We start from the raw sequence: 144179 nt of genomic DNA on the forward strand, positions 1-144179 counted from the left end.
ATACCACAGCTTTAAGCAGCATCAAATAGACTAAGCTGGAGAAGGGCCAGAAGGTGTGGAGGTAGAGGGGAGACTGTGGACATACAGAAGCAGCTCTTTGTCAGCATGAAAAGATTGGATACTTGTGTACTCATTATGATCACTAATAATTTTTGTGATAAAAGTATATTTTTTTAACACACACACTTCCTGTTTTTCATTGGCTATAGTATAAAAGCTATAAATAGGAACTTGTGCTTCAAAGACTTGCACATGGCTTAGAGCATCTGATCTCTCATTCCTGAGCAGGTTTTGGAAATTGGTTAGCTGGAAACGTAGGACATCTGAAAAGATTTGGTAAAGTTTAAAGATAACTTTTCAGGATATCAAGCTTATCTGTGTACCCAGAAGTTTTGTGTGTGTTGTCACATGCCATCTTTAATACAGAGGACATGGTGCACCTTGGGATAAAGCCCATAATCTGTATTAATCACATGAACCTTGTTGTATCTTCTCAGTTTAAAGGGAAAGTTTATCCTTAAAAGCAGAAAGGCCAAATCAGTAAAATCACCCTAGCTAGGAAAAAAGCAACAACAAAAACTCTCCCACAAAAGAGAAAGTGGTATATTGTCTTGGTTCTGTGAAAAATAGAATCTGTGAATTGGAAGAAAGAGAAGGTGTGGGTGGGGAGTTGGGGTATTACATTTTTAGACTTAGTTATTTTTGTTTTCCAAATGGACGGCAGAATTCAACAAAACAAAATAAATCAAAATAAAATAAAACTCCCACTTTCCATAATGGAGAGGACCTTCTACAATAAAGCCAAAAGTCCAGACTGTACAGAAGTCTTTGTTTTAGACATAATAGTCTTCCCATCTCAGTGTCTCTGTTTTGAGAAACCTATAGACTGTAAATAACCAACTGGATTCTGGGTTAAGGTGAAGGTCAGGAGGGAAAAGAGATGCAACGAGGTTATTGCAGATTTTAAAGTTTGTATTGCTTTCTGTTACAATCAAGGAATTAGACCTTTTACAAAGCAATAATTAAGGCTGCAAACTAGCCTTTGTACAGCATCCTAGTTGGAACTTGAAGGAGCTCCAAAGTCCACACTGGCTTGGAGAAAACAGTGTCTTCGGAGAATAATAAGGTGATTCCAGTGATGAGAAAAACATCAGGTGACCCAAAGGCACTTGGAAGAGTGCAAACATCTTACATCTTGGTTTGAACTAGAATTGTTGAATTTAGGGTTCCTAAAGGTAGAAATTTGGAGATCCTGAGTTAATAATGACCACCTTAACCCATCTTGTGATCTATGTTCTGCAATTAGTAAGAAGTACAAAGCACATAGTTAATTCAGAATAAAAGCCTGTTTCTAGGGTAGTCTTTAAAATGAGTGATTCCATCTGCAATGTGGTATTGACACATGTCTTTAATCCTAGCACTCAGGAGGCAGAGGCAGGAGGATCTCTGTGAGCTTGAGGACAGCCTGATCTACAAGAGCTAGTTCTAGGACAGGTAGGGCTGTTGCACAGAGAAAGTCTGTCTTAAAAAAAGAAAAATACATTGCTTTTGTGAAATTATCTTATTACATATGAAGCAGTATTTCACATAATAATATTACTTACAATATTATAACAATATTTCATATACAGCCAAGAGGTGGTGTTGCATGCCTTTAATTCCTGTACTTGGGAGGTAGAGGCAGGCAAATCTCTGTAAGTTTGAGGCCAGCCTGGTATACTGAGCAGATTCCAGAACAACTAGTGCTGTTGCAGAGAGAAATGTTGTCTTGAAAAAAAAAACTACTACTCTACTAATATTTCACACGCAATGAAAAAGATTAATTTGTATAGGAAGTCCTTCTGCTTATGTGTTCCTTTCATTAGTTAATCAATAAAGAAACTACTTGGCCTGATAGGGCAGAACTTAGGTAGGCTGAGAAGACAGAACTGAATTCTGGGAGGAAGGAAGCAGGGTCAGAGAGCCACAATGGTGACGCCAGGTCAGACATGCTAAATCTTTCCTGGCAAGCCACGACCTCGTGGTGAACACAGATTAATAGAAAAGGTTTAAATCAAGATGTGAGAGTTAGCCAATAACAGGCTAGAGATAATGGCCCAGGCAGTGATTTAATTACTACAATTTCTGTGTGGTTATTTTGTGTGTAAGCTAGCCAGGCAGCTGGAACAAACAAAAGGGCCCACTCTCCTCGTACTACAGTTTGGTGGCCCAATGTGTCCAACTAACTCCATGTAAAACCTAATAGGACTTTAAAAACAATTATAGAAAAAAATATATATAAGGAGTTTAACACAGCTTTTTGCTGCTCACTGGTGGTATGCCACAGAGAGATTTTCCTGGCTCAGCAGCTGCAGCAGACAAAAAGTGGCAGTTTTAAAATGCCAGCTCTCTGTGCTATGCTGTTAGCAAGACCTCTGTCTCTTGCTGGAAACAGAGCATTTGAATGGGGTTTGTGATCAGATTGCTGCAAACTTGCTTGATGGCAAAGTGGACCAGCTTTGTACCTGGAAGTGAGGTTGGGTCAGTGTGCTTGGCTCTCAGAGGCGTAAGTGGCTCTGCCATGTTGGACTAGGCAGAGCAAGTCCTCAGTACGTTTATTTGACCTAGGAATGTCACAGCTTATATTCTTAAGTGCTTAGCATTTTAAAAGCACAAGGTTAAAGTGTTCCTGAAAAGTAAAAAATTACAGACAGTGCAATAAGGACAGATTCAGACATAAAAGACCTAAAAATGGATCACAGTGTTGAATAAATGTATGTAGACTTAAGAGAGAGAAGAAAAAGAATATAGAGAGTCATAAAATAAAGTTAATGCTTTTAAAAAAGGGTAAAGTCTTTAAAGAGACAGAGTACAGATAGTCATAGGTTAATAAAAAAGAAAAATAAGCCACCTAAAAATGGAAAATTCACAGAGTCTGGATTCTGTATATTATGTGTTTTCTTCAATTTTTTTGACTTTGAAGGAACTAAGTATAGAGAGAAGTTTCATTGTGTGAGCTGCTCAGCTAAATCAGCATGTATATTATAAAGGTATTATGACTTCAAAATTTGGGTCTAAGGATATGATGCTTTGGAAAAGAGGTTCTTTTGTTTTCACAGAAGATGAGACCCTGTGAATTGCTTCTAGACCAATATGGCATGATAGACCACACCCTCCTGAAAAGTTGCCATAAATACCCTCAAAAAATTACTTCACTCATCTGCTGACTGAGATGAACCTAGAATACAGTATACACCATGAAAGATCTGATTAAGAGCAGCCCCATTCAGCACAAAGCAGTTTGGAGAGAAAAAACTATGCCCATATTCCCAAATATTGTTTGCAAATGTTCTTTTACATTTAAAGTGGGATATGATATAGATATGAATGATTGTGTGGCTCATTTAAAAATATAATTAAGAAATGTAAGTTAATAGATAATCATTTATATTAGTCAAGTTTGTAGTCATGTTAGATTTTCTAGATGTGCATAGGTATATTTCAGATAGACATTCTTCATATCTTTCAAAGACTAAAGAATATGGCATTTAAAATGTTTTAATAACTTAGGACTTTTCATGACAATGAGACACATCTGCTTCTGGCAGCACCAAGCTACTTTTTGAGGAAGGTGGGCATCAAAGAGACTCTTTATGGAGTTGGTTAGCCATCTGGGCAAGAAACTGCTCTTGCCTGAACTGTTGCATAAACTGAACTAGAAGAACCCACAGAGAGATAACTACTGAACTTGTCTATAGGTGAGATGGTCCTTTGGGGTTCCTGCTTCATGAAAGAGTCTGTGAGACATTCCATAGGACACAGAAGGCAATGACTAAACTGTCTTTAAAATTTCTGGCTTTATGAAAAAGTCTGCTGGATAGTTTGGGCCTATAGGCTGAAGATGGATGTGCCAATGGTACAGAAGAACTTTGGGTGACTGCACAGGTGGGGAGATATCTCTGTCATTTCTAGAATTTTGGAAGTTGCTTACAATGCATTTCCTGTTTCCTTAGGTAATACTATATCCTTCTGTAGTCTTTGATGAAGTTGAAGAATGGATAGTTATTATTATAGTTTTCCTTAGTTATGATAAAAGATAAAGTAGATATAAATATGGCCACTGTAGTTCTTGCTTGATAATTGCTTTGTTATATGTAATTTTACTATGTTAAAGTTAAAGCCTTCCTTCTTGTTTAAACAGAAAAGGGGAAATAGTGTAAGAGGTCCTTCTGCTTATGTGTTGCTTTCGTTGGTTAATCAATAAAGAAAATGCTTGGCCTGATAGGGCAGAACTTAGGTAGGCTGAGAAGACAGAACTGAATTCTGGGAGAAAAAAGCAGAGTCAAAGAGCTGCATTGGAGACGATAGGTCAGACATGCTAAATCTTTCCTGGTAAGCTACAACCTCGTGGTGAACACAGATAAATAGAAATGGTTTAAATAAAGATGTGAGAGTTAGCCAATAACAGACTAGAGATAATGGCCCAGGCAGTGATTTAATTACTACAATTTCTGTGTGGTTATGTCGAGTGTAAGGTAGCCAGGTGGCTGGGACAAACAAAAAGGCCCACTCTCCTGTTACAATTAATCTGTTTACCTTTTAGAATCATTCTGGAATTCTATACTCTTTTAAGGGAGTGTTTAGGATGTTACATTGACTTTCTACAGCTTTCATACCTTTCTCCCTAAGGAAACAAAACCCTTGCAAGATTACTGCTGCTTCTTAGCTTTCCTTCATACTAAGAAATATCCCCAAGAAGGGGAAGTATTACTTAGTCCACCTAGTGTGCCACCACTTTGGTTGAGCAGATCTCTAGGCTCTAGGCTATTCACTCTGGTCTCTGAACTGTTGGAAGATTTTGGAAGAAAGTTCACTGGCCCAAATCATCATGGCTAGATTAATTGAAGCACACTTTTTTATTTGTGTACATGCTCTGTCTCTGCCTAATGTGGGGCTGAAGAGTTCAGCATTGGATATGGGGAAGACAAGGCTTTTATTGCTCAAAGATAAGGGGTTTTCCAAATGGGGAATTTGGCAGGCAAATAGGTAGGATTACAGAGGCAGAACATAAGCAGAACAAGTTTGTCATAACTACCTTCTAAAACAAAGACATGTTTGCAAGGCAGTCATAAGGAAGTCTTAACAATAGGTGGTCATAACAAGAGGTAGTCATAACAACCATTTGAAACAAAGGCAGTATGGGACCTTTTTTAGTTAAGGTTACATGTGGGGCATAGCCATATTCTTGAGAAATAGATTTAATCATAAACAGGAATGAACCTAGTTTTTCTTTGCTAGAAGATGTTTTTCAAGCCTAAGATAGCAGCAGGCTGGTCTGGTTCTTCAGGTGCTCGTGCTACAGTCTTCTTCTTGGATGGTGTGGGATGACCCTCCTAAGCTTTACTGGCAAGGGAAGCTGTGGAAAAACCCTTCTCTTTGTCTGATGAGAACTGAGGTTTAGGTCTCTGGTTACTAGATGGAATGACCTTCACCAAAGTTTCTTCATGATCTTTTTATTATTATAAACCCTTATTAGTTTTTTAAAAAATTATATTTCTTTGTTTTATATTTATATTTACCCACTCATGCATGGGTGTACATGCCACAGCATGTGTGTGGACATGAGAGGACAACTTGTAAAAATTGGTCTTTCCTTCGACTATGTGGAGTCTGGAAATTGAACTCAGGTACTCAGGTTTGAGTAATTACCTTTATTCATTGTGCTAGCTAACAAGTGTGAGCCTTGTAACTCAGTGGGCCTCTCTGTGTGTATGTTTGAGTCAGGGTCTCACTATAAAGCCCTGACTGCTCTAGAACTCACCCTTTATACCAGGCTGACCTCAATCTCATAAAGATTCACCTGTTACTGCCTCTGGAGTGCTGGGATTAAGGGAATGCACATTGTGCTGGGCTCAGCTGTCATTAGCTGACCTCAGACAGTGGTGTTCCTCAAGGATCCCCTTCTTGTTATTCTGCCTATTCCCCAGTGATCTCTTTCTTGTATGGACTCAACTACTTGTCTATCTACTTAGACAAATTTTCTTCTTGCACATGAATTACATCGTTTGTATGCAGAAAATCCTGTTGGACTTGGTCTTTCACAGTATGGACTCTGTAGGGTATCCTCAGCTTGTTCTTCTTATGTCTCAAGAAATTCCTTTCCACAAAGTCTGGCATGTAGGAAAATCTGGCATTCCCTTGCTAAAAGGAGTCATTTTCCTTATCTCTGGCATAAAGGAACATATGACTCATCTATGAACCTCTGCCTGAGGTGCCTATTTAACATATGAAAGCAGACATATGCTGCTCCAAAACCTCATAGAGTTTGCTATAGAGTCCTGCTCATAGAGTCCTGGTTCTTCTGCCCCATACTCTGAAACCCTTGCCCCTGAGCTTCATGTGCCCTCCCCGCAGCTTTTTGATCCCCACAAAATCTCATCCTTTCTGGCTGTGTTTCTTCTTGCTCTCTTGGTTCTCTTTACTGCTGGCTGGCTCTGCTCCTGGATGTTTACTGGTCTCTTCTCTTGTCTCCCCTCTCTTCTCTTGCTCTCCACCCCCTCCTCAAACAGCCTGGTTAGGATTCTTGCTATGTTTAGTCTGGACTCCTCCATGTACCCCTGGCTGTGCTCTACCTCATATCCACAAAAAACTTTCTCCTCAAATCATTCTAGAGACAGTTGTGTCCTCATTTTTTCACTCAGTTCTCCAGGTTCACCTGCCTTTTATTACTGCTGCCTGGGGGGCCAGCCTCCATCAGTACAAGGCTCAAAGGGAATCCATGGAGTCCCTGTACTAAGATATTTGTTTTTTAATCTGACAAGGTAACAGAAAAGACACTTACCTTCTTGATGGTTTCCTTCAGAGGTTTTCTTTATTCTTCTTCTGTATTCTCTATTTTCTGACTTTATCCTTCCTCTAAGGCTTATACACCCGAACAAAATCTTTCAGGCAATATAGAAATCACAATGTGGTTACATTTTATTTTCCAAGTGAATGATTATAATGAATATAGGTAAAAACATGGTTGTCACCGAAGAACCCACAAAATTTACATCTAAGTGACTTACTATTATAGAGTAACAGGGTGTAAGCAAGCAAGTTATTTTTCTCAGCCAGTCCTTTTGTTGGCAGGTTGCATATTGTGGTTACAAAGAAAGGACCAATTATTTTAATATTTATCTCAAAAGGTAATCTTATCAAAATCTTAAAAGAATCACAAATCTAAACTTTCATATATGAAAAAGAACCAGTAAGCTCTATTTAAACCCTTAGGGTGCATACTCACTCATCAACAGATTTTTTTATATTAGAAAGGTATGGACACAAGGAATTAATCATTGCCTATAGTTACCATCCTAGCACAAAAGGCACAACAGCTAATAATAACTGGGTTTTTGTTTCCTGACCTTAAAGAGTTCCGCACTTGACTTTATGCCTTTCTAACACTTTAGATTGTCGTCTTGCGGTTTTCACCTCAAAGTTACTTGACAAAAACATCTCATTCTAACCTTAAGTCATTTTTAAAGCTTTGTTTCTGCTGTGATGTACTCCAAAACCTGTGAACACATCTCCTGACACTGACATTTAAAGAATTTAGACTAGCTGGGCTACTTGGATTCAATGGTTTTTCTTAATCACTAATCTAAGCCACAGTCTATATGCCTCCTCAATGGAAACTAAGGTTTTCTAGTTGTGTAACATGTGACACTTGCTTGGTTTTTTTCCCTCTATAGCCTCTGTTTTATCAGAGGCCGGGGCAACATTTTATCCTACCTTTACCTATGTTATTTTTTTCACTAAACTAACTTCTATCGTCATCCCTTACTGTATTTATTAAAGACCCACAAGCAACAAAATCTTATTTAATCTAACACTCTTATTATATAAAATCATTTTTCAGTTAAATAGTACAGCTTAGGAGGACATCATCTTCATAATAATCCACAAGTAAAAATGCTAAGTAGAATGTGGCATTTCCAGGGGATGATAATGCAGCATTAAGGGTATTGGGGATTTCCCTAAGCCCATTCACACCATGCCAGATACCAGAGGAAGATGGTACACCAGAAGCAAAAGACACTCTGGGTCTGCGGTCTTGTGGCCTTGCCTATCTGAGCTTTAACCATCAACGCTATGTTTCCTGGTGGGCCAGCGCCATGAAGTCAATTGCCAACTGTTGCTCCTCTGACATGGACACCTGCCCTTCATGTTCTGTGCTGCAAATTACTCTCCTTGGCTCAGTTTGCTTAGGAAGATGTTGGATGCCATCTGATTTTGCCTTCTTCTGCCAGATCCAAAGGACAATTCAGTTCCCCAAACTCCAAAAGGCATTCCAAATATCTAGAAATGACTTTAACCTGGACTTTCGGAGGATTTCTGGTGGTTAGATAAATGTCAGCATTCCTCAGGAACTTGTGAAACCACTTACCATCTGCCAAAAAGGAGTCATTTCCCTTACCTGTGACAGAAGGGGACATATGGCTCTTCACTGACACATATTTTTCCTGCATATTAAAATCCATCCTACCATCCAGACTTCCTCAGTGTCATGAGCACCTATTATACATCTTAAAGTCTCCACCTAGGATAATGACTTCTCACTTCCCAAGGCTTCCCTCATCCCCGATATCCATTTGTTCTCATTATAAAGGCAAGGATTTCTGCCTGCCATTGCTAGTCTCACAATTCTTTCTTTTTATTCTGTTCTCCAGTTTTTGGATATTCTCTTTATCACAGATAACCCTGGTTATATCCAATGTCCAGTATTCTTGCCATATGTAGTCTACTTCTTTCTCTCTTTGTTCTGGACTCCTCCAGATGCCTGTGGCTATTCGTTCTCATATTTACAGTGGATATGTCAGCAACTTCTTTACTACACCCTCTCATACATCTTCATGATAATATCTCCTTCTAATAGAACCCCCTTCAGCCATCTACTATAGACCTTGGGACTTTTACTCCTCTATGCTATTGCAGTGCATAGGGTATTGGGAGCGGCCTTCTGTTTTCCCCTGATATTTTTGGCAACATTTTATTTATTTTTATGTATATGAATGTTTGCCTGAATATGTATACATGTGAATCACATTTGTACAGTGCCCAAGGAGGACAGATGATAGCATCAGACAGCACCTTCCCACACACCTATGACTACAGCTATAGATGGCTTTGAGCCACCGTGTGGATTAAACCTGGGTCCTCTGGAAAAACAGTAAGTGTTCTTGACTGCTGAGCTATCTCTCTGGCCCCATTCTGATTTTTGTTTTCAAAATACGGTGTCAGGGCTGGAGAGGTACCTTAGAAATCTGTTCTCGCAGAGAATCCCAGAGTACAGACCTGAACACCCTCATCAGATGGGCATCTGTAACTCTAGTTCTAAGAGATTCTGACACTCTCTGGCATCAGAACATATACATATTGATATACAGAAACATAAATGTACACAAGAAAATCTTTTCAATTTCATTTAAAGGTAATATCCAATGAAATTACCTTGAGAGTCCTGAGACAATGTGAAAATGAGGAAGAAAGAACACTGCCAGTGCCATGCCTTCATGTCTCATTCAAACCTATTTGTGGGTCTGTCAAAGAGAAGCAAAAAAGGCATGGTGTGAATTTTAAACGTATAAAGAAATTAGAAGTTAGTGTAGTGGCTGATTCGAAGAGATTAAATTATTGTACTTTTGTACAAATAATATTTCTATTATAAAACATTAAACCTGATGCTAACACAGTACAGCAGTATGGGAATTCTTAATATGTCAGAAAAATTAGATTATAATACAACTTTTAAATTCCATGGTCTTTCTTTTAAAGCACACACACTTTGGCACATAAGATCCTTGACAGGTCCATTACTACATGTACACTAGAATGTCGACTTTGAGGGCAGGCCTCACATCTGGAGCAACGCACACCATATAACAGCTGCTAGAAATGGCTGCTAATGAATATACACTAGGTATTGATTACACAATGCTTCTCCAAATCATAGAATTCTTGTTTAGAAAGTTTGCTACACATAACATATGTTGCCTTTTTAGTCAAATATGCTAAAGCTATTTCATGTACTGATGACATTAATTATGGCTTTCATTATAATCACTATTCATAAAATATAGTCTAATTGTACAGTATAGTACAAAACAACAGTAGCCATTAAGATCACACTGATAAATATGAATAACAAAATTTTTGCACACACTGTATCGCAAGTTTATGTAATATGTATCTGTCTTTCTTTAGGCTGAGATTATAGTTTTCCTTCTTTAAGAAAGAATTCCTTTAAAAATTAGTTAGAATTGGTTTAAATGCTTTATAAGAAAACTTAAAGGGAACAAGTTTGGAGTTATGCTGTTACTGGAATATATTCTAAATCTGTGGTGGGACAAGAGAGTTTATAATGATTAACACTGTCCTCAAAAACAATATCAGATTTTTAAATTTACAAGGACATGATCCAACCAGATTCTCTGAATGTGGCTGGCCTGGAGCCTTTTTGAAAAGCCGTTGACAATGACACTGGGACTTGCTTCCTCTGCATATACTGGATTTTGGCGCTCCAGTCTGTTTGGACTCTCACCTTCCCTGGACCTGGAGGGAGGGGGGAGGAACTCGAACTTCCCACAGGGCAGGAAACCCTGACTGCTCTAGGGGATGGAGAGGGAGGAGGAGACGGAGTGGGGGGAGTGGGAGGGTGGTGGGAGGAGGGGCTGAAATGGAAACTTTTATAATTTAATAATAAAAAAATAAAAAAAACTTAACAGGTTAATAAATGATTCTTTCATTTTTACAGTTTAAATATTAGAAAATGTGATTGAAATGATTAAATATACAACCTTGGAGGAGGATCTTATTAACATGACTGTATATTTTTTGTTATAGATACACTTACATAAAAACTAGAAATAATTTAAAGGCTCCAATATGTAAATAAAACAAAAAGAGAAAATGTGTTCAGCTTGAAAAAGTTATTGTCCTAGTAGTTTCCCTCAGACAGACCACTGTTATCTTTGGTAAAGGGAAAAAGTGTTGTAAAATAGTACTTCTTTTCAAAATAAGGTCTTCATGTGTACTTATACATGTATTTACATGTATATGTAAGGATAGAAGTCACATTGATCAATTCTGAAGACTTTAGACATTCCTAACTTTGTTTTCACTATAACAGTAGGCCAATATAAAAACACCTTTGCTTTTGTAGGTCATTGAACAAACCTTAAAACTTAAGCACCACAAGGAAAAATTTAACAAATTCATGATGTTTAAATGTAACATCATGACATCTTATTTCCATTTTCCCAAACTGGGACACCTTACTATCAACTTCCCACTCTCATAATGACTCCAGCTGGTACCCTCTATTGAAAGCTTTAGCATTTCATTTTCCAGTCTCCAGTTGAGCTGAGGTTCTTATTTCATTTGTAGTTATGATTAGTTTTTGATATTCCCTAATTCACTAATAGATGTATCCCTTATTTCTCTTTCTTCTGTGGCTCTTATGCAAAGGTTTCTGCAGGTATACGCTTCTAATTCTAGGAATATGTCTCTACAACAAGATCCTTTCTATACATCCTCATCGGGTTCAATCTCTTGCTACCAAATTATTTCTGAAAAACAAATGATAAGCTTTATAAAATAAAACCCAAATACCACTATAACTTGGTTGAATAAACATACTCAGTAATGTTACAGGATGCAAAACTCACATATGAAACATTGCAATCATTTTATAGAGCAACAGCATTGCTCAAAACAAAACAAAACAAAAAAATCAATTAAAAACCAAGCAAACAGAAAAGAAAGTAATGCCTTTCCAGCAGGTTATCTCCAGAAAATAAAATGTTTAGAAATCAACATAAATCAGGAAGTGAAAAACCTCTTCAATGAAAATTATAATAACCTAGTGAAAAATAGTGAAGATCCCATACACAAATAGGAAGACATTCCCATCAAAATTCCAAAGTTTCTTCCTACTTGTAGAAAAAAATGTCTCCAAATTCTATTCTGAACCACATAATATCTCAAATAACCCATGCAACATTGAGTTTTACAATAACTCATGTCAACAAACCATACAACTTTAGTCTGCATGAGAGCAGGCACAGACACCTCAACAAGTTAATAAGGAAAAATAGCATACCCTTTGATTCATCAATCCTACTACTTAAGGAGCTGAAGTTGCAACAGTTATGCTGATAAAAAATCTGTACCTACATGTTCACTGCAACTATTCCTATAATCATGGCATCTATAATATATCTCTTTGTCTCTAAAATTGGAGGAAGCAACTAAAGTATGGTCCAAGTTATATAGCTCTAATTTCTGACAGAGGATAACAAAAGAAGGCAGACTTACCTAGCCATTTCATGTAAATTAATCCAAGTAATTCTACCAGAGTTACTATGAACAAACCTGAGACTACAAGGAAGCCATATTTTGGTGCACACTCTGTAAAAACAAAGAAGTTGGTTAGTATAAATACATACAAACTGCTTAAAAATATATAATATCAAGTTTTAAGGATAGAAATTATTGTTGGAGATAAAAATTAAGTATATGTGCTGACTATCATTAAGTCAGCCAACAGAATAATACCAAATTGTTTTAAGAAAAAACACTTATGTTTTCATAACATGCAAGTCAGGACAAATGGAAAATTCTGTCACCAGACAGTTTGAGTCTGGCTGCTTTTCAAGTTCTGTGAATTGAGTCATGATAATTTGGGTAGCTGGCCATGTGGTACATGTAGACAATATTCTTGATCTGGCATTGAAAGCATGATACCCACTGGAAGAAATATGATAGTAAAAGAAAGAAAATAATTGACAGGTGCTAAACATTTGAAGAACGGTCATTGGTGCCAGTGATATAAAATGCTGTGGTTGTTTGATACAGACAATTACAAAACTAAATATGCCCTTAGTGTAAACTTCAGAATTTCCTCAAATGGAGTTGATAGTACATAACCATAGGAAAATATGTATGTATGTCCAGAAATTCTAATCATAGTCACAACAAATCTAAAAGCAATAAGGATATCCTTCATTAGATGAATGCATTAAAAGTATTGTTGTGTGTCCTCACAAATGTTCTGTACTCAAAAATAGTGAACTATAAAACCGTGAAAAGGCATGGGGGAAAGAAGCCAATAGAAAAAGGTTAAGTACGATATGTTTGTAAATTTAAAAAAAAACATTCTTAATAATGAAAAATTGTCAATGTTGCCAGCTATTTGTGGGGACAGAGAAATAAACAGGCAAGGACAAGGGATTTGGATCACTGAAGGTGTTCTATATGACAAACACAGTGAGTAATTCATTTCATATGTGTTGGTCACAGAGGAAGTGGGAACCATGGTGTAATCTGTGGGTGATAGCCCTTAAACAGTGATTCATCAATTATAACAAATGTGTGGTCTGGTTGAGGATAGTGGGAGATGATGTGGCATGAAGTGCGTATGGAAGTACATGAAGAGCATATGACACAATTTATGGAAACTCTGCAATGCCCATTGAACCTTGTTGTGAGCCCAAGACATCTTTAAAAAGACAGAGTTTAATATAAAGAAAAAGAAAATTAAGATGTCTGTCTAAGAGAAATTTAAATTAAGCTTCAGGAAAACATGACTCTTACCATTTACAGAAAAATATAGTCCTACCACAGCAAGTGCAGAACCCAATGCTTGGATGACTGTTAATATGATCATGGCATGAAGGGTCCTCCCAATGGCTACAAGAAAGAAAAGGGCAAAGCAGAAGCATGGTGAGAATGAAGCAGCAAGATCTACTTGCATTTGGTACAGTCAACAACAAGGCACTATAAGCAAGTACTGGCTGTATAAGTTTGCATAGGGCAACATTTTCCCAGTGAGGTCACTCTTTCCAGAAGTGTTGATTTCAGATCACCACTCATCAGACTTTCACTGTCATTTTCTTCTGAAGAGGTGTAAAAGCTTCAACTCTAAACCCGACAAAGCACTGCTTAAGCCACATTTGTGTATCTTACATTATAAATGACTATTATGCATGGCTTCTTCACACGGACATAAAATTGCTTTGGGGGAGCCTTGGTGATTACACATATAATATTGTTTGTTATGCTGTTCAAGGATCTATGGTTGTGAAGTGGAACCTTTCTTGTGTATTACAATCCCAGAGAGACCTTATGACCCACAAAGTGACTTTAAAACCAAGCGTTTACTTATTTTGTGTTGGAGGCAGTAGGTATGTGTGTGAGGGTCAGAAGACAATATGTGAAAATCGCTCCTCTCTTTCCACTATGTAATTTATGGGAATGAAATTCAGATTGTTAGGCTTGGTGGCAAACACTTTTACCTGCTGTGTCATCTCATTGGCCGAGATGTGACTTTTTAATAATAACATCAAAAAGATGTTAGTGGTTTACTTTTAAACTATAAAAAGGAAATACTGTTTATGTTTTGTATACACATATTAAGATATATTTTTCCAGAAACAATAATGACAACAAAACCAAGCCAAAACAAGCTAAATGAAACCCTAAACACCACACACACACACACACACACACACACACACACACACAGGTCCTTGTTTTGCATCCTGATATTTAAACTCATCTTGCAGAAGCAGTCTTATTAATGAAGATAATTGTGTGGAAAGGTTGAACTTGTAATTTGCTTATAACTTCAGTATCCTGAGGTTCAGAATGTGAAAGCAACCTTGAGTTATTGCAGGCCAAACATTCCAGACATGAAATCCTGAAATCTGATAGTAAAAATTTTCCCAACTTGGAGCTGATTCGATGTTGGATTCCCTAAGTAGAGTTACTCAAGCAGCACATTTTAAGCAAATATCTTAAACTTTGAAATACAGTAATTCAAAATACTTCTGGTCTCAATTATGTCAGATGAGAGGTACTTTAGCTGCATATATAAAAATCACTTTTTACAAAAAAAAAATCCTTCAAAATCTAAGATGTTGGTAGCAGAAGATACAATGGAGGGGTAAGTGTGTTCCTGATCACCACACAAGTCCAGTAAGGGAACACACAATCTTCCCACCATCCTTATCTCCCTGGCTACTTCAAAGGGGTGGCTTCCCACAGCTAAATCCTCTCTCCTCCTACGCCATCCCGGCTTTCTGCCTGGAACCCCTACCCTTCCTCTCTCCCTTTTTCGGGGCTTAAATTCCTCCAACTCAACCTGGGTGGGCGCTGCGGCCAGGACGGGCGGTGAGTGCAAACGGGAGGGAGGTCCTTTGTTTTAATAGCATGCCTGCCGCAAGGTAGGACTGCAGGCAAAGTGATTTCTGGATAGCAAGGGGCACTAATCCGGTAGCAGAAGACCCAGCAGAGGGAAGAGCCATTGGAGAGCATCTGAAGGAAGAGATGGGCAGGCGCCAAGGCAAGAATTCCTCCAACAACCTGAAAAACAACATGAAAATACCAGATCGCAGCAATCTTACGACAGAAGGACTTGAACACCCTATTCCGGAAGAAGTGGAAAACAGTGTCATTATGAAAGCAATAGAGTCTCTTAAACAGGGTATGAATAACTCACTTAAAGAATTAGAAGAGAAATATAACAAAAAGATGGAAGAAATGAGTAAAGAAATGGAAGAGAAATATAACAAAAAGTTTGAAGAAATGAGTAAATTCGTAAATGATACCCTGGGAAACCAAGAAAAAACAATCAAACAGGTAATGGAATCAGTTCAAGAATTGAAAACTGAAATGGAGGCAGTGAAGAAAACACAAACCGAGGGCCGGCTGGATATGGAAAATCTAGGTAAACAAACAGAGACTTCAGGAACAAGCATAACCAATAGAATACAAGAGATAGAAGAATGAATATCAGATTATGAAGACACCATAGAGAAAATAAACGCTCTGACCAAAGAAAACAGCAAATCCAACAAATTCTCATCACAAAACATACAGGAAATATGGGACATAATAAAAAAAAACCAAATCTAAGAATAATAGGAGTAGAAGAAGGAGAAGAATTGCAGATCAAAGGTCCAGAAAATATATTCAACAAAATTATAGAAGAAAACTTTCCCATCCTAAAGAACAATATTCCTATGAAGGATCAAGAAGCATACAGAACACCGAATAGACTGGATCAGAAAAAAACATCCCCTTGCCATATGATAATCAAAACACAAAGCATTCAGATTAAAGAAAGGATATTAAGAGCTACAAAGGAAAAAGGTCAAGTAACTTATAAAGGTAAACCTATCAGACTTACACCAGGCTTCTCGATGGAAACCATGAAAGCCAGAAGGTCCTGGATAGAGGTACTGCAGAAACTAAGAGACCATGGATGCAAGCCCAGACTACTATACCCAGCCAAGCTATTGTTCACTATCAACGGAGAAAACAAAATATTCCAGGATAAAAACAAATTTAAACAATACGTAGCTACTAATCCAGCCTTACAGAGAATATTAGAAGAAAAATCACAACCCAAGGAATCCAACATTCCCAACACTGCCTACAATAACTCAGACATCTAGCGACCCTTCACAAGCACAACTCAAAGAAGGAAAACACATACACTCTACTACCCCAAAAAAAAAAATGACCGGAGTCAACAACTACTGGTCATTAATATCACTTAATATCAATGGAATCAATTCACCTATAAAAAGGCACAGACTTAGACATTGGATACGAAAACAGGATCCAACATTCTGTTGTTTACAAGAAACACACCTCAACCACAAAGACAGACACCTACTCAGAGTAAAGGGTTGGGAAAAGGTTTTCCAAGCAAATGAACCTAAGAAACAAGCGGGTGTGGCCATTCTAATATCTAACAAAATCGACTTCAAACTAAAATCAATCAGAAGAGATGGAGATGGACATTTCATACTCATAACAGGAACAATTCATCAGGAATAAGTCTCAATCCTGAATATCTATGCCCCTATTATAAAGGTACCCACATATGTAAAAGAAACTCTTCTAGAAATCAAGGCAGTCATCAAACCACACACATTAATAGTAGGAGACTTCAACACTCCTCTCTCACCAATGGACAGGTCAATCAGACAGAAACCAAACAGAGAAATAGAGATTTATTGGAGGTATTGAATCAAATGCACTTAACAGACATCTATAGAACACTCCACCCAAATAGGAAAGAATATACCTTCTTCTCTGCAGCTCATGGAACCTTCTCGAAGATTGACCACATACTTGGTAACAAAGCAAACTTCCACAGATACAAAAAAATATTAGTAACTACCTGTGTCTTGTCAGATCACCATGGATTAAAATTAGAATTCAACAACAATGCTACCCCCAGGAAGCCAACAAACTCATGGAAGTTGAACAGTAAACTACTAAATCATCCCTGGGTCAAGGAAGAAATAAAGAAAGAAATTAAAGTCTTCCTAGAATTTAATGAAAATAAAGACATAACATACTCAAACCTATGGGACACTATGAAAGCAGTGCTAAGAGGAAAGTTCATAGCACTAAGTGCCCAACTAAAGAAAATGGAGAAAGCACACATTGGAGACTTAACAACACACTTGAAAGCTCTAGAAAAAAAAGAAGCTGATTCACCCAGGAGGAGTAGAAGACTGGAGATAATCAAACTGAGGGCTGAAATCAACAAAATAGAAATACAGAAAACAATCCAAAGAATCAATGAAACAAAAAGCTGGTTCTTGGAGAAAATCAACAAGATTGACAAACCCCTATCCAAACTAATCAAGCGGCAGAGAGAGAACATGCAAATTAATAGGATCAGAAATGAAAAGGGGGACATAACCACAGACACAGAGGAAATTCAGAGAATCATTAGATCTTACTACGAAAGTTTATATGCCACAAACCTGGAAAATGTAAAAGAAATGGACATTTTTTTAGATAAGTACCATATACCAAAGTTGAACCAAGAACAAGTGAACAATCTAAATAGACCTGTTAGTCGTAAAGAATTAGAAGCTGCTATCAAAAATCTCCCTACCAAAAAAAGCCCAGGACCAGATGGTTTCAATGCAGAATTCTACCAGAACTTCCAGGAAGAGCTAATACCTATATTCCTTAATGTATTCCACAATATAGAAACAGAAGAGTCATTGCCAAACTCCTTTTATGAAGCTACAGTTACCCTAATACCAAAACCACACAAAGACAAAACCAAGAAAGAGAATTACAGGCCAATCTCACTCATGAACATCGACGTGAAAATTCTCAATAAAATACTGGCAAACCGAATCCAAGAACACATTAGAAAAACTATCCATTATGATCAAGTCGGCTTCATCCCAGAGATGCAGGGCTGGTTCAACATACGCAAATCTATCAATGTAATCCATCATATAAATAAATTGAAAGAAAAAACCATATGATCATTTCATTGGATGCTGAAAAAAGATTTGACAAAATTCAACACCCATTTATGATAAAGGTGTTGGAGAGATTGGGGATACAAGGATCATACCTAAATATAATAAAAGCAATATACAGCAAGCCGACAGCTAACATCAAATTGAATGAAGAGAAACACAAAGCCTTTCCACTAAAATCAGGAACACGACAAGGCTGTCCACTCTCTCCATACCTCTTCAATATAGTGCTTGAAGTTCTAGCAATAGCAACAAGACAACATAAGGAGATCAAGGGGATTCGAATTGGAAAAGATGAAGTTAAACTTTCGTTATTTGCTGACGATATGATAGTATACATAAGTGACCCCAAAAACTCTACCAAAGAACTCCTACAGCTGATAAACACCTTTAGTAATGTGGCAGGATACAAGATCAACTCCAAAAAATCAGTGGCCCTCCTATACACAAATGATAAAGAAGCAGAGAGGGAACTCAGAGAAACATCACCTTTCACGATAGCCACAAATAGCATAAAATATCTTGGGGTTACTCTAACCAAGGAAGTGAAAGACCTATTTGACAAGAACTTTAAGTCTTTGAAGAAAGAAATTGAGGAGGATACCAGAAAATGGAAAGACCTCCCTTGCTCTTCAATTGGGAGAATCAACACAGTAAAAATGGCAATTCTACCAAAAACAATCTACAGATTCAATGCAATCCCCATCAGAATCCCATCAAACTTCTTCACACACCTTGAGAGAACAATAATCAAGTTTATATGGCAAAACAAAAAACCCAGGATAGCCAAAACAATCTTATACAATAAAGGAACTTCTGGAGGCATTACCATCCCTGACTTCAAACTCTATTATAGAGCTACAGTATTGAAAACAGCTTGGTATTGGCATAAGAACAGAGAAGTCGAGCTATGGAATCAAATAGAAGACCCGGATACTAACCCACAAAACTATGAACACCTAATTTTCGACAAGGGGGCTAAAGGTATACAATGGAAGAAGGAAAGCATCTTCAACAAATGGTGCTGGCATAACTGGATGTCAACCTGTAGAAGAATGAAAGTAGATCCATATCTATCACCATGCACAAAACTCAAGTCCAAATGGATTAAAGACATCAACATTAATCTGTCCACTTTGAACCTGATAGAAGAGAAAGTGGGAAGTAGTCTACAAGATATAGGCACAGGAAGCCACTTCCTAAGTAGGACCCCAGTAGCACAGACAATAAGAGAAACAATGAATAAATGAGACCTACTGAAACTGAGAAGCTTCTGTAAAGCAAAGGACACTGTCAGTAAGACAAAAAGGCTGCCTTCTGACTGGGAGAAGATCTTCACCAACCCCTCATCAGACAAAGGTCTGATCTCCAAAATATACAAAGAACTCAAGAAACTAGACAATATAACTCTAATTAACCCAATTAAAAAATGGGGTACTGAACTGAACAGAGAATTCACAACAGATGAACTTCGAATGGCCAGAAGACACTTAAGGACATGCTCAACCTCCCTAGTGATGAGGGAAATGCAAATCAAAACAACTTTGAGATACCATCTTACACCTGTCAGAATAGCTAAAGTCAAAAACATCAACAATAGCCTATGCTGGAGAGGATGTGCAGCGAGGGGAACACTCATCCATTGTTGGTGGGAATGCAAACTTGTGCAGCCACTGTGGAAATCAGTGTGGTGGTTTCTCAGGAAACTGGGAGTCAACCTCCCTCAGGACCCAGCAATTCCACTCTTGGGAATATACCCAAGAGATTCCCTAACATACCACAAAAGCATTTGTTCTACTATGTTCATAGCAGCACTATTTGTAATAGCCAGAACCTGGAAACAACCTAGGTGCCCCTCAATAGAAGAATGGTTAATAAAGGTGTGGAACATATACACATTAGAGTTTTACTCAGCGGTAAAAAAAAAATGACATCTTGAATTTTGCATGCAAATGGATGGAAATAGAAAACGCTTTACTGAGTGAGGTAAACCAGACCCAAAAAGAGGAATATGGTATGTACTCACTCATAAGTGGATTCTAGCCATAGTTAAAGGTCTTTGAGTCTATAATTTGGGATCCTAGAGAAGCTAAATAAGAAGGTGAACCTGAAGAAAATCATATAGTTATCCTCCAGGATAGTGGAACTAGGCAAGATTGCCAGGCAAACTCGGGTGCCTGGGGGGTGGGGGTGGGGTGAAAGTAAGGGAAGATGGTCAGGGAGAGGGGGAGGATTGGGGATGGCTTGGGGGAATGGGAGGGGGGAGGTAGGAAGAATGGTTGGGGGAGCAGGGAGGTTTATATCTCAGCTAAGGGAGCCATTTTAAGGTTTGCAAGAGACTTGATTCTGGAGGGGTTCCCAGTAAAAATTAAATAAAAAAATAAAAAAATAATAAAAATAATAAAAAAAAGAAGAAAACACTTTACTGAGTCAGGTAAGCCAGACCCAAAAAGTGGAATATGGTATGTATTCACTCATAAATGGATTCTAGCCATAATTAAAGGTCTTTGAGCCTATTATTCGTGATCCTAGAGAAGCTGGATAGGAGGGTGAACCTGAAGAAAATTTAGGTAGTTTTCTTCCTGGAGATTGGAAATAGACAAGTGTCCCAGGTAACCGCGGGTGCATGGGGTGGGTAGGAGGGTTGTTGGAAGGGGAGAGGGTTAGAGAGAAGGGAACAGGGGAGGAATGGGGAATGCTCGGGGGACTGGGAGGGGGAGAGGGAGCAAGGATGAATATGGGATCAGGGAAGAATATATCTCAACTAAGGGAGTCAGTTTAGGGTTTACTAGAGACTTGATTATAAATGGGATCCCAGGTCCAAGGAGAGATCCCCAGATTGTTCTCTGGACAGAGGAGAGGGTGCCTGAACTGGCCTTGGCCCATAACCATACTGATGAATATTTTGCTTATCACCATAGATCCTTCATCTGGAGATGGATGGAGTTGGAGACGGAGACCCACATTGGAACACTGGACTTAACTCCCTAGGTCCAAACGAGAAGCCGAAGGAAAGAGAACGCGAGCAAGGAAGGCAAGATCAGAGGGAACCTTCGTCCATCGATGGATGGCAATACAGATGGAGACCCACATTGGAGCACCGGACTGAGTCCCCCAAGGTCCAAATGAGGCGCAGAAGGAGGAAGAACATGAAAAAGAAAATCAGGACCACGAGGGGTGTAATCACCCACTGATACAAGGGTACTGATCTAATGAGAGTTCACCAAGGCCAGTTGACTGGGATTGAGCGAGCATGTGATCCAGCCAGATTCTCTGAATGAGGCCGGATTCTCTGAATGTGGCTGGCCCGGAGTCTTTCTGAAAAGCCATTGACAATAACACTGGGACTTGTTTCCTCTGCATATACTGGATTTTTGGGATCCAGTCTGTTTGGATGCTCACCTTCCTGGACCTGGAGGGAGGGGGGAGGAGCTTGAACTACCCACAGGGTGGGAGACCCTGACTGCTCTTGGGGCTGGAGAGGGAGGAGGAGAGGGAGTGGGGGGAGTGGGAGGGGGTTGGGAGGAGGGGCGGAAATGGAGACTTTTGTATTTTAATAAACTTTGAGGAAAAAAAAAGATCTAAGATGTTAGATCTGTCATTATGTGTAGATATCATTAGAAATAGTTTTGGAATTTTTTTCCAAGGCCAAGTTTCTTTGTAGCTTTGGAGCCTGTGCTGGAACGAGCTCTGTAGAAGTGATTGGCCTCAAACTTACAGACATCCGCCGGCCTCAGCCTCCCAAGTGCTGGGATTAAAGGTGTGCACTACCACAGCCAGGATGGAAATACTTTAAATACACCAAATTGTATGAAAATCAGTATTTAAAAAAGTGGAAAACATCCACTCTGCTGGCTAGTTTTCATAGTGACAGAAGGTGTTATATAGGTATCTAGGGTATGAAAGTCTTCAATGATTTTTACCAAGTTTGACCTTCATGCTACAGTACCAGACTTCCCTGGCAACATGAACCTACTGGGCAATAGTGGCACAACATTTACTTGGTAACCACTTTTGATAGGATTTGAGATTTGATCAGCAAGAGGACATTTCATGCCTGGTAGTATAATCCTGGTCGAAAATTGACTTGAAGTTCATAGGCCTTAGGGTAGAAACTGTTACTGCTATTTTGCTAAATGATCATATTGCCAAACTGCCTTCTAAAGATTCATTTTTATGCCCAGTAGATCTGTGTTGCTTGCTACCTTTGTGTGGAAGTTCCTTTCTGTCATGAGAAACAGTCAGGTGAGAGTAAAGAACTGAGTCTTAATCACCTACCACCACCAACAACTAGGGTGTATAGAACATTTTGGAAGAGCTGGAAACAGTGTTGGAACCTGGTTAGGAAGGGCCGCAGTAGAATTGCTGTCTACTGAACATGCTACTTCTATTGCTTTCATAAACTCACAGCTGCTCTTGTTACCTGAGCAAGACCAGCAGAAGATCAAGCCCGTCAAGATTCTGACATGGATGGTGGTGTTCTCCAGGTTCCACTCCTTACTAAGGAGTGCGCTGGCCACTGATTACTGCTGGGGGAAGGGGAAACCATTCTCTTTTGAGGATATGGGCAATGTTAGGTTTCCCACACTTCAGTAGATGGCCTCACATTCATGAATACATGGTTAACACTAACTGAATTTAGTGTTCTAGCATATTACAAAATAAAAAGACATGAAGTTGATGGGGACATGCTGGTGGCATATTGGAGCAGTGAGAGGAGGAATTGGGGATGGTTATAACCACACTTAATTTTTCCTGTGGGTGAAATACTCAAAATAAGGAAGGTAATTTTTAAAATAGGATAGAAGGTTTTCCCCAAAGTACTTTCTTTTAAGTAAAATGATTGTTAAAATCATGCTAAAACATCAAATGCTTACCTGGCATAAACTTATGGTACTGAAGGAATACAGGTATCACTGAAGGAATAACCAAGAAAATAAGTCCATTGCTTTTCTTTTCTGAAAAATCACCTGTTAACAAGCAAAAAGTGTATTTTTCTATGTGTCGCTGCTATTTGGGAAGTTAATGTACTGAATTTATTAAGTCCATTACCCTGAATTCGGCAGTCATAAAGTATGAAATGTTTAACATATTTTCTTCCAAATTTAGAATGAGTCAACATTTTTCAATTACTTAGGACTCAAATGATTGATACAAATTTTAATGCTAGAGCCTCATCACATGAAAACCTTTATTTGGTTTTTAACTCTTTAGCTGACTTAAATCTTCCAGATGATGAACTTGCCCTCACCGTCCACCGTCCATTCATTCTCAGTGTTCAGCCTGTCCCCAAGCCAAATCACCTGCTCTTTCACATCGCCTTCTGAGTTCATCAGCTCCTCAGGCCCTCACCAGTCATGGATGCAAACCCGGCTGCCAAATCTGTGTTCTAAAGATCTGCCTGTGCCTCAGTCTCTCTAAGAGAAGGCAGTGGTCTTATGTGGTCTGCCTTTTAGTCCTAGCCTTTCATCCCCAGAATATGCCCTCTGCTGTTATCTACCATTCACACGTCCGTCTTTCAGCTCAATGACCACTGCAGAGAGACATGATTCCCATGGGCATGCCCATTTCCACATCTCAGCCAGTGAAGCCTGCCTGCCTCCATAGTGGCTTGAATGGTGGTTGTATCCACATTTTCAACTTCCTGTCACCAAAACTATGACAAGAGGTAGAAGGAGGAATTTTAAACAGAGTTAAGCAATTGTCTTCAGTTTCAACAGTACTGTCCTTGTGAGGGAGAAAGAGAGCACAAACTGAACATAAAGAACCTGGTGAGGCAGATGATGGAAGAATAGAGAAGGGAGCTACTCTGCCACAAGGTAAGCTGAGCATCGCCTGCAAACACTGGAAGTTACAAGAGGCAGGAAGTGAAACACACCCCACACTCCCACCAGAGCTTCACGAGGCAGCACAATGCTGAGCACACAGAAATTTCAGACATAAGTGGTCCAGATCTTTGAGAAATCTTCTGTTCTTTGAGGCCACATCATTTGCCACATCTGTCCCAAGAGCTATCGGGATCAATATGCTCCTCTTTGGGATGTTCCTCACATCAGGTGCACAAATTACAGCCCAGTACCTGTGCATCTTACCTGGGATAAAATGAGAGGCTCCAAAAATGACAACCAAGGTGAACAATAATCCAGAAGTAGATAACACAATTATTTTCCTTTTACTAATGTTGGATTCATATTTTTGCACTTTAAAAAGACAGAAATAATTACATCAACTTAATCAGAAAAGAAGGCATTTCTATAATAAATAAGGTGCAAAGACAAACTGATAATGCAGTGAAATTGGCAACCCTTCAATAAGGATCTTATCAGATTACTCACACCATTCATAAAAATTTGATAGATAGGATCATGACAGTACATATGTATAGCAAATTGAATGTGAAGATGGAGTTAGTTCTTACCTATTATAGAGGAAGTTGCAACAGTTTTCTTACCTGGAGCACTTTTGAGTTTCTATAGGCCAAGTGTCTTTCAATATTGTTAGTGTTACCCAACAAGCAAAGTCATTCTAGACTGACCACACAGTAATCTGGTCTAGTGATTCACACGAGACTCATGGGCAGTAGCTAATTAGTTAGCAATATAAAAAACAGAGAAACAAGCCCCATCCAATATAAAATTTGTAAACCAACGAGAAATTTTGGAAACACATTTGCAAAAGCACACTAAATATTGAGCAAATCATATCCTGGTAAAATCCTGATAGAGGAAAATGCCCAGAACTTACAACTAAGATGCTGAAATAAAAGCATACTGTCAGTGTTCAAGAGGATTCTTCATAGAAAAGAATTCTTCTAACACAGGCTAATCCTCCAGGGCCTCTAGTTTCTCTGAGACAACAGGCTTAACAGCACTTTCTTTTACTCTTTATTGGACTTCTTTTTATAAATATGAATTAATTACACACACACACACACACACACACACACACACACACACACACACACACACGCTTGCCTGAGCGTATATGCACTGAATGCATGCAGGATTCCAGAAAGGTTAGAAGGGGACATTGCATTTCCTGGAACTGGAGTTACAGATGGTTATGAGCCAGTATGTGGGTTCTGGAAGCAGATCTGCAAGTGTTCTTCACTGATGAGCCTTTCTCACATCCTTCTTCATAAGTGTCAATATTTGTATATATTCTCTAACCTCTTTGAAACTTTCCTTTAGTGTGAGCATTGCTTGCCTTGTCAAGTTTCATTTCATGATTATGGATCAAATGTGGTACTCATTTGTGAGGCCCTAGAATACTGATGACTGGACCTATTCTTCTAGATCTACTTCCAGGACTTGGACTCCCACACACACTCACAAATTAAAAAAAAAACTTAAGAAATATACTTATAGAGGAAGTAGCTGATTGTAACTGAAAGTACTGAAGAAAGGTTTTGTGGAAGAGGGAGAACCTCCCCCCATGCTCTCTGTCATCTTATGAGTAAAAAAATAAATAAATAAAAATTTCCAGAAGACAGCAACAATGAAATTCTAGTCTACAGACTCACAAGTTGCATGAAACAGTTACCCAGGACAAACACCCAGTCTCTCTGTGCCACTACCAATCAGTCTGGGAAAGGAAGGAAACATATAAAACTCCTATTCTGTGAGGAATAGAATATTGAGCACCTTCTGTTCCAAAATCCAAAGTACCCTCTCAGTCTACTAATAGTTGAAGCCCAGAGAACGACAGAGTCATGTGGACAACTGGTAGTGCTGGTCTGAACTGGACCTCAGGAGAACAAGTGTTCTTAAGCCCAAACCACTGACACAGGCATCCCAAGTCCTGGTGAGAAGAGAATTTCTACTTGGCACAAGAAATACACGCTTGGGTTTGGCTACATCAGAAGCTCAAATGTTGAGAGAGACATTTGAAAAAGTTGGAACACATAGAACAAGTTGAAGAGGGCAGATAGCTGGATGACAAGGGATTGAAGTGATGCCCCATACTGCAGGTTGGAAAATTCTCAAGTGAGCATTTTCCAACCCCTCCTGATACTAGGATAGTGACTCAAGCTAAGAAGTAACTTGTGAAAACACCACTGAGACACTGCAAACTAGCCAAACAAGTTTGAATAGGAGACATAGGTGGCCAGCTCTCACACCACCAGAGTTAAATCTAAGACAACTCATGGAGGGGAATAGATATTAATTAATGTTATAATATTTGTGTTTTTATTTCCTGTAGGTATTCTTTTAAACCTTCCTGATTGCATGCTGTCTTAGTTTTCTTTCTATTGCTAGAATAAACTCCATGACCACAAGCAACGTAAAAAGGAAAGGGAATTGGCTTAGTGATAACTTTTGGTTCATCATGAAGAGAGTTTAGGGCAGGACTCCAAGGCAGTAAGCAACTCAAACAGAGGCCCTGATAGAATGTTGCTTACTGATTTGCTCTTCATGGTTTGATCAACCTGATTTCTTATGAAACTACCATCCCCAATTGACTGTGCCTTTCCACATCAATCACTAGTCATAAAATACCACACAGACTTGTTTGCTTCCCAATCTGACAGAGGCATTTTCTCAACTCAGATTTTCTCTTTCCAGATGATGCTGGACTACGTAGAGTTGACAAAAACTATCTAACATACACACATTTTCATTTTGCTTCTGTTTTTTAAAAGTACTGCTTAGTCAGATTTTACGATGATTCTGCATTTGCATCTGTTCTATTGTGTTCTCTCTCCTATATTTTCATCTACAACCCAAATGCTTTGTCTCTCCAGCCTCCTTCTCTTTTTCTTTCTTTCTTATACCCTCTTCACATACTTCTTGATTATGACTTATCGTTATATTTAATAATCTTAAACTCAACTCACCTCACAATATCCCAGCTTCTCTGTGTTGGTTACTTTTCTGTCAATTTGACACAAGCTAGTATCATCTAGAAAGAGGAATCCTTACTTGAGAAAATGCCTCCATCAGATAAGCTTACGGGCAAGTCTATGTGTGGATTCTTTAAAAAAAATAATGATTAACTTGTGATGGCCCAGCTCTCTGAAGGGAGTGGTCCTGGACTGGATAAGAAAGCAGTCAGAAAAAAAAAAAAACATTGGGAGCAAGGAAGCAGGTAACACTTCTACAGTTCTTGCCTCCAGGATCCTGCCTTGAATTCTTGCCCTATTTTTCCAGATAGATTGTAAGCTATAAGCTGAAATTAAACCTTTCCTTTTCAAGTTTCTTTTTGTGAGAGTTCTTTATCCTAGCAATAGAAAGCAAACTAAGACATCCCCTCCTCCTATTAACTTTTCCCTTATCTATTTTTTGCTACTGTTTCTTATAATAGTTCACAGTGTTAATCAGATTATTTTCTGTCTAGTCTTGCATCTAGTAACAATATCCTAGCAATACTCCCTTACTATCCTGTTTCTTATTCTCTAAAAGTTACTGGAGTTGAAGAAAGTGATTGTTTTTAATTTACTATTATTATATTTTCTTAGAGAATTTATTATAAATTATAGTGGATTTTGAAATTAATACTCTACTTCCAATGAGGTTCTGGAGACCGTATTTAGTACCCAAAGATTCTAGCTACTAACTAAATCCTGGGACAAAACTCAACTCCAATAGGACCTAACTACATTTAAACCATGCAAATATTTCAATACTGAAAAGCAATGTGTTATTTTATTTTCAATTCAATCAGTGACCTAACCTAAGACATGTAAGTCCCAATGCAAATACACAAGTAGGAAGATGAACCAATTAAATCACATTTACCTATCACAACATTTGACAAGTAGGCTTTAAGCTAAATAGTCAAAATAGATTTTAAAAAAAAGGCAACTTCATGCTGTACAGGGACAGTTCATCAGGGAAATAGTACAATTCTAAGTTTGTGTGCTAAACACACACATGATTGGTTACAAAAAACTAACACTGCTGGAAAGTACAGACAATAGCGGATGATGACAGTAACCCAGTTTTCTCAGCAGATTGGCCATCATCAGATAAACATCATCAAAGAAACATCATACTTAAATGACATTATAGATCAAATGGAATGATCAAATATCTACAGAATATGCTACCCAAGGACTGTGGAATACTCATTGCTCTCAGAAGTTCAGGTAATGCTGTATAAAATAGGCCATATTTTAGGACACAAAGCTGCTCTTAACAAATACAAGAAAATTGAATTTCTTATATTCTATCTAAAAGCATTGTAGTAAAACAAGAAATCATCAGCAAGGAGAATTATAGAAAATGTAAAAAGCCATGGAGACAGAATAATACAGAATTGAATGATGAATAAACACTAAGGAAATTAAGGGAAGAATTTTCAAAGTTCTTAGAAATGAATGGTAATGAAAAATGCAGCATTTTAGAGCCTGTAGAATACAACAAAAGCAGTTCTAAGAGGGAGGCATATTAGAATAAAAATCTTAGAGCAAGAGAAATATAACTAAATACTAATGGATTACTTTGGGGTCTTAGAAAAATAAGTGCAAGATCAGCCCAAATTAGAAGATGTAAAGAACTCAGTGCAATGGAAAATAAAAAACAAAACAAAAAATCATTTGAACAAACAGCTGCTTTTGAAAAAAATTAAATTGAGACAGTCTTAGTAAAACTAATGAAAAGAAAGGGAGAAGATGAAATTTCATAAAATTAAGTGATGAAAGGGAAATTTTGCAACATATATGAATGAAATTCAGAAGTGTACTTTGAAAATCTATTTCTCAAAAACTTGTAAAATCTCAAAAAGAGATGGGTAAATTTCTAGACACACATGACTTACCAAAATTAAATCAACAGGATGTAAATGAGAACTAGTAATAAAAGGAAAAGGTTTTATGAAAGATGTTTTGAACAGCTTAAACAGATATATAGATAATTGGATATGCTACTACATGCTTTTAAACTCAAACCTCTGGAGCCAGAGGCTGATGATCACTGTGAGTTCAAAGACAACCTGGTTTACACAGAATCATGCCAGGAAGGTTTACATAGAGAAATAAAAAAATCTCTCTTGAAGTCTAATAGACCTTCAAAGAAATAACAGCAGTACTCCTTACATTATTCCATCAAATAGACAGGGAAGGGGGATACTAAACTCAGTTTGTGGAATCAGGTTTATTTTGCTATCAAAACAAAGTAAGAACACATTTATAGGTCAATCTCAGTGATGAACAAAACTGCAAAATTTTCTCAATAAGGTTTTAGCAAAACAAACTCAACAACACATCAAAAAAAATTACTAACCATGATCAAATCTCAAAATCTCTAGGGTTGCAACTATACTTTAACAAACCCAAGTCAATCAACAGAATCATAGACTATGTTATATGATTATGCCAATAGATTCAGAAAAACTTTGGCAAAAGTCCAACATCCCTTCATGAAAAAGGGAAAGACAAAACAAAAACAAAAAGGAGAAGCTGAAAGAAGTATACATCATCATAATATAGGCTTCTCTCTCTCTCTCTCTCTCTCTCTCTCTCTCTCTCTATATATATATATATATATATATATATATCCAATATTATATTTACTGGAGAACTCAAAGCATTTCTCGTAAAGTCAGGAGCAAGGTATGGGTGATTGCTTTCTCCGTTCTTATTTAGTTAGCTAGAATTAGTCTTGCAGTTTTAGCTAGAGAAAGAGGAAAAGAGAAATGAAGTAAATGGTTTCAGATAGGAAAGAAAGAAATCAAATTCTCAGTTTGCTGGTGACACAACTCTGTACATATGATAGACAGCACCCTATAGAATATAGTTGGAGCCAAAAAACACTTTGAACAAAGAAACAAGATGGAAAACCATCACATAAAAATCAGTAGTCTGCATGAATGCCAATAAATAACTTGCTGATAAAAAACTAAACAAATTCACCACTACCAGCTTAAAGAATCCTTGAGAACAAACCTAATGGGATGTAAAATACCCCTATAGTGAAAGTATTAAAATACTGAAGACAAAAAACTGAAGAAGTGATGTGATGGAAAGGCCTCCAGGTTTATGAAACAGGAGAATTTGTTAATTGCAAAACAGGCAACCTACAGATTCAGTGCAATTCTCACCAAAATTCTAATAATTTTCCCCTCCATGGTAGTAGAAAAACATTTTTTTAATTCACAAGAAACACACACAAAAAATCATAGAGTAAAAAAAAAACCTTCACCAAAAAGAACACTGTTGATTTCAACTTATCCTTTAGAATCATTGTAATACAAAATAGCATGGCAGTTAAATAAAACTGACTTGTAGGTGAATGAAATAGAATACAGGGTTCAGCAATAACAGCACACAGCCACAGTGACCTGACTTTTGACATCTATGACAGAAACATACATTGGAGAAAAGACATTCTACACTGAATGGCTCTGGAGGAAATGATATTCCTGTATAGAAGTACAAAAAATATCTGTATCTCACATTTAGTACAAAAATCAACATATATAGAAAAACACCTCAATATAACGTCTGGAACTCTGAAAGTTTTTGAGAAAATATTTCAAGACATAGGCATAAGAGAAGGTTTTTTGAATGGAACTCTAATAACTGAGGCAGTAAACCAAGAACTAAAAAATAGAACTGTAAGAAATCAAAATTCCTCTCCCCCACCTGCCTCAGCCTCTCTAAAAGACAGCAGAATTTCCTGCTGGAAGGTTGCTCCCATACTCCCCCATCCATTGGATCCTGCAAACCGCAAGTCTCAACCCGCCCCCAAATTCACCTAATCTCCCACAACCTCAGTGAAACTTTGAAACACAGCCTGATACAATATAAAGAAGACCAAGAGAGAGGACCAAGAAAGGAACTCTAAAACACAAGCTGTGACTTCACAGAGTGGACTAAGAGAGCAAACCAGGAGAGCAGACCAAGAGGGCAGGGTAAGAGAGACTCAGTGGCTTCCTGAGAATAATAGGGATAGAAGAAGGAGAAGAATTACAGCTCAAAAGCACAGAAAATATTTATAACAAAATCATAGAAAAAAACTTTCCCAACATGAAGAAGGGTATCCCTATGGATGTACAAGAAGCTTACAGAACACCAAATAGACTGGATAAAACAAAAAGTCCCCTCGCCATATAATAATGAAAACACAATTCATACAGAATAAAAGAGAGAATATTAAGAGCTGCAAAGGAAAAGGGTCAAGTAACATATAAAGATAGACCTATCAGAATTACACCTGACTTCTCAATGGAAAGCATGAAATCCAGAAGGTCCTGGGCTGATGTGCTGCAGACACTAAGAGACTATGGTTGCAAGCCCAGACTATTATACCCAGCAAAGGTTTCAGTCACTATCAATGAATAAAACATTATCTTCCATGACAAAAACCAGATTTAAAAAGTATGTATCCACAAATGTAGCCCTACGGAAAGTACTAGAAGGAAAACCCCAACCCAAGTATGCTAACTGCACCCACAAAAACATAAACAACAGATAACCCCCCACCAGCAAATTCCAAACAAGGAACACACACACATATTACCACTGACATATAATAGGAATTAACAACCACTGGTCATTAATATTTCCTAATATCAATGGACTCAATTCACCTATAAAATGACACAAGCTAAAGGAATGGATATGAAAGCAGGATCCAGTTTCTGCTGTATACAAGAAACATATTTCAATCTCAAAGACAGACATTACCTCAGAGTAAAGGGTTGGGGAAAAATTATCCAATAAAATTGACCTAAGAAACAAGTGGGTGTAGCTATCCTAATATATAACAAAATAGATTTCAAACTAAAATCATTTAGAAGAGATGGAAAAGGATATTTTATATACATAACAGGAATGATCCATCAAGATGAAATCCCAATACTAACATCTATGTCCCTAATACAAGAACACCCACATATGTAAAAGAAATATTTCTAAAGCTTAAATCTCACATCAAAGCTCACACACTAATAGTACAAGACTTCAAAACTCCACTTTTGCCAATGGACAGGTCAACCAGACAGAAACTTAACAGAGAAATAAGAGAACTAACAGATATCATGTCTCAAATGGACTTAACAAACATCTACAGAATATTCCACCCGAACACAAAACAATATACCTTCTTTTCATCACTTAATGGAACCGTCTGTAAAATTGACCAAATATTCAATAATAAGGCAAACTTCAATAAATACAAAAAAATGGAGAAACCCTCTGTATCTTATCATCATGATTTAAAATTGGAATTTAACAACAACACTACTCTCAGAAAGCCCACAAACTTATGGAAATTGAACAGTGAACTATTGAACCACCCTGGGTCAAGGAAGAAAGAAAGAAAAAAATTAAAGACTTCCTAGCATTCAATAAAAATGAAGGCACAATATACCCAAACCTATGGAAAATTTGAAAACAGAGCTTAAGAGGAAAGTTTAAAGCACTAAGTGCCTAAATAAAGAAAGTGGAGAAAGCTCACACTAATAACTTAACAGTACACCTGAAAGCTCTAGAACAAAAAGAAGTAGACTCACCCAGGAGGAGTAGAGATGAGAAATAGTTAAGTTCAGGCATGAAATCAATAAAATAGATAGAAGCAAATAAAAAAATACTAAGAATCAATAAGATAAAAAGCTGCTTCTTTGAGAAAGTCATCAAGATAGACAAACCTTTATCCAAACTAATCAAAAATTCAAAGAGAACATCCAAATTAACAAAATCAGAAATGAAAGGGGGGCAAAACAACAGACACTGAGGAAATCCAGAGAATCATTAGGTCATACTACAAAAACCTGTACTCCACAGAATGGGAAAATGTAAAAGAGATGGAAATTTTCTGGATAGATGCCATATACCAAAATTAAATCAAGACCAGGTGAACAATTTAAATAGACCTATATACTGCAGGGAAATAGAAGTTGTCATTAAAAGACTCTCAACAAAAAAAGCTCAGGATTAGATGGTTTTAGTGCAGAATTCTACCAGAACTTCCAGGAAGAGCTAATATCTATACTCCTCAAAGTATTCCACATAATAAAAACAAAAGAAACAAGGTCAAACTCTTTTTATGAGACTACAGTTTCATAACTGGTACCAAAACCACACAATTATTTAACCAGGAAAAAGAATTACAGACCAATTTCATTCATGAACATAGATGCAATAATACTCAATAAAATACTTGCAAACCATATCCAAGAACACATCAAAAACATCCATCATGATCAAGTTGGCTTCATCCCAGAGATGCAAGGATGGTTCAACATATGAAAATCTATCAATATAATCCACCATACAAATATACTAAAAGAAAAAAACCATACAATCATCTCGTTGGATGCTGAAAAAGCATTTGATAAATCTTCATGGGTCTAGGAGAGATCATGGATACAAGGGACATATCTAAAGATAATAAAAGCAGTATACAGCAAGCCAACAGTCAACATCAAATTAAATGGAGAGAAATTCAAAGTGATTCCACTAAAATCAGAAGACAAGGCTGTCCTCTCTCTCCATATCTATTCAACATAGTTCTTGAAATTCTGGCTATAGCAATACAACAAAAGGAGATTAATGGGATTCAAAGTGGAAAGAAATAAGTCAAACTTTCATTACTTGTAGAGGATACGATAGTATATATAAGTGACCGCAAAAACTCTGCCAGGGAACTCCAACAGCTGATGAATAACTTCAGTAATTTGGTAGGATAAATATCAAAAAAAAACCCAGTAGTTCTCCTATATATAAATGATAAAGAAGCTGAGAAAAAATCAGAGAAACATCACCTTTCACAAGAGCCACAAATAACATAAAATATCTTGGGGTAACACTAACCAAAGAAGTGAAAGACCTGTTTAACAAGAACTTTAAGTCTTTGAAGAAAGAAATTGAAGAAGATACTAGAAAATTGAAAGATCTTCCATGTTCTTGGATAGGTAGGATCAACATAATAAAAATGGCAATCCTACCAAAAGCAATGTATGGATTCAATGCAATCTCCATCAAAATGCCAACACAATTCTTCGCAACCTTGAAAAAGTAATAATAAACTTCGTATGGAAAAACAAAAAAAAAAACCCAAGATATCCAAATAATCCTTTACAATAAAAGAACCTCCAGAGACATCACCATCTCTGACATCAATCTCTATTTTAGAGCAACAGTAAGAAGAACAGCTTGTTATTGGTTTAAAAGCAGAAAGGTTGATGGATGGAGTTTAAATTTCTATCTATGCCTGACACGAAGCAACTTACAGGAGTGGGGACTCATTTTGGCTCATGGACAGAGGGGACACTCTATTCTGTCAGGGAAATATGGTTGTGGGGTCGGCTCTCATTGGCTGTGAGTGGAACATAAGACCACTTCTTCACATCTAGATAGATCTGGAAGCAAAGATGAACCAGTATGTTGGACTGGCTTATAATATCGGCCCTAGTCCACTTTGTCCAGGTAAGCTCCACATTCCAAAGAAATGTGCCACAACCTACAAAAAAATTACCTTAACTGGTAACCAAAAGTTCAAATACATGAGTCTATGGAGCACATTTCAAATCCACACTGTATCACCTTGTGTTGGCAATTCTAAATTATACACACACAGATCACACACAATACAGCATTGAGTTTCACCCTCACAGATTTAGTTCCATGACTGCCAAAGCAAGATCACAAAGCACAGCTCCCCTTGGATGATATATATCCCCGTGGAATAACACTACACGATAGTACCAACAACAAACTCAAGAAACGAGGGGCATTCCTGGGCGCCAGAGCTTTGGATTCTGTCTTCACATAACTTTGCCTGTGACTCTCTGTTCATCAAATAAAATTCCATTTGTTAATATGACTGTACTACAGAAGTTTTAGATGGCCTAAACAGTATTTACAGCAGTTTTTTAAAAACTGTTTTTAAGAAACACAAAAAAATATTTTCTTACAAAGTCAACAGTAGCAATATGTCAGGGACAGTATATAATTCATGAAGGCTCTTACTATTCAAACCCTGTACATATTCTTATTTATCAGAACTTGACTTTTCCTAATGCAGTTGAAGTACACAATATTTTACTTTGGCACTTGTAGAAATAGCAGTTTTATTACTAAAATATAAATGATGGCTAGAAATAAACACTTACTTAAAATAGCAAACTGTGCCCAGAAGAGAAGGGAAGTCAGAAATGGGAAAATAATAATGAGAATATATTCTCTTAAAGGGAACCATGAAGCCCCTAAGGAGAAAGAAACAAAAATCATAGTATTACTGCAATTAAAGACATTAACAGTCTCAGATATATTTTTATTATACAGATGGAAGATTAAAATATTTAAAAACAATAGCCACCATTTATATACATTTATATGCAAAATAAATTTAAAATATGATTTGCTCATGTAATGACATATTTATTTAGGTTGCCCAATGAACTGGTACCTTGAGTTTATGTCCCAATTCTCATCACCCTCTTTATGTAGAAGGGCAGTCCACCTGTGGAGAACATGCTCTCACCACACATCCAGGACGGAACACCTATTTTGCTGCCAGGAGATATATTGGCTATACCTATCCCTTAGCAGGTGACTGGCTGTTAAAAAAGATAATATACCTAAAGTATTGAAAGCAAAGTTGGCTCTTCTATTATTGATAATAGAGTCTTGCTGTGAGACAATGGTCCGCACCCTGTCAATTATATTTGAAATAAATGCTGATTGGCTAGTAGCCAGACAGGACGTATAGGTGGGCCAACCATGCAAGAAGTAGAGGTGAGGTGATGAGAACAGAAGAATTCTTGGAAGAGGAAAGCTTGGTCAGCAGTTGTGATCCAGTCACAAAAGAAGCAAGATGTGACTGGCTTGCCCAATAAGGTACTGAGCCACATGGCTAATAAAGATAAGCATAATGGGTTAATATAAGTAATAAGAGTTAATAAGAAGTCTGAGCTATTAGGACAAAAAGCTAACTAATGTAAACTTCTGTGTAATTTCTTTGGGACTTAACAATTGTGGGAACCAGGCAGGACAGAAAACCTCAGACAACAGATTCTTTCCTTCTACAATATATCCTGATTAGAGTTTCCCTTTCTTCTACTCATCCCAATTTCTTATCCCCTTCCCTTCTCTTCAGATCCACTCCCTTTATGTCTCTCATTAGAAAAGACCAGATGTCTAAGAAATAAAAACAAAATCTGACAAAAGAAAATAATAAGATAAAGCAAAAAGTTTCACAGCAAAGTTGACCATGGAAACCAAACATAGGGAAAGAGCCCCAAGAGCAGGCAAAAGAGTCAGAGACCAACTCATTTTCATGGTCAGGAGTTCCATAAAAATATTAAAATGAAATCTATAATATATACACAGAAGACCGGGTGCAGACCTATGTAGGCCCTGAGTTTGTGACCTCAGTCTCTGTGAGTTCATAGGTGCCTTGTGTAGTTAATTCAGAGGACCATGTTTTCCTGGATTCTCCATCCCCTCTGTCTCTCATAATTTTTCTGCTTTCTCTTCCCTAAGCTCTGAGGGGAGGGATTTGGTAGAGACCTCCAATTTAGATTCTATCCACACAGTATTGGGGTGTGGGACTCTACTTCTTCTCTGTTGCTGAAGAAAGTCTCTCTGATGATGCCTCAGTAAGGCACTAATCTTTGAGTGTAGTAGAATAGCAATAGGAATCATTTTAATTTTTTTGTTGTTGTTTTGACAGTTGTGTGTGATTTTAACTCAGGGTCTTTAAGCTTTCTAGCTCTTGGTCACCCAAGCAGTGCTGAGTATGGGTTCCTTCTCATGGAGTGGACCTTAAGTCAAATAAGGCATTCAATAGTTACCCAAAAGTTTTGTGACATCATTGACCTATCATATTTTATAGGGTAGACATAGAGTAGGTCAAAGGTTTTGTGGTTGAGTTGGTTTCTCTTTTGATAACCTGTAGAGTACCTTCCCATAACAAAGAGACTAGACATAGAAATGAAGGCTTCAAGTAGGCAACCATTTGACTTCAATGAGTTGCTTGGATGCTGTCCTTGGCAATGTGGCCCTGCTGTCAGTTTGCAGAGAGCTATCCTTTGTCTTAGCATCAACCTGGTGTGTCTATATATCTCAATGGAACCCCTCTTGGAAAACAAATTAAGCTGAATGCAACTCAGACCGGCCACTGGAAGCCTTGTCTGACTATAAGAGATGGCCAGATGATGCGCCACATCCCCCGTTTCTAGGAGTCTTCATTAGGATCACCTTCATAGCTCCAGGAAGTTTCTACTACAATAGGTTTCTACATCACCTACTAAATGCCCCAAATTCTAGTTGTCTCTCACTGTACTTTTTCTTTCATTCCTATCTCCCCCACTCCCACCTGATCCTTCCTGCTCCAGTTCCAAACTGTTCCTAGCTCACATATAAAATCTATTATATTTCCCATTTCCAGAAAAATCCATATGTGCTTAGACCTTTCCTCTTTGCTTAACTTCTCTGTGTCTATAGATTTTAGCCTGGTTATCATTTACTTAACAGATAATATCCACTTATAAGTGAATACATACTATATTTGTCTTTCTGAGTCTGGATTACCTTACTCAGGATAATTTCTTTTAGTTCTGAGTCTGGATTATCTTACTCAGGATGGTTTCTTTTAGCTCAATCTATTTGCTTGCAAATTTCATGATGTCATGTCAGTTTTTTAACTGTTATTAACTAATACTCCATTGTGTAGATGTATCATATTTTCTTTATCCATTCTTCTGTTGAGGAGTATCAAGGTTGTTCCCAATTTCTAATTAGTATGAATAAAGCTATTATGAACATGGTGAACAAATGTCCTTGCAGTAGAATGAAGTTTCCTTTGGGCATATGCCCAAGAGAGGTAGATCAATTCCCAATTTCCTGAGTAACTGCCATGTTGATTTTCACAGTGGCTTTACCAAGTCTAGACTCCCTCCAGCAATGGATGTGTGCTTCTCTTGATCCATATCCTCATCAACGTGAACTATCACTTGTATTATCGATCTTAACTATTCAGATATGTGTAAGATAGAATCTCAAACTAGTTTTGATTTGCATTCCCATGACAGCTAAGGATGATGAATATTTCTTTAAATGTTTCTTACTCATTTGAGATTCCTCAATTGAGAAATCTCTGTTTAGATCTGGACCACATTTTTAATTAAATTATTTGGTTTTATGATATCTAGTATTTTGAGTTCTTTATACAGTTTAGATATTAGTCCTCTATTGGATATGGAGTAAAAGGTAAAAAAAAAATGCCTTCTTATTCTGTAGGCTGTCACTTTGTTCTACAGTTTCTTTTGCTGTCCAGATACTTAGTGCCTGCACTACTGGTGTTCTGTTCAGAAAGTCGTCTCCTGTGTCAATGCATTCAAATTTATTCTCCACTTTCTCTTCTATCAGGTTTAGTGTATGTGGTTTTATGTTGTAATCTTTGATCCACCCAGACTTGAAATTTGTGCAGGGTGATAAATACAGATCTATTTGCACTCTTCTACAGTGAACATCCAGTTTGACCAGTACCGTTTGTTGAGGATGCTGCCTTTTTTTTCCCAGTGTGTATTTCTGATTTCTTTTAAAATAAATCAGGTTTACATGTGTTTGAATTCATGTATTGATCTTCAATCTATTACACTGATAAATATGTTTGTTTTTATGCCAATAATATTCAGTTTTTATCACCATACTTCTGTATTAGAACTTGAAATTTGGGATGGTAATATCTCCAGTATGCTTTTATTGTTCAGAAATGTTTAGAAATCCTAGATTTTTTTTGTTTTTCTGTATGAATTTTTCAGGTCCTCTCAATGTCTGTGAATAACTGTGTTGAAATTTTGATGGGGGATTGTATTGAAACAGTACATTGATTTTGGTTGAATGGTCATTTTTATTACTTTGATCCTACTGATCCATGAGCATGAGAGATCTTTCTACCTTTTACTATCTTCTTCAATTTCTTTCTTCCAAGACATGAATTTTTCATCATACAAGTCTTTCACTTGTTTGGTTAGAGTTCCCCTAAGATATTTTATGTTATTTGAAGCTGTTAAGCAAAGTGTTGTTTCCCTGATTTTTTCTCATTCCATTTGTTATTTGTGTATAGAAGGGATACTGTGGGGTTTGTTTGTCTTGTTTGTTTTTGCTTTTATCAAAAGTTAAACGTGTATATAACCTCTTCGCTAAAAGTGTTTATCATCTGTAGGAGGTCCTTGGTGGAAACTGTATGGTCAATTATGTGTACTTATAATATCATCTGCAAATAATGATACTTTGACATCTTCCCTTCAAATTTTTATCCCTTTGATCTTCTTTGGTTGTCTTGCTGCTCTAGCTAAAACTTCAAGTAATATATAGAATAGGTATGGAGAGAGTGTTGTCTTAGTGCTGGGGGAACTCCTTTAGTCAATGGCCTTTGAGACCTGGACCACTATGGGTGTGGCCTTGGGTATTATAAAAACAGATGTAATCCACTACATCTGACACCCAACACTGATCCTGACTCCATGCCTACCAGGATGAACCATTAGGTCTCCCTCCCCAGCCTGCAACCCCACCATGTCCTGCCTGCTTGCTACTGCAGCATCTCCAGCCAGTGCCCAGGATCTGCTGTCTGCCATCCTGACTCCACCCCCGCAGTCTACTAGCCTACACAAGGGGCCACCCCACCCCACACTCAACCTGTTCACTTTTCCCAATGGACACTTGCTCACACCACCCACTTTCCAGGAGCACAGACTTCTCTGTTTTGTGTTCAAAGCTCACAAACTCTGGGTTTCCTGATAGTCTGGCCACCAGAAAACAAAACAAAACAAAACAAAACAAAGCCTTCTGTGTACGAAATTGAATTAGCACCCTCAATCTGTTAAATATATTTGTTAGCATTTAAAGCCGCCAACAATGTGAAACCAAGCTCTGCCACAGCAAACGCAAGTGAGACTGTTGGTTGCCTCTGCCACGTGCACCCACAACCCCAACATCTACTGGACAATAAAGATTATTACATGTACAGCAATTTACTAAAAATACATAACAAGATAACAACATTCTATTGACATGAGAGACAATTGTTCCCGTCAACACCAATCTATTCTTGAATAAATATTGGCAGCAATGACACTCCACTTGGAGCTTGTTTTTTTCTTGGCAAAACCGGCCTTTGGGCAAAGAACTTCCCATGCCTCGACCATTAACAAGATGCACAGTGTCCAGATTGGACACTTAGGACATTTAAGAGAGAGAGAGAAAGAGAGAGAGAGAGAGAGAGAGAGAGAGAGAGAGAGAGAGAGAGAGAGAGAGAAAGAGAGAGGAAATGAAACTGCCTAGTTGCTCAGTAATGGGGAAGACAGTCCCAACAGGAAATCTCTTGTCATCAAATGAAGCTTCCAGTACGTGATTGGGTTATAAATATTTGAACTGTTGGCTAAAGGGGTCCCATGGGATTTCTTAAGAACCCAGGTTGTTGTCAAGACTCTAGGTTGCTGACATTAAGGTCCCATTGCCGAGGACAACTCCTACATAACCCATTGAAGATGGAGATGTTGAGCTGGTGCCTACATAGAGCTTGAATTTTATGTGCTACTGTCTTTGGTCCAGGAGCATACTCTGCATTCTCCCAAAAGAGAAAAATAAACACCAAGGAAACAAGTCCCTCGACATCAATATGAGAAAAGCTCATAGAAATTTACAGAGGCTGAAGCAACAAGCACAGAAGCTGCATGGATGTACAATACATCCTCTGTGTATAAATAAACTTTTGGCTAGTGATTTCACAGAATGTGTGACTAAATTAGAGGGTCTCTGATTCTTTGCCTTCTTTTTGGCTCTTTTTCTTCTGTTGGTTCATCTTCTCCAACTTCAGTGTGATAGATTTAATTTTAACTTACTATATTTTATTTTGTGATATTTGAAAAAAATAAAAACTTATTAACTTAGTGAAGTTAATAACTGTACTGCTGTTTTTGCCTGCCGTGCAAGAAAAATCAATGTTTTCCAATGGAGTGATGCTGGCTATATCAACCCAGGAAAGGTCTGATGCTCAAGAGTAGTTGACGTAGTTGACCAACATATAATGGTTCCACAGTTTGCTCTTTTCTTTTTTGGTTTTATTTGTGTGTGTGTGTGTGGGGTGTATGTATGTATGTAGGAACATACAAGCAGGTATTTTGCTACAGTTTGTTATTTTGTTTGATTTTTTCATTTGATTATGGTTTTGTTTTCTTGGTTTTGAGTGTTTTGTTTATTTGGGCTTTTGTTTATATGTTTTTTAAGAAAGAACTTAAAATTTCTTGAGTAGGGATTAAGAAGAGGATCTGGAAGGACCTAGAGGAAGGGAAGAATATGATCAAAATTTTTTAGATTTAAATATTACTTTAAATGCTAAAATATATAATAAAAATCAAAAATGGAGAGAAAAATAAGAGGGAAAATGGGGAGAAAGAAAAAGGAAAAGGAAAGCATATGAAAGAAAGTCTTCTTACAGTGGTAAAATAAAATGCAGAGTCTATGAGCCTGGGACCTATAGCCCAAATTCTGACAACCACAAAATAAATGCACAGAGTGAATTTCAATGTGAAAAAAATAAAAGAGAAAATCATATAGAAACAATGGTCTTAATGATGAAAATATTGCATTATATACATCTTCCTCTGACAGTTTAGCTGGCAGAAACAACTTAAGGTAGGGGGTTTTCCTTTGGTTCAGTTTCATGGGAAGGCAGTCGAGGCAGTGGAGTAGCTGAGTCAGCAGAGCTTGGAGCAGGTGGAGGTGGGGCTTTAGATGGCAGCAAACCAAAATGTAGAGTGCATGGCCAGAACCAAGGATAGCTACAACTTTAGAGACCTCTCTTTTCTTTACTAGTTATGCTGGACTCTCAGAGGTTCTGCAATCATCTAAATTATACAAGCGGGGGACTACAAATACACGAGCATCTCATGGTCATTTCATACTGAACCACCACAGACATTATATTAATACATGGTAGTAGCAGGTGATTATTTTTTAAGTGTAGTTTCTCAGCCCATTTGTCATCTCTCCAGTAAGATCTGTTGTACCAGGACATAGATAAAGGTAGAGTTTACAAAAATCCAATTTTCTTAGTCTTTTCCCCCGGTGTTATAACAGAATAACTGAGGCAGGAGGGTTGATAAATCACCGAGCTCTGGTTTCGTACATGGTCATAGAAATAGAGAAAACCATAATCATGGCATTGATACCTTCTTAGCTTCTGAACAATCTTCCCCTTCCTCCTCCTCTTGTTTATTTGCATGTGTGTGTCCAGTGTGCGAGTGCATATCTATGTGTATGCACATGTATATAAACTAAGAGTTAATGTTGTGTGTCTTTCTCAATTAGTTTTCAACCAAAAACCAGGCTTTTCAGTAAGCCTTCCTCCCTGCCCATGGACTGAACTATGTGGCTACAAGATTTAGAGCTAAGGCTGTCTCCATCCTGACTTCTAGACTGCCTCTGAAGACACACATGCGTTACAGATTCTGTCTTTTAATTGGGCACTTGAGGTCTAAACACAAGTCCTCATACTGCTGCTGTGGATACTTCTTCAGCATACCTGCCTTCCCAGCCCAGTGTCCACACCTGTTCTGATGACATCACCTGTGGGATCTCAGATATTGCACGACATTAACTCAAAGAGGAAATGGTATGTTCCACAAAGCATAAAGTGGTGAATATTTTTATATTTTTTGCAATAACTTTCACTGGTGACAATTAATCCAGTCCTTTGAGGATGAACCCACTCCTCAAAATAGCATCAAGGTGTCTCTTGAAGACTCTATGCCCAAGCATGGTTACAAGCTTCCTTAAGATTCCAGATGGATATGCAAAGAGACAATCCATATTTAGAGTGTGTCACTTACCACGGTGCTGTTTTAGTTTCACGGTGTGTCTACCTTCTCTGTTTAGCTGCTTGACTTCACATGTGTAGCTTCCCACTTTTGCTTCATTCCTATCCAACGTCAAAGAAGCGTTTCCCTTTAGAAGGCCTGGGATGGAAATCCGTGCACTTTTAAATGTAGGAATTTTAGTGTATGTGTTTGAATGTCCTCCAAAGGTTAAAATACGTGTTTTTTCAAAGCTCCACTTCAAGGATAACTCTTTGATGTCCTCTGCCTTTATACTGGAAATGTAGCATGGAATGATAACAACCTTTTCACAGTTTCTGATCATCAAAGATTTAATATTTTTAAATAATAGCTTTGCTGAAATTGAGAAAAGATAAAACAAATAATTTGATATAATTCTGCAATTCTGTAATACCAAATCTTAGTTGCATTATGAATACTTAAGTAACAGTGCTGCAATTATTAATGGAAGCAAATAACATAACAATGTAAGAGACCATGAAGGTGAAAAACAGTATCAAATATTTTCAAAGTTAATTGTCATAGTGGGTAGAAAAATAGAGCATTTTTTCATTCATTACTGGCAATATTATGAATACATCACTATATATCTTAGTAATAAATACAACAACTGTTTTTGAATATACTAGTTTAGCAATATCTTTGAAGACTTGGATGTAACTATTTCTGTCAAGTAATAATACATTGTCATCACAATTGGAAAATTTTTAACTGATAATTAAATAAGCGGCCAGTTTAACTGTACTTTAATATACTGGTAAGTCTGATCAATAAGGTCCTATCTTTTTACTTGGATGAAATAGTTTAAAGAATATCAAGGAAAAGTAATCTCCTTGGCTATTTCCCATTGCATAAAGAAAGCAGAAGACAATTTGTATGTCAGTCTCACAAGTATTATACACAGTTGACTGGCATTTTCTTACTTTGACATTTCTTTGAAGCTACAGAACAATTGCCAAATGTAGATTACTGCTATTTCTTCCTCCAATAATCCACTAACTACTCAAAAGTCTAAGAAAGAAGAAACCAAGAGCAGATGTTGCTAATGAGTATAGACAACCCCTTGGTTGTTGTTGTTGTTGTTGTTGTTGTTGCTGCTGCTGTTGTTGTTGTTGTTCTTCTTCTTCTTCTTCTTTGTTTTGAGCTCTACATTTTCCTCTGCTCCCTGTCCTGCTTCTCCCCTCCCCTTCAACACTCTCCCAAGGTCCCCATGCTCCCAATTTATTCAGGAGAGCTTGCCTTTCTCTATTTCCCATGTAGGTTATATCTATGTAAGTCTATCTTAGTGTCCTTATTGTTGTCTACAATTCTCTGGAATTGTAATTTGTGGGCTGGTTTTCTTTGCTTTATATTTAAAAAACACTTATGAGTTAGTACATGTGGTACTTCTCTTTCTGTGTTGGGATTACCTTACTCCAAATGATGTTCTCTAGCTTCATCCATTTGTCTGCAAAATTCAAGATGTCATTATTTTTTCTGCTGTGTAGTACTGTGGAGTAGTATTTACATTGTGTAAATGTACAACATTTTCATTATCCATTCTTTGGTTGAGGGGCATTTAGGTTGTTTCCAGGTTCTGGTTATAATGAACAATGCTGCTATGAACAGAGTTGAGTATATGTCCTTGCAAGCTGGTACAGCTCCTTTGGATGACATTGTGTTGATTTCTCAGAAAATTAGGAAAAAAGCCTTCTTCAAGACCCAATAATACTACTTTTGGGTATATACCGAACAGATGCTCAATCATGCCCTTGGTTCTTCTTAAATGCATAAGCCATACCTAACTGCACTACCATATCAAAAAGGCCCACCATTAGACTCAAATGGCAGAGATGTGGAGAAACCACTTGTCCTCCATATCATTCATTTATCAAGACTTTCACCTAAATAGTTTGCTGATTTTTTCCCCTACTACACAAAAAAAGTGCTAATGAGTATAAGACATTAACTTTGCTACTCCTCGATAATTCCTCCTTCCATATAAACTAAAAATAAAATCAAGGGCATAAGATGTTACTCTAAGAGTACAATTACTAATAAATGACCATCAAGATAAAGATGAGTGCCCATGAGTTGAGGGTACAGATCTACACTGGAATACATTCTGGACTTTGTTTGAGAAAATACAAGTTTCCTGTCTGGCACACTCTGATGTTTATTCTTAAGCAATTTGCTTTTCTGTAGCATGGTTTAAATAAGGAGGATGGGAGCAAAGTGTGAGTGACCTTTCGAGAATATGGAGGAGAAAATCATAATTGAAAACATCTAAGAACTGCTCCCTAAGCCACACCAGAAATCTGGACAGTGTGGCCTCTAGTATAATGAGCTGGAACTTCTTCATGCTCCTGGAATTGTGCTATCCTCACTAACCTTGGGGGTTTCCATTGCTCACTGTTCCCAGTTCTCTAGCTTTTCAGACACCCCAAAGTTAGGAAACCCCAGGAAAAAAACATAGATATCTATCTACATTCTTCAAAGCTGTGAGTTTTTCTTTAAAGAAAAACACAAAAGCAATCAAAAAATTTAAATAAATAAATAAATGAAGAGAAAAAGTGGCTAGTATCTAAGGAACAATAGCCAAGGTGAGGTTAACCTCTGACCTCTACACATAGTGTTAAGCAAATAAAGATATGTATTTGCAGAGGACACATAAATGAAACTCTGGGACAGTAATATATTCCAACAAGTAAGAGCTGAAGTAGGGACAAAGGCACAGTACATTTTAAAAATTATTTTAGATTTTTGTTTTCTTTTTTATTATGAAGTAATAGTTTAATAATGACTGCAAGCAAAGGGGAAGGATTCAATGATGAGGGCAAGATCTAGGATACAGGACTGAACAATAAGGCACTGGAACAAAGTCTCTGAGATAAAGGATGTAAAAAAGGTCATAGACAGTCTGGTATTCTCTTGAGTAAGAGAACAAGATTCTTCTGAAGTGAGAAGAAGGCTATCTATGATGTCAGAGTTTACAGTGTCTGTCCTGTACCTGGGAATACTAACTCCTCTTCATTATTGTTTTGCAACATAACCAAAAAGCTGTCTTGATAAGAATGGATGAGGCTATACCACAAGACTGTTTATTTCATTCATGTTTCTGTGATAAAATATCCTGAAAAAGCAAGTTAATGGAGGAAAGGTTTACTTTGGCTTTCAGTTCCAGAGTGGCACAATCTTTCATGTCAGGGAACTCACGGTGGCAGGAGTGTGAGGCCAGCCAATCCCATTGGAGTGGCAAACCAGAAAAAAGTAGGAAACATGGAGCACCCACATCCACTAAAATTCTGCAAAGCAACACCTACACCTAAGACTTAGAAAACATGTCAGAAGTGGGGGTTGAGGATTGTTAGAGGCAGTGGAATAGTTACAAATGAAGTCTTTGATACATGGCAGGGAGTGGCACCAAAGAAATCTTAAGAACAGGGTGATAACACAATTTGAAATTCCGAGGTGGAAAGGGGAAATCTCAGAAGAATCCAACCCTAGATGAGGATCTACAGGTAAATGGCTGCAAGAGAGGAAGGAAGGATGCTCTTGTCCGTAGGCAAGCTTCCTGATAGACTATCCAATATCCAGAGTCCTAACTGACCATGTGATGTATACATTAGGAAAGACTAATGAACTCAGCTTTATGTGTGAGTGTGCATGGATGCATGCATCCGTGTGTGTGTGTGTGTGTGTGTGTGTGTGTGCAAAAAAATTAATAAAAAGGACATGAATTCGAGTAGGGGAGATTCAGAAGGAATTCCAACAGGGAAAAGGTGAGGTTGAAATATATTAATCAGCCTTCATGAAAAAAAGGGCAGAATTTATTTTCATTTACTTAGAAAACTTAAAAGACAAATAGATGTGTCTGGAACAGAGCAACCTGCAAGCAATGTTGTGTTCTCTCACATCAAGGAAATTTGCAATTTTATGATCTTCAGGATCCAACAATATAAATGAAAGTACTAAAGTTCTCCTTAACACTAGCAATATTGATTATATGCTTGCTTTAATTGAACTAATGTTATATCAACAAATCTTTTTTTTCAAGTTTTTTATTATTATTATTAAAAATTTTCACCTCCTCCCCTTATTCCATTTCCCTCCCTCTTTCTCCATCCCCCCTCTCCCTCTCTCTCCAGTCCAAAGAGCAGTCAGGGTTCCCTACCCTGTGGGAAGTCCAAGGTCCTCCTCCCACATTCATTTCAAGGAAGGTGAACATCCAAACAGACTAGGTTCTCCCAAAGCCAGTACATGCAGTAGAATCAAAACCCACTGCCATTGTCCTTGGATTCCCATTCAGCCCTCCTTGTCAGCCACGTTCAGAGAGTCCAGTTTGATCTGATCAATATCTTGCATATCACCATAGAACCCTCATTTGGCGATGGATGGAGATAGAGACAGAGACCCACATTAGAACATTGGACTGAGCTCCCAAGGGCCTTATGAGGAGCAGAAGGAGAGAGAACATGAGCAAGGAAGTCAGGACCGCGAGGGGTGCGCCCACCCACTGCAATGGTGGGGCTGATCTAATGGGAACTTACCAAGGCCAACTGGACAGGGACTGATGGAGCATGTGATCAACAAATCTTAAATTGAAAATCCTATGAATTTAAAACTAATTTGGATTAACTATTATATTCTGAGATCAGATACTTGATTTTAGTGACTAATCTTTTTTTCACTTTAGGTACTTAGAGCTCTATCACATCTTTTGGTGAAAATGTCATCTAACATGCAGAGAACATAAAGACATACAAATGAATAGCAAAACCCAATTATCATTTAAAAACGCAGTCCTGAGTAAAATGTAACAGTAGAACTCTTAGGAGGACATAAACAAAGTCACTGCCATATAAGAACTTCTACAAAATACCACAACTTTGGCAGCAAGGCCAGACCATAGTTCCAGTTTGAATGTGTATATGTACATAAACTCCAGAAAGGCACCCCACCTGATAGAAGTGGGGTGCTGGCATCAGAATTGATAAGGCACTACTTTAGGGATTAGCCCACTCCTCAAAATAGCATCAAGGTGTCTCTTGAAGACTACCCCCAAGCATGGTCATCAGCTCCATCCAGATTCCAGATGTATATGCAAAGAGACAAACCATATTTAAAGTGTGTCACTTACTGCAGTGGTACTTCAGTTCCACGGTATGTCTGCCTTCTCTGCTTAGTTCCTTAACTTCACAGGTGTAGTTTCCTGCTTTTGCCTCATTCGTATCCAGCGTTAAAGATGCATCTCCTTTTAAAAAGGCGGAGGTGGAAATCTGTGCGCTTTTAAACGGAGGAATTTTAGAGTATGTGTTTGAATGCCCTTCAAAGGTTAAAATAAGAGTTTTTCCAAAGATCCACCTTATGGACAACTCCTTGATGTCTTTTGCATTTATATTGGAAACAGTACATGGAATGATAACATTCTTTATACAATCTGTGATCGTCACAGATGTAATATTTTCAAATAATATTTGTGTTTTGCCTGGTTAGGGATAATGAAAATAATTTGATATAATGTTACAATTCTGTAGTACCAAATCTTAGGTCTATTAATACTTAAGTTACAGTGCCATAATTGTTAATGGAAGTAAACAGCAAAACAATGGTAGAGCCTAGATATGTGAAAAATAGTATCAAATATTTTCAAAGTTAACTTGCATGGTGGGTGGGAAAAAAACAATTTTTATTCATTCATTCCTAGCTATATCACAAATACATCACTATATATCTCAGTAATAAATCTCACAACTCTGTTATAACATACAGGTATAGCAATATCTTTGGAGATTTGGATGTGATTATTTCTTTCAAGTAATAAATTCGTTGTCATCACAACGGGAAACTGTTTAAACTGAAAATTAGACAAGTGGTCAGTTCTACTGTACTTTAATATACAGGTAAGCTATAGAACAATTGGAAAATGTAGATTACTAGTATCTCTTCCTCCAATTATCCACCACCTACTCAAATGGCTAAGAAAGAAGAAACCAAGAGTAGATGTTGTTAATGAATAGGGACCAACCCTTGGTTTTTCTCAATGTCATAAGCCACCTCCAACTGCCCTATCATATACAAGGCTCACCATTTGACTCAAATGGCAGGGATGTGGAGAAACCCATTGTCTTCCATATCACTCAATTATGAAGATTTTCAACTAAATAGTTTGCTGATCTTCCCCCCACCACACAAAAACATGATAATGAATAAAAGACATAAAATTAGCTAATCCTTGATAATTCTTCCTTCTATAAAAACTAAATATAAAATCAAGGGCATAAGATGTTACTCTGAGCATAATTACTAATAAATGACCATCAAGTTGAAGATATGTGCTCATGAGTTGAGTGTAAGGATCTACACTGGAATACATTCTGGACTGTGTTCAAGGAAACTCAAGCACAAGTCCCCTGCCTGGCACACTCTGGTGTTCTTTCTTAAGAAATTTTCTTTTCCATATAATATGGCTTAATAAGGAAGTTTAGAGCAACAGGTTATCCTGGAAATCTGGACAGTGTGGCATCTAGTATAATAAACTGGAACTTTCTTCATGCGCCTGGAATTGTGTTATCCTTAGTAACCGTTCTCAGTTCCCTACCTTCTCAGCCAACCAAATGTTAACCTCTGATTTCTACACACAGCCTTAAGCAAACACAGTTATGCACTTGCCTAAAACACATAAATGAAACTCTGGTGCAGGAAGAAAGTCCAACAAGTAAGTGCTGAAGTAGCAGATGATTTCATATATGATACCATACACATTTGTAGTTTTCTGTAAAGAGATATGATCAGTAACATGTCCTCATTTTATTATTAGACTACTAAATTTTAGAGGTCATCAACATAAATTTATGAGCCGTGAAATCTCACATAGAAATCTTATTTTAACCGTAAATTTTGTTTTATTTTTGAAGTCTTTATGTATAGTTTTGCTTAAATGGAAATTCTGAGTTAATGGGTCTCAATTCTTGGCGCAAGTCAGTCATTACTGTTACAAGTAGTACATCAATAATATTAATTAGTAATAAATAATAATAAATGGTTTATTTACAAGGTTATATATAATTACCTTGTAAGGTGATATAGATTATTTGGTTAATTGTGGGCTTCTCTGCATTTTTCATAGACCAGAAATTTTGGTGAAAAACACAGATCTAGATCTTTACAATGTTTTTCTCTTTCATGATAGAAAAACTATAAAGGAAGTAATTATCTTTCCAAGAAAATATAGAAATATAAGAGAGCGACTGATGATGGAGCACCCATCTTCACTGAAAAATCTACAAAGCAACCCCTACACCTAAGGCTTATGCAACATTGCAGAAGATGGGGTGGGGATCACTATAGCCAGAGAAATATTCTACAAACAGAGTACTTTGTATATGAAGAGGAGTGGCAGCCATGAAATCTCAAGAACTTGTTCACCTAAACAAGATCTCTACAATGACAAAACAATTTGCCATACCGAGGTGGATGGGGGATATCTCAGAAGGCCCCAGCTCTGAATGAAGAGCTACAGGTAAATGGTTGCAAGGAAGGAAGGAAGGAAGTTCTTTTCCAGAAGCAAGCATCCAGATAGACTATCAAATGTCCAGAGGTTAGTCCTAACTGATCATTTGACATATACATAGGAGAAATGAACTCAGCAGGGTGTGTGTGTGTGTGTGTGTGTGTGTGTGTGTGTATGCGCGCAGTAATGTGTGCATGCATACATGTTTGTGTGTAAAAATAATAAAAAGAGATCATAAATTGGAGACATCGGAGGAATTCAAACAGAGTAAAGTTGATGTCGAAATGTGTGACTTGGTCATCATTAAATCAATGGTAAACACGATTTTCATTGCTTAATATCAATGGACTTCACTCACCTATAAAAAGGCACAGGTTAAGAGAATGGATATTAAAACAAGATCCAGTATTCTGCTGTTTACAAGAAACACACCTCAACCTCAAAGACAGATCCTACTGCAGGATAAAGGATTGGAAAAATGTTTTCCAATTAAACAGACCTAAGAAACAAGTGAGAATGGCTGTCCTAATATCTAACAATATTGATTTCAAACTAAAATAAATCAGAAGAGAAGAAGAAGGACACTTTATACTCATAACAGGAATAATTCATCAAGATGAAGTCTCAATCCTGAATATCTATGCCTCTAATATAAAAGCACCCACATATGTAAAAGAAACATTACTAAAATTCAAATCACACATTAAACCCCACACACTAATGGTAGGAGATTTCAGCACTCCTCTCTCACCAGTGGACAGATAAACTAGACAGAAACTTAATAGAGAAATAAAAGAACAAACAGATGTAATGAATCAAATGTACTTAACAGACATCTATAGAACATTCCACCCAAACAAGAAAGAATATAACTTTTTCTCAGCACCTCATAAAACCTTCTCAAAAATTGATCACATACTACTTGGCAAAAAGCAAACATCCACAGTTTAAAAAAAAGGAGTAATAACCTGTGTCTTACCGGATCACCATAGAGTAAAGTTAGAATTTAACAACAATACTACCCCCAGAAAGCCTACAAACTCATGGAAACTGAATAATCAACTACTGAACCACCCCTGGGTCAAGGAAGAAAGAATGAAATTAATGTTTTCATTGAATTTCAATGAAAATGAAGACATAACATACCCAAACCTATGGTATACTATGAAAGCAGTGCTAAGAGGAAAGTTCATAGCACTAAGTGCCCACATAATGAAAATGGAGAAAGCTCACATTAGTGACTCAACAGCATACCTGAAAGCTCTAGAAAAAAGAAAAAAGAAGCAGACTCACCAGGAGGAGTAGAAGATTGGAAATAATCAAACTAAGGACAGAAATGAACAAAATAGAAACACAGAAAGCAATTCAAAAATCAATGAAACAAAGAGTTGGTTCTTTGAGAAAACCAACAAGATTGGCAAACTCATATCCAACCTAATAAAAAGGCAGAGAGAGAACAGCCAAATTATGAAAATCAGAAATGAAAAGGGGGACATAACAACAGACACTGAGGAAATTCAGAGAATCATTAGGTCTTAACACAAAAGCATGTATGCCACAAAATTGAAAAATGTAAAAGAAATGGACAGTTTTTTAGATAGATACCATATACCAAAATTAAATCAAGAACAGGTGAGCAATTTAAATAGACTGATAAGTCATGAGGAAATATAAGCTGTCATCAAAAAGCTCCCAACCAATAAAAGCCCAGGGCTGAATGATTTTAGTACAGAATTCTACTTTAACTTCCAATAAGAGCTAATACCTATACCCCTCAATGTGTTCCACATAATATAAACAAAGGGGCCATTGCAAAACTCTTTTTTATGAAGCTACAGTTACCCTGATACCAAAACCACACAAAGACACAACCAAGAAAGAGAATTACAGACCAATCTCACTCATTAAAATGGATGCAAGAATTCTCGATAAAATACTGGCAATCCGAATACAAGAACGCATAAAAAAAATCATCCATTATGATCAAGTAGGCTTCATCCCAGAGATGCAGGGTTAGTTCAACATACGAAAATCTATCAATGTAATCCATCATATAAATAAACTGAAAGAAAAACCATATGATCATTTCAATAGATGCTGAAAAAGCATTTGACAAAAATATCTTTATGATAAAGATATTGGAGAGATTGGGGCTACAAGGATCATATCTAAATACAATAAAAGCAATATACAACAAGCCAACAGATAACATCAAATTAAATGGAGAGAAACTCACAGCGATTCCATTAAAATCAGGAACAAGACAAGGTTGTCTACTCTCTCCATATCTCTTCTATATAGTTCTTGAAGAACATAAGGAGATCAAGGGGATTTGAATTGGGAGGAAGAAGTCAAACTTTTGTTATTTTAAAATGATATGATAGTTTACATAAGTGACCCCAAAAACTCTGCCAGAGAACTGCCACAGCTGATCTGCCACAGCTGATAAATACCTTCAGTGATACAGCAGGACACAAGATCAACTCCAAAAAATCAGTTGCCCACTTATACACAAAGGATAAAGAAGCTGAGAGGGAAATCAGAGAAACATCACCTTTCACGATAGCCACAAATAGCATAAAATATCTTGGGGTAACTCTAACCAAGGAAGTGAAAGACCTATTTGACAAGAACTTTAAGTCTTTGAAGAAAGAGATTGAAGAGGATACCAGAAAATGGAAAGATTTCCCATGCTCTTGGATTGGTAGGATCGACATCATTAAAATGGCCATTATATAGTAATTATATAGGTAATCTATAGATTCAATGCAATCTCCATCAAAACCCCAGCAAAAGTCTTCACAGACCTTGAGAGAACAATAATCAACTTTATATGGAAAAACAAAAAAACCCAGGATAGCCAAAGCAATTCTATGAAATAAAGGAACTTCTGCAAGCATTACTGTCCCTGAATCAAGCTCTATTACAAAGCTACAGTAATGAAAACAGCTTGGTAATGGCATAAAAACAGAGATGTTTACCAATGGAATCGAAATGAAGACTTGGATATTAATCCGCATGCCTATGAACACCTGATTTTTGACAAAGAAGATAAAATTATACAATGGAAGAAAGAAATCATCTTTAACAAATGGTGCTGGCATAACTGGATGTCAACCTGTAGAAGAATGAAAATAGATCCATATCTATCACCATGCACAAAACTCAAGTCCAAATGGATTAAAGACCTCAATATAGTTCCAACCATACTGAATCTGATAGAAGAGAAAGTGGGAGGTAGCCTGAAATACATGGTCACAGGAGACCACTTTGTATGTATAACCCCAGTAGCACAAACAGTAAGAGCAGCAATGAATAAATGGGACCTCCTGAAACTGAGAAGCTTCTCTAAAGCAAAGGACAGTCATTAAGATAAAAAGGCAACCTACTGACTGGGAGATCTTCACCAACCCAACATCAGACAAAGGACTAATCTCCAAAATATATAAAGAACTCAAGAAACTAGACATTAAAATTCTAAATAACCTAATTAAAAAATAGCGTACTGCACTAAACAGAGAATTCTCAACAGAAGAATTTCCAATGGCCAAAAGATACTTAAGGTCATGTTCAACTTCCTTAGCCATCAGGGAAGTGCAAATGAAAACAACTTACCATCTTGAGATACAATCTTATACCTGAAGAATGGCTAAAATAAAAAACACCAATGATAGCTTATGCTGGAGAGGATATGGAGTAAGGGGAACACTCATCCATTGCTGCTGGGAATGCAAACTTGTGCAACCACTTTGGAAATCAGTGTGGTGGTTACTCAGAAAATTGGCTGTCAACCTACCTTAGGCTCCAACAATACCACTCTTGGGAATATACCCAAAAGATGCCCAATCATACTGCAAAAGTATTTGTTCAACTATGTTAATAGCAGCATTATTTGTAGTAGCCAGAACCTGAAAACAACCTAGATGCCCCTTAACTGAAGAATGGATAAAGAAAGTGTGGCACATCTAAACACTAGAGTACTACTCAGTGGTAAAAAACAATGACATCTTGAATTTTGCATGAAAATGGATGGAAGTAGAAAACAGTATCCTGAGTGAGATAACCCAGATCCAAAATTATGAATGTGGTATATACTCACTCAATAGTGGATTCTAGCCATAAACAATGGGCATCAATCCCATTGTTCATGATCCCAGAGAAGCTAAGTAATAAGGTGAATCCACAGAAAAACACATATAGATCCTCATGGAAATTGTAAACAAACAAGATCACCAGACAAAAATTGGGAGCATGAGGGTAGAGGGAGTAGAGGAAAGTTTAGAGAGGGGAGAAGGGGAGGGTTGGGAAGAGCTTGGGTGAGTGGGATGGTTGAGATGGAGGAAGGACAGATATGGGAGCAGGGATGGAGATATCTTAATTGAGGGAGGCATTTTGTAGTTGGCAAGAGGCTTGGCTCTGGAGGGTTAGCCAGGAGTCCACAGGGATGACCCCAGGTAGCACCCTGGGCAGTGGAGAAGAGTTGCCTGAATTGGCCTAGTTCCATAGTCAGACTGATTATTATCTTGAATATCACCATAGAACCTTCATCTGGCAGTAGATGGAGACAGAGAGTGACCCACATTGAAGCACTGGACTGAGTTCCCAAGGTACAGTTGAAGAGCAGAATGGGGGAGAATATGAGCAAGAAAGTCAGGACCACAAGGGGTTGGTTCATCCACTGAGAAAGTATGCTAGAACTTATGGGAGCTCATCAACTTCAGCTGGACTGGGAATAAATGAGCATGGGATCAAATTGGACCCTCTGAAAGTGGTTGACAGTTGGGGCAGATAGAGGGGCCAATGATAATGGCACTGGGATTTGTCTCTACTGCATGTACTTGCTTTTTGAGATCCTAGTCTCTTTAGATTATACCTTTCTAAGCCTGGATGTAGGGGAGAGGGCCCTGTGGACTTCCCGCTGGGCAGGGTGTTTTGCCCTCTCTTAGGATTTGATAGGGCGTGGGAGAGGGTATGTGGGGTAGTGGGAGGGAAGTAAAAGGAGGGGAGAAGGGGGAATTTTAATTGGTATTATTTATAAAGTAATAAAAAATTTTAAAAAAGAAAATACTAAGACATTATGAAGCTCATTTATTTTTAAATAGCTTTAAAACTAAGTTATATATAAAGCTTATTTAGAAATGCTTATCCCTGGCCGGGAAGTGGTGGCGCACGCCTTTAATCCCAGCACTCGGGAGGCAGAGGCAGGCAGATCTCTGTGAGTTCGAGGCCAGCCTGGTCTACAAGAGCTAGTTCCAGGACAGGCACCAAAACTACAGAGAAACCCTGTCTCAAAAATCAAAAAAAAAAAAAAAAAAGAAAGAAAGAAAGGAAGAAAGAAATGCTTATCCCATTTACACTTACCTAATTTACTTATTTTTAACAACTATTCCAAGATCCACATTTCCAATTTTATTACCAGATACTGATGGCCTTCACATTCTTTGTCTTCAAAAAATTTAAAAGAAAAATAGATGTGTCTGAAATGGAAAGACCTGTAGAAATGTTGTGTTCTCTCACCTCAAGAAAATTTGCAGTATTATGATCTTCATGATCCAACTAATATAAGTAAAAATAATCTAGTTTTCCTTAACACTAACAATATTAATTATATGCTTGTTTTAATTGGACTAAAAGTATATCAGCAATTCTTAAACAGAAAGTCCCATGAAAGAAAGCCAATATGAATTAACTATTATACTCTATGATCCGATACTTGATTTTAGTGACTAATCTTTTATTTTGTGTTTTTTTTTAGATCCTTAGAGCTCTTTCATGTCTTTTCATGGAAAATATCATATAACATGCAGAGAACATAAACACAAACAAATAAATAGCAAAACCCAGTTTTCATTTTAAAATGCAATCCTAAGTAAAATGTAAAAGTAGAAAACTTATAAGGAATTAAGCCAAGTCACTGCCATGTAAGAACTTCTAAAAAATGCCTACAACTTTGGCAACTCAGCAAGACCATGATTCAAGTGTGTGTGTGTGTGTACATAAACTTAAGTAAGGCACCTTACTTAATAGAAGTGGGGTGCTGGCACCACTCAATTTCCCAATAGGGGTCATTTCTGAAAAGTTTCACTGCTTCTTAACACTGTCTCCTTGGAGGACACTCTTCCATGACAGAAAGACTTGGAAGACTAACCACATCCAAACCACAGCAGGAGGCAAATTCATGAGGAGGCAAAAAAAACCCCTCCAAGTCCCAGTAATGTACGTTTGTGTTTAGACTAAAGTTAACGTATTAATATTTGATGAAATGTGCATAACTTAAACTGCCCCTTCCAAGTAAATGAGGAAGGTTTTGATAAACAATTTGTAATTTATTAAAAGTGACTTTTTGTGGTGGTAAAGTCACAAGATCCTTTGTAGATTATTTTTAGTGTTAAGTCATTACCACAAAAATAAATTAACCAATAACCAAATCTAACAAGCCTGACAGGAATGAAGATATTTGAAGAGATGATTTTGATCCCCCTATGTTGGATATAAAATTCACAAAACAATGGGGCCCAAGAGACTGAAATCTCCTCTCCCCAAATCTGTGATACTGGAGAAGAGAAAAGGCTGAAGTGTGTTGCCACCTTCCAGAAGTGGCTCCAGAACTGACAATAACTGGTGGTGGGCTGGAACACACCTTGACTTTGACAGGGATTATTTAGTTAAGAATATTCTTTGCACTATATATAAATTTGACCCTCCTGTCAGTATCAGGAAGATATGCTGGGTTTAAGGATTATAGAAAATCAGTTTTTATCCCCTTTCCTAATATACTCACACAGAATACATTTTCTCTGCTTTTCAATGTTAATTGCTCTCTAGTAAAGTGGCTTCCTATTGACGTCTAGCAAGCCTACCTTAAACTTTATCCCCAACCCTGACACTGTAGAGAGTACAGCAATGTCCTGTTTTGCGTGACTTCAATAACTTACTTCATCACAAGGTGCCATGCTCCCTCTACTCTTGTTCTTCAGTTCCTAAAGCCATGTGAAGGTCCTGGGAGTGGGGTTCTTTGCACTTGCATCCTTTGCACCCTGCATACCCTGAGTTGTCCCCCTCCCCTCAGCCAGTTCAGTTTTGCAGAAGTGCAGTTACCACTGGAGTAGGGTGTGGACAGGGTAAGGTGCTCTAGCCCTTCTCTCATCTTGATGAAGGAGAGAACAGAAGGTGACCAATTCAGGCAGAGATCTCTGGTCTGCACTCTAGAAGGAACCATAATCTGCAACTCATAGGGAGTAGCTCACCACCCTCAAATGTGAGATCAGAGCCTCTATGACAGTGTAGAGAATTCAGTACCAGCACCACCACCAAGGTCCACATCCTAGCCTGCCATATGGAGGTGGCTACTAGCAGAACTGGAAGGATCTGATTTCCAATTGAAAATAATTTTTAAAATGTATTGTCAAATGAAGCCCCCGGTCCCAATATAATAGTAGACATTTTGAAACGGTAAAAAATAAAAAAGCTAGAAAAAAACTAGATGATAAAATTGAACTGTTCTGTTCCCACCTAAAGCAGAAGTACTCAAATTCCTGTGGCAACAAATTGGTACCCAAGTGGCCAACTAAAATCCACTTAAAACCCAAAAGAGTTTAAACAGGAATTCTAGAAACACAAAAGAACAGAGTGAAGCATTGCTTCTTGGTAGCCAGCATTTTGCTGGCAGTGTGTCACAGCTCCTTAAGAAAAGGTTTTCTAATTCAGCGGTAGCAGAAAAAACAAAACAAAACGAAGCAAAAGGTACCATTTTGAAATGGCTATGGCTTCCTGGGCCATTCTGCCAGTGTGAACCCTGATGAGGTCCAGCTATGGAGCATATAAATGGTGTTTGTGAGCAAAATGCTACAACTGTTTAATGGCTTGACATAGACCCACTGCATACTTGGAACTGGGGCAGTGTGCACGGCTCAGAGGTAATGAACAGACAGCTTCAACCATGCTGGTCTTGGCAGGAAAGGAGGCAGTGCAGTATATAGCGTAGTAATGATTCAGCTTATGTTTTTAAGATGCAGTTAGCATTTTAAGAAGTGTTCCTGGACAGTGAGGAATTACAGATACACAATAAGACAAATTCAGACATAAAAGACCTCTAAATAGGTCACATTGTTGGATAAATGTATGTAGACATGGAAGAGAGAAGAAAAAATAGATAGACAGTTATAAAAAGAAGTAACTTGGTTTTTTTTTTAAAAAAAGGTAAAGGCTTTAAAGAGACATCATACAGACAGTCAAAGATTAAAAGGAGTAAATAAAAATAAGCCACTTAGAAATGGAAATATACAAAGATTGTCTAGATTATGTATATTATTGTGTTTTTTAAAAAATTTTTGATCATGAAAAAGTTAAGTAACAAACATATATACTTTAAAGGTATCTTGACTTCAGAATTTGAGTCTAAGGATATGTTGCTTTGGAAAAGAGGTTCTTTTTTGTTTCTACAGAGGGTGAGAACCTGTGAATTGCTTCCGGACTAATGTGGTTTGATGGACCAAGACCACCTGAAAAATCACCTTGAACACCCCTCAAAAAATTACTTCACCCAATAAACAGTAGGAAGCAGTTTGGAGAAAACTACGACCATATTCCCAAATATTGTTTATATATGTTTGTTTACAAGTAAAGGGGGATATGCTATAAAGATTTGCTTTGGTATGGATCTTGGTCTATTGATGCAAATTTAAGACCAATCAATCTTGTTATATGTATATTTTGGCCTTGATTAAGGTACTGTGTTTGTCCAGATAATTTTAAAAGGTAATGTATAATTCAAAATATAGGTTAATAGTCATCTATAATAGTCAAGCTTATAGTCATGTTAGTTAGATTTTCTAGATGTACAGAGTTGTATATCAGACAGATAGGGATTCCTCAAACCTTTCAATGACTACAGAATATTGCATTTAAAATGTTTTAAGAACTTAGGATTTTTCATGACAGTGAGACATATCTGCTCCTGGCAGCACCAATTACTTCAAGAGGAAGATGGGCATCAAAGAGGCTCCTTATAGAGTTTATTAGACATTTGGGCATGAAACTGCTCTTGCCTGGACTGCTTGATGAACTTTACATGCAACACCCACAGAGAAATGACTGCTGAACTTGCCTAAAGGTGAGACCATCATTCAGGGTTATGGCTTCATGAAAGAGTCTGCTAGACATTCTGCAGTACACAGAAAAATGTGACTGACAAACTGCCAATACAGGTGGAACTGTCTTTGAAATTTCCTGCTTCATGGAAAAGTCTACTGGATATTATGGGTCTGTAGGCTGACGGTGGATGCCCCAATGGTACAGAAAAACTCTGAGTGACCGTCTAGGCAACAAGATGTCTCTGTCATTTTCTGGAGTTTTTGAAGTTGCTTGCAGTGTACTTCCTCTTTAAATAGGTAATATATCCTTCTGGAGTCTTTGATGAAGATGAAGAATTTATAGTTATAATTTCAATTTTCCTTAGTTATGATAAAAATAAAGTAGACATAAATATTGTAACTGTAATTCTTGTTTGGTACCAGTTTTGTTATATGTAATTTTACTATGGTAAAGTTAAACCTTTCTTTTCATTTAAACAGAAAAGGGGAGGTGAAGTGGGATTCCTCTCTGTATGCTGTGAATATTGTTGGTTAATAAAGGAACTGTTTTGGGACTATAGCAGAACTATAGGGGAACAGATCTAGGTGGGAAAATTATAAACTGAATGCTGGGAGAAGGAAGGGCAGAGTCAGGGAGAAGCCCCACCAGAGACACATACAGAAACTTTTCTGATAAGCCATTGCCATGTGGCAATGCACAAATTGATGCAGGTAGGTTAAATTATTATGTAAGGGTTAGCCAATAAGAAGTTAGAGCTAATGAGCCAAGCAGTGATTTAATTAATACAATTTCTGTGTGATTATTTCAGGAGTCTGGGAAAAGTAAGGATCTGTTTTAACTGATCTGAATTCAGGTTTAGTTATAGTGACCCGGTTATCCACAAATGGATTCGTGAACTCTGTATAGCAGTTTTCCTATCTGAAGTGGGCTCCTTGTTTTTATTTCTTGTTGTGTCAGTTGATTTTTATAACTGGTGTGGGACAATTCTGTATTCTGTCAATTATTTTTTAAATAAACGCTGCTTGGTCAGTAGCCAGGCAGGAAATATAGGTGGGACAACCAGATAGGAAGTAGAGGCAATGAGAACAGGAGAATTCTAGAATTCTGGGAAGAGAAAAGCCCATTCCTCTGCAATCCTGCCCAGACACAGAAGAAGGAAGATGTGACTGCCTCACTGAAAAAGGTACTGAGCCATGTGGCTATCATACATAAGAATAATGGGTAAATATAAGTTACACGAGTTAATAAGAAACCTGAGTTAATGGGCCAAATAGTTTATGATTAATGTAGACTTCTGTGTTATTTCTTTGGGACTTAACGATTGCAGTAATAAGACAGGACAGAAGCCCTGACAACATAACCACATAGAAAGGACTTCTGACCTTAGAGTTTTCTATAGCTCTGGTGAAAATCTTCAGTCATAATTCTAATTTGAAAGTTGACAGGGAATTTCTGTTCTAGGTGGAAACAGAATAGTTCAATTTTATCAGCTAGTTCTTTTTCTAGCTTTTTGTCCTTTACTGTTTCAAAATGTCTACTATCATATTGGGATTGGGGGCTTCATTTGAAAATGTATTTTCAAAACCTTTTACAATTGGGAATCAGATCCTCCAGGTTCTGCTAGTAATAATCTCCAAATGGCAGGCTGAGATGTGGGCCTTTCTGTTGGTGCTGCTACTGAATTCTCTAGGCTGCTCTGAGTGACTCTGATCTCACAGTTGAGGGTCATGGGCTGCTCCCTGCCATCCCCAGATGATGGTTCCTGCCCAGAGTGCTGACTTCCGAGGTCTCCACCTGGATTGGTCATCTTCTGCCTCTTCCCTCATCAAGATGAGAAAAGGGCTATAGTGCCTTGGCCTATCCATGCCCCCTCTCCAGTGGTAACTGCACTTCTGCAAACCTGAACTGGCTGAGGAAGAGAGGTTGGAGGGGAGCAACACAGGGCTTGAAGGGTCCAAAGGATGCAAGTGCAAAGAACACCACACCCATGCCTTCACATGGTTTTAGGGGTTGAAGTCCATGAGTGGCAAGATCCTGGCCTCTTGTAATAAAATACATGCAAATTTTAGTAAGTCCCTTAAAAAGGGACTTTGCTCTACCCTCTGCAGTGTCAGCATTGGGGATATGAAGGTTTCAGGTAGGCTTGCCAGACCTCAATCAGGAAGTCACTTTTACTAGAGAGCAATTAAAAATGAAAATCAGAAGAAATTTTATTCTGTGTGCTTACATTAGGAAAGGAGATAAATACCGAATTTCTATAATCCTTTTGCCAGTCCATCTTGCTGATACTGACAGGAGGGATTGGTTTATGTAAAGGGCAAAGAGTGTGCAAAACTAAATAATCCCTGTCAAAGTCGTGGTGTGTTCCAGCCCATCACCTGTCATGCCAGCTCTGGAACCACTCCTGAAAGGTGGCAACAAACTTCAGCCATTTCTCTCCCTCAGTATTAGAGATTTTGGGGGGGATTTCAGTTTTTTGGGCCCAATTGTTTTGAGAATCTGATATCCAAATTGGGAAGGGGTGGCGAGCAAAATCATCTCTTCAAATATTTTCATTCCTGTACTGCTTGTTAGATTTGGTCACTTTTATATTTGTGGCAATGACTTGACACTAAAAATAATCTGGAAAACACCTTGTGACTTCACCACCCCAACAGTCACTTTTAATGAATTACAAATTGTTCATTGAAACCTCCCTAGTTCACTTTGAAGGGGGCAATTTAAGTCATACATATTTCTGCTGTAGGACATCCTACAGCCAGTAGCCTTTAAGCTACCCACCCACTTGGGCATGGTCTCTTATACTATAAATGCCGATGTAAACCATGCCTTCGCTCTCTCTTCCAGCTGCTGGATTCAGTTCCTGTTCCCCACTCATGCAGAAGACTGTTGACCTGTGAGTCTACCCCTAAATAAATAACCTTTTATTATACTCAATTCTGAAACTAGTGTGGGATTTCTTCTTAGAGTCCATCTTCACATTTCATCAAATAGTAATACATTTACTATAGTCAAAACACACTTGCAGTACTAGGATGTGGGGTCTTTTCACTTTTAATAGACTTTGCATCCCATTGTGGTTTGAATGTGGTTAGTCTTACAAGGGTTTCTGCGATGGAACATTGTCCCCCAAAATGACAGTGTTAAGAGGTGATGGAAGATTGTCCCCCAATGATGTAGGTGTGTCTTTCTATGTGTTACTTTCATTGGTTAATAAAGAGACTGCTTGGCCTCATAGGTCAGAACATAGGTAGGCGGGGAAGACAGAACAGAATTGTGGGAGAAAGGAAGCAGAGGCAGGCAGTAGCCATGATTCTCCTCTCCGAGACAGCCTCAGGTTAGAATCTTCTGGTGCTACACAGATTATTAGAAATGGGTTAATCAAGTTGTGAGAGTTAGCCAGTAAGAGTCTGAAACTAATGGGCCAAGCAGTGTTTAAAAGAATACAGCTTCCGTGTAATTATTTTGGGTAAAGTTAGCCAGGAGCCGGGTGACAGGAATGTGGCCCGCCACTCATTCCTTTTACAGAGTGGCGCCCAATGTATTAACTAACTCCATGTAAAATCTAAGAGGGCTTTAAAAGGAATTCTAGACACAAATATAGAGTTTAACACAGCCTTTTGCTGTTTGCTAGGGCGTGCTGTAGAGAGATTTCCTGTTTCAGCAATAGCGGCAGAAAAAAAGCTGCGCCATTTTAAAATGTGGCTTCCTGGGCCCTGCCGCCAGTGCAAACTCTGGCTATGGAGCATTTCTGGGCCCAGATTTTTGTGTTCCTGCTCGGGATCAGGAGGAAAATACTCTGAGACCATGCCTGCTCTCCCCACCTGGGCAGACTGTGGGACCAGGCTTAGGCAGACGGGAAAGCATGGAGGATTTCTGCCGCATACGGAAAGATGTTTCCAGGCTGTGCAGTGCTCTGCGTGTCAGATTTGGCTGTAACTTGGATGAAAAGAGTTTCTGTGCTGCTTGCTCAGTCTCAGAATTAAACTGCTGAGTGCAGCTCCAGTGTGGACCTGCTGTGTGCCTGGAACTGTGAGGGGCTCTGAGGCTGGAGTGACTCTGCTGGGCCATGCTAAACTGTGATGACCTCAGGCAGGAATGATCACAATTATCATAATAAAAGTGCAGTTAAGGTTTAGACTGGGCAGGAAATAGGCAGTACCTTATTACCTCTACATGGTGCAACTTAAGTTTTTAAGAACTGCTTAGCATATTAAGAAGTGCTCCTGGATACTAAAAAAATTACAGATTCACAATAGGACAGATTCAGACATACAAGACCTATAAATGGGTCACAGTGTTGGATGACTGTATGTACGCTTGAAAGAGAGAAGAAAAAGAATAAAGAAAATAAAGTCAATGTCTTAAAAAAAGGATAAAGTCTTTAAACAGTTATAGATTACAATAAATAAAGAAAACTAAGCCACGTAAAAATGGAAAATTCCCAGAGAGTCTGGAAAAAGGGGAAATGATGTAGGTGTGTCTTTCTATGTGTTACTTTCATTGGTTAATAAAGAGACTGCTTGACCTCATAGGTCAGAACATAGGTAGGCGGGGAAGACAGAACTGAATTGTGGGAGAAAGGAAGCAGAGGCAGGCAGTAGCCATGACTCTCCTCTCCGAGACAGCCGCAGGTTAGAATCCTTCCGGTAAGCCACCACCTCGTGGTGCTACACAGATTATTAGAAATGGGTTAATCAAGATGTGAGAGTTAGCCAGTAAAGGGCTGAAACTAATGGGTCAAGCAGTGTTTAAAAGAATACAGAATGGTGTGGGAGAATTATCTGTATTCTGTCAATCATATTTTAATAAGATGCTGATTGGCCAGGCAGGCACTATAAACGGAAAGCCAGACAGGAAGTAGGGGTGGAGCAAAGAGATTGGGAGAATTCTGGGAAGCAGGAAGCTCTCTCCTTCATTCCTGCGCAGACCACCAAAGAGGCAACATGTGAGCTGTCACACTGAGAAAGGTACTGAGCCCTGTGGCTAACATAGATAATGATAATGGATTAATATAAGTTACAAGGACTAATAAGAAGCCTGACCTAATGGGCCAATCAGTTTATAACCTAATGTAGACTACGTGTGATTTTCTCTTTGGGGCATGCCTGCTGTGGGGTACCAGGCAGGAAAAGAAACCCCAACAAGCCAGCCCCCATGGTACAGATGGCGCCCACGTGGATAACTGCATCCACAGAAAGCCTGAGAAACCTTGGGATAGAATAGAGTAAAGCATGTTTTCTTGGTAGCAGCAATTTCTCAGGTCTGCTCTGCTTGCTAGAGGCAAGCAAGCACTCTCATCTAAGAGAGACTTCCTGACTCAACTTTAGCTGCAAAACCTTGCAGATCTTTTAAGAGGTCCTGCCACTAAACACTTAAACTGTGTTGATAAGAAGTTGAACACATGCTTTACAGTTTTCAGCCATAGCAGGACAAAAGCTGCTCTGTTTTAAAATGCAGACTTTCTGGGCCGTCCTGCCAGGGCAAACTCTGACTCTTTCAGGCAGGCAGTATGACTGAGTGTGGTCTGTGAGCAGAATGCCACAGCTTGCTTGCTGGCAGAGACCTTGAAGTGCCAGAGTTGTGGCAAGAAAAATGGCTCCAGCGGTACCTCTGCCATGAGGCTGGAAAGCTAAGGAATGGGCTGGATTCAGCTATCAAAGCCATGACTCTAATATTCACTTTAACAACTCATGTAGTCAGAAAAAGAGAGATATACAGTAAAGAGAGATTCAAAGATAAAGAAAACCTCTAAATGGTTTACAGTGTGTTAAAAATATATGCAGGCTAAAGGTTAAAGTTCTTAGGGTAAAAAAAAGTAAAGAAAGAAAGAGAGTAGTTGGGTGTGATGGTACATACCTTAAATCCCAACACAAGGGAGGCAGAGGTAGATTAACCTCTGTGACTTCAAAGGGCAGAGGTAGATTGACCTCTGTGACCTCAAGGTGTGGTAGTACACACATTTAATCCCAATGCCTGGGAGGCAGAGACAGATTTCTGTGAGTTTAAGGCACGTGCCTTTAATCCCAGCACTGGGGAGGTAGAGACAGGCAGATATCTGTGAGTTCAAGGACAGCCTGGTCTACAGAGTTATTCCAGGAAAAAGATATACAGAGAACCTGTCTCAAAAAGTAAAAGTAAAAATAAAAGAAATAGAGGTTAGAATAAAGATGGAAAATATACAGAGAATCTTGATACTGTATGCTATTATGCTCTCTTTGAATTGTTTGATTGCTGAGGAAGGAGCAATAGCTGCTAAAAGACTTTTGTTTATAAATGCTGCTGAACTAACTCAAGATAGGTATTTTGAAAATACCTTGGCTTCAAAATTGAAGTCAAAAGGTATGCTACTTTGGAGAAGAGATTCTGCTTTTGTTTCCACAGAAAATGAGAGGCTATGGATTCATTCTGAGTTAAGAAAAATCAGGTTCGTAAAAGGACGAACACCTGAGAAATCTCCGATAGGAACAGATGGCCCAGATGACAGAGTTCTACATCCAGAACAGATTCAAGACTGCTGTCTGAGATGATCAAGACTCACAGGATACTCTAGTCAGGACTTGATTATAACTCTAAATTTTCTTTAGGTCCCCATAAGATCATCAGCGCCCCCCAACCAGCAGGAAGTAGCCTGAAATACTACGCCCACATTCCCAACAAATGGACTATGGGTATTTTCCTTTGTTTAAAAAAAAGAGGGAAATGGTGTGGGAAAATTGTCTGTATTCTGTCAATCATATTTTAATAAAACGCTGATTGGCCAGGCAGGCAGTATAGGCGGGAAAGCCAGACAGGAAGTAGGGGTGGAGCAACGAGACTGGGAGAATTCTGGGAAGCAGGAAGCTCTCTCCTCCATTCCTGCGCAGACCACCAAAGAGACAACATGTGAGCTGTCACACTGAGAAAGGTACTGAGCCCTGTGGCTAACATAGATAATGATAATGGATTAATATAAGTTACAAGGACTAATAAGAAGCCTGACCTAATGGGCCAATCAGTTTATAACCTAATGTAGACTCCGTGTGATTTTCTCTTTGTGTCATGCCAGCTGTGGGGTACCAGGTGGGAACAGAAACCCCAACAAGCCGGCCCTCATGCTACACCCCACCATGAAAGTGTTAGTGAAACTTTTCAGAGATAAAGCCCATTGGAAAATTGGATGATGCTAGCATCCCACTTCTATTAAACAGGGTGCCTGTCTTGAGTTTATGTACACACACACAAACACACACACTTGAACCATAGTCTGGCTATGCTACCAAATTTGTGGGCATTTTTAGAAACTCTTATATGGCAGTGACTTGGTTTACTTTTTATTATGTTTTCTACTGTCAGAATAGTGAAGGGCAGCATAGAAAGTGACAGCACATGCTGGTGAGGATGTGGACTAAAAGGAACACTCTTGAATTGCGGGGCAGAGTTGTCAACTCATACAGTTGCAATGGAAAGCAATATGACATTTCCTCAGTAAGATCAGAACTCCATCTGTCTCAAGATTCAGCCATACTACTCTTGGACATATACCCAAGAATTATTCATTCTGCCATAGAAACACTTACTTGCTCAAACATATTAATTGCTACTATATTCATAATAGCCAGAAAATAAAAAAACCCTAGATTTCCTGTAGGGTAAAAGGGACAATGGGGCAGGAAACTGACCAATCACTGAGCACCCTGACTCTGAACCCAGAATCAGTGAAACACCCTGTGTTTGAAACTTGGGCCAGGGAGAGAAACATCTTTATCTTTGAACCCAGGATTAAAGACATGTGCCCTGGCTCTGAAACTAGTGTCAAAGAAACACACTTTATCCCTAGAATTAGAGCCAGTGAAAGAAATATACCCTGGTCCTAAGATTAGAGTCAAAAAGTTAAAAGGGACCAGTGAAAGAAACACAGTTTGGCAATGGAGTTAGAGCCATCTCTGCCCATGATCAGCTAAACTGACCAATCCCTGAGCAGGGAAAAAAATAACCAATTCCTTGTCTCCCTGGGAAAACTCTGCCCCTAAGAAACTCTATATAAGCCTCTCCACCCCTTCGGTTAAGAGCTGCCCTTAAGTGTCATTGCAGCCTCTCTCCTGGACTCCTTCTTCCTAAATCAATTTCTTTTCCAAGAGTCTTGGGTGACGACCTTCATTTGCCAGCACAGAGCAGAAGAACCTGGCTGGGATGTTCCTTAAAGGGGTGACCAAGGCCAGCAGAGGAAAAGTAACATTTTGCAGGAGTCGGAGGAGATTGCTACATTTCTTCAGGGAGCTTCCCTTCCCAGAGTATTAGCAGAAGAAACGTCTTGGACCAGAGAAGCAGATAGCTGTGCTAGGATGCTCCCATAAAGGAACAGAGCAGAGCTCAACTGTATCAGATCTCCAGGAGAGGAGCAGGATCCCTATATCCTGAAGGGAGACCATACCCCACCACTCCCCAGGTTCAGGTATCCCAATAGTCAGGACACCTTTCCTTCAGGGCTGAGCTGTCCCATTGCAGCTCCAGCCTCCAGAGCTGTCCTGTTGTGGCTCTACCCCTCCAGAGCTGTCCTATTGCAGCTCTACCCCCTCCAAGCCTGTCCTATTGTGTCTCTACCTCTCTAGAGCTGTCCTACTGCAGTTCTACCTCTCCAGAGCTGTCCTATTGCTGTTCTATCCTTCCAGAGCTGTCCTATTGCAGCTCTACCCCTCCAGAGTTGTCCTTTTGTGGCTCTACCCCTCCAGAGATGTCCTATTGCTGCTCTATCCACTTCAGACCTGTCCTATTGTGGCTCTAGCTCTCTAGACCTATCCTATTGCTGCTCTACCTCTCCAGAGCTGTCCTATTGTGGTTCCACACCTCCAGAACTGTCCTATTGTGACTCTACACCTCCAGAGTTGTACTACTGCAGTTCTAAGTATATCCTGGCTTCCCAATAAGTCAGGATATCCCAATATCACTACTGTACCACATTCCCCTACATTTCCTTCAACAGAAGAATGGATAAGTAAAATACAGTACAGTTAAACAATGGAATAGTAGTATTCAACCATTAAAAAATGACATCTGAGAATGAATAAAGAAAATGTGCTACATTTACACAATAGAGTCCTACACAGCAGGGAAAAAATGATGACATTTGAAATTTACAGACACACAAGTGGATGTAGAAAACATCATATTGAGTGAGGTATCCCAGACACAAAAAGAAAAATATAATATTTACTCACTCTTAAGTGACTTTTAGACATAAGGCAAAGGAAAACCAGCCTATAATTCACACACTCAGAGAGTCTAGACAATAAAGAGGATCCTAAGAGAGACATACATGAATCTAATCTACATGGGAAGCAGAAAAAAAACAAGATATTCTGAGTAAATTTGGAAAGTAAGGGTCATGGGATACATTAGAAGGGAATGGGAAGAAACTGAGAGGAGAGGAGGGGAGAAAAAATATAGCTCAATAAAAACAATAAAAAATGCATCATGAAATTTGGAGAGAAATGGATGGAACTAGAAAATAAATCATACTGACAAATACAGCACTTATTTGTTTATATGTGGATATTAGCTGTCAAGCCAATGGCAGCCAATTTACAATTCATAGAACCATAGAGGCTAGATATAAGAAAGGAACTAGAGGGACCAGATCTTGTTAGGAAAGAGAAATGGGATAGATAGATATGGATGGATGGTGGGCTGGAGGGAGAAAATCAAGTGGAAAGGGAAATGGGGATTATAGGATAAAATACAGGGGGAGACAGTAAAAACTGAGAGGAATTTGAAGGGTAGTATAGGATTTTAATGCAGTAAAAACTTCATATTTATACATATATAATAATAGGTAGTCTAACACACACACACACACACACACACAAACACACACACACACACAAACACACACGTATATATTGAAGCAGACTAAATGAAACTGTCCGATAATGGGAAAGACAGTCCCAACAAATGAAGCTTCCCATACTGGGACTGGGTTATAAATAATTGAACTGTTGGTTAAAGGTGTCCCATGGGATTGCTTAAGAAACCAGGTTGTGGCCAAGACCCTAGGTTGCTGACATTAAGGTCCCATTGCTGAGGACAACTCCTACATAACCCATTGAAGATGGAGATGTTGAGCTGGTGCCTACATAGAGCTTGACTTTTATTTGCTATTGTCTTTGGTACAGGAGCAGGCTCTGCATACTCCCCAAAGAGAAACCTGAACACCAAGCCAGCTACAAACCCTTGATCTACATGGTGTCCCATCTGCAAGATATTCTAGGGCAATGGTAGTACAAACCTTGTACAAGTAACCAACAGTAACTGTTCCACTCTACAAGATGGAATTCATACCCAACACTGCTAGGGTGACCAAAGACCTGGGTCTAGATACCCAAGGGATGTATGATCGAACAAAAATTATACTTTTCTTGTCTTTTTTGTTTTTGATTTCGATTTTGATTTTTGAGACAGGATTTCTCTTTGGAACCTGTCCTGTAACTTGCTCTTATAGTCCCAGCTGGACTCACACTAAAAGAAATCCTCCTTATTTCTGCCTCCTGGGTGCTGGATTAAAGGCATGCATCACCACTACCTAGTGACAAAAAAAGTAATACTTTTATAAGACAAAAAATGACTCCTAATCATATCTTGCTATACTTATGCATAGATCAGTGCCAAGTTCATCTATCATCAAAAAAGCTTGCTTCTGCAGTAGATGGGAACAAATACAGAGACCCCACAGCCGGAGATTATGCCAAGAGTGAGAGAATTTATAACACCCAGTACTAAGTGTAATGTCTTCACCAAATCCCTCCCTCAGAGTTTATGGAATCCCACAGAAAAAAAGGTGAAAAGGGTGTAAGAGTCAGAGAGAGGGGACTGAGGTAGCCAAGTAAGCAAGACCCTTGAAATTAATATGAGCAAAGCTCATAGCAACTTGTAGAGGCCAAGGCAGCAGCTACAGGGGCTGCACAGATCTGCAGATGTCCTCTGTGTATACGCAGTGGCTTCCAGGCTAGTGATTTCATGGGATTCTTGACTAAATTAGGGGGTTTCTGATTCTTTGCCTTCTTTTGGTCTCTTTTCCTTGTTGGTTTGTCTTGTCCCATTTGATGTGGTGGATTTGGTTTTATATTTTGTTTTGTGATATTTAAAAAACAATAAACAGAATCCTAGCCTCTAGGGTAAAGTTAGTAGCTGTGTGGTCATTTATACCTGCCGTGTGGGAAAAAAATCAAGTTTTCCAATAGTTTGACCCTGGGTATATCAACCCAGGACAGCCTTATGTTCAGGAGTAATTGATCAACATATAATGAATTCCACAGTTTGTTCTTTTGTTTTTTTTTGTTTGATTGTGTGTGTGTGTGGGGGGGTACAAGGTTGTATTTGGTTACAGTTTGGTGTGTTGATTTTCTTCTTTGATTATGGCTTTATTTGGATTTCCTAGTTTTGAGTGTTTCGTTTATTAGGCTTTAGTTTGCTTTTTAAGAAAAAACTTTAAATTGCTTGGGTAGGAAGAAGTTATAGAAGTACCTAAAGGAAGGAAAGAATATGATCAAAATTTGTTTAGTTTTAAAGATTGTTTAAAATACTTAAATTATTATGAAAAAATCATAAAAAGAGAAAAATAAAAGAAAAAAGGGGGAAAAGAAAGAGCAAAGTAAAGCATACGAAAGAAGGTCATTTTGTTGGTGGCAAAACAAAACACAAAGACTATGAACCTGGGACCTATAGCCCAAATTCTGACAACCACAAAATAAATGCACAGAGTGAATTTCAATGTGAAAAAGATAAAAGAAAATGAGATAAAGTAATTATCTTAATAATGAAAATGTTGCTTTATATACGTTATACTCTGACAATTTAACTGGAAGGGATGGGGATTTTCCTTTGGTACAGTTTCTTGGGAAGCCAGTTGAGGCAGTGGACCAGCTAAGTCAGCAGAGCTTGGAGCAGGTGGAGGTGGGGTTTTAGATGGCAGCAAACCAAAATGTAGAGTGCATGGCCAGAACCAAAGACAGCTTCAAGTTTAGACACCTCCCTTTTCTTTACTAGTTAGGTGTACATCTCAGAGGTCCTGCAACCAACTAAATTATACCAGTGGAGACTACATGGCCAAATACATGAGCATTTTGGGGTCATTTCACACTGAAACACCACAGACACTATATTAATACTTTGTAGTAGCAGGTGATTATTTCTTAAGTATAGTTTCTCAGTCCATTTGTCATCTCTCCAGTAAGATCTGTTGTACCAGGACATAGATAAAGGAAGAGTTTACAAAAATCCAATTTTATTAGTCTGTTTCCCATAGCTATAACAGAATGACTGAGGCAAGAAGGTTTAAAAAGCACTGAGCTCTGGTTTCATACATGGTCATAGAAATAAAGAAAAGCACAATCTTTGCATTGGTGCCCTCTTAGCTGCTGAACAGTTTTCCCTTTCCCCCTTTTCTTCTTTATTGCATGTTGTGTCCAGTGTGTGAGTGCTTATCTATGTGTATGCACATGTGTATAAACTATGAGTTGATGTTTTCTGTCTTTCTCTGTTAGATTTCAACCTCTTTTTTTGACACCAGGATTTTCAGAAAACCTCCCTCCCCAGAATGGTTTGAACTACCTGGCTACAAGATCTAGTGCTAGGACTGTTTCTGCCTTGACTCCTGGACTGGCTCTGAAGATACACATATGCGTTACAGATTCTATGTTTCATTTGGGTACTAGATGTCTAAACAGAAGTCCTCATTCTTGTTCTGTGGATACTTCTGAACTTCTCAGCCTTCCTAGGCCAACATCCTATGTTCTGATGACGTTATCTGTGGGCCCTCCTATATTACATGGCATTAACTCAAAGAAAAATTGATATATCCCACAGATAAAAAGCATAAAGGGGTGAATCAGCTTGCAATAACCTTCACTGGTGCTATTAACAAAGTCCTTTATGGATTAAAACACTCCTCAAAATAGCAACAAGGTATCTCTAACTGCAAGCATGATCACAAGGTCCATCCAGATTTCAGATGTATATGCACAGAGATTAAACCATATTTAAAGTGTGTCACTTACTGCAGCTGTATTTTAGTTCCACCATCTGTTTTCCCTCTCTGCTTAATTCTGTGACTTCACAGGTGTAGTTCCCTGCTTTCGCCTCATTCTTATTCAGCGTCAAAGAAGCGTCTCCTTTTAAGAAGGCTGAGGTAGAAATCCGTCCACTTTGAAATGCAGGAATTTTAGAGTATGTGTTTTTACTTCCATCAAAGGAAAAAATACGTGTTTTTCCAAAGAACCATACCAAGTACAATTCTTCAAGGCTTTCTGGCTCCATATTTGTAGCATGGCATGGAATGACAACATCCTTTTCACAATCTGTGACTGTCGCAGATTTAATATTTTTAAATAATATCTGAGCTGAACCTGGAAAGGAGTAATACAAATAATTTGATGTAATTTGGCAGTTCTGTAGTGCTAAATCTTAGGTTTATTACAAACACTTAAGTAACAGTGTTATTATTATTAATGGAAGAAAACAACATAACAATGATAGATACCAGGATGGTGAAAAATAGTATCAAGTACTTGAGAAGTTAGATTGTATGATAGGTAGAAAAATAAATGACTTCTTCCTCCAGTTAACCGCTAGTTACTCAAAAGACTACAAAAGAAGAAACACGAGTAGATGCTGCCAATGGGTAGGAACCACCTCTTGGTTCTTCTTAATGGCATAAGCCATCCCTGACTGCCCTAATATACACAAGGCTCACCATTTGACTCAAATGTCAAGGACATAGAAAAACCTGTTGTCTTCCATGTCATTCATTTATCAAGACATTCAGATAAATAGTTTGCTGATCTTTCTCCCACCACACAAAAATTTGCTAATGAATACAAGACATCAATTTTACTAATCCTTAATAATTCCTTCTTCTATATATACTAAAAAAAACTGCAATCAAGGGCATAAGATGTTACTCTAAGAGAATAATTACTAATAAATGCCCATCAAGTGGAAGATTCATGCCCATGAGTTGAAATAAGTACAGTGGAATACATTCTGGACTATGTTCAAGAAAACCAAAACACAAGTACCCTGCCAGGCACATTCTGATGTTCATTGTTAAGCAAACTTGTGGTATGATTGGCATAAAGATTTTGACATTTTCCCCCATAAGTCAAGATTTTTTTTTTTCAAATGTGTTGTTGACCAACTAGTTTTGGGCTGTGCTTTGGTTATCCCTTAGTGTCAAACTGATCCTGGTCTGGTTTGTTCTGGCTTCAACATTATGGGAACATGATGGATGCCAATAGCATGGGCAAGGCCACATTTGAGCAATAAAGAGACAGGAAGAAAGACTTTGTCTGAGCAGGTATATGGTATAAATATTTTATTGTTCTCACAAGCAGTGTCCACTTCACAGCACTGACCCAACATTGTTTCAAAAGCATCAGTTGGCTTTATAAATACTAGACAGACAACAAAAAACACCTTGAAGATCATAGTATAAATGAAACAGTAACAAAAATGCAGACTGGTAATCACTATGCTACAAGCCTAACCTTGAAAGTACTTGGCTATATGCATCATAAATTCCAGATACACATTGTTATTCTCCTTGGTGCTGTGGGGTTTGGTATTCATTTTCCATTCATTTTGGTTTTTATTTTAAGATTTTTTTTTTATCAGCAGCTAACAGTTACACAAATGTTGCTTTGATTAGGTGATAAGCACTCTAGAGCTCTTGGGTTCCCTAAATCTAACACTGCAGGAGGATCTATGGAAGTTTGTTGGGCTATGGCGAGTATGGAGTCATTTAGATATCACATGACTAGGGATACACTTCTGACAATTATGTGAAACTGATAATCACTATTAAAGAGTTAAAAACCTAGTGACTGAACCTATTCTGTGCAATTTACTGCTCTGACTACAATTGCTTTGATTATAATTATGCAATGTAAGAAGAGCCGATCAATATTTAGATTGGATCCAGAAATATAACACACTGCACTGGATCTTTATGCATTTATTTATTTTACTAATGTGTCATTGTGCTGCCTAAGTATGTGATCAGCTGATACACTCCTCAAAATAAAAATATTCCATTGTGATGTAGGAGATGACTTCATATATGATGCCATACACATTTGTAGTTTCCTGTAAGGAGATATGACCACCAACATGGTTCCTTTTTTATTATTAGATTATTTACTAGATTCTGAGAGATCACCAAAAATTTATGGACCTGCATTTTAAGTTTGTGAGCTGTCAAATCTCACATATAAATCTTAATTTAACTGCAAATTCTTCGTTTTTCTTTATTTTCATAGACTTTAGGTATAGTTACGGTGAAATGGAGAATCTAAATTTATGTTTCTCAATGTTTGACCCTGTACAAAAGTCAAAGTCTATCATTGCAGTAACAAGTAGATCAGTTATCACATTAATAACATTAATTAATAATAACTGATCTATTTATAATGTTATAGTCATAACTTTATTAGGTAATATAGGTTATTTGGTGAGCTGTGGGTTTCTTTGCATTTTTAGTAGACCAGAGATTATGGTGAGAAACACAGATCTGATCTTGACAATGTTTCTCCCTTTCATGATTCAAAAATATGAAGGTACGTAATTATTTTTCAAGAAAATAGAAGCATATAGAGCAGCAGATCCCCATTGAAAAATCTGCAAGCATTCCCTACACCTAAGTTTTAGGGAACATTTCAGATGATAGGGATGGGGATAGTTAGAGCCACTGAAATAGCTACAAACAGTCTTTCATATATGACAGGGAGTGGAAGCCAAGCAATCTCAAGAACATGGCCACCTAAACACAGCCTACACAATAAAAACATAATGTGCCATCCCAAGATGGAAAGGGGAAATCTCCGAAGGCCCCAACCCTGAATGAGGATCTACAGATAAATGACTGCAAGAGAGGAAGGAAGGATGCTTTTCTCCAGGGACAAGCTTCCTGATAGCCTATCCAATGTCCAGAGTCCTAACCGACCTTGTGACATAAGCATATGAGAAACACTAATGAACTCAGCAGGATGTTGTTCAAATAGGGAAAAAGTGAGGTCAAAATTTGCAAAATGGGCTTCATAAAATCAAGGACAAATGTGAATTTAACTTACTTAGAAAACATTCAAACATTATGAAGCTCATTTACTTTTTATGTCTTTAAAACTTTAAGTTACATGAAAAGCTTATTTAGAAATGCTTATTTCATACATTTACCTAATTTATTTTTACAAATATTCAAAAACTGTCATTTCCAATTTAATTATCAGATAAAGATGGCCTTCACATTCTTTGTTTTCAAAAACCTTAACAGACAAATAGATATGTCTGGAACAGAGAAACCTGCAGACATGTTGTGTTCTCTCACCTCAAGGAAACTTGCAATCTTATGAGCTTCAGGATGCAACAGACATAATTAAAAGTACTGAACTTCCCCTTAATGCTAGCAATATCAATTATATGTTTACTTTAGTTGGACTAAAAGTATATCAACCATTCTTAAATCCAAAGTACCAGGAATTAGAAACTAATTTGGTTAAAATATTATTCTCTGTGATCAGATACTTGATTTCAGAGACTAATCTTTTATTTTCATTAGGTTCTTAGAGTTCTTTAATGTCTTTTGGTAAAAAATTATATATATATGTATATATATATATATATATCTCATGCAGAGACTATAAAGACATACAAATGAATAGCAAACCCAGTTTTCATTTATAAATGCAGTCGATTAAAATGTCACAGTAGAAAACTTATTAAGACATAAATCAAGTCAATGCCATATAAGAACTTCTATAAGAGCCTGGCCCAGGACTTTGGCAGCACAGGCAGAGCATGGTTTACATGTATATGTGTGTGTGTGTGTGTGTGTGTGTGTGTGTGTGTACATAAACTCGTGTGTGTGTGTGTGTGTGTACATAAACTCAAGAGAGGCACCCCCACTTGATACAAGAGGTATGCTGACATCACCCAACTTCCCAATAGGTCTCATTTCTGAAAAATTTGACCACCTCTTAACACTGCCCAACTGGAGGAAACTCTACCATCACAGAAACCCTTGGAAGACTAACCACATCCAAACCACAGCAGGAGGCAAAACCCATGAGGAGGCAAAAAAAAACACCTCCCAAATCCCAGTGCTGCATGTGTGTTTTGACTCAAGTTAATGTATTAATATTTGATGAAATGTGTACAACTTACACTGCCTCTTCCAAGTCAACTAGGAAGGTTTCAGTGAACAATTTGTATGTTATTACAGGTGGCTATTGGGGTGGTGAAGTCACAAGATATTTTCCAGATGACTTTTACTGTTAAGTCATAACACAAAATAAAAGTTACCAAGTATAACAAGTATGACAGGAATAAGGATATTTTATGAGATGATTTTTGCCTCCCTCATATTGGATAACAGATTCTCAATACAATCTCTCATACTGCGGGAGAGAAAAGACTGAAGTTTTTTACCACCTTGCAGGAGTGGCTTCAGAGCTGACATGACAGGTGATGGGCTGGAACACACCTCAACTTTGACAGGGATTATTTAGCTATGCATACTCCTGGCCCTTTACATAAACCAAAGCCTCCTGTCATTATCAAGAAGATAGGCTGGGGATAAGAATTATAGGAAATCTGTATTTATCCCCTTTCCTAATGTAACCACACAGAATAAATTTTTCTCTACTTTTCACTATTAATTGCTCTCTAGTAAAAGTGACTTCCTGACTGAGGTCTGGCAAGCCTACCTTAAACTTTCTTATCCCCAGTGCTGACGTTATAGTGGGTAGAGCAAAGTCTCTTTGTGAGGGACTTCACTAAGGCACTCACTTCATCACAAGAATCCAGGACCTTTCTATGCTTATTCTTCAACCTCTAAAACCATGGGAAGGTCCTGGGGGTGGGGTTCTTTGCACTCACATCCTGTGCACCCTGCATACCCCGTGTCACCCTCCTCCCCCTGGCCAGTTCAGGTTTGCAGATCTGCAGTTACCACTGGAGTGGGGTGTGGACAGGGTAAGGCACTCTAGCCTTTCTCCCATCTTGATGAAAAAGAAGGCAGAGGGCGACCAATCCAGGTTGAGACCTCTGAGGTCTGCACTCTGGGCAAAAACTATCAACTGAGGCTGGCAGAGAGCAGCCCACAACCCTCAACTGTGAGATCAGAGCCACTCACCGCAGCATAGAGAACTTAATAGCAGTGTGGTCACCAACGTCCACATCCCGGCCTGCCATATGGAGGTGGTTACTAGCAGAACCGGGAGGACAGGGACAGAGCATGCGCATTCTGTGGGCGTCAACTGTTAGCATCTCGCGGACTCCTCCAGCAACCCAGAGACCTCCAGTTCATTCTCTTTCTTCAGTCTTAATTACTTGATTAATGGTTTCATCCTCTGCTCCAGGAAAAGGAAGCAAATAGTCCATGCATGGGGAATGGTTTCGAATGGGATGCAGAGAGGAACAGGTTCTGTGCCCGACAGCCCTTAGCAGTGAGTAGAAAGATCCAGGAGCCTCTCCCAGCAGTGTTTCAGGAGCCTCTGTGCTGTGTTTGAGTGCAGGTGTGGAAAGTGGATTGTAAAATGTGGCTCCAAGGCAGAGTGTGGCTGTGTCACCAAAGCCAAATCCTTCATCTTCAAGCAAAGGCCTTTCTACAGCCACTTTTAACGTTCCTAGTGAGCAATGAACTTGCCAAAATCCCAGTCCCTAGTAGCACCTCTGAGAAGTGCATATCCTCTGGCCAGCTCCCCCTCCCCCACTCCCCAATGTTGGTTTTCTCACATCTGCTTCAGAAGTTTCATTCTCACAGTACCATGCTGTACTAGTGACCTTGGATATGTCTTCACAAACACCCATTACAGTAATATCATCCAGAAACAAAATCACCATTTTCTGTTGATTTCTGTGTTTGTGTCCTGCATATGGTTTTTAAAATATATACGTGCCATGGGCCATGCCAGAGGAATAGCGAGTTGCAATTGAAGTTCCAGGTGTCAACCCACCAGAAGGGCATCCTCTGATGGATCCATCTCATTTAGGCAATGCCACAGAACTAGAGACACTGGAATGTGTTTTGCATCTGCTGTGTCTTTAGATGTTTTTTTTCTGTTATCTAGCATGGTGTGAGTGGACATGGGGAGGTCTCTACTGCTTGTAATACAGTGTGTTTATCTCTTGAAATTTGGAGAGAACTATGCCTAAATTCCCAAATATTGTTTATAAATGTTTCTTTACATTTTAAAGGGGATATGCTATAGAGATTTGCATTGGTTTGGATCTTGATCTATGGATACAAATTTTAGGTCAATTTGTTATATTTGTATTTCTGTTCTTGATTAAGGTATTCTGTTTGTGCAGTTCATTTAAAAATGTAATGTATAATTAAAAATATAGGTTAATAGATAGTCATCTATAATAGTCAAACGTAGTCATGTTAGTTAAATTTTCTAGATGTACAGAGATGTATTTCAGATGGATAAGTGTTCTTCAAACCTTTCAAATACTACAGAATATGTCATTTAAAATGTTTTAAGAACTTAGCACTTTTCATGACAGTGGGACACATCTGCTCCTGGCAGCACCAATTTACTTCAAAGGGAAGATGGGCATCAAAGAGACACCTCAAGGAGTTTTCTAGCCATTTGGGCAAGAAACTGTTCTTGCCTGGACTGTTTAATGAACTGGACATTCAGGACCCACAGAGAAAAGACTGCTAAACTTGCCTAAATATTAGACGGTCTTTCAGGTTTCCTGATAATGAAAGAGTTTGCTAGACATTCTGCAGTACACAGAAAAAAGTAACTGACAAATTGCCAATATAGGTGGAACTGTCTTTGAAATTTCCTCCTTCATGAAAAAGTCTGCTGGATACTATGGTCCTGTAGACTGAAGATGGATGCCCTAGCGGTGTAGAAGAACTTTGGGTGACTGTCCAGGCAGTGAGATATCTGTGTCAATTCTAGAGTTTTGGAAGTTGCTTACATTGTACTTCCTGTTTACTTAGGTAATATTATATCCTTCTGGAGTCTTTGATGGAGTTAAAAGAGAAGATAATAGTAATATAGTTTTCCTTAGTTATAATAAAAGATAAAGTAGATAGCAATATTGTAACTATTATTCTTGTTTGATACCTGTTTTGTTATATGTAATTTTATTATGTTAAAGTTAAAAACTTCTTTTTTATTTAAACAGAAAAGGGAAGGTAATGTGGAATTTCCCTCTGTATGCTGTGATTACCATTAATGAATAAAGAAACTACTTTGAACCTACAGCAGGGCAGAACTTAGCTACATGGAGGAAACTAAACCAAATGCTGAGAGGAAGAAGGCAGAGTCAGGGAGAGGCTATGGAGCCACTGCCAGAGACAGACATGGCTGAAACTTTACTGGTAGGCCATGACTACATGGTGATGAACAGATTAAAATGGATGAGTTAAATTAAGATGTAAGAGTTAGCAAATAAAAGGCTAGAGTCAATGGGCCAAGCAATGATTTAGATAATATGGTTACTGTGTAATTATTTGTGGACTGAGCAGTCAGGAACAAACAAGCGACCTTGCTCCAACAAATATTGATATCACCATGCTCAAAACTCAAGTCCAAATGGAACAAAAAACCTCAACATAAAGCCAACCACACTGAACCTCACAGAAGAGAAAGTGGGAAATACACTTGAATGCATTGACACAGGAGAGGATTTCCTAAATATAACCCCAGTAGCACAGACACTGAGAGAAATGATTAGTAAATGGGGCCTCCTGGAACTGAAAAGCTTCTGTAAAGCAAAGGACATGGTCAACAAGACAAAATAGCAGCCCACAGAATGGGAAAAGATCTTCACTAACTCCACATTAGACAGTCTGATTTCCAAAATATATGAGCAATTCTTTCCTTCTAACTTCTCACTCACGAACATCTTCCAGTGATTCAAAACCACTCTTCACTGTTAAGTCTCCCCTCAGTCATAATCCTCGGCAACTTTTCATTTCACTATAGTTCCTCTTCAGGGCTAAGGTACTGAAAGAATCTGATCTTCATCTATAATGCATCACCTGACACTTGAATAGATAGTCGTGTTTTATCTGCGTTCTCAACAGCAATAACCATTACAGCTACTGATCCCTGTCTATTTCGCAGTTGTCTGGGTATGCCTTTCCTGGCCTGATATGTTCACTTGTGCAAAACTATTGAAAACCTGGTCTTCATAAAGATAACTCTCCTATAATATCTTTGGATACATATGCCAATCCTCTCACTAACACTGAGACAATGCCCAGGATGAACCAATTCATCAGGCTGTCACTGTGAACATAAAGTGGGAATAATCTCAGACCACGCTGCCAGATGACACTCCTACATATCTGGAATCAGGAGAGGGGTTGGTGACTTCATGTCACTTTAATCTGTCTTGTTTGTACTGAACAGCATCAAGGGCTTAGTGGTCTCACCTGTCATCTCAACTGCTGCTGCAGGAGCTGAGATGTCTCCCTCTGCCCACCAACTGCACATTGCTGCACCATAGTGACCAAAGAGCAAGTTAAGATGCAACTTAATTTGAGAGGTTGTTCTCAAGCATGGCGCCTAGACCAGTGGCAGTTGTGGCACCTGGGAGCTTCTTAGACAGGATTCCACCAGCTTCCATCAGTTCACCCTTGAACTGATGCCATCCTTATTGATCCTCACAACTCGAGTAATTTTAAGATATTTACGTGAACACAATCTTGTCTTGAAAATTTTCCTCCCTTCAAGTTTCCTTGAAAATGTCCATATTCTGAAATGTGTATATTTAAATTGAAATGCTATGCTACTCCTAGGTAAACCTATGCTACTCCCAGGTAAACCTAATTTATCTTTAAGGAATATTTCTCTGAGTGTCTTTAGGACTAGTAATGTCCATTTTTTCCAGATGATGGGTTCAGGGGTTTCATGGGACTATATGGAATAGGAGAGAAAGAAATCATACTGTATCATCATAACTCAATATTTGGTCATTATCATCTGCCACAGGGGCTGGAACACCTGGAGCATGTGAGAATCTACTACCATACAGCCCTTGTCTTCATTTGCCCTCAGACGGCCAGCAACATCCTGTTCCTTCTGAGCACTGAAACTCTACACATGGAATAGGCTACTGAGGATTACTTACTGATAAATTGCTCTTTATCAGTGGTTACAGTGGTCTCTAAATTTTGGCTGATAGTACTACATTGTCTGATGGAACTGTTTCTTCCTACAACACAAAGTCTATGAAAGGCATCTGGGAAGTAATTTCCAAGTCAAAAATTCATACTTCAAAACCTTTTTCTTCTTTCCACCCTTAAACTCCTTGTGGTACACAGAGAATGGTGTGGAATTTAAAAGTTCATGGAATTCACTTGTGGTTCATTTTTCAATACATACACCCTTACTCACCCAGTCTGTTTCTTTGGGGGAACAGCATCCCGTGCTAAACCAGTTTCTCTTCTTCTCCCACAATATTTTTCTGACAGTGGTATTGTGACCTAAATCCCTGATTCCTTGAGTGTGTGTCATGACCTCATAGTAGGTCATGTAATTGAATGTGGGGGTGCAAAAAAAAGTCAACTGTAAAAGGTTACTGATAAGCAACAACCAACCAAAACTTAGTTCAAAATCCAACATGTAATGAATCCATGTGTGTCTGGCAGCCTTCACCTGTACTGAATCAGGTAACTTCACCTAAGCCTTGGTTATGAACATGCAAAATGTGCTCTTCTCACTGTCCATACTGTTACATCACCCAGCACCAACCCTGCCCAACACATCTCTGCTCCGATTCAAGACTGTTGTATGCTATAAACTTCAGTGCTTTATTGTACATACAGTGATTCTCTCATAGAAATTGTTTACTCAAAGAAAGCAAAGGCTTTTGAAAGCATTTTAAATATATTACCTCATCATTTAAGTTTAGATTAGTTTGTCTTGAACTTGGGTTAAAATGTTTATATTTAGAATTTTTTGTTTGCAACACTGAATTGATTTCATGAAAAAAGTTAAATCTATTTTGGCTTGGGATTAAGGCAGAATTCCTAACAATTTCTGAAATGTCCATTAACATATTATTTTATGTATTTTTTTGTAACATGAGGGCCAACTTGTTGGGATTTCTGTCCCACCCAGTACCCCAACAAGCCAGCAAGTCCCAAGGAAAAATCACACACAGGACTCCATAAGGTTATAAACTGATTGGCTCATTAGGTCAGGCTTCTTGTTAATTCTTATAACTTGTATTAACCCATTATTCTCATCTATGTTAGCCATAATGGCTCCGTACCTTTCTCAGCTGGACATGTTACATGCTGCCTCTTCGGTGATCTGAGCAGGAGTGGCTGAGAGAGAGCTTCTACTTCCAGAATACTCCCAGTCTCTTTGCTCCACCCCTACTTCCTGTCTGGCTTTCCCGCCTATACTGCCTGCCTGGCCAATCAGCGTTTTATTAAAATATGATTGACAGAATACAGATAATTCTCCCGCACCATTTCCCTCTCTCTTTTTTTTTTAAAACAAAGGAAAATACCCATAATCCATTTGTTGAGAATGTGGGCGTAGTATTTCAGGCTACTTCCTGCTGATTGGGGGCGCTGATAGTCTTAAGGGGACCTAAAGAAAATTTAGAGTTATAATCAAGTCATGACTGGAGTATCCTGTGAGTCTCGATCATCTCAGGCAGCAGTCTTGGATCAGTTCTGGATGTAGAACTCTGTCATCTGGGCCATCTGTTCCTGTCGATTTCTCAGGTGGCCTCCCTTGGTCAAAGATGATTTTTCTTAACTCTGAATAAATCCATAGCCTCTCATTTTCTGTGGAAACAAAAGCAGAATCTCTTCTCCAAAGTAACATACCTTTTGACTTCAGTTTTGAAGCCAAGGTATTTTCAAAATATCTATATTGGATTAATTCAGCAGCATTTATAAACAAAAGTCTTTTAGCAGCTGTTGCTCCTTCCTCAGCATTCAAACAATTCAAAGAGAGCATAATAACATACGGTATCAAGATTCTCTGTGTATTTTCCATCTTTATTTTAACTTCTATTTCTTTTATTTTTACTTTTACTTTTTGAGACCGGTTCTCTGTATATCTTTGTCCTGGAATAACTCTGTAGACCAGGCTGTCCTTGAACTCACAGAGATCCTACTGTCTCTGCCTCCCCAGTACTGGGCTCAAAGGTGTTTGCTACCACACCTTGAACTCACAGAGATCCACGTGTCTCTGCTTCCCCAGTGCTAGGATTAAAGGTGTGTGCTACCACACCTTGAACTCAGATATCTGTCTGTCTCTGCCTCCTAGGCATTGGGATTAAAGGTGTGTACTACCACACCTTGAAGTCACAGAGGTCAACTACCTCTGCCCCTTAAAGTCTCAGAGGTCAACGTACCTCTGCCTCCCAGGCATTGGGATTAAAGGTGTGTTCTACCACACCCAACTACTCTCTTTCTTTTTACTTTAAGAACTTTAACTTTTATCCTGCATATATTTTTAACACACTATAAACCATTTAGAGGTTTTCTTCGTCTTTGAATCTCTCTTTACTGTATATCTCTCTTTTTCTGACCACATGAGCCTTTAATTTACAAAGCAATACGGAAAGCCGTGGCTTTGACGGCTGGATCCAGTCCATTTCTTAGCTTTCCAGACTCATGGTAGAGGTACCACTGGAGCCTTTTACTGCCACAACTCTATGGCGTTTCAAGGTCCTTGCTAGCAAGCAAGTTGCAGCATTCTGCTCACAGACCACACTTAGTCGAACTGCCTGCCTGAAAGAGTCATAGATTGTCCTGACAGGACAGCCCAGAAAGCCGGCATTTTAAAACAGCGCAGCTTTTTTCCTGCTACTGCTGAAAACCCGAAAAGCATGTGTTCAGCTTTTCATCAACACTATTTAAGTGCTTCGCGGCAGGACCTCTTAAAAGAGCTGCAAGGTTTTGCAGCTAAAGCTGAGTCAGGAAGCCTCTCTTAGATGAGGGCACTTGCTTGCCTCTAGCAAGCAGAGCAGACCCGAGAAATTGCTGCTATCAACAAAACATGCTTTACTCTATTCGATCCCAAGCTTTCTCAAGCTTTCTGTGGATTCAGTTATCCACGTCTGGGCGCCATATGTAACATGAGGGCCAACTTGTTGGGGTTTCTGTCCCACCCAGTACCCCAACAAGCCAGCAAGTCCCAAGGAAAAATCACACACAGGACTCCATAAGGTTATAAACTGATTGGCTCATTAGGTCAGGCTTCTTGTTAATTCTTATAACTTGTATTAACCCATTATTCTCATCTATGTTAGCCATAATGGCTCCGTACCTTTCTCAGCTGGACATGTTACATGCTGCCTCTTCGGTGATCTGAGCAGGAGTGGCTGAGAGAGAGCTTCTACTTCCAGAATACTCCCAGTCTCTTTGCTCCACCCCTACTTCCTGTCTGGCTTTCCCACCTATACTGCCTGCCTGGCCAATCAGCGTTTTATTAAAATATGATTGACAGAATACAGATAATTCTCCCGCACCATTTTTTCAAAATACTACTGATAGTTATAAAAGCAAAGTATCAATCCATTCTGAAAAATGTTGAAGAGGTTATTTATGCTAAAGTATTACATAATCAAGACTTAATTTTTCATGCAAATTAAGCAAGTATATATGTTAGTATATAAATTTGCTTTAAATTTTACTATCTGGTAAAATAGTGTGCATACCAAAAATGTTTTAACACTTTATGATTTTATTATTAGCAAATGCTTGATTCTTTACTGCGCATTATACATATCTATGGTTAGGTGGGAAAATAAGGAAGCCTGAACTAAATGAGAGATGGTCAGAGCACCAAGAGAAGCAATCAATAGTATTTTAAGTGCATATATATTCCACAAGTAACAGGTTTATATTCCCAGGCATTTCTAACAGCAGAATGCTAGGGTGTGGAAGACATTCTGTGAGGAGATATAGATAGATAGATAGATAGATAGATAGATAGATAGATAGATAGATAGATAGATAGATAGATGACAGACACATAGATATGGTTGGATTTGGACTATACAAGCAGACTGGACAGTTTCTGGTGGACTGTGATATTTACTTCTTTATTCATATTTTGATTGATACACTGTATTTGTATATATTTATGAAGTACAGTGCTATATTGGTTTATGCACACATTGGATACTGAGAGTGTAACATTCCCCCAAACTTTTATCATTTCTTTGTGGTTGCTGCAAAAGGGATCACTACCTACAACCAACAATTCACCCCAAACACTTTGGGAACAACGGAAAAGCTTTTCAACGGTTTGCATTGTATTCTGGTCAACACCCCCCAAAAATGCCCAGAACAATTTTTTTTAAAAAATCTGGTTGTGTAGGCAGGCCTTAGGCTTTAAATGTGACACACACCATCTTTAAATCTCTTTAAGGTCATAACCTCCAAGCCATACTTGGAACAGTTTAAACAGCGACAGGAGCCTGCATACTAGGCTGTTTTGGTCGAGTGGGAGGTTTACACAGCCAAGATAATGTCACAGTTATGTTTGAAGTAGGCAAGTGTTGCTCTTTTCCAGTAGTTGTTATCCAGGGTCATGCTGCCTGACAGAATTACGATTTTTTAAAATAAGAACTAAGACTTAATGGTGGACCAGGACTTAATGAGCTAAGAGCCTGTTACCCGGTGCCATCTCATTGATAAGGGAATAAGATCTAATTGGCAGTAATCTTAGCAAAAAATAAATAAAATGTCTTGACAGAAATAGTCTCAACATGCCAAGAGTTTAATTTTGCTAGAGGAACAAAAATTTCCCTACCCATTCTAAAAAGCCTGTTTGTACACTATAATTTTGATCCAAATAAAAATCCTAAATACCCCAAAAGGAAAGGCCCACTGACTATGTCCAAAATGACAGCCTAGACTCAGCTCCAGCTGGACATTGATGGGGGAGGGTCACCCTGAAGGGTTGCTGGCAGAGAGGTCAAAGTTTGCTCTCAGAGACCCCTGAAACTGGTTTCTGCCTGCTAGAAATGCCACTTCCCTAGGTGTGTACCTGTGGTTACACATCAAAACCCATGCCAACCTACAGACTCCTGGGGTCCCTATTCACATATGCCTATATGCATTTCATAGTCTCCTAAGCTCTTGTCCCTTCTCACCTCTGCCTCTACTCTAAACTTCCAGACTGTTCCAGTTCACAAGCTTCCTTCCCCTCAGCTTCTTGCTCTTATCACCTGCAATATGTTTTCATGCTCCAAGCGTTTTTCACATCCTGCTTCCTAGCCCTGATGATAATGGCCAGACTGCTTCATTGTCTCTGTGCTCTTTGCTCTTCCATAAGCCTCTGCCAACTGTTATCAGAGAACATACCTAACTGGGAACTTGCTTACAATCTCATAGGTTTGACCCATTATTATCATGATGGAGAGCATGGAGGTATGCAGGCAGTCTCTGAAACAGTAGCTGATAACTACATCCTTATCCATGGGAAAGGAGGGAGAGAGAGAGAGAGAGAACTCAAAGGCTACTCCCAGTGACACACTTTCTCCAACAATGTCAAACCTCCTTTTCCTTCTATTCCTTTCAAATAATACCACTCTCTAGAGGCTAATCATCCAAATATATGAACCTATGGGGACCATATGGAGTATGACCAACATTCCTTCAGAACATCAATTCACTACTTCAATTTCTCCAATATTACACAAATACATTGAAATTAACTTATTCTATTTATGAATTATAGTTCATCATGTTCATGCCTTTGCACCACAGAACTGCAGAACACACTCTGCCTTCTATATAGGGATAAGGAGCTGTAGGAAATCCTACAACCAGTAGTCTGTAAGTTTCCTGCCCACTGAGGTGTGGCCTTTTATACTATTTATGCCAATGTAAAGCATGTGTCCGGCCTCTTTTCTGGCTGCGGGATTCGGTTGCTGTTCTCCGTTCCAGCAGAGGATATTGATTTGTGAGTCTTCCCCTAAATAAATAACCAACTATTATTCTCAATTCGGAGCTAGTGTGGTATTTCTTTTAAGCGTCCTTCAGTAAGGTTCTTCTTCTTGTTGACTGATTTTCCTTCTTGTCCCTCACTCTCCCCAGTTTATGGTCACCATAAATGCATTTTAAATGTCTGTGAGATTAAGTGCTAGTTTCCACCAGAGAATAAGATTGTGTGGTTTGTCTTTCTATACCTGCCTTAATTCACTTAATGTCCTCCAGGTCCTTGCAATGGCAGGATTTATGATTTCTTTATGGCTGAACAAAAAGGTATAATGTTCATTGTATACATATGCCAGACATATTTTATTCATTTATTCATTGATGGAGTCTGGTTTCGTATCCTATGAGATTAGTGGTACTAATGTCAACAGTACCATAATAAATAGGAGTGCATATTTCTTCTCTTTCAGATATGTACCAAGTAGTGACCTTTCTGGATCTTACAGTTGCTCTATGAGGAAACTTTTATGAGGAAACTTCATAATAGTTTCTGATTACTAATTTATATTGCTGTCTACAGTACACAAGTTCCTCTTTCTTCACATCCTTGCCAAATTTTCTTAATTTTTGTCCTTTACTAATACTGATGGCTACAACTTAAGTTGGCCTAAGGGAACTCTCTGTAAATGTATCAAGCCTGGAATCTGCTTAGGATTCACCCCTCCCTTACCCCTTTGCACTCAGACAGCAAAAGTTGTTTAAATGCAAATTGTTTTCCTGGAGGTACAACTATTGCTAGTCACTGCTATCTGGGCTTCAGTGCTTTTATCAGCATAGAAGTGAATGTGCCAGGTCTTTGAGTAATCAAAGTCAGGGAGCTATACTTTAACAATGACAGAAGGGAAAGGAGGTGTGAGTTCTGAAAGGCTATAGAAACTGTAGCCAAAGCAGGGTAGGAGACACTGGTTACAAGACAAAAAATTGTGGTGAAGAAAGGAAGTCTGAAGACAGACACTGAAATGTCTTTTCTATCCTGCAGGTTGCTAATGCCTGGAGTTCCTCAGCAAACACTACACTACCTGAGCTCTCTCCCCTCACCCAGAAGATGCTACTCTTAAATGAAGGTTGCAAAGAAGGCTCCCTAGAAGGTGAAAGATGGGTGAACAGAGACAATAGTAGTGTCTCGTGGCTTTGAGGCTGTTTTTCACAAAGATATTGCAGGGTCTTGGTTGTACCTGCCAACCCCATGCAATTCTACGCTAACATTTCATTGTTCATAACCTTGAGTTTAGTTGTGTCCAAAGATTAACAAACAGAAGTATATAATTTATTTCATATTATTTGTCCATTTTATATAGTTAAAGTATAAGGGTTAAAATAAAACCTTATGATTATAAATAGAGTATGCTGTCCAAGTTTATTTCATGATAGTGAATGGAAGGTTGCTTTCAAGTGTATATGCTTCTGTGACTGGATTTCTGGGAAGTCTAGACTGGTCTTGAACTCATGGTCTTCCTGTGTCAGCTTCCGGTGTCAACCGCCCCAAATGCTGGTGATAAGAGTGTATATTTAAGCTATTATTGGATTCAATGTTTCACAAATATCTGTTACGTTTATTTGCTCTCTAGCATAGTTTAACCTCATTATTCCTTTGTGGCTCTTTGTCTGAATGATCTGTCTAGGTGAAAGTTAGATATTGAAGTACCAAACTATTGCTGCATTAGAGTTTGTCTTTTTTAAAACTAATAATGCTTGCTTTGTATACATGCACACTCCAGCTTTAAGTGAACATATACTGACAATCATTTTCTCATGTTAAATCGAAACCTTTGTCATCATACATTGACATTCTTAATCCCTTTTCTCAGTCTTTATTTAAAGTCTGTTTTATCTGAAATCATCATAGCCACTCCTGCTGTTGTACAGCTCTCCAGAAGTAATTTAAGAGGAGCATCTACCTTTGAAATGGGTCTGCACAGACAATCCAAGAAATGATGGGCAAGAGTTCATCTTAATGAGTAAAGAGGTTTTTATTAGATCCTAATTTGAAATGGTGAATGACTATAGCTATGTTCTCCAAATCACCAACTTCAGGTTACCAAACTCCTGATGTATATGGGTTTAAGCCAACAGAAGAATTGATGCAAACCTGGGTTCATAGTGCTATCTAGTGTTAAAAAAGGAGAGGCGGGGAAGGCTCAGTCAGCAAAACTACAGACAAACGCAGATGTTGGGAAAGTTGCATGTTAAAGGTGTTCCATACCAACGCTTATTGGGATGTTTCTGATCTCAGCAAACACCATCTAACCTTGGAAAGAGTAGCCTGCTTTGCTGCAATCTGGCACAAAGAACGATTCAATGAAGGCTTGCTGCTAGCTGGGACTCCAGTTAGTACTGAGAGTACTAGTCTCCTGCACTCGCTGTTCGTACTTTCATTTCTGTGATACATCTTTCTCCATCCTTTCACTAACAGTCTGTTTGTGTCTTTACTGATCAGATAAGTATCCCATAGGCATCATACCTTTTAGTCCACTTAGGAAAATATTTCATTCAGCTCTCAGGTTATAAGTCAGGCAGCCTCTTATACGAGCTTTTAACGCAATGCTGTTAGGGGCAGAATTAGGGCCTTATTGGCTTGTTGGCTGCTATCAATCCAAGTCTTAGGGTTAGACCTAATGAATAATGTGGAAAGTGAACTCACACTACTTGCACACACACACACATATACTCACATACACACACACCATCACTCACTCACTTACATGTATGCGTAGATACAAAAACAAAACCCAACTAGATTACTTCAAAGGCCTATTTCAAATCTTCAAACCCAGAGGAATATGGTATGTACTCATTCATAAGTGGATTCTAGCCCTAATTAAAGAACATTGAGCCTATAATTTGTGATCCTAGAGAAACTAAATAAGAAGGTAAATCCAAAGAAAATCATATAGTTATCCTCCTGGATATTGGAAGTAGACAAGATTGCCAGGCAAAACTTGGGTGCATGGGGAGTGGGAGGTGAGGGTGGATGTAAGGGGAGATGGGTAGAGGGAAGGGAGAAGGGGAGGATTCAAGAGAGCTTGGGGGAATGGGATGGGTGGGATGGAGGAAGGGTAGATATGGGAGCAGGGAAGTAAACATCTTAATTAAGGGAGCCATTTTAAGGTTTGCAAGAGACTTGACTCTAGAGGGGTTCCCAGGTCCAAGGAGAGGTCCCCAGATTGTTCCTTGGGCAGCAGAGGAGAGGGTGCATGAACTGTCAATGTCGCATAGCCACACTGATGAATATATTGCATATCACCATAGAACCATCTGGTGATGGATGGAGATAGAGACAGAGACCCACATTGGAGCACCGGACTTAGCTCCCAAGGTCCAAATAAGGAGCAGAAGGAGGGAGAAGATGAGCAAGGAAGTCAGGACCACAAGGGGTGTGTCCACCCACTGAGATGGTGGGACTGATCTAACGGGAGTTCACCAAGGCCAGCTGGACTGGGAGTGATGGAGCATGTGATCAAACTGGACACTCAGAATGTGGCTGGCAATGAAGGCTGACTGAGAAGCCAAGGACAATGGCATTGGGTTTTGATTCTACTGCATGGACTGACTTTGTGGGAGCCTGGTTTGTTTGGATGCTCACCTTTATAGACCTGGATGAAGAGGGGAGGACCTTGGACTTCCCACAGGGCAGAGAACCCTGACTGTTCTTAGGACTAGAGAGGGAGAGGGAGGTGAGGAGGGGGAAGGAAAAGAGAGGCAGGGAGGAGGTGGAAATTTTTAATAAATAAATAAATTTAAAAAAAATCTTCAAACCCAGGAAGTTATTCTTCTGACCCGGAGTTTAGTTCAGTAATAAAGTGCTTTGTTACCTGCATAAAGTTCTGAATTCATCCTTACATAATACATATGCCAAAATTCATCTGATCAATTTTACTGTAGAAGCCCTCATTTCTACTTTAGATTACATACATGTATTAAGTTCTTTGTCTCAAATATTTCTATTGGTTTGATTTCATCATCTCTTTTTTGTTGATTCTCTCATTCACACCAGGAATTTTTTATATTCTTATATTTCATTAAGCTTCCTTAAAATCATTCTTTGGAATTCTGCATTAAGACATTTTTCAACTTCTTTTGTCTTTTGGAGTCAGTTAATAGAATATGTGCTACTTGAGAGGCCTCATGTTCTTATTTAAGCTTCTTTTATTGTCCTGTTGGTATCTGTGCATCTGGCTAGTGAGTTGTCTTGCCTAATTTTCAAGGTGGCTTTCTTAGTGAAACTTTCTGCAGGTTATGTGACTAGGCATTTGTTTGTATGTGCTGTGTTGGCCTTGAGTCCAGATAAGAGATTTAGTGGGTTATCCCTAGAAATTATTAAGCTATTTGGCAAAGTCTGCCTTATTAACCACAGAGGCAGATAATATTGAATAGCACCAATAACTGAAATACTGACTCTCTAGGCAGAGTGAGATCCCTGGATTCTGTGTGGTGCATCCACCTGTTTCTGTGGGCTCAGGTCAGTTTCTGTGACTCATTGGAGTTGAAACCATCTTGATTGGCTAAGCTGGTAAAGTACTGCATGTCTATTGCTTCTGTAGGGGAGGGTTGTAAGGAAGGTAGGTATGCCAAGAGGTCAACATACGCCATCTGTCAGGTCAGTGTTTAAGGGTTTCACTGATGGATGCATGGTGCTTCTGGAGACTGACCTGTATATGCAATGTTTTTACTGCTTCTCAGGACCTCAGGAAGCTGAGTTACTGGGAGTAGGTTGCCTAATCACTTCTAGGAATTCTAAAAAGATCAGCAGGGGTACCTGGTTACTTTTTGTAGAAGGCTAAACCACTTAGGACTGATTACTAGGCTACTTCCCAAGCTGTGGGTGTGGGGACAAGCCCAATACTGTGCTTTCCTGAGCCTTTGTCATTTGAACTGCTCAAAGTGGGCAACGGAATTATACCTTGGAGATGAACGTGATTGGCAATAACTATGTATCTGCTTCCTTGTACAATCTGTTTATGGCTGGTCTTTTTCCTAGGATGAAGGTCATATGATAGGGAGTGGGTGTGAGCTCTTCTGAGGTAAGGAACAACAGGAAGTGGATAGGGTCACCATTCTACTGTCTGAGGGTCTGGACAACATGATTTTCTCAAAGTAGACTTCCAAGATGCTTATTTAATAAGTAGAGAGATGGTGGGCAGTGGTTCCTGGTTTATTCAAAGAATTGGGTGCCTGGTATTGTTTGGGATAGTTCACTAGATACTTTGCAGAAATTACATAGGTACCTTGTTATGCTGTCTCTGTGCATCAGAAGTCCCTTCCCCACCAGTACTCAAGATAGTACATCTGTCAGTACACAAAAGATGTACCAAGAAATAGTTGAGCAATCCAGTCCTGTAGATAAGCTTCCTGTGATCCTTTTAAGGAGATGAGAAGTCCACCCAACCAGTTCAATAAAACATCTCTTCACTTAAGACTGATACTACAAAGTCAAAGGTAAACATTATGATCTCAGTACCTTTACAAGGCTCCCATGTATTTTTGTGTTCTGCTATATATCCGTACATTCCCACTGCTCCAATACTTTGCTTCAAGGATTCCATGAGATGGTTGTTGTTCCTTTCTGTGCTTTGATACTGTGTGAAGAAAAGTTTTCTATGACCTTGGGTCAACCATCTTTCTCCTGACCACCAACTTCTACTCTACTTAAACTACTATAACTTGTAGTGTTTCTATAACTTAGGGTGCTTCTTTTCCCAGCTCAACAACTCGTATAAACAATTTCATTATTATTGTTCCCTCTTGGGGACTAATACTGGAACTATAAAAAAATACTCACAATACATAACCCTTTGTGATCTTCTAAAACAAAACAAAACTTTCTTCAAAAATTGCTAACTATATAGAATATATAGAGAAATATATATTTTTATGCAGTAAATATATATATTCCCATATAGTTATCATCATATACAACTGGAAAACAAATGATAGATTGGAGTAAACTAACTACAATGAAAAAAATAATATACAAAGTGTGCAAAGAATAATTTAAAATTGCAAAAGAAAATGCAAGTACTTTATAGATAGAGAAGCACAATAAGTACCCGGAAAATACAACTCATTTGAGAAGCAATAACTGATAGGCACTTGAAAAGGTGTTTAAGTTATTTAATCTGGAATTAATTTTAAGATAATAATGAAATATGTTTTCACAGTTGTGGGACTGCAGGTATGAAATCATATTTAATTATTACACAAAACATGAAAAGAATAACGTTTTTAATATAAGTATTTCAAAAAGAGGGCACTTTCAGAAATGATTGATTACGTTGTTAATTGTTATTGCTTCTTTGGAAAGTAATCAAGTATTCTAATATTTTAAATGCCTATTTCCTTTGAGTTAACATTTCATTCCTGGGACATTTCCCTAAGTAAAAAAAATCATGAGTAATGGCTCACATATGAGGATTTAATTCCAACATTTTTCATAATGGCAACACAATCTAGACGTTTCAGAGGAGAATAACTGAACAAATCATGATCCATAAGCTGTGCTCATTTGTAATTATGATCATATTATTATAATATGAGGTATCACATGGCAATTAAGATAATAAGTCAGAGTTGTAGCAGTTAATTTATTTTAGTGGGAAAAAGCAAGATGAAGAGACCTATATATAATTGATTCTACTTTGGTAAACAATGCCTGTTAATGTGTGAATATTTACCCAAATAGATAATCATGGGTAAAAATATTGAAGAATTACATATTGTTAACCTGGAGTGAGCATTGGATGAGTAAAATAAGAAGGAGGCTAGGAGGTAGACAGTGGAAGAATGCATGACCTACTTTGGGTTGTGGAGAGAGAACAAGAGCAGGTCAATATTCGCTAATGTTTTAGAATGATTGACCTATTTTTATGCAATATAGTAATATAGACTGTATAGATAATGTCATGTTTACTCATAGAAACAAATGCTTATTTTCTTTTTCTTTTTTTTTCAAAGTTTATTAAATTATGAAAGTTTCCATTTCCGCCCCTCCTCCCAATACCCTCCCACTCCCCCCATCCCCCTCCTCCCCCCTCTCCATCCCTAAGAGGAGTCAGGGCTTCCAGCCCTGTGGGAAGTTCAAGTTCCTCCCCCCTCCCTCCAGGTCCAGGAAGGTGAGTATCCAAACAGACTGGATCCCAAAAATCCAGTATATGCAGAGGAAACAAGTCCCAGTGTCATTGTCAATGGCTTTTCAGAAAGGCTCCGGGCCAGCCACATTCAGAGAATCCGGCCACATTCAGAAAATCTGGTTGGATCACATGCTCGTTCAGTCCCAGTCCAACTGGCCTTGCTGAACTCTCATTAGATCAGTCCCCTTGTATCAGTGGGTGATCGCACCCCTCGCGGTCCTGAGTTTTTTTTTCATGTTCTTCCTCCTTCTGCTCCTCATTTGGACCATGGGGGGCTCAGTCCGGTGCTCCAATGTGGGTTTCCTTCTGTATCGCCATCCAGCGTCGGATGAAGGATCTATGGTGATAAGCAAGATCTTCATCAGTATGGTTATAGGCCAAGGCCGGTTCAGGCACCCTCTCCTCTGTCCAGAGAACAGTCTGGGGATCTCTCCTTGGACCTGGGATCACATTTATAATCAAGTCTCTTGTAAACCCTAAAATGACTCCTTAATTGAGATATATTCTTCCGTGATCCCATAGCCATCCTTCCTCCCTCCCTCCATCTCAGTCCCCCGAGTTTTCCCCATTCCTCCACTACTCCCTTTTCTCTAACCCTCTCCCCTTCCAACAACCCTCCCACCCACCCCCCCCCATGCACCCGAGGTTACCTGGGACTCATGTCTATTTCCAATCTCCAGGAGGATAAGTACATGATTTTCTTCAGGTTCACCTTCTTATTTAGCTTCTCTAGGATCTCGAATAATAGGCTCAAAGACCTTTAATTATGGTTAGAATCCACTTATGAGTGAATACATACCATATTCCTCTTTTTGGGTCTGGCTTACCTCACTCAGTAAAGTGTTTTCTATGTCCATCCATTTGCATGCAAAATTCAAGATGTCATTGTATTTTACCGCTGAGTAAAACTCTAGTGTATATATGTTCCACACCTTTTTTAGCCATTATTCTATTGAGGGGCACCTAGGTTGTTTCCAGGTTCTGGCTATTACAAATAGTGCTGCTATGAACATAGTTGAACAAATGCTTTTATGGTATGATAGAGCATCTCTTGGGTATATTCCCAAGAGTGGAATTGCTGGGTCTTGAGGGAGATTGACTCCCAGTTTCCTGAGAAACCGCCACACTGATTTCCACAGTGGCTGCACAAGTTTGCATTCCCACCAACAATGGATGAGAGTTCCCCTCTCTCCACATCCTCTCCAGCATAGGCTATCATTGGTGTTTTTGACTTTAGCTAATCTGACCGGTGTAAAATGGTATCTCATAGTTGTTTTGATTTGCATTTTCCTGATCGCTAAGGATGTTGAGCATGACCTTAAGTGTCTTTTGGCCATTCGGAGTTCTTCTGCTGAGAATTCTCTGATCAGATCAGCACCCCATTTTTTAATTGGGTTGATTAGAGTTTTATTGTCTAGTTTCTTGAGTTCTTTGTATATTTTGGAGATCAGGCCTTTATCTGAAAGGGGTTGGTGAAGATCTTCTCCCAGTCAGAAGGTAGCCTTTTTGTCTTACTGACAGTGTCCTTTGCTTTACAGAAGCTTCTCAGTTTCAGGAGGTCCCATTTATTCATTGATTCTCTTATTGTCTGTGCTACTGGGGTTCTACTTAGGAAGTGGCCTCCTGTGCCTATATGTTGTAGACTATTTCCCACTTTCTCTTCTATCTGGTTCAAAGTGGTCCATTTAATGTTGATGTCTTTAATCCATTTGGACTTGAGTTTTGTGCATGGTGATAGATATGGATCTACTTTCATTCTTCTACAGGTTGACATCCAGTTATGCCAGCACCATTTGTTAAAGATGCTTTCCTTCTTCCATTGCATACCTTTAGCCCCCTTGTCGAAAATCAAGTGTTCATAGGTTTGTGGGTTAATATCTGGGTCTTCTATTCGATTCCATAGGTCGACTTCTCTGTTCTTAGGCCAGTACCAAGCTGTTTTTAATACTGTAGCTGTGTAATAGAGTTTGAAGTCAGGGATGGTTATACCTCCAGAAGTTCCTTTTTTATATAAGATTGTTTTGGCTATCCTGGGTTTTTTGTTTTTCCATATAAACTTGATTATTGTTCTCTCAAGGTCTGTGAAGAAGTTTGATGGGATTTTGATGGGGATTGCATTGAATCTACAGATTGCTTTTGGTAGAATTGCCATTTTTACTATGTTGATCCTCCCAATCCAAGAGCAAGGGAGATCCTTCCATTTTCTGGTATCCTCCTCTATTTCTTTCTTCAAAGACTTAAAGTTTTTGTCTAATAGAACTTTCACTTCCTTGGTCAGAGTTATCCCAAGATATCTTATGTTATTTGTGGCTATCGTTAAAGGTGAAGTTTCTCTGATTTCCCTCCCTGCTTTTTTATCCTTTGTATATAGGAGGGCAACTGATTTTTTGGAGTTGATCTTGTATCCTGCCACATTACTAAAGGTGTTTATCAGCTCTAGGAGTTCTTTGGTAGAGGTTTTGGGGTCGCTCATGTATACTATCATATCGTCTGCAAATAACGAGAGTTTAACTTCTTCTTTTCTAGTTTGAATCCCCTTGATCCCCTTATGTTGTCGTATTGCTATTGCTAGAACTTCTAGCACTATATTGAAGAGGTATGGGGAGAGTGGACAGCCTTGTCTTGTTCCTGATTTCAATGGAATGGCTTTGAGTTTCTCTCCGTTCAGTTTGATGTTAGCTGTTGACTTGCTGTAAATAGCTTTTATTATATTTAGGTATGATCCTTGTATCCCCAATCTCTCCAACACCTTTATCATAAAGGGATGTTGGATTTTGTCAAATGCTTTTTCAGCATCTAATGAGATGATCACATGGTTTTTTTCTTTCAGTTTATTGATATGATGGATTGCATTGATGGATTTGCATATGTTGAACCAGCCCTGCATCTCTGGAATGAAGCCTACTTGATCATAATTGATAATTTTTCTAATGTGTTCTTGGAATCGGTTTGCCAGGATTTTGTTGAGAATTTTTGCGTCAAAGTTCATGAGTGAGATTGGCCTGTAATTCTCTTTCTTGGTCGTGTCTTTATGTGGTTTTGGTATCAGGGTAACTGTAGCTTCATAAAAAGAGTTTGGCAATGACTCTTCTGTTTCTATATTGTGAAATACCTTAAGGAGTATAGGTATCAGCTCTTCTTGGAAGTTCTGGTTGAATTCTGCATTGAAACCATCTGGCCCTGGGCTTTTTTTGGTCGGGAGGTTTCTGATAACAGCTTCTAATTCTTCGTGACTAACAGGTCTATTTAGATTGTTCACCTGGTCTTGATTTAACTTTGGTAAATGGTATTTATCTAAAAACCAATCCATTTCTTTTACATTTTCCAACTTTGTGGCATATAAACTTTCGTAGTAAGATCTAATGATTCTCTGAATTTCCTCTGTTGCTGTGGTTATGTCCCCCTTTTCATTTCTGATCTTATTAATTTGAGTATTCTCTCTCTGCCTTTTGATTAGTTTGGCTAGGGGTTTGTCAATCTTGTTGATTTTCTCCAAGAACCGACTTTTTGTTTCGTTGATTTTTTGGATTGTTTTCTGTGTTTCTATTTTGTTGATTTCAGCCCTCAGTTTGATTATTTCCAATCTTCTACTCCTCCTGGGAGAGTCTGCTTCTCTTTTTTCCAGAGTTTTCAGGTGTGCTGTTAAGACTCGAATATGTGCTTTCTCCGTTTTCTTTAAATGGGCACTTAGTGTTATGAACTTTCCTCTTAGCACTGCTTTCATTGTGTCCCATAGGTTTGAGTATGTTGTGTCTTTATTTTCATTAAATTCAAGGAAGACTTTAATTTCTTTCTTTATTTCTTCCTTGACCCAGGGATGATTCAGTAGTTGACTGTTCAATTTCCACACATTTGTAGGCTTTCTGGTGTTTGAATTGTTATTGAATTCTAACTTTATTTCGTGATGATCTGACAAGACACAGGTGGTTACTAAAATTTTTTTGTATCTGTGGAAGTTTCCTTTATTACCGAGTATGTGGTCAATTTTCGAGAAGGTTCCATGAGCTGCAAAGAAGAAGGTATATTCTTTCCTATTTGGGTGGAATGTTCTATAGATATCTGTTAAGTCCATTTGATTCATTACCTCTAGTAATTCTCTTACTTCTCTGTTGAGTTTCTGTTTGATTGACCTGTCCTTTGGTGAGAGAGGTGTGTTGAAGTCTCCTACTATTAGTGTGTGTGGTTTGATGACTGCCTTGAGTTCTAAAAGTTTTCTTTTACATAAGTGGGTGCTTTTATATTAGGGGCATAGATATTCAGGATTGAGACTTCCTCCTGATGAATTGTTCCTGTTATGAGTATGAAATGTCCATCTCCATCTCTTCTGATTGATTTTAGCTTGAAGTCAATTTTGTTAGATATTAGAATGGTCACACCAGCTTGTTTCTTAGGTCCGTTTGCTTGGAAAACCTTTTCCCAACCTTTTACTCTGAGTAGATGTCTATCTTTGTGTTTGAGGTGTGTTTCTTGTAAACAGCAGAATGTTGGATCCTGTTTTCGTATCCAATCTCTTAGTCTGTTCCTTTTTATAGGTGAGTTGAGTCCATTAATATTAAGTGATATTAATGACCAGTGGTTGTTGATTCCGGTTATTACTTTTTGTGTGTGTGTGTGTGTGTGTGTAGTAAAGTTTGTGTGTTTCTCTTCTTTGAGTTATGGTTGTGAAGGGTCGCTAGATGTCTGGGTTATTGTAGGCAGTGATGGCAATGTTGGATTCCTTGGGTTGTGATTTTCCTTCTATTAATTTCTGTAAGGCTGGATTTGTGGCTACGAATTGTTTAAATTTATTATTATCCTGGAATATTTTGTTTTCTCCATTGATAGTGAATGATAGTTTGGCTGGGTATAGTAGTCTGGGCTTGTATCCATGGTCTCTTAGTTTCTGCAGTACCTCTATCCAGGATCTTCTGGCTTTCATGGTTTCCATAGAGAAGTCCGGTGTAAGCCTGATAGGTTTACCTTTATAAGTTACTTGACCTTTTTCCTTTGCAGCTCTTAATATTCTTTCTTTAATCTGTATGTTTTGTGTTTTGATTATTATATGGTGAGGGGATTTTTTTTCTGATCCAGCCTATTCGGTATTCTGTATGCTTCTTGTACCTTCATAGGAATATCGTTCTTTAGATTGGGAAAGTTTTCTTCTATAATTTTGTTGAATATATTTTCTGGGCCTTTGATCTGCTGTTCTTCTCCTTCTTCAATCCCTATTATTCTTAGATTTGGTTTTTTTATTATGTCCCACAATTCCTGAATGTTTTGTGATGAGAATTTGTTGGATTTGCTCTTTTCTTTGGTCAGAGTGTTTAATTTCTCTATGGTGTCCTCAGAGTCTGAGATTCTTTCTTCTATCTCTTGTATTCTGTTTGTTATGCTTGTTTCTGAAGTCTCTGTTCGTTTACCTAGATTTTCCATAGCCAGCCGACCCTCGGTTTGTGATTTCTTCATTGACTCCATTTCAGTTTTCAAATCTTGAACTGTTTCCATTACCTGTTTGATTGTTTTTTCTTGGTTTCCCAGAATTTCATTTACGGATTTACTCATTTCTTCAAACATTTTGGTATATTTCTCTTCCATTTCTTTACTCATTTCCTCAATCTTTTTGTTATACTTATCTTCCATTTCTTTATAGCAGATTATACCTCCTGTTTAAGTTCCTCTATTATTTTCATATAGATCCGCTTAGAGTCGATTTCTTCTATTTCTTCTGGAGTAGGGTGTTCAATTCTTCTCATTTCGTGCTCCCTGGATTCTCGAGATGTCATGTTGCCTTTCAGGTTGTTGGAGGAATTCTTGCATTGGCGCCTGCCCATCTCCACCTCTCTGGGTGAAACTCCTCTGCAATCTCTGGATAGAACTCCTCAGCACTCTCTGGATAGAGCTCCTCAGCACTGCAGCTGGGATAGCTGGCCTTCCCAGGGTCCAGGGGACCAGAGTGCAGCGGCAGTGGGGGCCGGGAGTGGTCCAGTGAAACATGGAAGACCCTGCCCAGAAGCTGAGGGGGGAGGGGCTGTGCTCTCTTCCCGGGCTGGCCGCCCAGGCTAGCACCCACTCACCTCTCCGGGTAGAACTCCTCAGCACTGCTACAAGGGTAGCTGGTTTTCCCAGGGCCCAGGAAACAAGAGTGCAGGGCAGTGGGGGCAGGGAGTGGTCCCCAAATGCTTATTTTCAGCCCAAAATTATCTTGAGAAATATTGACTAATGTCTTATTCATTGTAAAATAAATATATAAATACATTATACAAAAATTCATATTTCTTAAAGAGAAGTAGAAACATAGATACGTGAAATTATTTTAGAAGCATCCACAATGCTGTGACCCAGCGATAGGCACTTGTGAACTTTAAGAGTCCATATAATTCTTTAAAAAATGGTATGAAATATTACATACTTTATATATTGATGTGTATGATGCAGTTCCATAAATCATTCTCATTTAATTACCACAAACTTTTTCAGTAACAAATTTTCCCCAGAAGAAAAGGATTGCATGCTCTAGACATCAAAATTATTAGTTTATATTCACACAAATCTTTCATAAATGATTTCAAATTGCAACAATAGAAGTGGAAAGAAGAAATGAGTCCGAAAAGACAAGCTAAGCTCTATAGAGTAAGTGGGAGGATTCCAAAGTCTTCTCTGTAAGTTGACAGCAACTCTAGGTGGAACACAACCTTGTGTCCTCCATTCAACGCCCTGTTACGTTCTGACAGAGCATATGATACTGATCTTTTAGTTTGGGTAAGCAATAAGAAAGAATGGCTGTGATCAAAAACTGTATGAACAGAAATCAGAAATTCTGCGGCTCTGAAAGAATTTAGTAACTGTCTGTAGTCATGGTTGCACAATGTCTTTGCAATTTTCATGGTAAGACGTCAGATTTGAATGTGGGCTCTCTGTGTTACAGCATTTGCCTAACTGTAAAACCACTCAGAGTGATCATTTGGATGTTGCAACTGTTCACAGAATATAATTCTCACGTGATTTAGAAAACAAAATAAAGAACAAAGTACTACTTAGTGGTCAAGTGCCCCCTTTTAATCTTTATTCCCTGTTTGAGCCAGCGAGGAAGCTATCCCACCTTACAATCCAGGGGTGGAGACAATGAAAGCACAGAGCAAATCTGAGTTTCCAGCAGCCACATCTAGCTCCTACTGCTACCAACCGCCAATTAGACATATTAGCATCTTGTTCATCCTGTCTTTTCTAGGTAATTTGTTTTTCTAGTCAGATTTCTTTCACCAAAATTTCCACCACCACTATCACTATGTTTACCTCATTCTCTTTTTCATATTCCCCTGGGGTCTGGTGGACCTAGACGTCGCTCTTCCTTATCAGTCAGAAATGGAAACATACATTCTAACAGCAGCCATGGAGGTACTGTCCTCTGAATACCAGTGTAGTTAGTGTCCATTGCACCTGAATATTTTCAATCCTTAGAGCTCATTGAAACCCAAAACAAATTTTTGCTATATTTGAATTGACCAACTTTAATATGTCTTATTATAGCTACACATCCCTTTTCCTTAGCTCTAAGCACACAACGAAGCAGTCAAATGGAAGGCTTTGATGTCCATACCCTAAAAACCTGGAGGCTGATTCCCTCTCAATCCACATTGCCTGGGATTTCTATGAGAAGCATGCTGACTGGCAATCTAACCATTTCATTAAATCACATTCCTCTAAGAATCAATCAACAAAGATCATTTGAATGAACTTTGTGGATATTGGATCATTTTAGTACAACTGATTAATTAATTGCATTTATTCATTGTTAGTTGCAACCTTTATTTTTTAATATTTATTCATTTATTATGTATACAATATTCTGTCTGTGTGTATGTCTGTAGGCCAGAAGAGGGCACCAGACGTCATTACAGATGGTTGTGAGCCACCATGTGGTTGCCAGGAATTGAACTCAGGACATTTGGAAGAGCAGGCAATGCTCTTAACCACTGAGCTATCTCACCAGCCCCAGCCTTTATTAATAGCCTGTTTCTGCCCTTTGAGCTGTTATATAACAAACAGGATTGAGGATCGGTCTCTGCTATCTTTTCTTTTCCTTCTTGTTTTTCATAGTAGAAAATGGTGAATTAATTGATTTTGGAGAACAGTTATAAGAAACTGGCCCAGTATAATGAGAAGACGATTTGTGAACAGAAATCTGTAGCACAGAGAGCTTCACTGTTTCCATCTCTTCTCAAAATTTTTTACCCAGAGAGGCATTTTCAGGCTTTGAGTCTGTGAAAAGCGGATAGACGTCAAATTTTTGCCAGGGTAGCTTCTCTTTTGGTGACACTTTGTTAGCCACTTGCTGACTCATGTAGGTGCTCCAGGAGACAGAACATTTGGGAGGTGCTGAAAGAAATGAGCAGCCATGTGTTCCCTCGAATATACAGAACACTGTTTAAACTTTCACATTGAAGTCAAACAAATGTTAAACAAAATTACCAGAATAATCATAGAGTGTAATCGTTACAGGTCCAGCTTTCTAATTTCAAACCTTGTTTTCATCGGTTCAGGGGAGATGACTCAGTTGGCAAAATGTTTGTAATGCAAATGTGAGGACCTGAATTTGGATCTCCAGAATTCACATCAAACATCAAAGCTCTGGGACCTGCTTCTGTGACCTCAGCATGGGAGGGTCAGAGACAGGGGGACCCTGGAACTTACTGTCCAGACTGTGAGTTAATAACTACAAGCTCATTGAGAGACCCTGTCTTAAAAATTAAGGAGGGGAGAGGCAGGTAGAGGAGCAGAGAAAAATGTAGCGCTCAATAAAAGTCAATAAAAAATTTAAAAAGATTGGTAATTATAGAGAGGAAACACTGTTTCACGAAACTTAAATAAATAATAAATGAATAAATAAATGTTCATTGAGTTTAATTGACTACATAACACTCTAATTTTATTGCAGACATATATCTGAATGTCTTTGAAGGTATCAGTACTTATTTAAAACTCACATGATTATCCTTAGAAATACAAAATTCAGAGGATATAAAACAATAAAATGATAAAAGTGATAGCATAAGTTTGTATTTTACATAATGTTAGAGTCACTGAATATATTTAATGTGCATATTTATGCTGTGCTGAACATCAGAAGTTACAAATGGGATACTACTCTTATTCAGATCATACAACAACAAGTCTAAGGAATATTATTATTCCAGCTAGTATTTAGTCTTTGACCATGATATTAACTGGTATTATGTGGGAGAATATTTCCCTTTAAGATTAAAGTTAGCAAAAAGTGTAGTCTTAAATCTCAGCTTTATTCAGCTTGTTTTTACAAATCTTCTGTCAGCAGCTCTTTCTGGATTCACCTATACAGTCTCCATACCTTAAGTATGACTCCAGTGCCATTACCTAGTAAATGTAAGCCAACCATTTATTCACTGCCCCATACCATAATGATCTATAAATCACAGTATGCTAAAATATCAAATCTTAAATAAATTTTAATTCTAAAGTTACAAGGATTCACAGATCTTGGATTAAAACAGTTCAGATTTCTTAACATGTATTTTCATCAAAATTAAAATATTTGTATAAATTTTGCCTAGGCAGTTCAGGTTTCTTCATATAATCAAGCAGTTTATTTTATATCTTCATTATACTTCTGAACTGTACATCTATATTTTCTCTTCTCATCCAGCTTTGAGCATGAGATATTGGTGAGTTTTAAAAAAGGAGATGCTAAGTGTAAGACATTAATCATGCAGAAGTTAGATGTTACTGATAATTCATAACTGCATTTGGAGTGGACCTTTAGTTGGCAAATGAGTCACAGAAAAGAAAAAGAAGAAGCAGAGGAATCCCAGAAACTAGAGAGCAGAGCAGTAGACAGTCGGATATTCCTGAAGGCAGAGAGATTGGGCGCTTGATAAAAGGAATCCCATATTAGCTCAGAACTAAGAAATATACAGGTATTTATTAATAGATAAAACTTACAAATCAGGATTCTCTGCATGAACGATGATAAAGATGAGATCCAAACAAACCGAACCAACAAAACAGGGGTCCAAGGATTAAAACAGAGAGGGGGGCCGGACACACTTCCGCATCAAGGTAAATAGTCTGTGAGGCCACGCCCCAGTAGGCGGGTAATTGTTAGGTATACACCTTCCAGCAGCATATTCCAGGACATGAATCGTAGTACAAACTGAAAGTCCCCTTTAGGAAATGCTTCTGCAAGATGCAAAGTTTCTTTGGGTCAGCAGAGGCAAAACCAAAAGTAGGTAGGGAAGAGAAAGAGGGCTTGGGAGAAGACCAGAATTTCAGAGTATAAATTACATTGCCTAGAGATCTAGAATCCCAATACTAATCCCCTGCCAAAGGAAAGTTTTTGGAAAATCAATAGTTTTTGCCATGCCCTTGCTTTGCAATTCACTTCAACATTTTAGCATTCCTCTTTAAAAGGAATAAATATGCATGTAGGTTATGCATCTATAGACATCTAAGCGTCGATAAGTAGATACAATACAGATCTTATAACTGCATAGAGGGTGGTAGACTTGCGCATAAACATGACAAACTTAGGAGCCTTAAGTCATTAAATATTTCTGAGTGAAGGCAATAACAGGATGATACAGTAGCATGATTGGGAGGCACCAGCCTCATACATGTAGTGTCCCTAATAAGGAGCTTCATGCAGCATGTTCCTAGACTTGTTACATTCACCATGCATGACAATTCAAGTATGTTCTGTTTGCCACTTTGAGGCTTTTGGAATTGTTGAAGTGTTTTTAATATTTCTCCTTCCTCTGCAGAAATCTGGGGAAATACATTCTAATTTCCAGGTACCTTGTCTTCAGTTTTAATAACAGAAGAGGCTTCATCAATAAATAGATGTTTAGTGTTTGTTTACTCAGAGGAGTATTAATATTTTTCTTATTACTTGCATCATGGTTTCTCAGGGAGGTTTGAAAATAAACACACATAATAAAGAACCTTGATGAAGAACTCAAGGGAACCTAATCAATTATAATGAGGCCATCTTGAAAAACTCATAGGGGTTTCCTAATGTGAAAATAATTTAACTCTTTTAACAGTTTACTTTAATAGCCCTCAATTCAGTTTCTGTTTATTGTTAAGATACTAAATACTAAAACACAAGGGCTACATACAGCTCTGCGCCTTTCCCCCATCAAGGATGTATTGTTTATTTCTGGTTAAAAGTGATAGGATTGCTTAGTGGTAGATGTACTCGAGTCAACAGGGTGAGAACCGGGAGAGTGGGACCTCCCAGGAGAGATGACTATCCACACAGATGGTCCCCTTGTCCCAAATCTTTGTGCCAAGGTATAGTCAGTATTTTTCCATTTCCTTTTGTTGTCTTCTGCTATGATTTAAATGTGTACCCAGTGTCATGTGCTGGAAACTTAATCCCCAAATTATTACTGGTGTTTGGAAAGGAGATATTTCCAAAGTGACTGAATGATGAGGGCATGGAGTTTATGAGCAGATTCCATTCATAGATTAATGATTTATTGAAGGCATGGCTTTCTTATAAAAGGAGGCTCACTCTGACTCACTTGGGATGACTTTTGATACGCTCTTTTCTGCCATTTTAAGAATCAGCAAGTCCTCAGGAGACACTTCGCTCTCAGACTCCCCAATCTCCAGAACCATGAACTAAATAAGTCCTTGTATTATATAATCTCAGAGCCTGTGTTATTTAATTTAAAAAGCAGAAAATAGACTAAGGCTTCAGTGTGAAAATGTCCTGTGTTAAGGTTTTGTGTGTCTCCCATTCCCTGAGCAATTTACAAAGCAATGCTAGTCGTCCACTTATTGGACACAGGACGCAGAGACTATACAAACACTTCCCGAATACCAATGTTAGCACTGACTGAGGTTTAACTTGCACCAGATAATGTGCTGGCTTTTATACAATCTTTTAAGCCATCTTAAGAGAGAAAATAACCAATGTGTCAAAGACTGGGCCAAATCATTTTAGATGCAGATGTTTTAGTAGCAAATATTAGAAGTTCACTCAAAATTATTTAAAGTTGGGGAAGAAGGTTGGAAAGCTAATTGAAATTGTACAGAAATCACAAGTGGGGGCTGGTTGTAAGTCTCAATAGATAATAGGAAAAGTTTTCAGAACACAATCTTTTTCTCTTTCTTTAGTCTGATTGCTGTCGCTTGTTTTCATAATTCCATCTCTATTAATATTTTCACTGATTAACCTGTGTTGTGGTTCTGATACAAAGTTTAACCCCCTAAAAGGCCTTGTGTTGAACAGTTTGTCTTCATCTGTGGATCTAATCATTGAAAATTGATTTCACTATAAGACTTCCTCTTCATCATTGGATTAATCCATTGATGTGTTCCTAACCTGATTACAATGTTAGGAGGTGGTTAGAAGTTGGGACTGGTTGAAGGAGGCAAGTTGTAGGAGAGGGTGTGTGTTTGAGAAGTCTGTCTTGCATCTGAACCAACCAAGTCCTCTCTGTCTTTGCTTCCAGATTGTCATCAGGTGAGCTATTTTGCTCTATACCATGTGTCATGATGTTCTACCTCACCCTGGGTCTAGAATCTATGAAAGCGAAAATCATGGACTGAATTCTCAGAAACTGATAGTCAAAATACCTCCTTCTCTCTTCTTTTATGTATTCATCATAGTGACAACTGACCAACCTGGAATACAGGTAGCAGCATGTGGTTTATACTACAATATAAGTATGAACCTTTTGGTTTGCAGCATTGAATTTTTTTCTAATATTTTTTATTACTTTATAAATAATACCATTCAAAATTTCCACTTCCTCCCCTCCTCCCAGTTCCCCACTTCCCCTCCCCTTCCCCCTCCAGTCGTAAGAAAAGACAAGGTACCCTGCCCTGTGGAAAGTCCAAGGCCCTCCCCCCTCCATCCAGGCTTTGGAAGGTGTGCATCCAAATAGAATATGATCCCAAAAGCCCGTACATGCAGTAGAGACAAATCCAAGTGCCATTATCAAGGGCTTCTCAGTCTGCTCCAAAAGTCAGCCACATTCAGAGGGTCCAGTTTGATCCCATGCTTGTTTGGGTCCAACTGGATTTGGTGAGCTAAGAAAAACATATATATATATATATATATATATATATATATATATATATATATATATATATATATATATACACATATATATCCTCCTGGAAATTGGAAGCAGAAAAGATTGCCAGGCAAAAATTGGAAGCATGGGGGTGGGGGTCAGGTGGGGGAAAGGGGAGAGGGGGAAGAAGAAAGAAGGGGAGTGTTGGGGAGAGCCTGGGGGAATGGGATGGTTGAGATGGAGGAAAGACAGATATGGAAGCAGGGAAGTAGTTATCTTAATTAAGGGAATCATTTTGGGATTGGCAAGAGGCTTGACTCTAGAGGGGTTCACAAGTGTCCCCAGCTAGGACCCTGGGTGGTGGAGAAGAGGGTCTGAACTGGCCTTGTCCCATAGTCAGACTGATGACTATCTTGAATATCATGAAGGAACCTTCATCTGGAGACAGAGGGAGATAGAGACAGAGACCCACATTGGAGCTCTGAACTGAGCTCCCAAAGTCTAGTTGAAGAGCAGAAGGAGGTAGAATATGAGCAAGGAAGTCAGGACCATGAGGAGTTGGTCCACCCACTGCAGCATTGAATTTATATCAAGATCCCAGACTAATAATACGACACCTAGGTCTAGGAAAGTGAGCAAACCCATGGAGAGAATGCTTCCATTAAATTGACAGGAATTGATGAATTCAAGAGTGAGCCTGCGAAAGAACATCATGTATATAAGTCTCTCTCATTGGGAAAATTATGGTTCTGTCTAAAGTTAAGTTATGACTGCACATGCTCACTTCTTTTCTTTCCTTTTTAGTCTCCCATGCTCAGAGTACTTAGGATGGTTGCTGTGAGTGTCAACTCTACAAGATCTACACAAACTTTTGGACATGTCGCTGAGGAAATGCCTCCATAAGATCTGTCAGGGGTGAGAGGGAAGCATAAAAATAGTTTTCAGTATTGGTAATAATTTTTTATTATTACATTTATTTATTCACATGGGTGTGTGCATGTCCACACTTATGCATTTGTGTGAATATGGGGTTACACATGTAGAGGTCAGAGAACAGCTCGCTAGAGTCATCTTTCTCTTTCTATCATGTGAGTCTGGCAATCAGACTGATCTGTGGGCAACTTCCTTTATCTTTATTTGTTTGTTTGTTTGTTTGTTTTGCAGTAAATGTCCCATGAATTGGAAAGCCCCTCTATTCTTGGGAAACAGATGTGTGGTTAACCATGCTGATGCCATATCTCAGATGGAAGATATTGACTTATTTTCTGATAACATTAGGTGAGTTTTGATCAACATGATTCTCTCCTCCATGAGGCTTTGAAAACCTCATGTTTGAACTACCTTTTCCACGGGAGGACAGGCCACCAAATGACTTTCTCTTCTTGAGTAGGTAACTAAAATACACTGGAAATTGAATCATGCAATTTAAAACCAGAGTGATTTTAACTGTAAAATAGAATGATCTGTTTGACTGATCCCTGTGCTAAATGATATATAAGAACAAGAATGTCTAATATTTCTCTCTGAGTACAGCTTTCTTATAGCCATGATCTTGCTTAAATGCCTTGTGTATCATGGACTCGATGAATCTGTGCTTTGTAGTTATTAGAAAGTAGAACCTTATTGTCAATATAGAAATGGTCGATATAGGGTTAAGGAGATAGCTTTGTCATTAAGTGCTTTCTCTCTGTGGTAGTTTGAATGGAAATGGCCCCTGTGGGGGGTCATGTATTTAAATGCTTGGTTCACAATTGGTGAAACTGTTTGAAAATGATTAAGAAGTATGGCTTTGTTGGAGTAGGTGTGTCACTGGGGGTGGGGTTTGTGTTGTCAAAAGACTGACCCCATTGCCATTGTCTGTCTGCCTATCTGTCTGTCTGTCTGTCTGTCTTTGCCTCCTACTTACAAACTAAAACATAAGCTTTCACTTGTCCTGCATCTGCCTGCTGCTGACTGCTCCTTCCTGCCTTTACTCTACCATTATGGACTCTAAACTTCAGAAACTCTGAACCCAAATTAAATACTTTTTTTTAAAAAGTTGCCTTGGACATGGTGTCTTATCATAGAACAATAATGGCAGTGCAAACATAAGGACGTCACATTAATTTCCATAGAAAGAGGGAAAAAAAGAAAAGAAAATGTGTGGTACACAGAGAAAACTGGATCCTGGGAGTTCACTGCCCAGCCAACTTAGCCTACTTCATGATTCCCAGGACAAAGAGAGATCAAGGTGGTTGTCCCCTAAGTAATGACACTGAAGGTTGCCCTTAGGTTTTCAAGTGTGTATACACATGTGTAAGTGTACATCCACATACATGTGTGCTCATGTGTGCACACGTGCACACAAACACAAACATATATACATACATACATGAAATGGTCATTCCCAGAAGTATTAAGTTTTCTTATGAGTGGAATGTTCATATGGTCTTCATTATATTGACCCATCTCAGATCATGTCAGATATTCTGATTTAACCATCAATAGCCCTCCCTGCTCCATCCAAACCTAGGAAGGTGTGCATCCAAACAGACTAGGGTCCCAAAAAGCCAGTACATACAATAGAGACAAATCTCAGCCCTATTATCATTGGCTTCTCAGTCAACCCCCATTGTCAGTCACATTCAAGAGTCCACTTTGATCACATGCTCGTTCAGTCCCAGTCCAGCTGGCTTTGGTGAGCTCCCTTTAGATCAGGCACACTGTCTTAGTGGGTAGACCAACCACTCACAGTCCTGACTTCCTTGCTCATCTTCTCCCTCCTTCTACTCTTCAACTGGAGCTTGGGGCTCAGTCCAGTGCTCCCACGTGGGTCTCTGTCTCTAACTCCATCCATCGCCGGATGAAGGTTCTATGGTGATATTCAAGATATTCATCAATGTGACTATGGGACAAGGCCAGTTCAGGTACCCTCTCCTCTACTACCCAAGGACCTAGCTGGGGATGTCCCCATGGACACCTGGGAACCCCTCTAGAGCCAAGTCTCTTGCCAACCTTAAAATGGCTCCATTAATTAAGATATCTTCTTCCCTGCTCCCATATCCACCCTTCCTCCATCTCAATCATCCCACTCCCCCAAACTCTCCCCGATCCTCCCCTTCTCCCTTCTCTCTCCCTCTCTACCCTTTCCCCTATGCCACCTCCACCCCCATGCTCCCAACTTTTGCCTGGCAATCTTGTCTGCTTCCAATTTCCAGGAGGATAGCTATATGATTTTCTTTGGGTTCACCTTATTATTTAGCTTCTCTAGAATTGCGAACTATAGGCTCAATGTCCTTTGTTTATGGCTAGAATCTACTAATGAATGAGTACCTACCATATTCATATTTTTGGGTCTGGGTTATCTCACTCAGAATAGTGTTTTCTATTTCCATTCATTTGCATGCAAAATTCAAGATGTCATTGTTTTTACCTCTGAGTAGTACTCTAATGTGTATATGTGCCACACTTTCTTTATCCATTCTTCCATTGAGGGTAATCTAGGTTGTTTTTAGGTTCTGGCTATTACAAATAATGCCGCTATGAACATAGTTTGAACAAATGCTTTTATAGTATGATTGGGCATCTTTTGTGTATATTCCCAAGAGTGGTATTTCTGCATCTTGAGGTAGGTTGACTCCTAATTTTCTGAGAAACCGCCACACTGATTTCCAATGTTGTTGCACAAGTTTGCATTCCCACCAGCAATGGATAAGTGTTCCCCTTATTCCACATCCTCTCCAGCATAGATTATCATTGGTTAGGGTTAGGGTTAGTGTTCGGGAGATAGCTCTTCTGTGCATGCACGTATACAAAGATAGTCCTTGGACTGGGGAAATAGCTCAGCAGTTAAGAACAGATGTTGCTTTTGTAGAGGACCCAAGTTCAGTTCCCAGCACTCACATCATAATTCACAGCTGGATGTAACTCCAATTTCAGAGTATCTGGCACCCTCTTCTGGCATCTCGTGGCATCAGTCACACTTGGTGCACATGCAAGAAAACACACACATAAAAATATTTTGTACATCTTTAAAAATGAATGAGTTAAAAGAGAGAGAGATTTCCTCATCTCTAGTGAAAGCCATGAGGGGGTTCGACATAGAGAGTAGAGGACAATCTGCCCATCTTACAAATGTGTAATCATAATTGTTTCCCGGACTGTAGCTTCTCACAGTGCTAATGGACTCAAACATCTCAGTGGAACAATGCTCTACATGTCCCTGCCCAGAGAGACAGAGAATTTCGATCATGTGTTTTGACATTCCTCTACCTAGCTCTCAAAGCTCTCTTTACCATGTGTTACTTTATCTATTCTGATGCCTACTGATACCTTTAACTTTAAAATGCTTCCAAATCCTATGCCTGCCTCTGAATACTCATTGGCAGGAACTTCAAGTTTGCCTACTTTTGTCATGAATCCTTTCAGTTCACTGCAGTTTCTACCCTTTAAGTGGATCCTTCTGAGAAGGTTGGATCTGTGAGAACTTGGAGAAGCTGTAGCCATCCAGAGAACTGCTTCTTCTCCCAGCCATGGCCTTGGGTGGTGAGATTTGTGATTGCTTCCGGCATCACTTCATTCCACCACCGAAAAGTGGCAATAAAGATATTTGACAAATTAGGGGGAGTCATCCATTCTGTGTCTAACTTCATTGCCTAGGATGCAAGCAGACTCAATGAATATCTCACTGTGAGCAGATGAGAAGCTCCAAGTATTCAGTGTAGGAAGAGTACTTTAAGGAAAATTAAGTTGGCTAGACAGCAGCAAAGGTTAGGTCTCCTGTCACATGTTCTCTTTCAGGAGCTATTATTCCATTAGAACCCCAGGGGAAAAAAAACCCTCACAACTCCTTCCTCTCTAACCTCTTGGTTTCCTGTGCACACACAGAAGAGAGACGACCATTATCTATCTGGTGTATAAGGCTTGAACGCTGTCAGGAGGAAAAAGGGAATGATATTGGAAAGACTCAGACTGAGGATTTGTCTCTGGGCTTTTCAGACTTCTCAGTGGAACTTGACCATTGGAACGAGACCTAGTGGTCTCCCAATCAGCAGGATCCCTCAGTCAATAGTAAATGAAAGATGCTTAGGAAAGGTTCTTGAAATCCATAATTTCTTGGTATTTCCAGGGAATTTTAAAGGCTCCCAGTGATTTAGCCTGGAGAAGAGTAATCTCTACATTGAAATCTCTAAATAAATGCTACTCCTTTCTCCTTTTACACATCTAGGCTGTGTGCCCAACTTCAGCTAATTGGGAATTTGGAAGTCACATTTACAGTGTGAGCTAGCATCAGGTTTCTGTGGGTCTTAATTCCAAAATTAGTCAGCAGTGCCCCATAAAAACCAAGTTGTTCTGGTATTCGGAATTAGACAACATTAGACTTTAATGTGACCAATTATAATTCAAGCCAGTTATGTAGGACATTGTGTTTCCATCACAGACCAACCAGCCTTGGATCAGTTCCTGGTTTCCAGTCACTGAATTTCATTGTTGTGATTGGATTTCAGTGTAGTTAATTATAACTCATCAAATCAAATATAACAGAACAATTCCTGAGGTTACAAGTGGCCATGAAGAGACATATCACAGGTAGTTAGGTAACTAAGACAAACTGGTGATAGCCTTGCCAGGGAGAACCCCAAAACAGGGCCAAGTAATATAGATAAATGAATGATTCATTTAGTAGAATCAGCTCTGTAAATAATTGCTTAAAGTACTGTAATTCACATAATTTTTAGTTATTATTTTGTCTACAATCCTTCCTTATGGAAATGAACTGATAGCAAAAAGATGGAAGTCATATAAAGTATTTTATCCAGTAAAACTAGTAGACCAGAGTCCATGGCTTTGAACTCAGGCCAGATGAAAACAATGCATTTGCCTTGGAGCTTTGAGTTCATAATTTGGTATGCTTCCTTGTGTTCGTAGTTTCTCTCTGTAATTATAGCATAGACTACTTCCCCATACCGAGACATCAGCTTTCTCACCTGGGAAATGGGAGCAAACATCCCTCATTCTGTCCATTGTCTTCAAATCACAAGATAACTAAGTGAGAAGAAAAATATGAAAAAGAAACTCGATTCCTTTCAATGGCATCCAGAATGAAAGACGGAAGTCCAGTGTCTCAGAAAAGAAGCTGGAGTCTTTTAGAGATTAAACAACACATTACTCTTCTAGCATGAATTATAGATTTCTTTTGCATTAGAAGAAGCAGGATGTCTACCTACAATGATTCACTGTTGTTTGCTCCAGCAGAGGAACAAAACAGCTCGAGGCATGGCTTTCAAATACTGGAAAGATGCCTGTTCAATGGGAAGTGATGATTCTCATAACTGGTATTATCCTCAGCAGACAGAATGTGCAGTCTCTGTAGGTGTGTGCTGACTTGACCGTGGGGGCGGGGTGGGGGGGGAGAATCTGAAAGTGGAAAAGGAAAGTTTTCGTGTCCACAAAATACCAAGAGTCACTGCAAGTAGAGCACTGTGTGGTGGGGATCGGCATACATGGAGTCCTTTCCTCGTGAGAATCCCCAGCCACTCGTTGCCTCCCACAGTCCTGTGACAGTTATGTTGCTTCCATCAGTACCGAGCCAGGAGTAAAGGTTGAAGTCACTGTCACAGATGCCCAAGTCCATTATTTTAATAAACTGATCGAACCACTTGTTCAAAAACACTTAGGCAGTATACTAGCCAGCTCTTCTTACAGTAAAATGCCTTGGATAATCAAAGCACATGCATGGGGTGGAGTGTAATTGTCTAATAACTTTAGAGGTTTCAACGCATAGTTACCTGACCCTATTTCACTGGACCATGGTATTTCACAGCAAAAAGAAGTTGCCAGGAAGATATGCTTGTCTCAGGCTGACCCATCAAATGAGAAAGAGGAAAGGTAAATATGGTGCTCTAAATATGTCCTTCAAGGACTTACTCCTAAAGTCCTAACATCTCCCCTCTCCCGGTTCCTGGATCCTAAAGTTTCCATTTTCCTAATGGCAGTGCAAACTGGCAAACATGTTTTTAGTACATGGGCTTTGGTAGGACACTCTGTATACAAACTATAACACTCAACATATGACCTCTTCCCATGAAGACCTGGGTTCATCTCACAGTGCAAAGTGCATTTGGTTCCTCAAGCCTAAACTATTGTAGCATTTTGTAAAATGCCAAGCCAAAGTATCTACCAAATGCTCAAACTGAACTCATTACTGTGAGCCTTTGTCAACAATTTAAAAAAATAGTTTATATTTTAAACAACCAATATCACAGGCTGACAGTTTTCATGCATGGGATGCTCATCATTTTAAATTAAAAAAATATCCAGGACAGGCTCCAAAGCTACAGAGAAACCCTGTCTCAAAAACAAAAGAAAAAAAGAAAAAGTAAAAATTAAAATAAACAAAAACAAACAAAGATTTCATTCCCATTCCAAAACAGAGGGAGAGGGGCATTTGAAGTAATGATCAGAGCAAAGCAAGACTGAAACCTAATAGAACAAACATTGAGTCCTAAGTTTTCATAGCTGCCATCCAGGCTACCTTGTCGCCGAATGTATTCCCAAGCACTTGGGCAGCACCACTCATACAGATTTATTGATTAATTCACAATGACAGACTGACTGACTGTGGTCATTTTCATTTCTTTTCTTATTTTTTTTTGAAGATTTATTTATTTATGTATACAGTGCTCTGTCTGTAAGTATGCCTGCAGACCAGAAGAGGACACCAGATCTCACTGCAAGATCCTTGTAAGCCACCATGTGATTGCAGGCCATGCTCTTAACCTCTGAGTCATCTCTCCAGCTGCCTCATTTTCTATAGCGTCCCTTACCATTGCATGTCGTTCATACCCCCAACTTTCCGAAGTCTTCTGTTTTACAGCTTCAGTGTTCACCTTGTTATGGGTGCTTCCAGGAACTCTGAGTATGTTACAGGCTGCATGGCTTCCAGGTTCCCCCATGAAATCTTGGCGGAAGCCTCAGCAGTGCTATCTTTATTTTGTGTTTCACACGCCTGCAAAAGTAGCCCTACATGACGCTGATAAAATCTATAGCCAATGGGAGCCATACGTGGGCCCAGTTGAGCAATGGTTGCAGCTCTCTCTGGGTGTCCTGCATATGCAGAACCACATCACTTTAAAATAATTTACCAGTCAGCTCATAGGAGCAAGGTATCCTAGAGCTCTCTTTACAAAGGATGGCCTTGGAAATGAGTTTATTGGGTTACCATTTTGAGCTTGCAGTGCATAGGGTCTTGCGGATATTCTAGATTCACCAAATGGGTCTTTTCTATTGTTCCTGTGGAAAACACTTGAATTCTTCCTAACAACACTCTTCTCTTTAGCAACTGCATCCTTCTTGGTTGTGCCTTCAAACGTATTTCTTTTTCAGTCCTAGTTCACATTTCCATTCTTTCTACTCCATCCTCTTCTGTTGGTTGTAATGGTGACCTTTGCCTAAAACAGTTGGTGAGAATAATAGTATAACCTTCATGGTGCTAGCAATTTTATCAATTAGGTAAATCAGTTTGTTTATCACCTTTGCAAAGTCAGTTCACACAGTCTCAGGTCACAGATTACAGGTAGCCAAGTTATTTGCTAAAGTGTGAAGTAGGTGACCTCTAGTCCAGTTCTCAGAAAGGCCCTACTGTAACGTGGAACTGCACCAGAGCAGCCATTGGTGCTGACATTTCTGTCCCCCCACCCCAAAGACTGCCAGAATAAGTCACTAACGTCTACTCATAAGATTGTCAATGGTAAATTGTATGCCCACATTTTCTAGACTCCTCCCACAAACCAGTCCAAACACTTCTATTTTGTTGATGTTTTTTTGTTTTGTTTTGTTTTTTTAAGACAGGGTTTCTCTGTAGCTTTGGAGTCTGTCCTGAAACTACTGGAACTAGCTCTGTAGACCAAGGTGACCTCGAACTCACAAAGATCCGCCTGCCTCGCCTCCCGAGTGCTGGGATTAAAGACATGTGCCACCACCGCCAGGCTGTTCAAACACTTCAGAATGACATCATCAGTGACAGTCACAGCAAGGTTCCCATTTTTGGTCACCAACTTTCAGTATTACTCAGCTTTCTGTCACCATAACAGAATGTTCCAAAACAAGTCACACCTCATAACAAGAGATTTGTTTGCCACTCTCATGTTCTCTTTGTATATAAACAATTTATGAAGCAAGTCATTGCTGCTGTGGTTGTAAAATTCTGGATATTGCCTTTAAAAGCCGTGATTTAATATGCTTTCTCAATAGTCAATATCTGTATATGAAAATTATTCTTGTACATTTAGCCAATGAAAGAATTTAAGGAAAGAAATTGGTTCAGATCTACAGGATCGTAGATAATCAGAAAAGGCCAAATTCAAATGGAAAATGTCTTAATTAGTGACACATGTTAGGTGGTAATTTTTGCCCTCTACATGACTTTGCTCTCTGTTCAGTAGTAAAAGTAAAATAAAAATATTCCATGTTCAAAAAAAAACACTGAAAAGACATTTTATGACATCTGAGGAACCTTGAATGTGAAGTAGACACTAAAAAAAATATTAAAACTAAGAAACTTTTGTAAATTTTATATATGTGGTAAAATAGTCCATGAAAATAAATGGCCTCTGTATATGAGGATGCTGTCATTCCAGAAAGTACTCATAGCATTTAAGGATTAAAAATCACAATAGTAGACTGTTGTTATGGCTCAGTTGCTGAATGTGTGTCTAGTATGCATGAGGACCTGGGTCCCATCTTCAGTACCATAAAAGAGACATGATATTTATAGCTTACAATGAACAGTTCAGTAGAAATGTTAAATAAATAGAATGATGAATGTATGATAGTTTTATAGGTACATAAGCATGATAGTTATTTAGGTAAAATAATCTTGAGAAATATTAGTTAATGGATCTAGTGTGAATATTTATGAATCGCAGTTTTGGTGTTTGAATATTTTCAAAATAAAAGCTTAAAACTAAAGCTTAAAACTAAAACAAAATAAAGAAATTATTTTGTTTTAAATGACTCTTTAGCCACTTAGCTTGACAATAGCATCTATTAGAAAAGAAAAAGAGCAGATCTGAATGCCTGCTATTCCCCATCTCTATTTGATGTCAACTTTAAAACAACAACAAAAACAGCTTTATTGAGCTAATACCCAAGAGCCATATACATCACCTATTTACAGTATTTACCTCATCCAAGCATGGTGGCACATACCTGTAATCCAAACGCTTGGGGGTACCCACACAGGAGAGTCAAGAGGTACAAGACAGCCTGGACTACAGAGTGAGAGTTTGTCTCTAAAAATGTAAACAGAAAATAGTATTTACTTTAATGATTTTTTATGTATTTAAGTGATTAGGTGACAATAACTTAATTTTAGACTATTTGCTGCATCCCAAGCATGTCCATTGGATATCATTTCTCTTCTTCTCTTTCTCCCATCTCAGTCATTGACTTATTTTCTGTCTCGATCAACTTGTCTATTATAGCCATTGTATATAAATATACTAAATGTCCCTTTGTATGTGGTTACTATTATTCATCATATTGGTTCCAAGGTTTATTGATGTCATGGCGCATGTAAATACTTTGTTCCCTTTATTCTGCTGTATAGATATAATCTTTCTTGTTTATGGTCCCATGAATAATAGCTAGCACAAGGAAGGCTTTTTTTTAAATATTATATATTTTTTATTGATGTTCTTGAACTATACATTTTTCTCTGCTCCCCTCATTTCCTCTCCCCTCCTATTCTATCCTCTCCCAATTTACTCAGGAGATCTTGTCTTTTTCTACTTCCCATGTAGATTAGATCCATGTAAGTCTCTCTTAGGGTCCTCATTGTCATCTTGGTTCTCTGGGATTACAAATTGTAGGCTGGTTTTCTTTGTTTTATGTCTTAAAGTCACTTATGAGTGAGTAGATATGATAATTGTCTTTCTGAGTCTTGACTACCTCACTCAATATGATGTTTTCTACCTATATCCCTTTGCCTGCAAATTTCAAGATGTCATTGTTTTTCATTATTTTGTCATTATTTTTTATTTTCTGCTGTGTAGTACTCCATTGTGTAAATGTGCCACATTTTCCTTATTCATTCTTTGATTGAGGGGCATTTAGGTTGTTTCCAGGTTCTGGTTATGTCAAACAATGCTGTTATGAACATAGTTGAGCACATGTCCCTGGGGTATGTTTGAGCATCCTTTGGGTATATACCCAAAAGTGGAATAATTGGGTCTTGAGGAAAGTTTTTTCCTAATTTTCAGAGAAATTGCTGTTATCTAAAGAGGCTGTACCAATCTGCACTCCCACCACCAATCCCTTTACCCCACATCTCTAAAGCATAAGTTGTCATCAGTGTTTTTGATCTTGACCATTCTTACAGGAGAAAGGTGGAATCTCAGAGTTGTTTTGATTTGCATGTCTCTGATGGCTAAATATCTTGAGCATTTCCTTAAGTGTCTTTCAGCTATTGTAGATTCCTCTGTTGAGAGTTCTCTATTTAGGTCTGTACCCCATGTTTTATTGGATTTTTTATGACTAATTTCATGAGTTCTTTGTATATTTTGGAGATCAGCCCACTGTCTGATGTGGGGTTAGTGACGATCTTTTCCCATTCTGTAGGCTCTCATTTTGTCTTGTTGACCATGTCTTTTGCTTTATAGAAGCTTTTCAGTTTCAGGAGGTCCCATTTATTAATTGTTGCTCTCAGTGTCTGTGTTACTGGGTTTTATTTAAGAAGTGGTCTCCTGTGCCAATGTGTTCAAGTGTACTTCCCACTTTCTCTTCTAAGAGGTTCAGTGTGGCTGGCTTTATGTTGAGATCTTTGATCCATTTAGACTTGAGTTTTATGCATAGTGACAGAAATGAATCTATTTTCATTCTTCTACATGTTATATCCAGTATGCCAGCACTATTTGTTAAATATGCTTTCTTTTTTATATTTGATATTTTTTGCTTCTTTGTCAACGATCATGTATTCATGATCATGTGTCAATGATCATGTGTTCATGGGTGTGTGGCTTAATATCTGGGTCTTTGATTTGGTTCCACTGGTCCTCTTGTCTGTTTTTATGCCAATACCAGGCTGTTTTCAGTACTTCAGCTCTGTAGTAGAGTTTGAAGTCAGGGATTGTAAGGCTTTCAAGGAAGTTAAATGTGATCATATGTTTTTATTTTGTCTATGTATATATCTATAAGTAGAGTCATTGGGTCATATTGGAACTCTATGTTCACCATTTTGAGAACTACAGAAATTCAAAATGACTGCATCACATTCCATTAAGCAATGTACAATATTAAAACTTCCTTATAGTCACATCAACAAGTGTTATTATCTTTTGTCACAGTAGTCATTATGCGTGTTGAAGTAAAGAATATATATGCATATATATAGTAAGTATTGTACAAAAGTGTAAAATATGTGTATATATATGTACATACTTGGATGTCTGACATCACATCTTTGTGATCACATATTGCAAGTCTATCTTTATTGCTCTCCATGGTATATTTTTGAGATATGGTTTCCCACTGAACCTAGAGATTGTTGACTTGCTGTCCTATCTTCCCAGAGAGCCCTTCTTGTGGTGGGGTCACAGGACTCCTCTACCATGCCCAACTTTTGTGTGTGTGCTGTGAATCTAAACCTAGGTCCTCTGGGTTTACCCACTGAGCAACCTTCCCTGCACATGACGTGGAATAGCAATATGAAATTTGCATTTCCCTGATAACTAATGTTGTCAAACATCTTTTTATCTACTCATTGGTCTTTTGTATATCCTCAATGAAGATAGACATTTCTCAAGCTCATTTTTAATTGAGTTATTCATTGTTTAATTGTTAGGACTTCTTTTATCTTCTAGGGACAATTTCTTTATTTGATATAGTCTACATTTTCTCCCAGTCTGTGTTTTCCTTTCCTTGATTGTGTCTAAAACAATTTGATTAGGCCTCTAGCTATGTTATGCTTTTCTGAACAAATTTTCCAAAACTACTGTCTTCATTCTCCCAAACTACTGGATCTTCCATTGTAATTTAGGTGATTTATGATTGCAGTGTGGTTACAATTATGGTTTTAAAAATAATTCCAGGAAGGATAACATGCACAGCATTGTGGGTACAAAAGGTTAATGTGGAGGCAGTTTTTTTGTGTCTTGTTTGTGCTACCACAATGCATCGAAGGTCTCACTTTCCCCATTCACTACATGCCTCCCTGTCTCCAGGTTTCTCTGACTTGCAAACATTTACAGAGGCAATAATGTCAGTGTGTGTGCAAGTTCTTCTCACAGAGGAAAGATAGTAATGAAGTACGATGGGAAAGTAGACTCAACCCTAAGGAAGGAATGTTAAAGATATTCTACCTAAATCTGAAAGAAGAAGAAGACACCTCAAATATGAAAACTGAAAGGACTAAATACATGAAAGCATCCTACTTGAAAGAAATTATATAGATTATTAAGAATGTGAGAACCTTGAAAGATGTCATCCCTATCTTTGGTGAAATGGAGCAATAATTTGCTTTTGGTATTTACAAATTGAGAAAGGGTTACAGAAATAACACCAGGGGAGACTGGGCTTGCAGCTAAGTAGCAGAACAAGTTTCTAGCACGTGAAAGACATTGGGCCTATCCAAAGAACTACTGCCACCACACTGCCATTTCTCTCTCTCTCTCTCTCTCTCTCTCTCTCTCTCTCTCTCTCAACACACACACACACACACACACACACACACACACACACACACACACACGATGTTTATAAGAAACTTTGAGAAAAGCTGACAGGAACTATTTGATAGTAGCAAGGGCCCCATACTAATCAAGATATTATTTGTTGATAAACTGCAATCAACGTCACATAGTCTTTTGAAAGACACAAAGCATTTCATAGGTCCAGTGAAACGATATTTCCTTCTCTATGACCTAAATATGAGGTTCCTAATTTGCTGAGGCAAGGTTTCCATCTAGTCTCAAATGCCTAATGGCTGGTTACCAACAACCCTGCAGGCCAGTTTTTGTATTCCCACTGTCTTCAAAAGCTGTGTGTGATAGATGTGTTGGCAGTCAGCAGATATCCTAGGGCTGTAGAGGTAATCCCAGGTCCTGATGTTAGCCTAACCTTGCTCTATCTGTTTCACTTAGAAGTCTCTGCTTCACAGGAATTCATATCTCTCCTCTTCCATGTTGCCTTATAAGTAAATATACAAGTGAACCTTATCTGCCTGGGGAAGCCCCGACATACCTGTGCATTCAGCCAGTCTGCTTTCTGAAATCCACTCTGATCTGTCTTCAGACATATTCAGGTGTCTTCTGCATGGCTATAAACCCTTACAAGTGGCTCCCAGTGTATCAGAAAGAGGTCATGGCTGCCTATCAAAGGAAGAGGCGATCTGAGGCTCCCCCTCACATCTTTGCTGTTTCCGGTAGTGCCCTTCAGGATATGCTTCACAGTGAGTAGCTGCCCTACAAAATGAAAAATGAAAATCTCCAATCAACGTTTTCTCCGTGTCACCAAAGGACACTTGGGCATTGTGAGGCGAACATGGCTTCACAGCTGTCTAAGCACTTGAAGCTTCTGCTTCCATCAAGAGAAAATGCAGGCAGCGTAGTAGGGACCTCCTATGATTACAGGAACAAGTAGTTTTTGCTTCAGAGTGTAAGAATCTATTTGTAGTGCTGGGGTTGGAGGTTGACCTAGATAATGCCCCCTGCAGATGTCTGCTCTTATTGCTCAAACATATGCTATACTGTCTGACACAACACAGCTATTCTATAGGTCTTACTAAGAAATGATTCTTAAAAGGTTGAAATTGTCAGTCATTAGTTTATCCTTCTTTATATTTAAAGCAGGGAAATAGGCCTAGAAACTACACCTTATGATTAGAGCAAGTAGGCAAATCTATTTTATCCTTTTGCATTTCAGTGGGGTTTTTTTAGTAACTCTTAATGAACCAAATTCTTTCCCCTGAGTCTGATTTCAGTTGCAGACAAAGGAATTGTGAATAAATCCATGGCAATGCATGATTCTCTAATATTAGAATATTGCATATTCTAGCATCTCTCCTTATATAATTTGATTTGGTCTATATCTTTCATGGGATCACATGTTATGCTTCTCTTTTATTCCTGCACAAAGTTTCAACCAAAGAAACACCAATATTTCATCAAGAATTAAACTTGATATTTTAGAATTGTTCTCTCGTTAGATGCAGCATAAATGCTAAGTGTGAATAAGCTATTCGGAAAATTCTTGTGATGTTTTATGTGGGGATTACCGTAGGTTTGATGTGAAGAAGTCTGCCTTCGTCATTAATGAGACCATTAGAGCTACAGTGTTCATGTTAGGCTCAACCACTTTCTTGGAGGCCTTGTATCTCTCAATTATCACCTTCAAAGTTCACAACACTAGCTAATTAATCATAGCAGTTCCTGGAAATACAAAAATCATATAAAATGATGTTGTAGCCAGAGAGATGGAGGAGATGTGGCATAGTAGCCACAGTAATAGAGGATGCACTTTGAGGAATAACAAAAAAAGATGAAGAGTAAGGAAGAAGGGACTTTGGTGACACCTTAACATATGTTAGTTTAGAGGGAAAAAGCAAATGGGCAATGTGGGCAGGCAAATGTCAGCAGGCAAAGACCTAAGGGGCTGTGGAGTGCTCAAGCCCATAGCCTTCCTTGCAATGATGTCACCTCATATATTTGACTTTTCTTTGACTTCTGCTAGCTCAAAGGAGATCATAAGATGTTAGAAGCTTAGAGCAATGTATCTAGTTTGAATTCAGTCTTTTACATAAGTGTGGACTGGTTTCTGAAGTTTCATGTATGTAGATAAAGGCAGGCCTTCATGCTCTGGTTGAGCAAATGTAGCTGGCTATCAAAGTGAGAGAGAAAAGCAAAAGCATGGCTTCCTGGGGAAGAAATCAGCAGGGCCTTTTCTGAGTAAAGGGTTGGGTCTGATCAGAATGACTTAACTTTCATTACATTGACAATCAAAACCAGCTGTGTTTCTCAATTTCAAACTGCAAAAGAGAATATGGTGTTTCAACTATTATCAACACCAAAAGTTACATCCAACATCTTGTTACCACAGCAGCCATGAGCAAGCCAATGAAAAGGCTGATAAGTGAGTTCCTAAAAGTCAGGTGACTTCATGAACTGTGACATGGAGTCTCTGCCCTGACCACTTATGGGGAGTAAAAAGATGGAGAGAACCACAGAACAGTTAGCAAAATATTGAGAAGTCTTGATTTCCATCTTTCCTCTACTTTTTTGAAAGACCATCAAATTGCTCTAACCCTATAACAGGTAAGCACAAACTTAAAAAATGTTTTCTATGTTCTCAAATATGCATGTATTGTCCTGGTCTCAATATTGTCCTCAAGAAACAAGCCCTCTCATTTGAAGTCATCAGTAACCAGAATGGGTATTATATTAATTATTAGTTTCGTTGCTGCAATAAAATATGTAGCAAAAGCAATATAAGAAAGGACAGAATAGTTTGGGTTACAGCTTCAAGGACATAATTCATTGCCATAAGAAATACAGGCCAGGTAAGAAATACAGGTCAATAGGAGGTGACTGGTCACTTGATGTGTCTACAGTCAGAAAGCACTGATTTCTGGTCATCACTCTGGCCTATGGAATGGTGCTTTCTATATTTCAGTGAATCCTCCCAACCCAAATAGCCTAATTTAGAAAAGATCAACCAGACACAGCCAGAGACTTGTTCCTAGGGTGACTCTTAATCCCATAAGATTGATAACGAAAATTGACTACCATAGTCACTTTTAACATTTCTGATTTTATTTAGCAATCAGATATCTCCAAGTACGCAGAAATAGAAGATTGTTTCTCTTAGCCTTGACTCCTACATCTAATCCTAAACACTGGATGTATATACATCCTCAACTTTAATCACACTTAACTTTCTAAACATTTTGTCTTCTTTCCCCCCCACCTTGCCTATTTCATTTATTTACTGCTTTTCTGTTGGGAATCAAATTTAGAAACTCCCTGTGGTAGGCAGATTCTCGGCCATTGAGATTCAACTTTAACCTAGCAGCGTCTTTTTGTTTGTTTGTTTTTTGTGTTCATTGATGTTTTGCCTGCATGTATGTCAGTGTGAGGATGTCAGAAGCACTGGAACTGGAGGTTATAGAGAGGTATGAGCTGCCACGTGAGTGCTGGGAAAAACTCGGATTCTTTGGAAGAGCAGTCAGTGTTCTTAAGCTCTGTGCCACCTCTCCAGTCCCTTATGGCAATGTTTTAATTAACTGGCTTTGTTTATCTCCACTAACAGATTAGTAGGCTTCTTATGGATAACTGCATCATGGAAGTTGCTGTAATAAAATAGCATTCAATGAAATTAAAAACCAAGTTTTATATGTTGAGTTATTGAGCTATTAGATTTCTTATCATTGTAATTTTGTCTTTTCTATTTGATGCTACATGCTCTCTGCAATTTTTGCAAATCAAAAACCATATAAAAACAGCCTCTGATTTAGTTTTCAGCTATAGAAAGTTTCTTTTGCACTCACAAGATTCTTGAATTGGATTTATTTCTTTTGGCATCATTGAATTCTATTATTATTATATATAATTACTTTTGTTTGCATTTGAGTTTATTACTGCATATTCATAGCTTTAGCCTAGTTCTTGAGTCTTCTGATAACATAGCCCATGGTGCATAACACTTCCAAGGAGATTGTTGCTTGTATAATTCTTTTACTTACTGAAAGATCTGTATTACATAAAGGAGATCTAATATGTGTGAATGCATACACACACACACACACACACACACACACACACACACACACACACAAACTTGAATTCCATAGGCTATATACTCAGTTTACCATGTGAGTCTCTGAAAAAAAAATAAAAGAAAAAGTAAAACAAAACTGTGGTATAGGGCAGTTATCACAATGGGTCATTCAGGCTCGCTCTATGTAGATGACATATTTCAGACTACTGGATTATGCTTGTATTTAATTTAGATTAAGAGAAACACAGAAATAGTGCATTATTTGTGGGGTGAGCCTCTAGATCCCTTAGAAATAATAAGAACAAAAATATAAATTATATTTGCATGTCAAGTGTTTACATATTATTTATCATGCAATAAAATTTCAAGTATCCTCAGGTCTAGATTATATAGGAAGAGGGGAAATCAATAATGGAGAGATATATGGAATCAAGTGAGTCTGGTTAGACTATATTATTTTTCTTAGTTTATATTGATAAATAGCCATCTTATTTTCACCCAGTCTAATGCCAATCAAAACAAAAGCATTGCAAATAGTTGGGCTATCCCACTTTATTTGTAGGATCAGTAGATATAAGCCAAACTCTTTTGACACATCTATTTTCTTTGCAATTTCATTCCAAAATAATATTTTATATCCAAAATTGGAAGCAAGGTTGGATACTGGTTATCAAAGCCAGAATGGAGAAATTCTGATCTGGAGATGGAGAACTTGCAAATTAGAATCTTGATCAAAACCTAATCAACTACACATCTCTTTCATGCAACTCAAGGGTATTAGGAAATGCAGTCATTCGAGTAAATCGTGAAGGCATTTAGAGAAGCCAAATCCCTGAAAAGTGACAATTCTTCTCATTTTGCATTAAAATAATTTTGCATAGATATACATATTTTCATTTTCATTAATTTTAGTAAACATGAAGGCTGTGATTTCCTTATGATATTTACACGTCTTTCATCTCAATTGGCTCACATTTGTCCCGGCACTCCCTCTTGCTTCACCCTCCTACTGGTCTTTCTCCTCCATACAGACCCTCTTCTGGTTTCATTCCATTCAAATCTAGGCTCTGCATATGGGAAAGAACAAGAGCTCTTTTTCTCTTTCTTTTGCCCTTTTTTCCAGCCCTCCCTCTCTTTCCTTTCCCTTTCTCTTTCCATCCCTTCCTCTCTTCGTTGCTCCCTTCATTCCTTCTTTGCTTATTTTATTTTTGGTACCATGTAGCCTTGACTGACTTAGAACTTTATGTAGACCAGGCTAGCCTGAAACTGTCCCAGGGTCTCCTGCCTCTGCCTCCCAAGTGCTGGGATTATAGGCATGCTTCTAACATGCCTGACTTTTTTCTTTCTCTTGTCCATCTCCCATTATCCTCTCTTGCTCCCTTTTCCGACCTGTTTAGAATTCTTCCTCCCTTGACACAGTCTCCTTTCTGTTCTTGTATCACATCATTACATCATGTTATCCATCATATATTGTAAAGTTTCTTTCAAGATATGAGAGGAAGAAACATGATATTAATCTATGTGAGTATGGTTTATTTCACTTAACACTGTCTCCAGCTTCATCCAGTGCCCTATATATGATTTAAATTCATTCTTCTTTAGGACTAAAGAAAACTCCATTGAATGCATAATATCTTAATTATTGATTCAACCTTTGGTGGGTATGTGGACTAATTTATATCTAGCTTTCTATTATTAGTGCTTCAGTAAACATGGATTTGCAACTATCTCTGTGGTATATCTATTTAGACATCTCTTAGAATATTAAAATTTTAAACAATGGCAAATCTCATTTCTAAGTACATAGATATGAAGCAAATTCCAGAATACCAAGGAAAGTCTTTTATACTGAAGAAAATAATGTTGTTGATTAAGGGAGAAAAAAAGCTTTGTTTTTATGTGTGCTGTGTGTATATTTCTGTGTGTCTGTGTATGTGTTTCTGTATGTGTATGTCTGTGTATCTGTGTGAGTATATATGATTGTATGTGTGTGTATGTGTAAATGTGTCTGTGTGTGTATACCTAAGTGTGTGTCTGTGTATATGTGTGTCTCTGTGTGCATGTCTGAGTGTGTATGTGTATGTGTGGGTGCCACATGACCGTGTGGTGATCAGAGGACAGCCTTGGGTGTCAGTCCTTCCTTCTACCTTGTTTAAGAAGCAGTATCATTCTGTTCTTTATTACTGTGTATCCTTAGGAGTTCTGGGACACCAAGTACATACTCCAGTGTCCAGCTTTAAGTGGGTTCTGGGATTTTAAATTCAGTTCTTCATATTTGCACAGCAATCTCTTTATCCACTGAGTCATCTGCCCAGTTTTACTATTGCTGGATAATCAAAAAAAAAAAGGTGTAACCATCCTCATCACTGACTAGAACTACCTGTGTGTGTTATCTGAAAAGTTCCTAACTTGGTCAGTTTCAGAAAAGTACTTAAAAATTTTTCATTTCTTTCCATTCTTAATCAGAAGACCACTTTCCAAAGTCATTGAAGTGATTTATATTTTATTGCATTTTACAGATTTAAAATGCTTTCTCCTGCATGATATCCTGTATTTCTTTTTATAACAAACCAAGTAGATTGCCACTACATAATTTACTTTCTGTGGTTATTGCTTCTGCTGCTGCATGTGGCCGTCCTACCACCATGTCTTTCTCACCGGGGATTATTTTTCTTATTGGGAAAAAGTGTTTTTTAAGTAGCTTTGCATAACTAGAAATCTCATGGCAGAGGAAGAACTTGGATTTTAAAACCCAATTTCACAAATACATTTTGTGCCAAGAGTGAGTGGCAGCAAGCCACTGCAGAACTTACATGGAAATCTACGGAAGGTTCCTGAGTCTTTGGGCATAGCTATACAATGCCCACGCAGATTTGTTTGATTTCCTTCCTAAGCTGTATAACTGCTCTCTACTTTTGACATCCGACTAGTCTATTAGGCTGTAATAATGACCCATAAAATGATTGCTAGTTTTGGTATTTGTCAAAATACTAAATAAAGCATTTTCTGATTAAATGTGAAAGAGGAAGGCAGGACAAGGGAAAAGAGATAAATGAATAAATACTTATTTGTTTGGAGATTTTGTTTGTCTTATTTGAGACAATCTTGCTATGAAGGTCAGACTAACCTTAACCTTAAATTCCTCCTGATTTAGCCTCCTAATACAAGGATTATAAGAATACATTACTACACTTCGCTTAAGAAAAAAAACTTAAAATGGAAATAAAAGACAGAAGAAAAGGAATCTAGAATATAAGGGACATAAAATGAGGTAGATAAGGGATATAAAGCTGTGTGTGTTGATGTGTGTATGTGTGTGTGCTTGTGCACGCATGCATATCCATGTATAAACTTAAGGCCTTAGATAATTAGCACCTCCTAGGTATTGCAAACAAATACAAAGGAAGGATACATTACTGTAGTAATGCTGTTGTCAGAGGGAGTTTTATAGAAAAGGATATGTTTTAGAGTATGAAGCATAAGAAAGGGGGTTCGACCAGACAAAGTCCAGAAGTTGGAGGGTGTTTTCTGAAAGAGGAATAGTGTTCACAAAGCTGGGAGCAGGCAAATTAACATCAGAAGTAGGATAACTGGAGGTATGGATTTGCTTAGAAGAATACTTGTAGTAGGTAGACCACTGTTCATTCCCAGCTGTTCAGCCCAGATATAACCACACAGAAGCTGTAGTAATTAAATCACTGTTTGGCCTATTAGCTCTAGCTTCTTATTGTCTATCTCTTATATCTTAATTTCACCTATTTCTATTAATCTGTGTATCACCATGTGGCTGTGGCTTCATGGCAAGGTTCTATCCAGTGTCTGTCTCTGGCAGGGCTACATGGCTTCTCCTGACCATGCCTTCTTTCTCCCAGCATTCAGTTTAGTTTTCCCCACCTACATCTATTCTTCCCTGTGCGGGCCCAAGACAGTCCTTTATCAACTAATGGTATTCATAGCATATAGAGGGAATCCCATATCAAATATTTGATAATTTAGTCTCACGGTTTCTTTACTCAGAGAGTTGGGAAGGAGTGTGTGTGTGTGTGTGTGTGTGTGTGTGTGTGTGTGTGTGTGCTATGTGTTTAAGAACAGTATTGGGTTAATTAATCTGGTATGATGGGCAGGATGATATGAGGCAGAAACATTCGAGGGAAATTACTAAAGAAATCTTAAAAGAAATGACTGTACAGTTAGCGTCTATGGCAATGAGGGGAATTTATGGAAGAATAAAGCATCTTGAAGACAGAGATAAGAGGAACCACTTCTTCCAGAAGTTCTGTTGAGATATTTGACACTGTTGGAACACTGTTAAAATCTGTTAATGTCTTTAAGTGTTTTATAAGCATATTCTCATGTCCATTTCCCTGTAAACAAATAAAGACCTCAAGAAATGGAAAAATCTGATTTCCTAATTAGTAATGTCCCCTGCCACCTTAACTGTCTCAAGAAAAAGTACTATCAATTGATTTCTCTTAGAGTAAACCTCCAGCCATCCGGAACTCTCCATGTTTACCCCAGGAATACAATACAACTATCAAAGCTGATTTCCCTGAAGTTGGAAGTAGACGTTTAGCCAGGGCTTTTGAAACAATTTGGATCAGATGTTCTGCTCTCATAAGCTTTGGTACACTCTAGAAGACCCTGTAACTGTTTCAGTCTAGTCCCGAACAAGAGCATTGACCTTGGTGGCATGCTAGGGGCACTGAGGTCGTTGATGCTAAAGAAGCAAAGTTCGGAGTGATCTGTACACTTCTTGCGCTCTCTAAGCAGCCCTCTTACCCAGTGAGTCAGCATATAGACTTCACTCTGTGCTGGTATATTAGATCCTTCAAAAGGTTTCTCCCCAGTGTCTTTTCTTCCCTAACTTGTTTCTGCAATGTGGCCTGAGCTAGTAACACAGAGAAGGAATCTGCAGAGGCAGCAGGGTAGCAGTGGCAGTGGTCACTGTGCGGTCAGAATGGCAAGCTGGGGAAATGGAAGACAGCCAGAAACACAAATGTCTGAAGAGTCTGAGAGTGAGTGGGTGGGGAAGAGGGGCAGCAGAAATAGGGGAACTGCAAGGGAAGGCAAAGAGCTGAGACCAAGGAAGCCTCAAGCCATGTAAGGAGCTGGAGAAAGAAAGTTGCAGATCTTGGGCAACAGAAGCATTCTAGGGCACTGTCAAACGTTTCCAAATATCATTTTCCAAGAGCTGTGAAACTGACCAGCTATGAGCTAAGGAATCCCCATTTCCTAGGCCTACTTGAAAGTTGTAATGCTTGCATATTCCTGGTAATGGATGCGTTCGTGGAGACTACAGTACTAGAGGGTACTACTTGTTTCTTCTTCTACCTGCCTAATGCCCCTGTGGCCAGACATTCTTACTATTTTCATACACTGAGAACATAAATGCTGCAAAACACCAGCACTAGAAAAACTTCTCCTAGTCTGCCGTGACTTTTAGTAAGTAGAGCAAAATGACCACAGTCCGCTGATGCAACATTGACAATGAATAAATGTAGGCATATGGGCAAGATAATGACCCCAAAACATGCCTGTGGTGTGAGATTTGATGAGAATAGCTATAATATCATGAGCAGAATAGAAAAAATTATAATGTAAGACAAACTAATTTACATGCATTCATTCAACAACTATTTAATGTAGGAGTGCTCTGTATACAACAGGTACTGTTATTTAAGCACAGAAAGGCAGCATTTGAATAAGCAGCCAGGTCTCTGACCTCATGAGATTATACTATAGCATGAAAGACAGGTAAAAATTGAGGAGGAATTGAAGGGGGCAGGGTAAGGGGTAGGAATGATATATATACAGTGTGCTCGTGTATAAAATCCTCAGATTAAAAAGAAAACAAGAAAATAAATAGAGAGAGGTGTATCTGTAAAGAAAAATGAGTGGGTAAGAGATAGGGAGGGTAGGGTTTGGTAGGATTGTGTATGGTTATATGATCGTATTTTGGCTAGAATGGCCAGGAAATTTCTCTCAGAGAACTCAATTTTTTTTCCCAGAAGCATGCATACAGGAATGAATGAATGAATGAATGAATGAATAGGCAAAACTTTCCAAGAATGAAAACTCAGTAGGAGGCATGCAAGCTCCAGAAAAGAATACATTTGTTTGCTGTTTGATATAAATTATGGTCTTGGGAAATATAGTACAAAAGGCAATAGAGGCAAATGTAGACAAGGGACAGGCTGTGGCAACTTACATGCTATGACACACAGAGTCAGAATTTTTTAGGTTTATGGGAAGTTATTGCAAAGAGGTGACAGGCTGACTTTGTGGCATTTAAGGTAACCCACTGAGGATAGCAATGCACACATATGCCTTGCTATGAGCTGAGGTTACAGATCCATGTATCAAATTGACGTGAATATCTCTCCCATATCTTGTGTTAAGATTATACATAGTTTAATACAGTGTTTTTCAACCTTTCTAATGCTGTGACTCTTTAATACAGTTAGTTCCCCATGCTGTGGTGACCCTCAGCCATAAAATTATTTTTGTTGCTACTTTGCAACAGTAATTTTGTTACTGTTATGAATTGTAATGTAAATATCTGTTTTCTGAGGACCCTAGGCAACCCCTGGGAAAGAAACCACAAACCACAGGTTGATAATTGTCATTTAATATGATCAAACAAAGGTAGTTTTGTCTCTGAGGTACATTCGTCAGATGGATAGCGTTACTACTGTCCAGTTATTTTCACCATTCTATGTAGCTGGTGATAAGCAAATAGCACCTATGAGTCTCCTCACTCGCCTTCATCTAAATCCGAGGGAGATCACTGTCAAATATAACGCACTGGATGAGAATCTCGACGCTGTGCAGGGCATCTGACATCCAGGGTCTAATGGAGAAGCCAGTCATAACCTGAGACATTTATGGAACATCTATAAGAATTAGTCTGTAGATGCGTTGGCGTCCCGTGTAACTGCTCTGGAAAAGTTGTTCCTGTCCTGAATCCTTTCTTAGTCTTTGGGCTACACAGACAGATTGCTTTGCAAAGCCTGACCTCTGGTGGTTCAAAGTAGATACAGCAGTCTCCTTGTTTTCAGCATGATTATCGTGGGGTGGGGGGCAGATTTCCTTATAAAAAGATTATCTACCATAGATCCTGCATCTGACGAAGGATGGCGATACAGTCGGAAACCCACATTGCAGCACGGGACTGAGCCCCCCGAGGTCCAAATGAGGAGCAGAAGGAGGAAGAACATGAAAAACGAAGTCAGTACTGCGAGGGATGCCATCACCCACTGATACAAGGGAACGGATCTGATGAGAGTTTACCAAGGCCAGTTGGACTGGGACTGAAAGAGGACGTGATCTAACCAGACTCTCCGAATTTGGCCGGATTCTCTGACTGTGGCTGACCCGAAGTCTTTCTGAAAAGCCATTGACTATGACACTGGGACCTGTTTCCTCTACATATAATGGATTTTGGGGATCCAGTCTGTTTGGACACTCACCTTCCTGGACCTGGAGGGAGGGGGAAGGAACTGGAACTTCCCACAGGGCAGGAAACCCTGACCGCCCTGGGGGACGAAGAGGGAGGAGGAGGGGGGAGTAGGGGGAGTGGGAGGGTGTTGGGAGGGGGGGTGGAAATGGAAACTTTTATAATTTAATAAAATTTACTAAAAAAAAAAAAAAAAAAAAAAAAAAAAAAAAAAAAAAAAAAAAAAAAGATTATCTATTTGCTAAAGAAAAGTATGAGAGTATTTTGAAAAATCATCTAAGAAAACATATGTTATCAATATGAAAATTATATTCAAATTTTCCAGACTGTAAGAATGCATTTATACTGTGTATGAACTGGGTATAGAGAATTCTTGCAGACAGATTAGTTGCCACTAAATAAACTGAAGAGAGATGCCACCCAGGTTCTGTCTTCACTTAACTTCTGTTAATCCATAGGGGCCCCTTTTTGCCTTTGTTATCAGTGAAGTATGATGTTTAGCTAAGAAACACTTCTTCAGCCCCCTTGGGCAAAGCTTCATTAGAATCCTTTAGTTCTTAGGAGGGAGGGAGGGAAGAAGAGAGGGAGAGAAGGACTGAGGGAGGGAGGGAGGGAGGGAGGGAGGGAAGAGAGAGCAAGAAGATAGACAGAGACCGAGAGAATATATGTGTGTGTGACTGTGTGAGTGTATGTATATGTGTGAATGTGTATGTGAGTTTGTGTGTGTGTGTGTGTGTGTGTGTGTGTGTGTGTGTAACCACAATTATAAAAACTAGTCCATGAATTTGAAAGACAGTAAACAAGAGGTGTACATGGGAAGGCTGGAAGAAGAAAAGGGAAAGGAGAAATTATGGAATTAAAATCTCAAAACATAATTTAGTTTGGTTCCTCCTGCCATCCATTTCTTTCTCTTTTTTTAAGTAATTTTATTAAATTATAAAAGTTTCCATTTACGCCCCTCTTCCCAACACCCTCCCACTCCCCCCCCTCTCCTCCTCCCTCTTTGTCCCTAAGGGCAGTCAGGGTTTCAAGCCCTGTGAGAAGTTCAAGTTCGTCCCCCCTCCCTCATCCATTTCTACATCTCCCCATCTCTCGCTCACTCTGCCACTCTCTGTTCCCTTCTCTCTATTCAGTGTACCCCCACTTCTGCTATTAGTGTGGAAGCCTGAAGAGGAAAGGGGAGGAGACAAGGAGTCCATGCCTTTGCAATGCTCAGCATCTTACCTAGTTCCCTGAATATTAATTTGCTATGGTGTGTAAAACTACATAGTAAAGAACCAACCAACTGGCAGGGAGAAGATACTGCAAACCATCCATCTGATAATACCCAAATACATAACGAACGCAAACAGCTTAATTGTAAGAAAATGAACTAATTAAATATGAACAAAGAGATCAGATATTTCTCAAAAAAGACATATAAATAAACAATAGGTTTATGAAAAATGCTGTCAATGTTGTTGACTCTTGGAAGTGAAGAATCAAAATTGCACAGCCACTAAGATGCTGTACATGTTTCTTAAAATTCCAAAAGGAAATTCCTGGCTGACTACATACAATCAAGCAATCTGACTTGAGGGATATAGCCAAAGGAAGTGAGATGGGTAAGTTGAAGATATAACTTAATCCCCTTGTTCTTTGCAGTATTATTCATAAAGCCCAAGATACTAAGTTTATCTAAATGTTTATCGAAGAAGAAGAAGGGACAGGAAAGAATGTGCTATCTGTTCATGTGTAGACTGTCATGCTATTCACCCTTAAAAAGACTTTCCAACAATATGGGAGAACCTGGAGGAATTTATACTCAGTGAAATGAGCAAAGTACAAGCAACTCCCCCACACCACAATCTCACTAATTTGGGGCCTAAAACATCTCCCTGTGCTCAGGAGATTTGTGACACAGCATGATTATTATGAATAATAATTTTCAAATACTTGAAACTTGCTTAAAAGAATGGATGAATTTTTCTTACTTCAAAAAAATGGTATGTAAGGTCTTAGATATATTAATTACCTGGGGTAAGCTATTCTACTATGTGTACTTATGTACATATATATATATATATATTCAATTTGAAAAACAAGATTTATATATATATATAGTCAATTTGAAAAACAAAATTTAAAACAGTTATATACTTAATAGTTTTTACTTTATATTTCTATAATAACTAATACATTTACCTTCTGTATAATTTTCTCTGAGTTAGCTTAGTTTTTTTGTTATGTTTTATACAACATTTTTATTGACTGTTTTTGACCAAAATGACCTGCATGTGTTTGAATATAAAATTTATAAATGTTAGCAAATGTGTACATTAGTAAATACATTTTTTGCAGCCCTAATTACAGACATATCTACTACCCTTTCCACCAGTCAGAACTCTCCTCTCTCACCCTGAGTTCTTACTCAACCACTAATATCCTTCTTGTCACTATGCACTGGATTGAATTTTCTAAAGCTTTGTCATGTAGTTACATTGCATTCCCTTTTGTGTGGCTGATTTTAGTCAGCCTGCTTATTTCAAGAATCACACTTATTGTGTTGCTTCTTATATTTGTTGAAAGCACACACACATGCACATATACACATACATGCAAGGCACATACACACATGCACATACACATGACTATGCACACACATGCACATACACATGACTATACACATACATGCACATACACACGAATGATGTGGGATTTCTCTCAGTATGCTGTGAATACCATTGGGATAAAGAATCTGTCTTGGACGAGGCAGGACAGAATAGAGGTAGGTAGGGAAATCTAAACTGAATGCTGAGAGAAAGGAGGCATAGACAAGGAGATGCCATGAAGCTGCCATAGGGGAAGATATGAGCTGCCATTTAGAGCCTTGCTGGTAGGCCATGAGCCTCATGATAAAATTCAAAATAATGGAAATGGGTTAATTTAATATCTACGAGCTTGCTAGGATTATACTGTAGTGATTGGCCAAGCAATGATTTACTTAATACAGTTTCTGCTTGGTTATTTCAGGAGCCTTGGCAGCCGGGACATGAATATACAGTCCTACAACACACACATGTACACACATACATATACACACACATGTGGTAGTGGCATGGTTTACTAACCCATTCAACCCCTGATATTTAGGTTGTTTCCAGACAGCTGCTATACATATTCCTAGAGCCTGATTTCTTTGCTTCCTGCTTTCCTACTTCCACAGAGCAGCTATCCACTTTAGTGAGTGATCAACACAAAAGGACAAGACCAGCTCATGAGAAATGCTCAGGGAGCAAGTGCTGGGCAATGGGAGGTTATGAAGACTCTGCCAAGCTGCTAGGTGTGCTGATGACAGTCACCTTGGCTTCGTTCTGCACTTATTCCCTGATGAAGGGAATCTTGCCTAGGGTCTTATATTCAAGACCAGCAACCGAGTTTTAACACTGCAGCTGATTTACAGACCCCGTGAATGATGGAGTCAGCCTCATAAGAGCAAGGATGTCAAGTGACAAGACTACACGGCTAATCTTCCCTGGAACACACCCAGGGTTAGCTGCTCCCTTGTTATGAAACTCGAGCCTTTTCTACTTGTAATTTTACAACACGTGTTTGTCCTCTGTCCCCTAGTCTTGAATGTAGACCAAGAGGTACCTGATTTTAAAGTTTTGTCAATACGTATTATCTGTTTTTTAATGCCCCCACCTCCCAAAAATAATTTACACTGTCATAGTTGAGTCTGCTTTCGGATTTGACCAGACTGGTGATGTACTGGGATAACGTCACAGTGATGACTTCTATTGCTTTGCTGAGACAGCATGAACAATGCAGCTGAGGTAGAAAGGGGCTTATTTGGCATATGCTTCCACATCATTGGGCATCATCAAAGGGAGTCAGGACAGGAACTCAAACAGGGTAAGGACCCAGGGGCAGGAACTGATACAGAGGCCATAGAGGGGTGCAGAGGGGTGCTACTTACTGACTTGCTCTCCTGGATTTTCAACCTACTTTTTATAGAACCGAATACCACTCACAATAGACTGGGCCTACTCACGCTAATCACTAATGAGGAAAATGCCTTCCTGGCTTGCCTAGGCAGATCTCATGGAGGCATTTTCTCACTTGAGGCTCCTTCCTCTCCAAATGACTCTAGCTTGTACCAAGTTGACATACACAGACACATTAACTTGTGACTGACAAGTTAATAGATGTCAAAAAGTGTGAAAGTTTGGATGTAGATTATAGATTTTACTTCAGCTTCCTTATAAGTATTCTGGAAAACTGCAAGAGTAAAGTAAAATTAGTCAATTGCTTCCTCAAGTCTTGTGCTTTTCTCTAAAATATTCAATGGATGCATATTTACCCATTGTGGACATGTTCCTGGTGTCTACAAATTCCCTTGACTTTTCATATTTGCTTCTGTAGGTCAGTTGTTCTGGGACGCTTGAATGGAGAATTGTTTTCCACAGAAGGCTTGCTTAGCTGTCAAAGCAAAGCTTGAGGAAGATGGTGGAAAATGAAAGCAAGCAATGCAGGCTTCATCTTCACCTGGAGACATGGGCTTGCTCCCCTGAGGGTGGCAACTTCTATCAACGTACTTACTGCAAAGACACACACACACACACACACACACACACACACACACACACACACACACTTTATATATTCTTTAATATTTATTATATATAATAAATATTTTATATGATATATATATATATATATATATATATATATATATATGAGTAAATCAGAAAGAGTGGCTTTAGAGCTTTGGAAAACTAGAAAGAAATTTCAACTTACTGGCACTCTCTTATTAGGTATGTTCCTGTAAAATCTTTTCCAGTTTTATCCATTTGAGTTATTTGTTTATTTGTTTATTCTATGGGAGAAAGTGTCTATTTGGCTCACAGTTCCAGGTTCTTCTTGATTATGGCAAGGACTGCGGTGGCAGGAGGCTGCAGCAGCTGGTCATATTATATCCACAGCCAGAGGGAGAGTGCACTGCCTGTTTGCACCCTAGTGCTCAGCTTATTCTTTCCGTCTTTGTATCCTGGGTTTTCTGCCTAGGGAGAGGTGCCAACCACAGTGAGTCTTTCTACCTCAATTAATGTGGTGCTATTTTGTAGAATTATCACAGCAGTTTTCTTTCGTTTATAATCATATTGCACATACTGTCTGTCTTGCAGACTTTGTATTTTCAATTTCATCTTATAAGCACTTCAAATTTCATCACAAACTCTTCATAAACATTTAAGTGGACACTCAATATTATCCTGAGCATGTGATTTATCACTTATTGGGCCATTCCTCCTTCTCTTAGTCTCAAGAGATGCCCCTTCACTCCTTCTGGTGAATATCTTTGTAAGTATTTTTTCTGTTATAAGATTCAGTTTATGTGAGATACCCAGAACTGAAATGCTAGGCAAATAATATGAGATTTTTGAGGTTTCTTTGTACATATTGCTTAAACTTTTAATATAGTATTTTATTATTTTTTGAGAATTTCATGCATGAATATAATATTTTATAATCATATTTACTCCTTACTCCTCTCCCTAATTCTTCCTAGATATTCACCACTCCTTTCCAGCTTTAGTATCCTCTGTTTTCTTTTGTTGTTTATACTTTTGCCTCTAATCTCTAAATTCAATTTGTGCTGTCTCTAAAGTCATGGGATGGGAGCATCATCCAATGGGAAGTAGTCAACTTACATCCTTAAACACAGCCTTCCTCCCAAAGAAGCTAATAGCTCCTCAGCTAAAGGTGTGTGTGGGGAGAACCCCTCCCCCATGTTGGAATGGTGACTCTCATAGTCTTATGCAGGTCTTGTGTAGGCAACTACAGCCACTATGATTTAATGAGTGCAACTACACTGTGGTATCCCATAAAACACTGCTTCACTGTTGTCCTTCCCCAACTGTGGCTCTTACATGCTTTCTCTCCCCTCCTCCATGATGCTCCTGAGCCTTGGAAAAGGTGTGTGATGTAGGCGTCCAGGCTATGACTGAGCATGCCACAGACACTTCACTGCATTTTCATCAGTTGTGAATTTCTGTGTTAAATGCTGTCAACTGCACAAAGGAACTCTCGTCATATTCTAAGAGCTGCATTCATCTATGTGTATAGAGATATAAATTTGGAAGGCACTCTGATACTATGTTCATTTAGCAAAATAATAGTAGTAAGTTAATACACTTAATTAACCAATAGAATGATTTTATTTCTCCTGGCATGTGTAGTATCACATTTTACCACCTACATTGGTTTCTTAAGTATGCAGTTCTGCGATGACATGGGTTATCTTATACATGTCCTTTCTTTATCCCTGTGCAACGCCATGTTTAAGACTTTAATCCCAGCACCTGGGAGGAAGATAAAAAGCTCAAAGTTAGCCTTCATTGCATAGTAAATCAGAAGGCAGCTTAGCTGCATAGGACCCTGTCTCAGAAAATTAATTATTAGTTAATTAATTAATTGAAATTCAATTCCTTTCCCTGGTTTCTGAAAGGAGCAGTTTCTGAAGTGAAACCAGGAGAATGTGTGGAACGACAGAGACAGTGGCTTTGCAAATGCCGTGCTAGCTGCCACGACCATAAAAGACACACAGCTCAACCCCTTATAGCCAGTTAGGGATCTGTTGCTGGAAGGGAGAAGAAAGGAAACTTCTGAAATTACTGGACACTAAATAAGCCAAATTCTAAGCCTTCCTAATTCCCCTTTAAAGAACTGAGAAGAATACTGGTGGCCAAGTGATAACAGCAATGATTTCCATGGCTTTGATCCCAGCTGAGTATAGGCCTGTGGTGTTCTGCCTCTCATTTCTGCAGTCTGTCATCCAGTGCAGGGTTGTGTGGCATATGGCAGGGTGAGGTGCCTGCTGGAGCTATCAGGAAAAAGAAGACACAGCTAGCCATCTATTGCTGTTCTTACAGAAATCCATACACATCTTGGAATTTCTTCCGGAGGAGAAGTTTGGGTGCTCTAAGATCATTGGAGCCATCATGCACATTGGTTATGTCGAACCCCCCTCTGTACACTGTGAATGCATTTTATTACCATTGAGTAAAAAGGAAGCTACTTTGACCCATGTCAGGGCAGAATAAAACTAAGTCGGAAAACAAAACTGAATGCAGGAAAAAAGAAGGTGGAGTCAGGGAGACGCCATGTAGCTGCTGAAGGAGAAAGACACTGGAACCTTACCAGTAGGTTACAGCCTCATGACAATGCACAGATTAATAGAAATGGGCTAATTTAAGATATAGGAACTAGCTAGGAATACACCTAAGTTATTGGCCAAACAGTATTGTAATTAATATAGTTTCTATGTGATTATTCTGGCCTGGGCAGCCAGGAAATGAACATGCAATCTCCATTTTGACACTAGAAACCTGAAATTTAGACACAATCCTAAAGAAGAGCAATGGGGCTTATAGCACAGAAAGCAAGGCTTACTTTACAAAAACTCAGTTTATAATTTTGTTCAAACCTCAGTTTCCAGGCCCTCCTCTTCTTCTTTGCAGTTTGCCTGACTTCTTGGGTTTTGTTCCATGTTGAAGATAATACCACATCCCTTCTATTGCTGTCCCTAGAAAGTGTTTTCCCAATCAACCATCATTCTGGTGTAATGTCCTCCCATCACAGAACAAGATGCAGTCCTTAAATGATAATTGATGAAGCCAATGAATTTGCTTAAATTGGGTAAAATGGGATTGACTAAATCATAGTTTCCCTTTAACAGAGATTAGTGGGTACAGTAAGAGACAGGAATAAATTACCATTCAGTGTGATAAGTAACACAGTGGAGGAGCAAACAAAGACCCTTATAATTTTAAAGGCAAAGTAAGAAACTCCACAGGGAAGAAACCATAAGCTTCTTTACTTCTATTTGTAAAATCTGTGCTCTTCCTTTCATGCCAAAGATTTGAGAACAATTTGAGGCATTTTACCAATAATGGTCTGTCTGCAGTGACCACTGAAGTAGAAATCCAGAGTGAATAGAGAGCCTTTCGTCAAGTAATTTGGTATATATATCATGAGATTTAGATTTTGACCTTTGTAAAATGGGATTTAGTATGACCACATTATTATAAACTAACCATCACTGTTGTCTACTTCTCAAAGAGGAATATTCTCATTTTCCTAATTTGAAACTCTGTACCCACTAAACAAAAATTTTCCAATTCCCCTCTCTCTTCAGCCATTGGTTACTACTGTTTTTCTCTATGATTCTGACTGTGTCTGCTCTAGGTGCCTCATGAGGTATATGCAAATCCTTATGTGTCAGGCATATTTCACATAGCATACTATCTCCAGGGTTCATCCATGTTGTTCATATATCAGTATTTCAGTCATTTTCAAACTGAGTAATGTTTCACTGTATGGAAATAAAATGAAAGTATGGGTCCTTAGTGGGAGAGAAATATCAGTTTTCCATTCCCTAAACCTGTAACCCATTCTCACTGTATCTTTCTTGTAAATAATGTAAGTAATGCAACTGACACTATTACAGAAGAAAAGCCCCACTCTTTCTGTGTGGCATCATGAAGATGCCAAGGAGAAAAAGACCCCTGAGCTGTATCTGATATGGATAAATCTCCTTAAAACACAAGAAGCAGATTTCTTAAAATTACCATTCAAATGAGTAGCAGGAAGTTATCAGCACTCCTACATCCTCAGAGTAGCACCAGGATAAAGGCCTATTCATTACTCTGTGGGTGGTTAGTCTTAATTTCCTATAGCCAGTGCTATCCTGCTTTTGTTGATCTTTTTTTCCCTCCAATTAAAACTTTTGCCTGAGACTTGATTCTCTAAGTCTGTCATTATTTTTTATCACTTCTGGTTTCAGAGTTCCCTGATATTGTATATCAAATACACTGCATTTTGTTTACTCATTAATCAATTGTTGGACATATATGGGTATTGTGACTATTAGTATTTAATACCTATTTGATTATCTTTTTTTCACAAATAAGACTTTTATTTTATCACTGTTAAAAGTCTGGATTTTACACTTGGACGGTTGGTTCATATCCATCAGCACGTTCAACTTTAGCACCTGTCTCATCACCAGTATTTTTTCCAGAACTACCACTTTCACCATAGAGCACCATGAGTTTTCCCAATTCAAATTTGGGTTTCTTCAGCATTTTTTACTTCTCTAAAATGGCATCATGAAGAGAATAAATGGACTGGCAAGCCTTTTCTATATCTTTCCCAATGCTGTCTGGAATCAATTTATTAACCACTTCCTTCAAGTCATTTGTCTGCATGTCTCAGGTCATGATTTACATCATCTTCTTCCAGATCTGGTAGACCTGCTGGTGCTGTGCATAAGTCTTGTGTATCTGGTTGTTGGGTTTATTAGTGAAACCAACACAGAACAGACGAAGCAAATAACCATCGGTTGTCTTGACATCAACATGAACTTCAGTCATGGTCTGCCACTTTTTGACCATGGAATACAATTTATCCCTTGTAAGATCTGTACCCTGGAAGTTAGTCAGACAGTCCTGAACATCCTCAATAACTAGCTTGAAATTTCCCAATGCAAATTCATCATTCTGTAGATCAACAAGGCTTACTTCAAACACATGACCCTTGAGGCCATCATATGCAATTTTGGTTCCTTGAATCCTTGTGACTAGTGTTTTCCCAATGTTTCTAATATTAAACATAGCTGGAGCTTTCACATTGTTGTGATCTGGCTGCCCTCACTCCCCCTGACCAATAGCTAAACTTCCTTGTAGTTGACAAGGATGTTTGTGTTCTTTCTGGCCGGTGGTTTTCCACAGAAGCAGTAGAGGTATAAAAGGCTTTACTCAGGGAAAAATAAAGGCTGCTGTTCTTCGACCTGAAAAGAAGCCTCCGTGTGTCAATCCTGGCATTGCCCCGCCAGTCTCTGCATCCAGGCCATGCAGTTGCCACAAGTGGAAGTTCCACCGAGATCTGGAAAGTGGGGATATGTGAACGGGTCACTTTGTCTGCCGGCTAAATTGAGGAGCATATTGGGGAAGGTAATTTTTCATCCCCAGAGATACTCTGAAGGACATCCTCCAAAAGACTAGCAAGTGTAAAGAGGGTGAATTGAAGTTCTCAAAAAGTAACTGAAACTCTTAAATCAACAAGGCACAGAAGTAACAAAAAAGACAGGCGAAGATTTCATACAACCAATAGCTCAAGTTAGCACCTGGTTTATTACAGGAGGGGGAAAAAGCCGAGTCAGATTAAAAGGAGTATGTATTTCTTCATCCCCCGAGATGCTCTGAGGAATGCCTCTGGAAGATTGCTCAGTAGGGAAGTAATAAAAAGGAGGCAGGAGGGTGAACTGAGGACCTCAAAAAGATAGAACATGTACAGATGTATGTTATTATGCTGATTGTGTTGTCTTTTGTATTCTGTATTGAAGAAAGTCATTTGATTCTGGGAAATGCTAAGGAAGGTATTTTGACTTTAAAATATGGGCCTAAGGATTTGATGCTTTGGAAAAGAGGTTCTGCTTTTGTCTCCACAGAGGATGAGAACCTGTGGATTCATTACAAATATATGTGGTTTGAATCACCAAGACCCCCTGAAATGTTGATGTAAAATAGTCCCAAGAATGCAGCACCCCTGCTCATTGTCTGGAAGTAGCCAGACAGGTTGACGATGCCCAAATTTCCTATTAATGACAACTGAACTTGCCTAAAGATGAGATGATCCTTCAGGGTTCCTGATTCATGAAAAAGTCTGTGAGACATTCTGCAGGATACAGAAGAAAGTGAGTGAACTGTCCTTGAAATTTCCTGCTTCATAGAAAAGTCTGATGGATTCTATTGGCCTGTACGCTGAAGATGGATCCCCAATGGTACAGAAGAATTTTGGGTGACTGTACAGGCAGTGAGATGTCTCTGTTGATTCTAGACTTTTGGATGTTGCTTACAATACACTTCCTGTTTACTTAGGTAATATTATATCCGTCTGGAGTCTTTGATGGAGTTGAAGAATATTAATTATGATAAAAGATAAAGTAGATATAAATATTGTAACTGTACTTCTCATTTGATACCTGTTTTGTTATATGTAATTTTACTATGTTGAAGTTAAAGCCTTCCTTTTTGTTTAAACAGAAAAGGGGAAATGGTGTAGAAATTCCTTCTGTTTGTGTGTTGCTTTCATTGGTTAAT

At 38.5% G+C, this 144179-nt stretch overlaps 1 protein-coding gene and 1 pseudogene across 2 annotated transcripts; both read right to left on the reverse strand.

The window, feature by feature from the left end:
- Window positions 1–951: 951 nt before the first annotated feature.
- On the reverse strand, window positions 952–77951 carry LOC125413223 (leukocyte surface antigen CD47-like). Of its 2 annotated transcripts, XM_048454407.3 has the most exons (12): window positions 77858–77951; window positions 72729–73076; window positions 48232–48579; window positions 43107–43448; window positions 35379–35471; window positions 24416–24523; window positions 23201–23293; window positions 13615–13710; window positions 12337–12429; window positions 9472–9560; window positions 6821–6920; window positions 952–1296 (listed from the first exon to the last, which is right to left on the reverse strand). In XM_048454407.3, exons 1-10 carry the CDS (start codon window positions 77901–77903, stop codon window positions 9532–9534), a joined length of 1596 nt encoding a protein of 531 aa, XP_048310364.2. In that variant the 5' UTR covers window positions 77904–77951; the 3' UTR covers window positions 952–1296; window positions 6821–6920; window positions 9472–9531. The 2 variants fall into 2 exon arrangements, with proteins under 2 accessions (XP_048310364.2, XP_048310365.2); XM_048454408.3 differs by lacking the exon at window positions 48232–48579.
- Window positions 77952–142022: 64071 nt separating this feature from the next.
- Window positions 142023–144179, reverse strand: part of LOC125413180 (small ribosomal subunit protein eS1 pseudogene) — an 8639-nt pseudogene continuing 6482 nt past the window's right edge.

This window comes from Myodes glareolus, chromosome 2 (genome assembly GCF_982192425.1).
Source record: "Myodes glareolus chromosome 2, mMyoGla1.1, whole genome shotgun sequence".
NCBI lineage: Eukaryota > Metazoa > Chordata > Mammalia > Rodentia > Cricetidae > Myodes > Myodes glareolus.

Coding starts and splice junctions, on each gene's coding strand:
- LOC125413223 (XM_048454407.3), bottom strand. CDS start 77,903: ATGTGGACGTTGGTGACCACACTGCTATTAAGTTCTCTATGCTGCG. Junction 73,077..77,857: donor ATTAAGTTCTCTATGCTGCG/GTGAGTGGCTCT, acceptor ACTCCTTTCCAG/GTTCAGCTCAGATATTATTT. Junction 43,449..48,231: donor GGAACTGAAGTACCACTGCA/GTAAGTGACACA, acceptor TCTCAATTTCAG/CAAAGCTATTATTTAAAAAT.